Below are 104455 nucleotides of genomic sequence, written 5' to 3' on the forward strand. Positions count from 1 at the left end.
CCTGACTAGCAAAGACGAAATAATTAACATTATGACCGTACTGGTGCCATCCTTACGTTTCAGAGTGAACGCTGCATTGGGGTGAAGGGAGCGGTGCTCCCGGAGCTGCCTGGGCAGACTGGCAGCAGAACCAAGCAGACAGCGTGAAGCTGGTTTGCGGGTGTATGGCTGCTACTTCACCCTTCTGGGGCTGGGTTGCTGCTGGTGTCACCTTCTGAGCAGCTCCACAGATGGTTTAAGCCCTCTGCACCCCCAGGTGCTGCGTGAGCCCCCAGAACGCTGCAGAGGCCTGGCACGACTGCTGCAGTGAGCTGCAGGGGCCTCAGCTGAAGCCCCGTGGAGGAAGGTGATGGGAGGTATCCTCCCGGGACAACCTGCCCGGGGGCACGAGGTCTTTTATTTGGGGCTGGTGGCGCAGGGGGAGAATGGAAGGTTAAAACCAGAGGAACCAAAGAGCTGCTGCTACAAAACCGAAAAGAAAGCAGTCACAAATGTGAGCAATCAGTGGCTGGTAGCCAAACAACAATTACCGAGCGAGCCTTCCTCTGAGGCTGGGAGAGAGATGCTCTGCTTCCCACTCCGGCTGGAGAGAGCCATTTCCAAACGCACACGGCCGCCGCGTCCCTGAGGATGCTGAACGCTGTGGCCCTTCTCCAGCGCTGAGGTGGTTGCGTGCTGGGATCGATGCCGAGTGCTCGGGTTGTCTGGTCAGGGCTGCTCATTCAAATGATGTCGGGCACCTGCATCCCCCTGGGCTGCGCTCGCACAGAGTTTGGAGACTGGGGTGGTGGCAGGAGTGCTCGGAGCTTCTCGGTGATGCACAGGGGGCGGGTGCAGCCTGGCCCTGTGGGAGGTGGGTCTGGGGACAGGTGGGCACGCGGTGGGCAGATGGTCCAAAGCTGGCTGAAGATGCCCCTGCGGTGTCCCTGGGCAGCAGGACAAGGTCCCTTCTCCAACACGGACAAAGCCTCTTCCCATTGCTGGTCCGTGTCACAGCAGAAATGTACAACCTGTTTCTTGCTGACTCCTGTGCACAAATTAATCAGGAGGCACAAACCTGTTGGTCAGGGACCTGTGGCTGATCCCCAGGGATCAGCAGCACCCCCAGGATGGCTTCACGCTGCTGATTTAGGAGTCTGGATTTTTTCTCCATTTGCTTCTAAAACCCTGAAACCTAGCAGGGACTAGTACTTTCCCTGCAAATCCCAGCACAGCACCATGGAGGTATGGGGGCGGCGCATCCCAGCAGCTCTGCACCCCGCAGCCCTTCCCGTTGCAGCTCTGATGGGGATCCTGATGGCGCTTTGGAACATCTGGGCAGACAAGCAAATGGCACAGGGGGTGTGAAGGGGGAGCAGAGAGCCCAAGGCTGGGAAGCTGAAGGACAACGCTGCCTCTGGAGCACAACCAGTGACCAAGACACGTGTGTGGTGGGTGAGACGTCGGCCAGGTGAGATCCTTCCCCCTGGGCGCCGTGGGGGTCTGAGTGGAGGTGGGCAGATGGGCCAGGGTTGTGCCAGGGGGTGCAGCCCCTTGCCCGCCCCCCAGCTCTTCCTCCAGCTGTTCCGTGGGGCTGGGGCTGTGCACGGGGCTGCTGGGCATGGCCACGGGCACCCCCACTTCTGATGGGCTCCCGAGACCTACAGGGTCAGGGCAGGTGGAGGGATGGAGATGGGAGAGGCCAGGCCTCTGGGGAGGCTAAAACCCTCTTAGGGGGGGCGATGCCAGGCATGGAGGAGCAACAGCTCCCGGCTGAGCAGAAACGCGGTGGGGAGCAGGAAGGAGGGTTCACTTCTGCTGTCCCCACGAGGAACTGGAACCTTTTGCGAACAGAGAGCAGGGAAGGGATCCAAATGTCACCTCCCCACGACCGCCACCAGCGGCAGGATGCTCCCCACGTCTCCGCAGAGTTGCTCACCCCAGGTGGAGCCGTCGCTAGCACTGCTGCTTGCTGGGAGCTGCCTGTGATCTCCCGAGCACGGCTGCTCCTCGCAGCAAGGCTTGGATTCGGGCGTGCTTGGCACGAGTCCCCTCCTGGCCGGCGTTCCTTGGCTCACGGCCCCTCTAGGTACAAACCCAGCACGAGCCAAGCAGGAGGAGGACGACAGGGATGGGGAAGGGGTCTGGCACATTCTTACACCCCCTGCTTTCCTTTCCCAAATAGCTCCCCACCCCCCAACTCCCTGAGCATTTTTGACGCTTTCTTTATTTTTGAAGCAAAGAACAGAAGGGGAGGGAAGGCAGGTGGAGCAGGGAGGGGGCACGCAGCAGGGCCTGCAGGCCAGGACGTGGCAGGGAGGGAAAACGGGCAGAAAGCCCCAGTCTGGGGGGGGTCTGTGACAGCATTGCTGGCCTCGGGGCTGGGATCAGCTGGCGGGTTCACTTAAAGGAATTTTAATCAGCCGAAGATGGTGCTGTCAATAAAAACAAGTGAGAGGCTCCATGGTGCCATGCAGCGTGATGAGCACGTTATTTTTAATCTCGGGAAGTAGGCTGGGAGCAGTGTGCGGCCGGCAGCGGCTCCTGGGGTGCTGGCCGAGGGGCTCCCCCTGTCCCCTGAGCCCAGAACCTGCTGGGGCCCCGTTGCAGCGGGAAGGGGGGGGGGTGCTGCAGGGCAAAGGGGCCGCAAAGGCAGCGAGGGGCTGAGGGACCAGCCTGGGGCAAAGCCCAGGAGAGGGGCGCGTGTGCTGAGCCTCCTGGCTGTGAGCAGATAAATGGGGCTGAGCCCTGGGGGCTGCCCAGCGAGTCCCCGGGGGCCCAGCTCCTCTGGCATGGCCCTGCCTCGAGCACAGGGGCTGAGCTTGGCCGCGGCACCCGGCTGCCCCGTCCCCACGCATCCCCCTCCCTGCTGTGACGCTTCAGTCTAGTGGGGTTAGTGCTGAGGTTTTGGCAGGGAGGGCTAAGGATGGTGGGGTTGATTAAGTCCAGTTCCCGCTCATTTAATGTGATGAAATTTAATAAATAAATCAAGCCTGGAATTGCTTTTCTTTACGGCAAGCAACGGAGCTTGCAGCCCATTTTTGGCCAGACCACGCGAGCCTTGCATGGGTTTATTTTACCCCTCTGGCTATTCAGAGCCAATGTCCTTAATCATCACTGGGGGAAAGCTCTAAGAGCCCCACCTTGTTTTTTCCTGCTCTGGGCAGTGCAAGGGGGGAACTTTCCACTACAAAGCCCTGTTTATCACCCACCTTAAATCCTCCCACTGTGAGCTGGGGATGGCATTTCTGCCCCTTCTCTGGTTCCGAGTGAAAGCAAAGGTTTAAAACGCCTTCCTCTAGGCCCTGGGAATGCTGGCTGTTTCTCCGTGCCAGGGACAACAGCAAATGTACAAATGCAGTTCCCCCTGAAAGAGCAACTCTACAGCCAGCAGCTGCACTGGATGAGCATCCTCAGTGCTGTTGGGTGTGGGCTCATCCTACTGCTCTGTGCTTTGGGAGCCTTTTGTTTAGGAGGTAGAGCTAATTGGGGTTAGCAGGGTGCTTGTGATGCATGCAGGGGTGTTGCAGGCTGCAGTGGCTTTGGAGGCAAAGGGCAGCATCTGGGGCATGGCTGGGGATGTTGGGAAACCTGGATTCACTCCCAGCTTTCAGCCACGTTTCTGTGGTGCTGAGCAAGCAGGCTCATGCCTCAGTTTCCTCATCTGGGTGTTGCTTCCCAGGGAATGGTGTGCGGCTGGGAGAAAGCCTTTAAAAAAGAGAGGTGTTTGTGTATTCTGCAAAAAGATGTTCTCGGAGTCAGCTGAGGACAGCCTCGACTAACTGCAGAGAGGAGAGCACGATCTTGTTTGCCTATTACGGTCCCAGTAACGCTGGGCTGACGTGCAGCTCGGGTGCAGTGAGGGTACTGGCAACGTCCACAGCCCCAGTGTCCCCAGCCCCAGGGTTTCTGTTTGCTGGACCCCAACATCTTTTTTGCAATGTGATGATGTGAGTGAGAAGGGAAAGCACTGTGCCAGGCTGCCGCTCACCAAGGTCGCCCCCTCCCCAGCCCACGCCGAAGCCCCTTGCTGGGGACAGGTGGCTGCATGCCCCAGCCCAATTTGTGCTACGTGTTGAGCCTGGCATGTCAATTAGTGCATTGCACTCCCAGCTGGCTTGGGACCGAGGGCAACCTTGTTTTCTTGCCTTTACCCCTGGAAAGGGGCATTTTGGAGAGGTGAAACAAACCCCCACAGAGCCATGTGGTGCAGAGCCTCCCATCTCCTGTCGATCCTTCTGTTCCATCCCTCGAGCAGGGACATGCGTCCCATGCTGCAGCAAGGGTTGGGACCCCTCCACCACCTCCCCCATCTCCCTTTTTTTAGCTGATTCATGAAATTTCCATGCTGGCAGTGCCGTGTTGCTTTAAGCTGTTTACGCGAGCTCAGGAGGCGACAGTGCGCGGGGTATTTTTAGCTCGCCGGGTAGCAGAGTGGGATTAAAATGCAGTCAGTGTTACAGACGCTGGGGCTGAATCAGTATTCCTGCACAAGCCTCTCTGTGCCAGCATCTTCCATTGAGTGTCTGAAAAACCCGAGTTTCCATGGAGACCCGGCTCCAGGGCAACCCGTTTCCTTGTAAAGCAGCAGCAGGTAGGGAGCGGGCGCAAGGCTCGGCCAAGCTCCGGCTCCAGAAGGCGAATGGTGGCTGTAAATCCCGATCCCTTCTCATCTGGGATGCAGAGAGGAGGGCATTAGGCTGCAAAATGATATTAAAAGGTGGATGGGTGCAAGCCAGGCGTTTCATCCTGTCCCATCCCCCTGCTATGTGTTTTTCTGGGGTTGGATGTGCTTGTTGGGAGGATTTGCAAAGTTGGTGGTGGCTGGCAGAGGCTCTTGGTGTGGGGAGAGGGAGCAACGTGGTGCCCGGGGGAAGATGGGTCTGGGTTTGCCCTGCTGGAACGGTGGAAATTTGCCCCCCACCTCCAGCAGTTTGTGTTAAATGAGTTAAATTAGCAAATTCTCTTCCTATGTAGAATGAGCAGAAACCCAACAAAGCTGCTTGGGACCACGGGTAGCTGCCCCAACAGAAGCTGAAACCATGCAGTAAAAGCGTGGTGATAACAACACAAAACAAAGCCCGGGTCTTGGGGTGGCCAAGCCCACCCCCAGCTCCTTGCACGGGGCTGCTGGGTCCGCAGGGGCAGAGCAGCGGCCGTGTGGCCACGGGCACCTCATGGGCAGGGCTCCCCGCGGGTTCCCGGATCCGGCGCTCGCGGTCAGGTCCTCGGTGCCGGTGGGCGTCGTGGAGGGGGAGCAGAGAGCTCGCAGCAAGGCCTCAGGCGGACCCAAGGCAGCAGCCCCCTAAGCCACCACGGCCTCCGTGACACCGTTTGGTGTTTTGGGTTTTAAACCAGTGGAGAATAGCCATGCAGGAACAAAGTCGCTCAGTTTTCAAAGCAGAGTTTGTGCTTTCCCATCTTTCACCTAGGAAAAAAATGAAATCCTGTCTGCAGAAAAACGTATTCAGTTTTTCAACGCCTTTTTCGATAAAAGACAAATAGATGTTTAAAACCTCATGTCCTTGAAATAAAATCCAAGTTGAGAACTTGTATTAAAAAAAATGCTTTTTACAGCAGCATTTTTCAGCCTGATTTATTAACATTTTTGCCCAAACAGAACACTTTCTGTGGATAGGTTTCTTTTGATCTAGAAACTGTTGTCATAGGCTTTTTTTTTTTTTTTTTAATTGAAAACCACTTCCATTTTCATTAATAGCTGTTCTGCCATCCCTAGGCTGCACTCAGCATGCCTGAAACAACTCCTATCCAATGGGTTATTCTCCAGCACTGGAAGCAGCAGACACGACGGGCTCTTATCTATGCTCATGGCATACTTAGACAGACTTGCTACTGTGCGGGCTCTGTTCAGAAAATGGTGTGTTTTCCTTTTTCTGGGTAGTAAAATGGAACAAGTCATATTTCAACCCAGCTCCTTGAGTTTGTGTGGTCCTGGAGATTTTCTGTGCCCGTGGAGTCAAGGGGATGCTACTAGAGGTACTCTAGCATCTGAGGATCTTGCTTCAGCTCTTGTCACTTTTTTTTTTTTTTTCCTTTTTTTTCCCACTGCTTGCCATTGGTTGGTATAGGACCCCCATGATGTTGTTGGGGTTGGGGTTCAGCTGGGCAGAAAGGTGAGACCCTGCTGGGTGCTGGGGTAGTGTCACAAGGAGTCCTCTGTGTCCCTGGGGTCGGGGATTGTGTGATGGGGCTGTACTCTTCCCCCTGCCAGATGCTCACGGTGACAACAGCCTTTTCTGAACGCACACCTCGAGGATGCTGCAGGAACACATGCAAGTGAATTGCCTCTTATCACCGCCGCCTGACCGGGCCCCCTCCGTCATTAGTCTTTTGTTTCTTCCTGGGGTGAGCTATTCTTCATCTTCGCTTTCTGCTCACAGAAAATGATATTTGCTCAACAGCTGGCAGGGAAATAATAATAATTAAAAAAAAAAAAAGCAGCACTCCAGATATCTATCGACACTAATATTTCTGTAACATGCGTAAATTCTCCAACCTGCAGAGGATTTTGGGGAAGAGGGGGACTTTGCTGTTCCACCCGCAACGCCGCAGCGATGGGAGGCAGGGATGGTTGGGCAGGGCATGGCGTGGGGTATGTCAGAGAGCTGCGGGCCTGAAGCCCTGTGGGAAATGCTGCTCTGCTTGCAGCACGGCGTCCTGCTCTCCCTTGTGCAGTGGGACCACGGGAGGCTTGGCCAGGGGAAGAAGGGAGAACCCCAAGAGCACCTTGCCATAAGGATGCTGTGGTTACTTCCAGGTGGGTAAATACCGTCTCCCTCTCTCCGGTTTGCAAGCAAAGGGGAAGTCAACCATGTCCGAGCAGCTTTGGAAGGCTGCAGCAGTGTCCCCTTTAAATGCTGCAAATTGTCTCGCTGAGCCCCTTCTCAGTGCAGACCTCCTGTTCCCTCTCCGTGGGACCCCAACGCTCCAGCCTCTGCTTTGCATTTATAGCTGCCGGTCGCAGCTCTTTGTTATTTTCTGATGTTAATTTAAAAAAAGCAGCTGACACCATCTCACTGTTCACGGAAGGAAACTATTTAGGGACACAACCAGTGGGTTTTGGAAAACTTACCATAATGGGAGAGCTGCAGTTCCTTCCAGCCTCACATCTGCCCTGCTTCGCCTGCCAGCTCACCCGGGGCCCTGCTGAACGGGGCGATGCTAATTGGACGTTAACGGCTCTGAAAATATCTCTGCCAATTTCTGAGCAGAGTAACTGGGAGTCAGCTGGAGCCAGGGGCTCGTCGTGCTCCCCGAGCCTTTGTCCCTCTCAGAGAAGGACGTCACATTCCCGTAACCAGTTTAAACGTGTCCTCAGTGCTGACTGGTGAGCCAAAAGCCAGCGTGCGCTGATGGGCTTGGCAGGGCTGGGTTTGGGGGAATAAATGGGCTTTAAGAGTCTGGGCTGAACTGGAGAAACCCCTGCAGAGCAGATGTGGGAAGCAATTAGGGAGAGGCTGGGGGAGATGGGCAAGTCCTCTCTGGTCTTAGTGGTGGCTTTGATGGGAAAACCTGCTGGTCCTGTGCAGCAGAGTGAGGGTTCCTGCACTGCAGAAAACGTTGGGTATAAATGGAGGATGGACAGTGAGGGCCCCCCTTGGTGTCCCCCATCCTCTGCTAAAGCCCTGGTCGTGGGGCTGCTGCTTGGCTTGCAGGCCGTGTCCACTGTCCCCTAATTGCAGTTCATAATTTGGGGCTTCTAAGTTTGTCTCTTTTTGGGTGGGAGGAGTACAGAGGAAGGTGTATGGTGGGGAAGGAGGACAGGGAGAGTTTCTCTCTCTGGCTCCATTGTCTGATCTAAGCGAGCCTGACAAAGTGAGGCTTCCTGTCCCTCCGGGGTTGCCCAGGTGTTACTGCAGTCAATGAGCCTCTTTGGGGTAAAACAGCTCGGTTTGGTCCTAAAGACGCTTTTCTCTCTCTCCGTATAGGAGAACAGTTTTGTGTTGCAGCAAAAAGCCACGCCAGCAGGAGGGAAGTGACGAGCATGTGAGGGCTCAGCTCTCAAAGCTGCACAGTGTATATGGGGCAGGACCCACTTCCGTACCCTCTGGCGGAGCAGCACGAGGTCGGGACGCTGCAGAAGGACCAGCTGGTGGCTGGGGGGGCAGAGGGTGGGCAGCAGCCAGGAGGGAGCCACTGCCCACAGGGCTGGGGGAGCTCTGGCCACTCGCGGAGGGGCCCGTGCCAAGGATGCTGCTCTCGGCAAATCGATGCAAATCCCGTCGTGTCTGCTGCGGAGCTGGCAGTGCCCGGGCAGGCGCAGGGCGATGGGCTGGGCGGGATCGCGGCAGGCCAGCAGGGGTGAGCTGACGCGCGGGTGATGAGCTGGCTCACGTGTCCCTGAGGCGCCTGGGTCCCTCCTTGCTGCCGTGCTCCCTCCTTGCCAGCTCAGAAAGGCAATCCTAAAGAGGTGCATCCCCGACTTCCACAGCGAGCAGCTGAGCCATGGAGGGAAACTCTTCTGCCTCTTGTGGCCATGGCCCCTGACCAAAACCTCACAAGGAGAAAGGAGAAAGAGAAGCTTCCTGATGAGCCCCATCACCTTTGCTCCTGGCTCCGCTCCCCACACTTCCTTGCTGCTTTTGTGCTCCAGGTGTCCAGACAGCAGAACAAAACTCTCCGTGACTCCCCTACCTCCCCAGCAGGTACCTTCCAGTCCACCCTACCCCACGTTCCACCTCCATGCCCCAGTGCTAATTGCATCCCAGTAGCTTCCCAAGGACTGTTTTCTGTTTTCTTGCCCGTGGAGGATGCAGGTGGATGGGTTTCTCCTGGCCTGATTGAAGTTCGGATCAGCGGCAGTGAGGCAGCCTTGCTGGCTATCAGCCCTGCTCATCACCGCCCGCAGCCACCGTTCAAAGCAGCTGCTCTGCACAGCTCCGACACCGAGCCGCTTCCCCAGACCCCCGCAGCCCTGACTGAGTGACCCGCCAGGGCTGGGGGGGGGCTAATTAGGGTAATGGTGGAGAAAATCGCTGGAGGGAGATGGGAATAATTCAGCCACGTTTGGCACAAGCCCATTGCGCCCAAGGCAGGCTCATGGGCACAGGTGGGAGGGCAGCAAGGGGCTGCAAACCTCCAGCCCTGGCTTCTGCCATCGATGCACTTTTTAGCCGAGGGCACCTCATTTAACTCCCAGACTCAGCTTTTAAATCCCAAATCAAGGCTGCCAGCCCTTCAGACCATGCTCTGCCACCTCCAGAAGGCTCCATTGACTTTTTCCTGGGATTATTATTATTTTTGTGGCTAGAAGAGCCCATTGTGTTCAGCCACTTTGACTTCCTGCCTTAGACAGGCCATGAAATGCTGCGTGGTGCTAAGCTTTATTATTAGCGTTTATTACTGTGGAGGGAACGAGCACAGAAAGCACAACTCCATGGGTGGGTAGCTTTTTAAAGCAATCACCTACGGCCATGCAACCTGTTATGAAAACTCTCTGCATAACCGAGATGGATTTGTTATGTGCATAGGGGATGTGGGTAATTATAGGAAAATCTCCGTCTCTTGACAGATAAGATCCTGCCGTGTTTGTTCTGGAAATTACGGAGGTTGGTGCAATTGTTGTGGGTGTTTTCCCCCTCTCAGGGTTGCAGGAGGGGATGGCGGTGGTCGACGATGCTGGCCTGGAACAGGGCTGGCTGCCTGGCTCTCCTGGTGAGCGAAGGGAGCCGTGCTGGGTTAATACCCGGGAAGGAAACGGCAGTGCTGAACACCAAATGCTTGATGATAGCTTTGCTGATTATCCTCCGTGTTCACCAGTGGGCCCTGGCGATGGTTTCGGCTCAGCTCTGCCTCCCCACCCCAGCTGGCCCTTGCGGCCGAGCGGGGCTGGGGTGTTTCAGCCCTGGAAGCTCCAGCCTAGGCAGGACCTCGCCGTGCGAGGGGCTCAGTGGGCACAAGATGGGACCTGCGTGGCTGAAGCTTGAGCAGGCTTTGGTTGGGGGTGGAAGACTCTGAGATGGGGAAGAGCTGGGAACACGTGAAGGAAGGGATTTAGCCTGGTGCAGCACAGGGGCTGCAGTCCCTTTGGTCTCTGTCCGTCCCTTCTTCCTCTCAACAGCCTCCCCACCACCGCTGCTTCACCCTTAAATCTGCCTACTTGGTCTCTCTATCCCCACTGCTGCAGGACAGTTTCTGTCCCTACAATCCTTGGGGAACAAGCTCTGGGTGGCCGTGCTACCACCTCTAACCACCCTCATACCTGCTGCCAGCCAAACCAACCCCTCCAGGTGAAGATCCCCAGGGTCTCTGTATTCCAAACCGAGCTGCAAAAGGGCTTGGGGGATGTTGACTTTTGCTGCACCTGGATTTTTTTTTCTTCCGCACAGTGAAGCTCGGGGAGGATGACAGGACCCAAGGAGCCTTTGGGGCTGGATCCTGGCACTGGGCACCTTACCTGCTGCTGAAAAAAGGTTGCACGGGGAGGGGGAGGGAAGGGAGAACAGCCTGAACTCATCAAGGCATTCACAGCCTGGCTTCCCTCCTCTCTGATTTTGTTTAAATTAAGCCATCTGCCCACATTAAATGGTAAATTATCTCAGCTGCTGCCTGTCTCCCTGTGGGGAAAGCGGCCGGAGGAGGAGGGGAGAAAAGGGGGGTAAAGGCTGCAGAGCTGCCCCCCAGCTGGGACCTGGGGTGTGCGATGCTCTCGTGGAGGTTTGTGCCACCTCCCCTTCCACGTGCCGGAGGTCAGCCCCCGGCAACCTGGAGCCGGTCACCTTGGTGTGGTCACAGCCCTGCTCCGCTGTCCTTGGCAGAGAGGTGGGAATTGGTCCTTAATCCAGCTGATGGAGGAGAGCGAGTTGCAGCGCGACCGCCCTCAGCTCACGTCCTTGGGAGTCCTTCTCTGGGTGGCAGCACAGCGCCTGCCTGAGCGGCGAGCTGAGAGCCCTCGCCGTGAATCTTCGGCTCAGAGCGGTGGAGGCAGCCGGTGTACCGGGACGGAGGCAGCAGGGCTGCCAAGGGGAATGACCAAGACAGGACCTGGTTTTGGTCAGCTTGTATGCTCGGTGTTTTGCAAGCGGCGCTCGCAAAGGGATGGCTTTTCACCGTGTTGTTGAGCTGGGCAAGACCCTTCTGGTGCTCTGGGGGTGTCTGCAGAGATGAAGCCCCCCTGGGTGCTGAGGTGCTGGGTGGGCTCCACCTCCCCTTGGGCAGCTTGGAGCTAGTCTCACACCCTGCAGTGGGGTCGCAGTGATGGATATGGCTTTAAACCAGTCCCCTCTGCTCCTGCCCGTGCTGGGTGGTGGCAGTGTCACCTCCCAGCAACGTGCACATCTGCCGCCTCCCCACAATGCGGTGCACGGTGCTGCGTCAGCACCCCAAAAGGAGCCATCCTCTCCATGCAGCTGGTTCGGTGCAGAAAAGACGTAGGTTTTCATGCCAGCTCCTCGCTGAGCCCCAGCTCTCGTCGTCGCTGTACTGTGGTGTGCAGTCTGTCTCTGAGCAGGTCCCCATGGTGGTGCTGGGGACACGTGGGTGGCCGGGCACAGCTCGCCACGAGCCACCCTCTGCCCCCAGCACCCTGCAGGGGCCCTTTGCAGGAGGAGGGGAGCATTTGAAGAGGAGGGCTGGGTGTGGGAGACCACCAGTGCTGGGGAAAGGATTGGGGTGACAGAAGTGGGCAAGAAGGAAAATAATGTGAGGTAGAGGGGACACTGAGGGCTCTGAACTGCCCTGTTTTACAGCCTACATATTTGGGTTTCCCTCAGGAGCCAGAGAAGGGATGCAGTGGGGTGCTGCTACTTCAGGGAAAGACCTCCCTGCTCTGCAGTGCCCCAGCTGAGGCTGCGTCTCCAGCACTGCTCTATGGGTTGTTCCTGCAGAGTTTCTGTGTCCTGCAGAGCTTCTCCATCCCGCCATGCCCCAAATGCTGCTGTTAGGCAGCAGCAACCTCTGGTTCCTCTGAAGTGTAAAGGGTGACAGCGTCATGCACAATGTTCTGCTGTCCCTCACTTAAAACTGAGTGAGCAGTGAAGGAGACCATTTTCTCCCTCTGTCATTCCATCACTCGGCCTCCTGCAGCAACGCTGTTGAAGTGCAGCCGGAGCCAGGACGAGGCAGCGCAGGTCTGCTCTGTGCTGCGTGCCCAGGTCTGCCTTGCAGAAGCTCGGGGTGTCCTGGACCTGCACCAAGAGCATCCGCAAGCAATTCTGTCACAGAAGCTCTTGGCAGGCGGCTGCAGCCGTCCTGGCTGCTCCGTGGGCATGGCCCGGGGATGTCCCAGCCCCAGCAGCAGCACTGGGGCTGCCTGGCTCTCAGCAGTGGGGAGGCAGAGCAGTTAGGTCTGGCATGCAGGTCGCGGCACAAGACTTTTCTCACTTGGTGTAATGAGTGGTGAAGCCGTAGGGTCTCCTCTCCTCATCTCAGTGGTCTCCTGGGGTCAGGCTCCCCCTCCAAGAGGCGTTTCAGGGCATCTCAGCCCATTCGTACTCGTTCTCACCAGGCGTGCTGGGTTGTGTGTAGTATGTGGGTGCTGCTGAGCTCCTAAGAGAGAAGGATCCTGGATCTGTCCTGTGCTGAAATGTGGATGCAACAGTTTGTGAAGCATCTCCAAGGCTGAAGGCACAAGAGGGCTTTCAAAGGACCTGTGGTAAGAAGTGAGCTGTGCAGTTTCCCCTGTTCACAGCTCCTATGTCCCACCTCCCGGCCATTATTTTTGATTTTTTTATTTTTTTCAGCAAGCAGACAAATATTTGCAGCAGCTCAAGTCTGCCTTTGACTGAGGTGTGAGAAACAACTGCAGTGCCAAACTCCTGAATGTGTAGCAGGCACCCAGGGAGGAACAGCGTGCACCAACTCACGCAGTGTAGCTTGCCATGAATGCACCGAGAGTGTCGGCAGCGGTTATTGCGTCTCGGCAGAGTGACGGTAACCTGATTACTGGCAGCCTCTACCCTGGGGTCACTAAACACCGGGGAAAAGCAACTAGAGTCTCATAAAGCTTTCTGGAGAGATTTGGATCAAAACCTAAGCTCTGAGTGTCCTTGGGCTGCGAGGTGTCTGTTCCCATGTCCATGCTCCTCCACCTGCCTTGTGGGATGGTTTGGAGGAGTCTGCGTGGGAAGTCCAGGCTGAACCCTGATGGTTAAATCTCACTGGTGAAATGCGGGCTTCAGAATGGGGCTGCTCACCCAGGATGGTGCAGATGTGGGTTAAATCCTGCTTCAGGCTCCGGGAATTTGATTCCATCCCTGCTTTGCTACCCGCTCTTGTCTGCATTTCCCATAGGGAGCCTGGGCAGCCTGCGCCTTGCAGACTGGAGGCACCTGGAAGTGCCTGAGCAGCGGGGGAGCTGCTGGAAGGAGGCAAATGGCAGGCTCCGTGTGAGGAAATCTGGGAGGGAAGACAGCAATGGAGAGCCACTGAGAGAGAACGGAGGAGGAACATTTCTCCCTTTTCTGCTGGAAGCCACCAGGCAATCCCGCTGCTTCCACTAAACCCACCCAAAGGAGTCAGGCAAAAATCTGAGAAATGCACAAACTGAAACAGCCGGGGTGAGGGGAGGGAGGGGTAGAGCTCAGTGCTGGAGTTAATGGCCTGTGAACAGGACTGATGGCATGGGCCATGGGCAGAGCCTGAAGGGCAAATCACACCTGCAGGGAAGACGAACGAGCGTTTGCCCGCGGCGAACAAGGGCAGCTTCTCAAGGGCACCAGCAGGAGGATGGGGCAGGGGACTGCCACGGGGCTGAAAGGGTTAAACAAATAGTTTCTTGGCTTTTTCACTCATTTGTATGCCTCTCCTGGCAGCGTTTAGGTGTAATAAATCCACATGTGTGTGCGTGCACACCCAGTGCCCTTCCCCTGAGGGCCGCCTCAGAAAATAACCTCTTCCAGCTGCGGGGCCGGGTGATTACCCGCAGGTGTCCGGCGGGGAACTGAGAGCGGAGCAGAGGCACGGCTCGGGCCGGGTGGGAAGAGCCCGCGGTGGGGCTGGGGCAGGGCCGGGGGGGGTTTGCTTTCGGGCACGGGCTGAAGGCTGGCCCCAGCCCCAGGGCTGCCAGCAGGTCTCGCGCTGAGCGGTTGGGTTTCCTCTCCCCCGAGATCAGAGAGGGGCCGAAAGCCCCGTGCGTGCCTGGGCAGGGCTGCAGAGGGGTTTTTCGCCCTGGTTGCTCTGGGCTGGACCAGACCCGGGTGCTGTTCTCCCTCAGCTCTTTTTCGGGCTGGCTTTTGTCTGCGCTCTGCCAGGCTCCTCGTCGCCCAGACAGGAGAGATGAAAATGAGCTCTCATCCTCTGCGGAGGAGAAGATCAGGGAGAGAGACGGAGGAAAAGTGAGGGAAATTAAGCAGAAATAGCTTCAGGGGTCATTTAAAAATATCCCCACGACTCCCTTAAATATATATTTAGCAAGAATTCATAGTCCATGGCTGAGGGAGCTCCAGGCACCAAATGTACAGAACGGTTTTTGATGAAGACCCATGGGATCCAGTGAGGGTTGGAGGGACGGGGGCTGCTGGGGTGGAGGAGGGGGAGACGCGGGGCAGGGGCGGCGAGGTGGCTCCCAGCCAGCTCCCCGTGCCCGTCAACTGCCTCGATGCAGCACGCAGCCGCGTGCTGGTCCTCTGGGGCTTCCGAAACAAGGTCACCTTCCTTCAAGGTCCGTCAGCAGGTCAAATCCGGGGCACCTGCTGTGCAACCACCCAGTCCATCGCGGTTTTCCTCCCCCAGGAGTAGCTCTGTCTGGGTGAGAGCTGCCCGTCTTCGCTCCTGGGGCCACAGCGGCTGGGAACGGCCACAGAGGCACAGGGCTGAGCCCGGCCCTTCTGGAAGGGAACCGCTGGAGCTGCTGGTGGACCAGGAGGGGTGGACATGCACGGGATTGAAATGGTCCTGAAATGCCTTCGAGGAGAGAGACAAGTGCTCAGCATGGTTCGCCCAGGAGGACGGTATGAAGCCGCTGCAGGGCTGATGCGTGGCGGGTGAGGCGCTGGGACAGCCGGGAGCAGCACAAGGTGCTTGGCTTCAGCTCGCCCGCTGGCTCTGAGATCCCAAAGTGTTTGTCAGCCCCCAGTGCTTCAGGAGTAGGAAGGCCCCCTTGTTCCTAGGAGCATCTTGGGCTGAAGGAAGGTTAAAATCCCAGGGCTGCGTGATCTGCCAGAGCCCATGAATTATTCACTGCTCCTCCAAGTTGCAGAGGATCCCGTTACGCTGTGCAAAAGGGTCTCCTTGAGCAGCAAAGCCTTGCCCACAGCTGCCAGCTTGGAAACCCAAGGGCTGGAGGGAACTCAGCTCACACCTTCCTTCCCCAGGGCCAGCACTGCTCCAATAGCACAGTCAGGCAGGCTTTTGACTTCGGGGCTCTGCCTGAAGGTTGGTGGGTGTCTCCTTACAGCCCTGCTTTATGGATTGTCTCCTGCCTGAGTTCCCACCCTATTCAGATTGTAACTGCTCCGTGATGACAAATGGGGCTGCCAGCCTCTGATTTATTTTAATTGCCATCTTCCCTTCCCGCTAGCAGTGTAGAGGCACAACAAACCTGTGCTGGAGTGCCTGAACTGGGAGGTGCTGGAGGCATTTTGGTGATTTTGGGGGAACTATCTCGGTTGGAGAATCCTCTTTCCCCACCTGTCTAGCACAGGAAAAGCCCTCTCTGAAAACCCACAGCATGGGAAAACTGAGGCACAGGAGGTGCTTAGGAGGAGGTGGGAACCAGTGCCTGGGTGACAGCGAAGAGAAACCAGCGTCAGGCTGCCCATGCGTAGCAAGGGCTGGGGAAGGAGGATAAATGGGAACAAAGTCTGCGTTTTGTGGTCAGCACGTGTCCTCAGACTGGAGGGCTCCCTGGCACCTTCTGGCCTCCTTGCCTGCCGAAGGGGTGATGCCTTTCAGCACAACCCCATTTTTGCTTGGGAAGGCGTCAGAGGGAGGAACATTTTGTGAAGATTTGGTGTTTTCAGCTGTAGGCCTGCAGGCAGAGGTGCCCTGACAGGACAGGCTGTGCTAGAGGAGAGGACCTGCTGCTCGGCACGCTGCTCTCCGCTCCCACCCGTGGAGCATGACGCGGGGAAGATATGACACAGGGCACCCCGGAGGCTGTAGAGATGGGTGACTTTTCCATGTGTGTGGCAGTGTTTGGCACCATGGAGAATGAGGTAAGGATGCTTACAAGGGTGGAGGAGAGGCGCGAGGTGCCTGGGTGCAGGCTGGCTCACGGGGCCATCTCCACGGTCCCCCCCTGCAGGTGCTGGGCTCTGCAAGCTGCTGCTCAGCTCATCCCTTCCCAGCTGCTTGTGCAGAGGGTTGAGAACTACCTTCTGCCACAGGCTGTGTCCGTGCTTTCCACCCCACTGGGACAGCAGGGAAAGGCCACGGGTCCCAGCAGCTTGGAGCAGGGCTGGCTTTCCACAGCATCCCTTCGCACCGCTTCTCCTTCCACAGCAAGCCACTCATCCTGCAAGCACGTCGCACTTGGCGGTGACATTACAGCTCGCAGCAGGGGCGGGGGCCTCCCCCGTATGTCCCCTGTCCAAGAGGAGCCCTCCCCTGCCCAAATTCCCCGAAGGCGCCTAACAGCCCTGGCTGAGACCAAGCCAGATCTCTGGTGTTCGGGGCGTTTTGGGGCCCCGTGGTGATGTGAAGTCCTCCTCGTCTGGAGCTGCCCCCTGTTTGCTGTCTGCCCAGCAGAGCACAGCTCGTGCAAGGCTGCTGCGGTGCTGGCTCCTTGTGTCACGGTGTGGCAGCGTGTCACCCTGCAGTGACACGGCAATGGCTGGAGCGCAGGATCCAGTGCTTAAAGATGCCAGGAGAGGGGTGAGTCCCGTCTCTTGGTGTGAGCGCAGGTGCATCGAGTTCTTCTGGGACGGGTACCCGACATCTGGTGCCCATCCCATATGGGCATCGCTGTCCGGAGGGGGGGTTGTCTGCAACGTGTCCCTGAGGAGGGCAGCTGGGGACAGGGAAGGGCAGGAGGCCAAGAGCGCAGAGGAGCCCCGGCTGCTCGAGACTTTGTAATGCTGAACGCCTGGGACAGGCGTCCTCTGGGCACTGGGCTTCAGCGCGGGATGCGGCCCTGGCTCCCCGATGCCGCCTGAATCCTCTCTCTACTTTGGGGTTTATTCTTCCCTTTCCATTAATCTCCGATTATTAGGCGGAAAGCGAACAATTACTGTGCTAATGGCTCCATAAATTCCTTCATTACTTATTAAACCCGTGCATTTCCCCGCGCAGCGGAGGAAAAGCAATGAAACGGGGTGGGGAAGGGACGGGGAAGGGATGCGGCCGATTCCTGGGCTGCCGCCGCCCTCTGCCGGCCGCGGGGCTGGGCTGGGGGGCAGCGGGGTGCCCGGGGATGCTCGAAGATGCTGCCAGGTCTGGGGCACGGAGGGGGCACCTTGCCTGGGGAGCTGCTGCAAAAGCCGTCCTCAGAGGCCGCGAGGTGGTGCCGAGCGGGGCTGAAGCACGGGGCAGAGAGTTCGGCTTTAGCTGGGCGGTTATCGAGTGCTCCTGGTTGATTTTGGAGCAGAGCTGCAGAGGGAGGAAAATCAGGCAATGCGGGACCAGTCCCCACCGAGCACACCAGCACAAACCAGGAGCAAAGCCCAGGCCAATTCCTCAGGGCCGAGATGTTCCCAGGGACTGTCACGGCTCGGCGCAACAGGAGAAGCGAGCCAAGAGCTGGGGCAGGTTGAGGAGTCCTGAACTCACCCCCATCTTCACGCTGGCTCCTCAGGAGGCTGCAGGCAAACCCCAGGCACCTCCTTTTCAGCTGCAGGAAGGAGCCCGCTCCCTCCTGGCTTTCCTCGAGGTGCTGGGAGCTGCCTCGCAGTTTGCTGCCAAACCTCGCTACGATCCTGCAGGGTGGACGTTCTCCAGCTTTTTTTCTGCTGGCGGAGGCAGAGATCATGGCGAGAACTGCAGTGACTGTGCGGGGGAAGCTTTTGCCTCCCTTTTGTGGTGCTGAGGGTCAGGGTGCAACCCATCTCGCTCCTGCGCTGGCAGCCTGGCTCCTGGGAGGGCTCTTGTAGCCTCACCTAAGTGAAGCTAATGTATTTTGACATCTCTAATGGCCAGCTGGGATGCAAGTGCATCTCTAGGAAGAAAGGCAGCTTGTCTGAATGCAAAACTGCCAACAAGCCGTCACCTCCCCAGCTGAGATGCTCGCAAGTCTTCAGCCCCCGTCAATCAGGCTGTGGGGCTCAGCGTCCTGACGGGAGCCCTCTTTGCCTCTCCTCCATCAGGCTCGCTGGCTCCTCTGCCATCTCCATCCAGGCTTTAGGAAGAAGCCACACGCTTAAACTGTAGAGAAAGGTTTCTGCAGAAAACAGCAAGTTTCTCTGGTTCTGCAACACGCAAGTATCCTCCAGGATGAGCCCAGCTCGACAGAGGGACCTCGATGCCCAGCTCCCACTGACACCAAATGTAATTAGATGTCTCTATCTAGGCCAGGGGCTCAAGGGCCATCTGGCTCCTTAATTATTCATACACATAAATAAACACAGACAGAGTGCTTGTTATCTAGCCCGGGCCTGGGGAGCGATTCCTGCTTACGCAGGACCATTTCTTGGGTCTGACAAAGCGTGCTTTTCTCCAGAGCTCATTTTGGGTGCTGCGTTGCCTTTCCCCGCTGCCAAAACCCTCTCCCAAATGCACCAGTGCTGCCAAACTGCACGTTAGACAGATCTGCATCTGCTGCCGGCTGATGCAGAGGTGGAGAAACTCTGGAGGAGATGTCTCTGCTTGGAAGGAGCAGGTTTGGAGGACAGAAATCAGATGAAATGCCTGTCAGGAGAGCCTGTCCCTTCAGCGATGTGGCCCAGTGCTCCTCCAAGGTGTCTCTCAAACTGTGACTCATCAGCTGCGGAATTTTAATTTGGGTTTTGCTTGCAACCTGAGGCACCACAAGGAAACAGTTAGAACCTCGGCAGATAGAAGTCTCTATTGCTAGTTGTTTAAAGTGATGCATTTCCTCTCAAGCCTGTGGAGCTGTGCCAGGTTTTACCAGATGTAGCCTCAAAGGTGCAGCGGAAATATGGCAATATAAGATTTTCCCCATATTTTTTATCGTGACTGGCCGAGGAGTGCTTCCTCTGCTCTGACAGACGCCATGGGATGCGCGGGAGAGGTACTGGCAGGGAGGGTACCTGCGTGGAACATGGCTGTGTCTGTTCCAAAACAAGGTGATGCTCCTTTCTCTTTCAAACTGGGATATTCTGTTCCCCAAAGCATGCTGTGCCAGGCAAGGTCTCTTTCCTGAGGCAATCCCACCCCAGGCTCCAGAATCCTTTCCAGCAACACTGGCCTTGGAAGCGAGGCATTTCTGTAAAATGGTAACACCCCGACAGAACAGTGATTTTCCTATTGGAAAAAGCGGCCGTGTTTTATCCTCCTCATGTGTCTCCCCAGGAAAGCAGCACGGATCAGACAAGAGCAGCGGTTGCGATAAGCCTGTCTGCCAGGCTCCTGCACCCTTCTCTGCGTCTCACTCTCCCATTGCTCTTCTGTGCCCGTGGTGCTGCCCCTCCCTCACGTACCTCTGTACCATTTCATCTGGCTGACCCACACCCACATAATTGTGTCTGTCTCCCATACACGCTACAATAATTATATCCACGCCAGCGATCTCCTGTATCGCTGCGGGTCTGTCTCCAATCCGCCTGTTAGGTTAACTCAGTGTTGTTACATAGGAGGAACTTGTTTTCTAAAGCTCAACATATATCTCAAACACAATTTCTATCGCTCCTAGGTCTATATTTAGATACCAGCTATTTACCCACCATTCAAAACCCACCCACGGTTTCGGGAGCCTCTGTGCACCATCTCTGTCAGGAGGAGACGAGCTGACAGGGAGACATGCAGCCTAATGGACTGCTATTAAAAAATCTGATTCAATTCTCCCTCTGTTAGGCTAAGACGTTCCCGGGGAGAGATCTTATTTCCACGGGTGGCACAGGGCTGCAGGGACGTTTCAGTCAGCGGCAGAGCGAGGGAACGCTGCGCTTTCCGCTCCCCTCATTTCGAACCGCTTACGGCGACTACGAAACGCGGCTCGGGGGGGCCGCAGCCTCGCGGGGTTAAAGGCCTTCTTCCCACGGCAGCGTGCGCGGGGCCTTTCCCTCGGACAGGCCCGCGGTTCGACGCGAGGCTCTGAGGGCAGCTGAAGGAAGGGGCAATTCCCCAGCACGGCGCGAGGAGGGGGCGCGGGGGCGGCTCGGGGGGACTCAGGCGGCGTTTCCGCGGCAGGCAGCAGGGCCCCTCCGCCGCAGCGTCCTCCCCCCGGGGGCCTTTCTCCCTTCCGCCCCGCTCTCAGCGTGGGGCTGGCACAGGGGGGCCCGCCCGCCCCGGCTGCCTCTGCTCCGGGGGGCTGCGTCCCCCCGGCCCGGGCTCCCAGCGGCCCCGAGCCCCGGAGGCGGGCCGGAGCCGGAGCCCCCCTCCTGCCCTCGGCTGCGAGCGGGAGCAGGGCGCGGCCTGGGGGAACGGCCCGCGGCGCGCTCCGCCGGGCCTCGGGCGGGCAGCGCGGCACAGGGCCCGCGGGGGAGGGGGCGAGGCAGGGACCGACCGCCCGCCGGCCCTGCCCGAGGCCCCAGCGCCCCGTGCCCGTCCCGGCCGCCCGCAGCCGTGCGCCGGGGCTGTCCGAGCCGCCCCGCACGACGCCTGCCGAGCCCTCCTGCCGGGAACCCGCCCTCCTCCACGCAAAGACCAATCGGCGTCAGAAAGCGCGTGACTGAGCACCGCGGTAGCCTATCGGCACGCTATCTGACTGCGCCCAATCGGATGCCGGAGGAGGTTTTTCTCGCCCAATGGTAAACGAAGGGCGGGGCGTGAGCAGCGGCCCGCGCTTCCTCAGGAGCGGCACAGCGTTCGGCCAATCAGAGCAGCGGAGGCCAATGGGGAAAAGGGGCGGGTAACGCGCTGCTCGCGAGAGCTTGAGAGGGACGATGGGAACCCGCGTCTGGGCGAGCGGACCAATGGGGAGCGGCGGGGCGGGGCCGCAGCGGGACCGCTCCAACTGGCAGGTAAGAAAGCCAATCAGAAGGAAGAGATCCGTTCGCCCAACGGCCGGCGAGCGGAGGCGGTCCCCTCACCGCCCGGCAGCCGCTACTGACAGGTCCAGGCGCCCAATCAGAAGGCCGCGCCCTTTCTAACCGTCCAGTGAGCGGGCGGGGCGGGGCGGGGGGTGTGGGCCCGGCTCCTCCCGCCCCCTCCTCGCGGGCGCGGGAGGCCGGCCGGCGGACGGACGGCTCCCCGAGCCAATCGCGGGGAGGAGGGCGCGGGGCCGGGCGGGCCTTCCGCCCGGCGGGGCCGAGGCGGCCAACGAGGGCGGCGGGCCGGCGCCGGGCGGCCAATGGGCGCCGAGGGGGCGGGGCCGGCGGCCGCCGCGGCTTCCAAGATGGCGGCGGGTGCGTGAGCGCGGCGGGCGGGCAGTCGGGGAGGCCGCCGGGGCGCGGGGGGGGCCCGGCCGCCGCCCGCCGCCATGAAGGGCAAGGAGCGCTCCCCCGCCAAGGCCAAGCGCTCGCGGGGCGGCGGCGAGGACTCGGCCTCCTCCTCCTCCTCCTCGGCGGCGGCGGCGCGCGGCGAGCGGAGCGGCAAGAAGCCGGGCGGCTCCGGCGGCTCCAATGGCGGCGGCGGGAAGGCGGCGGCGGCCTCGGCGGACGGCGGCGGCGGACGGCGGGGCCCGCACCCGGACAAGGCCGCCCGCGCCGGCAGCCGCGAGTATGAGGCCGGGGCGGCGGCGGCGGCGGGCGGCGGGGGCGGGCGGCACGGCTACGGCGGTGGCAAAGCCGCGGAGCCGTCGCGGAGCGGCAGCAGCCGGGGCGGCGGCGGGGGCGAGTCCCGGGCCCCGGCGGCGGCCGCCCCGTCCTCCGAGGCGGGCGGCGGCGGCGAGTACAAGACGCTGAAGATCAGCGAGCTGGGCTCGGCGCTGAGCGACGAGGCGGTGGAGGACGGGCTCTTCCACGAGTTCAAGCGCTTCGGCGACGTGAGCGTCAAAATCAGCCGCCTCCCGCCCGGCACCGGCGCCGCCGACGAGCGCGTGGCCTTCGTCAACTTCCGCAGGCCCGAGGACGCCCGCGCCGCCAAGCACGCCCGCGGCCGCCTCGTGCTCTACGACCGCCCGCTGAAGATCGAGGCCGTCTACGTGGGGAGCGGCGGAGGGAGTGGCCGGCGGCGCGGCAGCCGCTCCCCGGCGCTGCTGGACAAGGAGTCGCCCTACGGCGCGGCGGCCGTGGGGGTCGCGGCGGCGGCGGCAGCGGCTGTGCGGCACCCCCCGGCCGGGGCGACGCAGCGGGCCTTGTCCCCCGCCGGCAGCGGCGGGGCCCTGGGCTATCGAGACTACCGGCTGCAGCAGCTCGCCCTCGGCCGCCTGCCGCCTCCACCCCCTCTGCCCAGGGAGCTGGAGAGGGAGAGGGACTACGGGGGCTTCTACGAAGCACGAGTGCGGCCGGCCTATGGGCTGGAGCGGGTGGCCGGTGTGGCGGCTGCCGGGGGCTTCCGCGGAGGAGGCGGGGGCGCCGGAGCTGCCAGCGAGGAGGAGATCAGCCCGGAGGACGACCAGAGAGCCAACCGCACGCTGTTCCTGGGCAACCTGGACATCACCGTGAGCGAGACAGATTTACGCCGAGCCTTCGACCGTTTCGGGGTCATCACTGAGGTGGACATCAAAAGGCCGGGTCGGGGGCAAACCAGCACGTACGGTTTTCTTAAATTTGAAAATCTGGACATGGCGCACCGGGCCAAGCTGGCCATGTCAGGAAAGGTGCTTCTGCGCAACCCCATCAAGATCGGCTATGGTAAAGCCACGCCGACCACCAGGCTTTGGGTGGGTGGCCTGGGGCCCTGGGTGCCCCTTGCTGCCCTGGCCAGGGAGTTTGATCGTTTTGGCACCATTCGCACTATTGATTACCGCAAAGGTGACTCGTGGGCCTACATCCAGTACGAGAGCTTGGACGCGGCGCAGGCGGCCTGTGCCCACATGCGTGGCTTTCCCTTGGGCGGGCCGGATCGCCGGCTCCGCGTAGACTTTGCGGATACTGAGCATCGGTACCAGCAGCCCTACCTGCAGCCTCTGCCCCTGCCGCCCCCTGCTCATTACGAGCTAGTGGCAGAGGCAGCTGCTTTTGGGGCTCACCGGGGGGCCCCGCCTGATCCGCTCCGGGGGGCCCGGGACAGGACGCCACCGTTACTCTATAGAGACCGTGACAGAGACCTTTATCCCGAGACGGAGTGGGTGCCACCCCCGCCCCCTGTACGGGATAGGAGTAACCGGGCAGCTGCCTACGACCCCCTGGAAAGCCTAGAACGGCGTCGGGATGGTTGGTCCTTGGAGCGGGACCGAGGGGAGCGGGAGTTGGGCAGCAGTAGTAGGGAGCAGCCAAGAAAGCGGAGGCTGGCAGAGGATGGAGGCCGGCACTTGGACCGCTCGCCAGACAGCGAGCGCTCGTCTTCCTCCCGAAAGCGTCACTGCTTGGCCACCACCTCTCCCCCAGACCGCAGCCCAGAGCTCCTCGGAGGGAGGGAGCGTTACAGCAGCGACCCGGAGCGCTCGTCCTCCCGCCTGCTCCTGTTGGAGCGGCCCTCACCCATTCGGGAGTCGCGCAGGGGCAGCCTGGAGCAGGGCCAAAACGAAAAGCGCGACCGCAAGAATTCCGCTGAAAGGGAGCGGAAGCATCGCGCTTCTGCGGCAGCCGCCGCGCAGGAGTGCAAAAGTCCAGCCAAAAAGGATGAACGCGCTACGGAAGGAGGTGGCGGAGGCTCCCGGCTCAAACCTCCGCCTCAGAAGCAGCAGCAGGATGGAGCGCCGCAGGCCGGGGGAGCCTCCAAGCTGTGCTTGGCTTGGCAGGGGATGCTTCTGCTGAAGAACAGCAATTTCCCGTCCAATATGCATCTGCTTCAGGGGGACCTCGGAGTTGCCAGCAGCCTCCTGGTGGAAGGAGCGACCGGCGGGAAGGTGGCGCAGCTCAAGATCACCCAGCGTCTGCGTCTGGACCAGCCCAAGCTGGACGAGGTGAACCGCCGCATCAAAGTGGCGGGCCCCAACGGCTATGCCATCCTTTTGGCTGTGCCGGGCACATCAGACAACCGCTCCGCAGCCGGAGCTAGCGAGGCCGCTACGACCTCCACCCAGAGGCCGCTCAGGAATCTGGTGTCCTACCTAAAGCAAAAGCAGGCTGCTGGGGTGATCAGCCTCCCTGTGGGGGGCAACAAAGACAAGGAGAACAGCGGGGTCCTGCACGCCTTTCCGCCCTGCGACTTCTCCCAGCAGTTCCTGGACTCCACGGCCAAGGCGCTGGCCAAATCAGAGGACGACTATCTGGTCATGATCATTGTCCGGGGGGCGTCCTAAGGCCCTCGTGTTCTCTGTACCCAACCCTGCCTACTCCTCCACGCAGCCCCTCCAGCGTGTGCCAGGTGCTATGGGATACAGCCTTAGCCAGCCCTGTCATTATTTTTAATTAGATCTTTGTTTGTAGGTGACTTTCCCTGCCCGTTTTTCTGTTACTACATTTTTCTATAAAGTTAGAAGCCAGAAAGGTTGGTTAGCCATTAGTGTGAATAGGATGTTTTGAGAATCCCTTATCCATGGGGATAGCTGGGAGGCTAGGCCTGCTTTGATTTACAAAAAAAAAAAAAAAAAAGAAAAAAAAGAAAAAAAAAAACTGGGGGAGGGGGTGGAAGAACAAACTCCCGTCTTCGTAATTTTGATTCGTGTCCTTTTTTCATTTCATGTATTTTAAAGCAAGTTCGATAGCTCATTCTCTAGAGTTACAAACCTAAAAGACCAGATTTAAAGCACTCAGTATTTTAAATGGAAAACCACATCCCTGCTAGCGGACTGGTGTCAGCTCATTTTTGAGTCACTGAAATTCTGTGACGGCCTCAGGCCAGCGGCCCTTTGGCGCGCACGATCCCTTTCCTCAGGAGCCTGAATGGTTTCCCTTTGAGTTGCATGGCTCGAGGTTGATTTCTTTCAGGTGACCAGCACCTGCTCTTGGGTACACTGCAGAACATGAGTTCCTTTATCGGGTGTTTGATAAGTTCATCCGGCCCCACGAAATGCATGCACTGAAGGTATGCTTTTTTAACAGGTGTATTTCTCCTATTTCTCCGAGTTCTGTTGTATCCCATATATGCACTTTGGGTTTGTAGCAGCGACAATGTTTGGTAAATAGCTGAGGACTTTGTTACAAACCATGAATGTCTTGTGCTTACTCTGGTATGCAAGCAACAAGGAGGTGCTTTAAGAATAACCTTAGTTATGTTGTGGTTTTTTGTTTTTACTGCCTTTTTCAAAGAGTTGCAGGTACAGTGGGGTCTGGTTCCACAGTGCAAACTCTGAGCAAGTGTGCTTCTCTCCAGAGATGGTTTTAATTCTGTAATAATTTAATTACATAAAAGTTCTCATTATCATTTTACCTCTTTGTTAATAGCAAGGAACTGCTGTCTGCTAGAGACTTTTCAGGTACAGTACAGTGGGCATTACATGAGGTTTATAATTCTGTGATAACCTGGAGCAAGGTGTTTTCAGCATCTTGGAGAAGTTTAAAAGTAATTCGGGGTGCTGAGGTGAGAGTTCTTCTTCATGTTATCCTGGGAAAAAGGCAAACTGCCTCCTCCTAAGGAACTTTGTTCATTTTCTCGCGTGCGTTTCTCCCCTCGCTGGGCGCTCTGCTCCAGCGGTTTTGGGCGCCTCGCTAATACAGGCAGCTCTGAGGGAGGAAGGGATCCGGGTCCCTCGTTCTGTTTAACAACCGCAGGGGTGTTGCAGCTAGCTTCTCAACTGAGGTGTAAATCTGACTGTATCTCTATAAAGGCCCTAAAATGTAACCTTGCACTTAAAGCCAGAATGTAATCTTGCACTTAGCCACATTTTAAGAGGCGGGCAGTGTACACGCGATGCTGCCTCACTCAGTTGGTGCTCCGATGCGTCCCCTGGGTGACTGCTGCGGGGCAAGCTGGTGTCTGTTTCAACTTAGATGACACAAAAATCAAATTCAGATGTGGGATGGGTTGCCAGTAGTACCTGAAGGAGGAGAGGCACCGAATGTGTTCTGTGGCCACAGAAGTTGTCGAGTTTGGCAGTGCTTGCTCGAGGTTCGCTGCCGCAGAGAGGTGAATTTCTGTAACGCCACTTTACGGAGCCACTCTTCGGAGAGTGCTCTCGTTTCTGTGAGGTGTGATTTCCTTTTTCTGAGCAGGAGGAGGAGATGTTGTGTCCCAGGCATCGCGGTGAACTGAGAACTCGAATGTGGCAGCGTATCTTGAAAACAGATTTTGGTTTTAGAGCTACTTTTCTTTTGAAGTGGAAACGTACAAGCCTCATTTAATGCTCTTAAGTGTTTCAGGGTGAAATCCAGGATTTCTGGATTGTTGTCCTTCAACGTGAATGTAGTAGATTTAGATGGCAGAACTCAGCTGTTCATCTTACTATTAACAATGAGAATTTCTTGAAATGACACCAATAATGCAAATAACTGTGTTTGAGAAGATACAGCGTATTTACCACTTACCGCAACGAATGTCTGTTTTAACTCGTGCAGGTGTCTGTTGTGTGCTTGCGTGTGCAACACTGCTGCGAACTTGCTCGAAGTGCTTCGTGCATTCGGAGTGAGTTCTCTAGCGGCATCTGACGTGAGTCACTTGCAAGCGCAGAGTTTTAAAGGAAAGAAACTTTAACTGCTGGGAATTCAAACGTGCCCAACACCAGAACAGAAGCACTAACATCGTTTGTGTCCAACACTTCAAGTTGCGAAGCACAGTGTTCGTTATGCTGGCACGCAGCAGACGCCTGTTTTTAAAGCCCATAAAACTTGGGGTCAACACAGCTCGTCAAAGCAAACTCTTGACAGCTAGCTGGGGCGGTGTGGGATCCCTTTCCGGAGGAGCATCTTGGGTGCCCTTCCTTTTTTCCTCGTAAAATAGCAGTGGTTGTACCTGCCACTGGCGTTTGTAAGTCAAAGTTGTGCTGCACTGGAGGGCAATAAGGAACGGGCAAGGCTGTGTTCGACTCCAGGTTTTCGGGTTTCTTACTGAACGGAGTACCTGCTTCTTTAAATCTGGTTTGTTTGTGGTTGCTGCTCTTGTTTTGTAAGCAAGGATTTTAACACCCTTTGAGGGTAATTAATGTCAAAACATAGCTGACTGGCAATATTTTTTTGCCGGCACTTGGCCACACGCTGCCACCATGTCTGGTACAGCTTTGGCGGCTGTGCTGTTCTCTTGGCTCCCAGGTGTGCACCATTGGAGCAGCTGTCCACTAAAAGTCATCTTGGCCGGGGCTGAGCGCGAGTAGAAGTCCGTCTGTAATATCACTTCTGTATAGAGCAAAACAGATGTAGCAGAATTCAGCTCTCTTGTCGTATTTGGCATTATGTTGCTCTAGCTGGAGCTCAGTATTTCTTCGAACTTTATGTGCAGCTGACGTTCCTATATTTCACGAGTTAGTTTGTTGAATTAGTGTGGAAAAAGGATGTCCTTTTCCTGAATCATTTGGTAGCTGTGCTTTATGCTTTGGGGAAAGAACCTCAAACGACTCATACTTTTGTTTAAGATTTTATTTAATTATTATTTTTTTTTAAATTGGAAACTTTACGCAACTTCCTTGGGTGCTTGCCAGTGGCTTTGTTTGCTCCGGTCTAGTGCGTGGTCTGCTGCGGACTGGGAGCGCAGCACGAGCACCGAGGTTACCATCAGCTCTGGAGGTTTCAGGCTCCTGGCTTATGACTCCTGGTGCATCCTTTTAAGCGTTGCAGAGGGAGGAGCGATTTATGTGCCAGGCAAATCTTAACCCTATTTTTTATACGGCTGTCAAAAGACTGAAATACTTTGGAGACAACTTGCTCAACCTCCTGTGGAGGGTGGAGAAGAGAGTTTAGGCTTCCCGCGTTGGCAGTGGAACGATCTAGTTGATGGTAACTGAGGTGAAAGGCCTTAAGTATTAATGGGAAGGAGGAATCGATGAAAATTGTGAAGACAGGTTCAAAAACTCTGAGGACTCAGGGAAAATGGCTTGGAAAATCGTAGTTCCTGGCTTTTAAGACAAACAGTGCTGAGGGCAGTACTCGTGGGAAGTCTGCTGCACGCCTGTTGAACAGAAACAAGAGTGGAGGAAATCGTTGCCATGCTACAATTACAGAGTTTTTGGGGTTCTTTCCCCCTTGTCTCCCCTTTTTCTAACGACTTTCTGCAGATAGCACCGAAGGACAGGTATTCCAATGAGTTATAAAAGGAATGATGAGATGATTTTTATATCAGGCTTAAAGCAGACCGTATTGTTCAGAGAATGGTTAATTGAATATACAACTTCCTGTAGTTTTAATGGTGTGAAAATGATGGATGAGAAATATTACTTGAATAGTAACAGTTTTGAATGATATTAGGTGTGTCTTTGATTTGCCCTCTTTAATATTGGAATTGCCTGCTGTTGGAATTACGCAGCAAAATAATAACAAAAGAGAAACTTGTAAACACTACATTTCACATTTTTGTCGATAAGTTGCCTTCAGGAAATGTTCTTTGAGGAAAGTCAACTGAATTGTCAAAGATTCCGTTGGTTTTTCTCATGGTTAATTATTTTGACGTGTCCCGTTAACTGTTGCTGAAAGTTGAATAACCATCAATACTGTAAGCCTAGTTTAACCTCGGTCCAAAACCAAGCCCTGCACTACTTGTTATGCATCTATACATGGAAGGTGACTTCATTGCAAGGTTTCGTGCCCGTGGGTGGTATGACATTGGGAGGCGAAATTCTGTCGTATACCTTTGTATTGAAATAACATTTTCTTTCCTCCTGCAAGCAAAGCTGGTGGACTGCAGAAGACAACCGCATGGGATACCAAGCTCTAATGGACCTTTGGGAAGAGAAGCTGTGGCTTGTGTGGAATTTACATGGGCCCCTTGATGGAAGAAAGCTTATCTGTTTAGTATTTGTGCATTTTACTAAAATGGCAGCTTTAAAAAAAAAAAAGTTGTGTATCTGCTATTGTGATGCCAATGCCCGTGTTTTAAGTGGAAAAAAAATGAACCTCTTTGCTTTGTGCTGTGTACACAAGATTGCTGGAAAAGTAAAGGAATACCCTTTTTATGGCTCACACAGCTTAAAAGTAGCTGTCACTCAAACATGCGCTCACAGTTGAGCTGATTTTGTTTCATTCTAAATAAATTGTTTCTTTTGAGGAAAATGGTTTTTCTGCCTGGAAGTGAATTGACGACAAACGTTTGACCCCTTTGTTTGCAGCAGAGGGGTACTTGCTGCTGCTGCTGCTGCTGCTGCTCAATGATAGTTGCGGGTCTTGAGCAAGAAGCAGGGAGACTGGCACTTTGGCGTTGACCAGCGTGTTTTACCAAATCTGAAGAATCTAGTTGATTGTCTGGCTGTGGCACCCCCTTGGTTTGCGGTGAAGGGGGTCACTTGCTGCTTTACTCCTCAACCTTACGAGGAAGCGGTGCTGATGCTGTCATGCAAGAAGCAGGGAAGCACCCCCCTGCGTCTCAGAACGGTGTCCAAGTCTGGGGCTTCGACGAGCTGGAGTTCCTGAATTTTATGTTTCTGATTTGTTTTGTTCACCCAACTTGTTTGGCTTTAGTTCTGATTTTTTTTTTAAGTTTGAAGAAAAAGTTTGAAATTGCGTTGAATCTTGCACGTAAACCTTTGCACCAAATTGCCAAAAGAAAAAGCGAAATGAGTCCTTAAGAGTGTTTAAATGCTGTTAATAAAGCCTTTCCTGACATACGCGAGGCGCTCCTCCATCTCCAGGGGCTTTTCAGCAGTTACGCGGTGCTGGGTGTAGTTCTGAATGGATGAAGAGTTCCTGAGAGCTAGAGTTGGTAATTTAAAACCTTTGCGTTGGTGTCAGTGCCTTATTTTGACCGGTTTTGAAGCAAATGTTCCACACGCCTCGGATGTGCATGCACCCTGATCGCGTCCCAGGTACGGCTGCATGTTTGCTTGCAGTCACCACAATGTGTAGTACAGATGGTGAGAGGAAAACACGGAGGCGTCCTGACCTTGTTGTGTGCCGTAGCCCTGCCTTCTCCTCTGTGGGGGCTCCTGAGCTGTGGAAGGCTGTTCCAGTGCAGGAGCACAACTCCGTGTTCGCTGCAGGAGACTTCGGGGCACATTTGACGACCGCTGAGCCGAAGAGGAAGCTAACACCGCGGCATCGTTGGCTTCAGACACCTCTCGTGTTATGCTTGCCGGTCTGTTAGAGTTAATGTGACATGCAGATGAAGACACCTTGAAATGCAAGCTTGCCCTGGTTGCCTTGACATACTTTAACCTCCTGTGGATAACGAACCTAGTGCTGTCCTGCAGCTGTGCAGGATCACTGCTAGGCTGCAGGCGCCTTCCAGCAAAAGGATGCCGTGGTTGTGCTCCGCGAGGTGTCTCTGTTCCCGGGGCAAAGAGCTGTGTAAATCCCTCAAACAGGTAAGGGGGTTTAAAAGGTTGAACTGAATTGTAATGTAAACGGAGATGGTTTTGTTGTTCACCTTTTTTTGCTTCTCCAGCCTTGAGTGCCTACTAACTTTTACTAATGTGCGTTTGCTTCGGTCAGCGTGCCGCTCCCATCCGTGCTGGGGGTGGTAGCGACGGATCAACCTCTTCGCTGTAGCCTCTGTGTTTGCTTTGGGGTTCCTCTTGGTGATCGCAAGGTTTCTTCACCCACGGGGCAAGGTGCCTTGGGAGTGAAGCTGCAGGACTTCGGTGTGGAGAACTAGAGCTGCGATTTTAACTTCATGAACTGCTTGAATTAACGCTGACTTATAACCAGGCACTACCTGTAATTTGTGTATGTCGATGTGGAAAGCCAAGCGATGTCTTAGGCAAAGCCATGTATGTGTTTATGGGATGCTGGTATAAGCTTTTAAATGAAGCTGTTTATGGCAAATGAGCGCGTTTTTAGATACTGCTGGTAATGAGGGGAGGGAAACAGAGAGGGGAGGCTTCTGAGATGGGATTTTCTTCCAGCAGCTGGTGTTTGTAGCTGAAGTTGGTATTTTTGCAACGTAGTTCATGTTCTGTTGAAATGTCACCTCCAAATCTGTGCTAACTCGAAGCACTGTGCGGAAGGCCCGGGGCCCGCAGCAGGAACAGGAGGCGTGCTCGAGCCTCTCCGGCTTCAGCTTGGCCGGTGGTTGGTGCCCCCAGGAGACGAGCGGTCTGGGAGCATAACCCAAGTAAAGGAGATGCTTCTCAGAAGCCGGCCGTCTGCTCGGGCAGCCAGGCGCGTGTTTCGGGGTTGGGCGTGCTCCCACCTCTTGGATGTGCTTTGGCTCGCGGTACGGCAAGCGGGGCCGGCGGTGGCTGCTCCAGGGGGGTGCTGTGGCTCTGACTCAGGCTCCTCCGTTACCGAACTGAGGGCTCGTTGCAGTCTCTTCACGTTATGTGTTTATTCTGGAGGCTTGGAGGTACTGTGGGATGTGGGGTAGGGTGATTCTCCTGTGGCTGTTGTGTAACAGCAGGTTGGTTTTTGTGTGCTGGGTCTGCCTGCTGAATTGGTCAGAGGGATGCTTCGGCTCCAGGAAAACCTGTGCTTTTGTTAAAGCTGGGCCCTCTGAAGGGTTAAGTGCTCTGTATGCATCATATTAATTTGGCTAATGAGACTTCAGGCAAGCAATCTGGGGAAAGTGGATTCGTAAAGAGAACCATTTAATTAACTGCACTGCAGTAGAAAGTGATGCACGTGGCTTAGATGGGGAACCGGTACTTTGAATTCACACATTTTTTCAGAATTGTGCTTTTACCAGCCGCAGCTGAATTAATAAGTAAGTTTTAGACATCAGATGGCCCAGATTCTGCTCTTAGCTAATAACAAGCTTATGTTCGCCTCATGCTGCTGGTTTGCTGTAAAACAGCAAACGCTCCTTGAGGATCGGCTCCCGCCACGTGTCCCACCTTGTGCGAGCTGACCGGGCGAGTCGCCCGCAGAAAGGCGAGGGAAAGGAGTGGAAAGCACCTTGGGCAGATGGCTTTGTGATTCCTGTTGTATCTCCTCCTGTTATTGTCTGTTAGCTGCGGGCCTGTGTTTAATTATAGCCGGCTTGAGAACTGGGTGAGGTAAACTGTTAAGGCAGGGTAAGCTGCTGGAGGGCTCTCGGCGTCGCCCTGTGCGCAGGTTGCGGGGTCTGCCCCGCGGGGCTGCGCTGCTGGTGCCTGCAGGAGGAGCACAGACCGAGGACGGGGCGGCACTGACGTTTATGACAATGTCTTTTGACAGTCCTTTGTATCTTCCTCCAGTGATGGATGCGTTAATTAAACAGTGCGGCGACACGGCGGTGGTGCTGCGGCTGCCTCTCTGCTGAGCTCCCGGCCGTGCCCGTGCTGGCGTGGGGCTGGCGCGTGTTGTCCCGGGTCGGGACGGCGTGCGAGGGACCGTGCGCGGCTGCCGTGGCTCTGCCAATGAGCCGCAGGTTAATTGTGGGGGCCGGGTGTTTCAGCTGCTTTCTTCCCTGCCTTGACCTTCACACCTAGTTCTGCAGTCGGATTGGAAGGTCAGTCTGTAGATTTTGAGCCACCTCCGGCGTTTCCCGTCCCCAGATGCAGCAATAGGGCAGGCTGACTCTCGGCAGTGCGTACTGCTTCAGGCAGAGCCCTGGGTGCTGCCCTGAGCTGGCAGCTTTCCCCGTAACGCCTGCAGTTCGTAACGAGCGAGCATCGGGGTACTTCAGTCTGCGTCTTCGTTCCTATGAAAGCACCGTGTTCCAGGCCTGCAAAATCCCAAACCGCAGCGTGCCTCGGGGCCACCCGCGGGTGCAGGAGGCTTGCCGCTTAGGGAGCCTGCGTTTCCCTTGGCCGAGCTTCCCAAGGGCTGTTGGGGAGCTCTGGGGGCTGGTGGAGCAGCAGTGCCCCGGCGGTGCTCGTGGCGGAGCGGCGCCGCCTGGGAGCTGCTCGTGGTGCTCACCTCTGGCAGCGCAGGTGCGGGGTGAGCTCCGGAACTGCCTGGGCATGGCGAGGAAGGGGACGGCGCTGTCCCTTGGGGGGGTGAACGAGAGGCCTCGCTGCTGGTGTCTGCCAGCCCGGCTCCCTTTCTCTTGCACTAAGGCATGATTCAAACCGAATTGGCGTGACGTGTTCCTGTCAGAGAGCTGATAACAAATGCCTTTTCTCTTCCTCCTTGACTTTGTTTCCTCCTCCGTAGTTCCCTTCCCTTGCTTGGCTAAAGGCTTGAGGACACAGGGATGGAGCTGTTGGAGTGATGGGGTCACTGGAAGGTTGTGCGGACACCTCCCTGGCCCTATCTTGCCCATGCGAGATATATCTATAGGGGAAGGTGCTCAAAAGCTCAGAGGTGACTTAGGAGGCAAAGTCTGCATTGCTTTGGAAATAGGGACTTTGACCTATGAATTGCTTCTGAAATTGCCCATGGGCTTGAACGTGAGTTCCTCATCGTCTGTGGTTGCTGCAGCCTTGAAAGCATTTCAGTGAGGATCAGGCTTTGTAAACTTATTTTTAGCTTTAGATAAGACTTCTGTATTTTCAAACATCTTATCTTTTTTTCCATTAGGGTAGCTGATAAATTCCCATCAGCTTCAGTGAAAGTAGCTGTGCTACCTTTAAAGATGTTTTTTAAACCAAAAAACAAAGCAGCTCACCTCCCAGGGTGGCTTTCATGTGGCTGGAAGTAAAATTTCCAAGCTCAGGCTGTGCTGAATTTCCACGCAGTGGCAGCCTGCAGCACCAGAGCAGTGCTGGAGGGGCTGGGGCGTGCTGCGGGCAGGAGGGAAGCGAGCACTGAAGGAGCCCAGCGTGCCTGGTATCAGCGTGCGTAAGGGCGAGTAAACAGCAGAAACCACACGCGGCATCTGCCAAACAAGCGGGTGAAGGAAGAACAGCCTTGTTTCCTGTTGCTGGAAGGCCGTGTTGTCATATCCTTTCCGAGCTATTTTAGATTGCTCTCCGCGTTGTCCCTGTGGCTTAAGGGAAAAGCGGAGACCTCAGCAGCGCTGTGAGCACACCTGGCTGCGGATGTGCTGGGTATCGCCTTCCAAAACGGCTCACGGAGCAACGAGCGAGCATTCTTGTTCTTTAAGCTGTCCCTGAATTAAGTAGGCCTTATTTTCCTCAGAGTTAATGAGCGTCCCGCAAAGGCAGTGCTCCTCACGGTCCTGCTGCAGGCATAGCCGCCGTGTGGCTCTGCGCGCAGGGCAGCCGGCTGCAGGCGGTGGGGCTGACCCCAGGCGTCCTGCCCTGGTCGCGCCTCCCGGAGCCTTGCAGCTTCTTGGCCGGGGCTCGAAGTTCACCTTGTGCACACGAGGGAAGGGATGGAAATGATCGAGCCCAGCCTGTGGAGCGGATTTTGTTCCGAGATAAAGATTGTTGCTTATTACGCAATAAAGATCGGGATCAGCTTTCCCTGCATTCAGTGCCTGGGTTTATCAGTTGGCAGCACCTGAGGGCAGCAGGGGGGAAGTCCCCGGCTTGGTTATCGCCGATCTTTTTTGTTGAGACAGGCTGAGCGTGTTGAGGGCAAGACGGGAGAGGCTCGCTTGTGTAGCGAGGAATGGCTAAAGCCGAGTTTTTAAATCTTTGCCCTGCCTTTTGATGAGGCAGAAGAGGCCTCCACCAACTCGCAACCAGCAAGAGGAGGCTGCAGCCGATAGCCAGGGCCCTAGAAAGCATACGCTGTGAGGGTGCTTTTGTATAAAAAATTCCAATATGAGTTAAGGGCTTGCGCAGTATGCTTTTTGATACGATCTCCAATTGCAGCGTCTTCCTTAGCTTTTAGAGAGAGAGCTGATAAATCCCATCTAAATCGGTGTTTTATCTTGGCTTCTGCAAAGCCCGTTGGTGTGGGATTCAGGTCCGCCGGGTGCTGCCTTCTCCCTCCTGCGGGGCGCCCGGCCCAGCTCCTGCTGCTCCTCGCTCCCTTGTGGCCAGGGCTGCTGCTGCGCGGGGTTATACGTGGGAGGAAATCGCGGAATGTGAGTAACGATGGAAAAGCGTTTTTCGCCCCTCTAGCTCCCCGGAAGGATTGCAGCCTCACAGCCAAGCTCTTTGGGCCTCGGTTGTGCGTTTCTCAACATCCCAGCAGGAACTGATGCGTAGTGACAGCAGCAGGTGCTGCGATTTCCCACTGGAGAAGCTGAGCCTGTTTGATCCCCCCCGCCTTTCTTCAATTTTGTGGTGCTAAAATTAATCAGGAATCAGGCTAACAGTTCCCTGTCTGCCATTACTTAGAAGGCTTTTTATCTAAATAAAGTAGATTTTTTTTTTCAAAGGCGCCCGGGGATGTTGCACCAGGTTTCTGTTGGGATATGGTGAGAACTGGAGGCTGTTTCATTAGGCTTTGTGTAAAAGCTTTCGTTACTCTTCTGCATCGGTAACAAGCTGTGCTCTATCTTTTGCAAGATCTCTAACATCTGGTTTCTCTGCGCTGTTCTCCTGGTGTGAATTTTAGGGAGGTTTTCAAACCAAGGGCTCTTTGCTGAAGTGCTTCCAAACCTGGTTTGTCATCCAGGTGGGAGCGGGGCACAGCCCACCGTGGCGAGTGACCCACGGGCACCACGTGTGCGGAAGATGAGCTTGGGACAGGAGGGTGCTGTACCCGCTGGCTACAAGCGCTGGGTTTCTCCAGGATGTTTTATTTGTTTTACAAGTTAAATTACTTCATGAGAAAGATCTCTATTGGCTTGGTAGCAGTGAGCGTTACAGAGCAAGGGCAGAGGTGACGCTCGAGAGGCACCGTGAAGCGTGTGGGACTTGGGACTGGGCAGAACCGGGAGGGCACCGCGTGCTGAGCAAAGCCCTGTCTGTGCTGACGATCATGTTAAGCCAACGCTGCTTGTTTTCTCCACCCTATATTCTGCAGTTGACTAAGGGAGCAGGAATGAGGGGGATTTGTTATCAGCCTAAGAGATTACAGCTAGATTTCTTTTGAACTTGTTTGTGTCCCAGCAAACCCTACTTCAGCATTTATCCGATCAGTGTGTGATGCTGTTTACTATGCAAAACTGTCTTTATGAAGTTATTTGCAAGATGACTTCAATGGGATGGAAAATCTTCCTCCGGGCAGAAGTTCCCATTGTCGTTGCTGTTTGTTTCTCTAACTTATGTGTTGTGCATACTTTGCGAGTAAATAAATGGCTTTGGTTTTCAGTGTTGCGAGGAAAACTAAAACATCTGTTTTGTGTTTGCCTCCTCAGCAAAAGGTACAAGAGGAGAGGAGTGGATGTGACCAGCAGAGGTTATCCTGAGCCTGCTGAGCTGCAAAGGCAGCAGCTTGAAGACTTCTCCTACCACCCCGGCTGATGGTAGGACTGCGCAGGGCAGCTGGGAGCAGCTTCTCGCAGCAGGAATTCCTTTTCCTCAACCTTTTTGGACAGATAAGAGGGGGTGATTAGGGCTTGAGAAAGGTACCTTGTCTATGCAAAGTTATTTCTGAGGCACATAAAGGCTGGTGGTGCCTGTGTGTGCGGTAGGATGCTGTGGGAAATGGGAACTCCTGAGCTGTCTGCAGAAGGAGATGGGGGTACAAGGATGTTGGAGACCCTAAATTTTCTTATAAAAGGGTAAGGAAGTGGTGGCCTGTGCTACTCTGATGGAGAGCACAAGCAAGGGGGACAGGGAGGGCTCTCCTCAAAATCCTGGAGGCTGGGGAGGTAGGTTGGAGCAGATGGGATGAGGTGTGCCCACCGCATCCTGCAGGTTGGTTCTTGGTAGCAAAAGAGCTGAAAACAGCAGTGCTTGTGTGGAAATGAGAGCGGTGTTCAGCAGAGTGGGTTTATCTAGGGAAAGGGGAGAAGAGCTTAGAGCGTGAGGACAGGTACTATAAATCAGGCAGGGTGGGATCAGTGCAGCAGGGTGAGGATGTGGTGTGTCAGCTCTACTTCGTCTGCACATTGCCTTGGTCTCTGGATCTTGCACTGTTGGATAGCAAAAAGCACTAGTGAGCTTAAATGTGCATTAGAGATGCAGAAGGAGAGGGATTTTTGAAGCTCTTGAGTTTGGAAACCTGAAGCCAAGCATAAGCCAGTAAAGCCTGAATAGTTTCTATTACAGCAACAGAACCAGTAGTCTTTAATTTGTTCAGTAGGAGCATAAATATTTCAAGAGGTGAAAACTTAAATTTGCAAATGAAAGCTTCGTCCCTGCTGAAGGTCTTAGCCCAATGTGCAGTGAAGGACTGGCTTGAGACAAATTACATGGGATCCGCTTGCCCCTCTTCAAGCCCCAGTGCCTTAAACACCTCAAATAGTCTTTTTTTATCCTTAAACCCTGGTTGCTCAGCAAATGATGTGCGAGATCCTCTCATGGATCTAAGCATAAGCTGGTACAGGTGGATCCCATGCTGTGTTTGATGCTGCGGTTTGGATGTGAAAGGACAATTTTTGAAGCATTTGCTGCCTGTGGATTTCTGCAGGAATTGGAGGAAGCTGTGAACAGGCAGATCTATGAAAAACCAGGCATTTTATACCACTGATATTCCCCACTGAGTGCAAATTCAGGGCTAAAATATTTCCCTTATTTCAGTATGCGTGGTTTCTTTGCCTTTGTTTGGTTGTGTAACTGCTGAATATGGCCCATCACCTGCCAGTGAGCTGTCCTGCCTGCAGCGATGTCTGAGCTGCTTAATACAGCTGTGAAGTTGTGCAGCTTTTTATTAAACATAGGCCACTTAATTTTGTGCTTGAAATAACCCATCGGGCAGTTTAAAGGAATGTTTCTGTAGGGGAATAACTCTTGATGCTGTAAAAGAAAAGGGGGCGAGTGGGGAAGGATTGTGCTAGTGGCTGAGTTGGTGGCCGTGTAAAACCCCTGTGATATCCCAGCTCTGCGTAATAATTTTAAAGGCGATAACACAGAAAATTGCAGCCTCAATAGTGGCCAGAAAGGCAGGACAGCTGCACCCTGCCCCTCCAAAGGAAAGCTGCAGGGTGCTGGCAGAGCACGGGCTTGCTAAGCCCCCCTGCGAGGCTCCGGGTGCTGTGCTGGGAAGCGGGGGCGAGGGCCTGACGAGCGGCTGTGGGGCTGGAAGCTTGCCCTGTCGTGGGTTTTGGTTCCAAGCCCTCTGCCGTGACAACCAATGCCATACTAGAGTTTCTTTAGGCTACGGCCTTTGAGCGTTTCCAAACTCTCCAAACAAATTCCTTTCACAAGGCCTAATAAAATAGGGCTAACAGGGCTACGAAGATGGTGAAGGGCCTGGAGGGGGAGACGTACGAGGAGAGGCTGAGGGCACTGGGCCTGTTCAGCCTGGGAAAGAGGAGGCTGAGGGGAGACCTCATCGCGGCCTACAGCTTCCTCGCGAGGGGGAGTGGAGGGGCAGGCGCCGATCTATTCTCTCTGGTGACCAGTGGTAGGACCCGCAGGAATGGTGTCAAGCTGAGGCAGGGGAAGTTTAGGCTGGACATGAGGAAGAGGTTCTTCACTGAGAGGGTGGTCGCCCACTGGAACAGGCTCCCCAGGGACGCAGTCATGGCGCTGAGCCTGTCGGAGTTTAAGAAGCGTTTGGACTGTGCACTTAGTCACAGGGTCAGAATTTTTGGGTAGACCTCTGCGGTGCCAGGAGTTGGACTCGATGATCCTTATGGGTCCCTTCCAACTCAGGATATTCTATGCCCAGCTGATTTTCTCATCCTGTTGGAAGTTAAAACCTTATCTCTTGTACCAATCTGTGTCCCTGCATCCCTCCCCATTGCTAATTAGTCATGTCTGAGTAAATAAGCTGAAACCTCCCCCCGCGCTTTGGCACTCAGGAGCTCCTGGCCGCCGTGTCCTGGAGGCGAGGCAGCTTCGTGCTGGGCAGAGGCTGGGGGGGCCGGGGGCTGCCGGGCCCCTTGTCCCCAGCTGGGAGCTGGCAGAGCCCCCGCGTCCCCCCGGCCGCCAGCTGTGCTCCTTCCTGTCAAACAGTGCGTTACCCTACGTGGTTCTCAGGTGGCTTTAATCACATGTGGACCAGAAACATCTAGAAATGCTAACGGTGAGTCTGACATCTGAAAATCCCTGGTTTGATTTCGCTGCCGTTGGTAGCTTTGGGTGCAGAAGGTCTGTGCTGGTTGCCGCGTCCGGTTGCGGGTGCAATGAGGCTGGTTCTTCAAAGCTTCTGCTGCCTTAAAGCTTCAGCCCAGCGTGGGGACGTTGCTCGGGTTGGCTTCCTTTAGCTTCCACTTCTGGGCCAGCGGCTCAAAGAAGAAGGACATGGGCGAGATGAGAGCACAGGCTCCAGCAAAGAGGAAAGAGCAGGCATAGGTCTGCGTGTAGTCATACAGCCACCCTGCGGGAGGAAAGATCGTTAGTAAAGCTGTTGGATTTTCTCACCAAAAGCCTTTTGGGAGGTGGGCGGGAAGTGAAGGATGTGTGTTCTCCTTTCAGAATGCCTCCGATATTTTCTTTAGGTTACCTTAACCGTGGCTGTGCAGCACGGACAGCTGGTGCCTGGTCAGGTAGGACGGTTGTGATAGGTGTAACTGGCAAACGTGTCGGATGTTCTTCCTGGGGCTGATGTTGCCAGATCCTTGTAGTGGAAGTGGATTTTAATCTGATGGAATTTAATCCCCAACTCTTTTTTTCCTGTTTCAGTAGGTGGGCAAGAAGTAGCTGCTGCAGCAGATGTTAGGTCCCATTGGTAACGAGTTGACTCCTTTGCAACATCGGCACTGCAATCTCTGGATTCTCCAGACCTGCTGCCTTGTGAGCAGGCCCAATTTAACACAACCTGTCTCATATGAAAGATCCCAGACCAAGAGCAGGGGGTGAACTTGCTTAAAGGTAGCTTTGCCAGCACTTAAAAGGAAAACCTACATTCAGTAGAGACTCAGGTATCTGCAAGGGGGCAGAGCGCCTTTTAAAAATGACCTTTAAGTGTTTTGTTTGGTTACATCGTATCATCTAGTATCTGGACATTTCAGTTTAAATGTGCATAATTCCTCTGTTAGAATCTAAAATATACAAAGCAATAGGAGTTGCTACTGCGTGTAATAAATTCTATAACATACTCCCAAATCTGGCATGTGGATGCACAAGGTGGGTTAGCAGCAGAGTGACCAGCTGAGCTAGATCTGCTACTGGTGTACACCAGAATTCCTCCCTGACATCCACGGATTTACACAATTTACACCGGTGTTAGCTCTGGCCTGAGTCTGGGATTCTTAAAACTGGAAAGGAGTGGAAACAGCAACCTTGTCCCAAGAGATCCCGGCTTTGCACTGAAGCACTGTTCCCACTGTACCTGTGAGCGCCCCAGCTCTCAGTGGGAAAGGGAGTGGTGCTGCTCGGGACGTGGCTGTGTGACTGGCAAGAGGTGCTAACGTTTCCTTCCTGTAGATTTGTACGGCCATGGAGGTCTGTAGAACGGGGAAAAGGCTCATGCTGCTTTGCTCTATTGCTGCTTCCCTGTGGGCTTGCCAGTGGTATTTGGTTTCTGTTATCCCATGCCTATGCTGTGAGGTTTCAGCTCTGTTTTTTCCTCAGGGATATTGTTTGAGCCCTGCATGTGCCTTGGCCAGAGGGCAGAGCCGAGAACCCATCGTGGTTGGACTAGATGATCTTCAGAGGTCCCTTCCAACCTCGGCCATTCTGTGACGGTGCTGTCTGTCGGAAGGGGACCCTGTGGTGTAGGACATGGTGATGCGGGTCCCGCTCCTGGGCCCTGTATGTTGTGCCGGGTTGTTTATTCTGAGAGGTGGGATCAGTTTTTCCTGTCTGAAAGTCTGTGAGATGTGGACAAGGGATGCTAATGTAGTCATTTGTAAGATGTAGGTGTCCAGGACAGAGTGCTCTAGTTGTGGAGCTCTGAGTATTTCTATTATTTTTAAAAATTGCCTTCTGGATATTTATAAATGTGGGATTTTTCTGTTTTTTCCATAAGCTCAAGCTAGTGCTGAAGCACCAGCATAGCCTCCTGGCTGGCAGAGCAGCGATGGTGATGCCTTCACCACCAGACGTCCCAGCCTTCAAAGCCTGCATTCCTGCTCCCTGAGCAAAAAATAAAAGTAAATTCCTGCTGCAGAGAGCAGAATTAGAAGCCAATGGTCTGCAAAGTGCAACAGAGCAGCAGTTTTGCAAGCAATGCTGGTAACTCCCTGGCATGTAAAGTGGTACAATGCAAACAAGCACTGTACATGCTTACGCTGTGGGCTGTGGTTGGGTTGTTGAAATTGCACCACTGCTCTGTGATCAGCAGAGGGATCTGGCACCTCTGGGTTTTGTTTATTACCGATGTCCTAGCAGCAATATCTAGCGTGAAGAGACAGGCAGAATTTAGGTGAGAGCATCTAAATGTATGTGCCAATGCAGCTTTCAAATGATTCCTTCCTCTCCCACTTCACCGCACGTTTGTTGGGGCTGGAGTTTTTGTGTGCTGGCTGCTGGAATCTATTCCGTAATCTCGGATTACGTAGTTTGTTTGGTTTTTTCCTTTTGCAGTGTGAGTTACTGATTTGTCCTGTTTATGGAAATAAAATATCCTCTCCCTCCTTAGCTTGCTTGCGGCTTGCCAAAATAATGTTTGTTTTGTCTTGTTCCACTTTGGTTTTGTTTTTCAGAAGGGCAGGAGCGTCCAACAGCGCTGGCAGGCAAACAGCTGTGAGCAAGCCGTCAGGCTTCTCGCCCCAGGCTTTCAGTCGGGCTGGCTGCCTCCAGACTCAAGGGCTTTAAGTTAAACAGATTTGCAGGTAAGTCACCTTTTCGTTGCATTGTGATTAGGCTTTGCTCTAGTGTGTAAAATAAGCGTTTTTTAATATGCGTGTTAATATTATGTCTTGGGGTTCACTATAAAAATTTGTCTTCATAAAATTCTAAAAATCGTACTTCTGAAGTCGAACTCTTAGGAAAGTCAGCAGCAGTCAAAGGCACTAAACCCCAAGATATTACGTAGCATTTAAATCCCATTCCATATTCTGCAAGGAGCAGCTGCTTTTGGAAACTTAATCAGTAGTTTCTAGTCCCATTCAGTATTCATGCTTAATACAGCTGTGTTGGAGGAGGAAAATTGCAGAAGAAAGAAAAAGAATTGGAAGAGAAAATTGCAGAAAACTGAAAATTATCTTGTATCACAAACCTAGATCCTGATCTCTGAATCATTTCCCTCTTGCTCTGCTTACATTGAGACGGATCAGTGAGAGTTTTGCTTCTTGGCTTTGTTTGGCCTTTATTTATCCCATCTGTATTAAGAAGACTGATTTCTGTGCAAGGCCTTTTGCAAGAAACCTGCTTGCTTTACAAAATCCAGACATGTTCTCGCAGTGAGTGGTTAGCATCTTCAGAATGCAGAAGGCTTCCAATTAGCAAAAATATATTGGAAGCAGATGAAAATGTAGCTGCTGTGTTAGCATGTATGATGCATGGATAAAGGATTGCCAACTTATTTCTTTTTGTACTGTCAGAGAATTTACTCAGATGGTTTTACAGGTATTGCTTTGTGGTGGACATACATCTTGTATCAGCAGAAGAGATCTTCCCCGGAATAGGCTATGCATCACTGTGACAGTGTAAAGCACACTGTCAATGGAAGTACTTAAGTTGCTTGAAATTGCATCCATATACAGAGTTTGGCCAACCTAGAGATATTGATTAGGGAAATCAATCTTTCTCATGCCCGCAGTACAGCAGGCTTGCTAAAACTTTGCAGCACGGAGGTGGTATTGCAGAATACTTGGCAGCTTGGAGCCAAGTGTGCCTGCAGGCGCGGGGCAGCTGCCAGCGCGGGGCAGGAAACAGCAGATGAAGAACAGCTTGCCAGGTTTTAGGCTGAGTTCAGGGCACATCTGCTAGGTGGGTGATGGGGCATCGTTCACACCAGTGTTTGACCTTGCAGCTTTTTCTGTTCACTTTCGTTGTAGGAACAGCTAAGATCCTTGTTCCAGATATGAGGTGTGGCTAAGGGTCAGGAAAAGGATGAGCTTTGTCCTGCCCTGGATGTATGGAGGAGAATGAGCCCCTCTCTTGTGAACAGAAGCTCATTTCTGAGTGCTTGAAATCTGCCAGATGCTCAAAACTGTCTTGGTTTCCTGGCAGAGGGAGAAGAGGAAAGGCTTTTCATCCTCCTTATCTTTGGGCCCAGGAGCTCTCATGGCTAAGTAGCGTAATCTTCTTCAAAACAGGAGATTACTGGGACTTCGCTGTACATTTCAGTGCCTCTGCTCGGTGGGGCTGCTGCTGAGCCTGTTCAAGCCTTGCCTTTATCAAGCTGTCTTCCCTCCTGTCTCTCTATTTCTAGCTCAGTATTAATGATGCATTCTTAGTGGTAAAATCTGTGGTAGTGTGGTCACCATTGATCTGCTGTGGTCAGGCTTATAAAGGGGGGGAGGCGGGGGTTGGAGGCCAGCATCCTTTTTCCCATGCCGCTGTTAGACTGCTGGTTGGGCTTTGCAAATTCGTGAGCAAAAACATTGCCTGTGCGTAAAGATAATGTTCTTAAATATGCTTTTTTCTACTTGGACAGAAAGACCATCTGTGGATGCTTACGGGTAGGAGAGTGAACCAGAAGTACATTTAATCAGTGGATGTCTGTGGTGGGTATGTGTGGTATGTAATGTATGAATTACCTGCTAGAGGAGGTCCACCGACGGCTGCTATCCCAGCAAAGAAGGAAGCAAATCCCAAGTAGCTGTGGAGTTTTGGCACACCAACTAGATCTACCTGATTGTAAAACCAAATCAATAATTATTGGTAGGGTTCATGTGAATGAGCAAGGCACAAAGCACCTTTTCTGGGGAGTTTCCTTTTCAGCTGCTGTAATATTTTGGGAGGACTTTGCACATGCAGGTCTGGTTTAGCCTTGAATCCGCTCGCCTCCTTAAGGTCGGCGCTGAAATTACAGGGGTGCAAGGTGCATTGCTCTCATCCCGCTGTTTGGGCATCTCCTGAAACTGGTAAAGCTGCTGAGGCTTTGAGGAGGCTGGTGTAAAATCTGACTGCATTCCTTCCCGGGAGGAAATCCCAAACTGTAATGTTGTTTCCCTGTCCAGATCCTGCTGTAACTGGTCTGTGTGTTACAGATAATCCAGGGGTTGGGACCAGATATTCACAGCTCTCTGGTTTTGCCTGAGCGCTTGTAAATGAACGGATTCATTCTGGTTCCCAGGAGCTGGAACCATCTCCTTTAGAAAGGAGGATGTGGGAAGCAATTCGCTGAGTCAAATCACTGACAATCTGCAGCAGACTCTGGGTGCTTTTGTTGCACCTGGGCTGTGCGTGCCAGTCAGCAGGCTGGGGGGAGACTGGGGCTCTCGAGGGGCTCAGGCTGGGGGGTCTGGAGGGGGAGACCCCTCTGATGCAAGTCTGCACCAGCCCAGGGCACTTCAGCTTTAGGAAAAGGTTGTTGGGTATTTTGTGGAATATTGCTGGAAACACTGTGTATTATTATTTTTTTGTTATTATTTAAAGAAATATCCTCACCAGCACAGGGAGCACCAGAGCCAGGAATCCACCGCAGAAAATGGCGAAGGCCACAGCGTAGGTCATGAGCAGCGGGAAGGTGGTGGCCAGAGGGCAGAGCAGGTTGGTGATGCCGCAGAGCACCAGGTAAGCCGCGTGGTAGTGGTACTTCTTGGTCCAGTTCTGGTCGGCGATCCACCCCGAGAGAAGTTGGCTGACTGTCTCTGTGATGCCTGGGGAAAGAGGAGGTCATCGAGCCTCAGAGAAGATATTTTTTTTTTACATTTTTTCCCTATTTTGTGAGGAGTTGTGAAATGCGTTCTGCCTGCCGCTTGCTTTAAGGATATGGCCACAAAGGGCTGCAATGCCAAGAAGCTGCAGGAAGGCATTTTTAGGCTGTTGTAAAATTCATGCTTTTTTCTTTACCTTGGTGCCTTCTTTGCCTGCGGGTGCACAGAAGTGGTCTGTAGAAATTCAATTAAGGGCTGTGCACTCAACAGAAAATTCTGAAGTGCCCTTCAGTAAAAATAGGAAAGAAAGGTTTGTCACTTGATCTTTTTCAAGAGGAAGAAAAAGCAGACTACTGAGAAGTGTTCATTTGTGTGTGTGTTTTTTTTAAGAAGCAAAAAAGGACAAAAGCCCAGCATTTTTTTTTTGAAGGATCAGCAAACCTTTGATACTTGATTTAACGTTTCCGGATGTGTTTTTATAAACTAAAGGTGAAAGGACTGATAACTGTCAGCTCTATCTTGCTGACCCTCCTACTCTTAATTCAAAATGTCAGATTAATTGCTGTGATCTCTTTCTAGTCTCTTCCACAGCATGCATAATTTCTAAATGTTATACAGCACTGTAGAAGACAAATTTATTTTCGTATAATAAAATATTTTATCATGACTGAGAATGGAGCCACTTTTTTAACCTGATGTGACTTCAGTGTAATGCCTTCTTTATGTCATTATTTTTTGGGGGCGGGTGGTATTTTTTTCCCCCCTTTCAGGTGAACGTGCCAAATCCAAATGGCTAGATCCGATTTATTAGTGTGTTTTTGTTGTTTTTTTCTCTCCTAACACCGTATTTCTCTCTGCATACATTCCTGGGTCAGACTAGAGGTCCTGGATTTCTGAGTGACTCTGGATTTCTGTGGCTTTTGTGGGTTTAAGCAAAGCAGGGAGATTTGTGGGAAGGCTTGGGAGGACTGGTAGCACCAATGCAATTTGAAACTTGTGTTTGTTCATTGCAGAAGGGAAGGGTGATCATCTGGCTTAGGTTGAGAGAACCACCCACCATGTGAGAGCAACTTTGTACTTGTACAGAAGGCGACACTATATATACAGAATGGGGGGTAAGGGCTGTGAGCTCAAGCTCTTCCATGAAGATTTATTCTAGAACACATTTGGGACTATTTCTTGGCAAGATTTGTGTTGTATTTCTTTCCTATTTTGGCATCATTGTAATTATAAATGTGTTTAAAAGATTCTTTTGCCTACCAGCCACTGAAATGAGGTAAGAAGCATCCATGCTGCTTATGCCCAGCGTCCTGGCTCTTGCTACCAGGTGGAAGATGGGCACGAAGTAGGCCAAGTGGCTGAACAAAAAAGACCATGTAAAAATGCAGAAGAGGGGATCCTTCAAAGGGGAAAAGTCGAGGAGAGGCTGTGGATTTTCTTCTTTGGTCGCTGGGAGGGGTTTACAGCTACTCATGGCCTCGCTGGCTGTTTCTGGTGAGCTGTGGTCTGCAGGGGCTTTCTCCAGCCCTTCCGACACTTCCGCAGTTGCCGGCCCAGAGATGTCTCCACTGCAGTGTGCCACGGGTTGCTCTGTGATGGGCAGGTCCTGTGTGTGGCCAAGCTGCACTCCCCTGTCAGGGTCTTCATCCAGGTGTCTAGTAAGGATTTCTGAATCTTTTTTTGGCACTGAAGACTCACTGTCATGATTTTTAGCAGAGGAGCGTTGAGGCAGCTGGGTGCTGATGGGACGCAGCAGCATGCTGGAAGGCACGAGGTTTAGCATGATGCCTCCAAAAATCAGGAGAGTACCTAAACAAAGACAAAAGGTGCCTTTTTTTTTTTTTCCTTTTAGATCTTTTTTAGACAGGATGTAATCCATGTTGGACATGGAGAAAGATCAGCAAAGAGGTAAAGGTGCCTTGCCAGAGCCATTTTCTGGCTTTTGGGCTGGAAGTCCCTTTCTTCCTGATGCATGCAAGAAGAAAACAGAATCTGGGGCGGGTTGTTTTATTTTCACTCATCAAAAGTGATGGACTGTCCTGAAACAGCGTAGTAAAAGCAGATATCCCCAAACTAACCTAGAAAGAGGCCAAGTTGTTCCTTGGTGCATCCAATTTTAGTTTTTAAAAAGAGCCTCAGGTGCCTTCTTCACACTGAGGGATGTGGAAAGCGGGAGATGCGCTCACCTTGCCAGCCGTAGGAATCGATGAGGAGCTGTGTGAAGGGCGCTATCAGGAACGTCAGTCCCATTCCCGAGCGGGCGATGGCGTTGGAGAAAGCCAGCCGCGTCCTGCAGCGCTTGGCCGTCATCACCGCTGCTGCCTGGTAAAGGCAGCAGAAGCCCATGCCTGCGACACGGGTGGAAGTGGGATGTTAGTGCCAAGAAGCGGCTGCTTCGTATCGGGAGGGCTGGGGATTCAGCGGCATGCTGTCCTAAGCTTATTCTCCCTGCAGTGGAGGTGAAAATGAAAGCGGGGGCTGACTGCTGTTGCTATCAGTGGAGAACAGGATTTCAGGCATGTTGTTTAGCGTCCAGGGTTTTTGAGGCTGTGCACTTTTACGAAGGGATTAAAAGGCCAGGATTTGTGGCATATGTTGGGTCCAGGGGAAAACAAAACAAAGTTAGTGTGGTCTAGCTTGTTGAAATTGGTATCTTATGTTCCTGAGCACGAAGCTTTGGGGTTTCATGCGACATCTCATGGCAGGGGGCTGGTGGCAGTAAAGGGGCCGGTGACGGTGGGGGCACAGCCTGGTTTAACCAAGCTGCTTCTGCTCGTTGTGTGCAGCGAGGTCCCCACGCGCCCGTGCGCCGCAGGCAGCTCACCCAGGAGGAGTCCCATGGAGATGCAGAGGAAGGGGACGCTGGTGGCCTGCGTGCTGAGCAGGCAGCCGCCGCTGACCAAGCCGGCCCCGATGATGGAGGTCGGCCGCTCGCCCAGCCTCCTGCAGACCACGGCCACCAGCGGGGCTGCAAGGGAAAAGAGGCAGAGCTCTTGTGCCCCAAAATGACAGCTGATGCTCCGCAGGGCCTGGAAACTTGGACCCTGGAAATCTGGGGGAAGAGGAAGGAATTGAAGCCCAAACTTCCAGATTTCCTTAACCTGCTTCTTGCTGCACGGCACAGCTCTGGTGAATTATTCAGCTGCTGGTTTGGTTGGAGACATTAGTAATGCTGCTAGGGCTGAGGCTTTGCTCGTGTCCTGTATAACCAAGCAGCTACAGCAAGGTGCCGTGACCCCGCGGCTGGGGACGGAGGTGCCACCCCCAGAGCACCCCAGTGCCCCGTCCATCAGAGCAACCCGAGGCTGCAGCACTGCCCCAGCCCCCGTGGTGCCTGCTCACCTCCCAGGAAGCGCAGCGAGGACATGATGGAGCCGATCCAGCTGACTTGCTCCGAGGAGCCCCCCACCTCCTCTTGAAAAGCCACGAAGAAAATGCCAAAGGTCTTGAGCATTCCCATCACGAGCACGTTAACCTGAGTTCAGATCAGAAGCAGGTCAGGTGCTGCAGGGGACAGGTGCTGCTTTCCTGCTGCTTTGTGCGCTCCCGCGTTCAGGATAATTTGTTGTGTTCTGGGAGAAAGAAACTGCGAGCAGGGATGCAGCGGGCGTTGGGGGAATGTCGTTAGGGGGGACTCGTGGTGGCCACGTTGTGCTGTAAGCTCACCCGAATCCTGTACAAAACTGGCTTTTTCAAAGAAAAAGAGCAAAACAACACCAGAGCTTAACTCTGCTAGTGTGTTTTGCTTTGCAAATTGTGGTTTTAATATTAAAAAATAACAATGAACAGGTCTCAATGCTGTGAAACGTTGCCAGCAGAGGATGGGAGACGAGCGGAGCAGGCGCGGGTGTTTGCCAGCCCCGTTTCCTTGGCTGGCCCTGCCACGGGGCAAAGGACAGGTGGTGCCCTCGGTGTCCTGCCTCCCTCCTCCTGGAGCTGGGGTTAACGATTGGCGGCTGTGCGCGCTGCCAGGTGCACTCCGCTGGGGTGGCAGGGGGGAAGGTTTCCTGCGCGTCCCGGCCTTCCTAGCTGCGTGCTGGGGTTTTCTTTGTCACCGATGGGGGGGATCGCCTGGGCTCGGGTGTTGGTATTGAAGCGCGTGGCATGGGGGCGTGCAGGACCCCTGCTTTCCAGGTGGGATTTCCTGGCTCCTGCGTAGTTACAAAACCAGCGTGGGGACAGAGGCGGCTCGGGGGAGGTGAGGATGGTCGCATCCTTGCGAGCGGGGCCTGTGGCGACGGAGCTCTTCGCTCAGCCAGCAGCGAAGCAGGGACCGCTGTCTGCCTGTCCGCGGTGTGGCAAAGCACTTTGTCTCTTAGTGATTGCCTATCTTATTTTGCCATCAGCTGGACAGGGTTAGCCTGTCCTGCATGCGCCAGACTTGAGACTTTCCACAGACCCCAGCTTCCGAAGGTTTTAGATGAGTTTGTTCTCTGCTTACCAGGAAGAAGTGGAGCACCGCTGCCCATGCCCACGCTCCACCTGTGCCTTGGCTTGCGTCTCCCGTCACTGCTGGTGGCTCTGACTCCGGCTTTTCCTCTTTCCTTTCCCCTGGAAATGAGAATTTTGGGGTGCAGTAGCTCCTTGCTTCCTTGCTGTTGCAGTTAACCTGTGAAGCTGCTTCCCTGAGAGCATCACCTGCCCTTGAACCCCTTTGGTCCTTTCCCATTAAAGAGGAAGCAGCATTTTGTGTTCGACTTGAGAAAGCTTTTGAGGATGGGTGAAGCTTTTACCAAGCCCTTTTCCAATGGATATTAGGTTGCACGTGATCACTGGCTGCAAACAGCTTAGACTCCGTTCTCCTTCCCACCGAATTGCTAGAGCTACTTAATATTCAGTGATTTCATGTGACAACCACCTCCCCGCTGCTTTAGAGCACAGGTTTGCCCAAGGCGGGGGTTCACTGCCTGTTACCTGTCTCTGAGCTCTCGGGGAAGCTGTCCATTTCCCTTCCTCCGCTCCCCTCCTTCCCATCGCCTCGCCTGTGCTGCACCTCCCGTGGCGGGGTTGATGAACCTGAAACTGTTCCTTACCGTCCTGCTGCTGCATGCTGGAAAACCTTCCCTGAAACAGCAGATTGCAAAGAGGAATCTTCTCTTCATTTGCTCCAGAAACGAGATCCCCCCGTTGGGACCTGCTGCCCCCAAGTCTGGTCCCTCATCCGTCTCCGGGGAGGACAGCCAAGGCAGGACGTCGGCGCTGGGGCTTTGTGGACGGAGCCTTCCTCCTCCGCACTGCCTCCAGGCCAGGAGTCCCTCCCCTTCCCTGGCCGGGGCTTTCGCCGAGCAGAAATCCTGCCTGGAGGAAATGGAGCCTCTGGAGGAAAAGCCTGCAAGGATCCAGCTCCAGGCAAGGCTCCGGGTCCTGCTAGACGTGGAGTGGAGCGGTAGGTGGCAATGGTGGCCTGAAGCCAAGCCCTGGGCGGGCGGCCACCCAGCCCTTGGCCCCAGAAATAGGAGAGAGCCTGGGAAGCTTCGTGTTTTACAGCCAAGGTGCTCCGCAGCGGGATCAGGGCAGGAGCTGGTAGCCGAGTGCATTGAGTTCGCTCCGTGCCTCCGCTGTAAATAAGCACAAACTCCAGGGCAAGCACAGCCGCTATGCTTCGTGCCCCCATTTCGGCTGACCTGTCACCCCGATTGATGTTCCTAAAGTCAGACGGAACTGTAGGATCCTGACGGTGAGCTGTCCCCTCCCTGCCTTGGCAGAGCAGGCAGCACTCCAGCTCGCTGCAGGATCCTAGGACAGAAAGACAGGGTTGGACGGACCGGGCTAAATCAGAGGCTAGGGAGAAGCTTTCGCTATAGCAGGGCTGGTAATGCGTGCGTTGAGCTTTCACTGAAGTGGGATGGGTTTTGCAGCTGCTGTGCCCTTCTGTGCTCACTGGAGTGCTGAAAACCAGCCACGTGCCCCGTCCCCTTGCCTTTTTGCTCTTCAAGGGACAACAGCTTCTGCTGGCTTTTGGCTATTTAAAATGTAATATTACTCTCTTCTGAGCAGATAAGCTTGGAACTTAAGTATCAAACAACAAAGAAAAGGGGGGAGGGAATGATTTAATAGCGCAGAGCTTTGCGTGCTGTGCCTTGATGGTGCTGGAAACACAAGGCATGGATGGGAAATGAAATTGCTCAAAATTTGGGGATGTTCTTGGCACCCAAAAGGGAGGTTTGAGGAGCTGAGCACAGACTGGGGCGCCCGAGGTTGGTGTATTCATTACTCCACAGCTCAGGCAGGATCCCCGTGGTGATTTAGCCACATGGCAGCTTTTCATTTTTGGGGCAGGTGTCCGTACGTGGCTGCGGGACACGGGCAGGGGCTGGCCACGGCTGGAGGAGGAGAGTCAGGAAAGCCACTTCTCAGAAGGATTCTCGAGTTTGCAGGCAGCAGACATCCCTCCTCCACGCCTGCAGGCTGGGTGCCTAAAACACGGCTGTTCATCCCACAGCATCTTCCCGAGCAGCGTGCAGGTTACTTTGGGGATGGCCACCTGGCAGCGGTGGCAGTGCTCTGCTTCCGGAGCAGCCAGCCAGGCGGGGGGCAGCGCAGATCCCCCTCCGCTCCTGCTTAGAGGCCGCGTTGTTAATTGAACTTAACAGGGGGGTGTAGCCCGGCTGGGCAGGGTGGGCTTGTCCCTCGTGCCTGTTTCACTCAAAACAGTGACTATGAGATTGGGAGTGTCACTGATGCGTGCAGTGGTAAAGTCAAAGCAGCGTGAATGCAGATTTTCTCTCTGACCCAGCCCTGTTAGCCTGTGCTCCGCTGTGAAGCTGCCTTTCTGCATTATGCATAAGGACAGCTGCAGGCCAGCTCCTTTTCCCTGTATGGAGGAAGCATCTGAGTGTAGCAGTTTTTTGAGGGAAAAGCCTTTCTGCAGGATTGTTTCCCTGTACCATTTCATATATAAAGTGAAGAAAGGCCTGGATTTGTAAGGATGTTGTCAACATCCATTTGCAGTTCATGCAGCCACGGCAGGCAGCACAGGCAGGGCCAACAAGTTTAGGTTTGAACTTCAGTCCAAGACCTAATAAGCAACTCATTCTCACATGGACAATTTAACTACAGGAGGCTAAACATTTCCTAGGAGAAATTCCTAGGGAAGTGTTTGTACCTTTTCCCCCCGGAGGACCCGCCATTAATTCAAGTCTTTGTGCATTACTCCTTTTCTCTGTAGAAATGCTAACGAAGAACAGACTGGCAGATGGTACCTCGCTTGGCTTTTGGGAAAGCAATGGGCAACAGTTTTCAAAGTAGGATCAAAGAGAAGCAAAGGCATGTTTTTGCAGGTCATTTATTGATTTCTCCAACAAATAAGGCCACACACATACACACACACGCTTTGCAGTATCTATCATTACACAAACTCAGTGAGTGACCCACATTTCATCCTCAGCAGCACACGTGCTAAAATGCAAATTGGAAACCCTGATAGCTGCACAGGAGCTGTTAAATAGAGAGGGAGAGCCTTCAGCCCAGATTTGGTACTAGAAGCATGTTTTGCACTGGAGCACAGAGAGGAGAGTCGTTGTCCAGTGAGGACCTGGTCTGGAGTGGAGCATCAGGATGTCAGGGTCAGGATGCCAGCTTGTGCACTGCTACAGTGATGCTGTCATGCTTCTGGATCATGATATTCCTAGAACAAGGGAAGTGAGGCAGTTGAGAAGCCAGCTATGAGAGCAGAAGCTGACTTGGGTGGAAAACCAGATGGGCAGCTCTGTGCTAGACCTCTCAGTTGCTGCATCTCTTCCCGTCCCTCCCAGGAAGAGTGCTGGAAAAGTCTTCACTAACAAAACTGGCAAAAAAATGACACTACGTCATGGGCTAAATTATCCATGGGGATCCCAACAGCGGAACAAGTATCATGCTGGAGTAGCCACCAGCCCCTGAAAGGTTTTCTTCTGCTTTTACAGTTCCTGTTATTTGAGGTCCCATTAGTCTAATATTTCCCGTGCCTATTTGTGACTGCCCTCTCCATGTAGCTTTGGAGATGGAGCTTCCTCCAAGTCTGCCAGTTTACTAAAAGAGAGAGAGCACTGCTCTAGAGATTTGACCCCCCCTAGGAGATCCCAAAAGATGGGGGGAAAGGTGAACGCAGAGAAAAGCAGCACCCCCGGGCTGGATGCTCACCCGCTGTCTGACTCCAGGCATACCACAGGTATATCGGTCGGGTCGGAGGTGAGCTTGGCTGCCTGCTGGGCGAGGACAGAGATGACGCCGGCGTGCTCATCTGAGAGTGTTCCTCGGCCTGCGAGGCAAGGGAGATGCTGACTAAAACCATGCGTGCACAGGAAGCAGCCCCCGCACAGAGCCAGGTGGGGCTGCTCCTGCCAGTCCCGCTGCCCCTCTGTGGGCTGACACAGCATCTCCCCAAACTGTGGCCCCTCTAAAATAAATTGATTTTAAGTGTCAGGAACAGGTTGAGGTTTAGAATTACAGAATACCCCAAGCTGGAAGGGACCCGCACAGATCATCAAGTCCAACTCCTGGCCCCGCACACAATCACCCCAAAATCAAACCCTATGTCCCAGAGCGTCGTGCAAACGCTTCTTGGACTCCGGCAGGCCCGGTGCCGTGACCCTGGGGAGCCTGTCCCGGCGCGCGACCCGAATCACGGCGCAGACCCCCTCCCCAACGCCCAGCCTGACCCTGCCCGGCCGCGGCTCCATCCCTCGGGCCCTGGCGCCGTCCCCAGGGCGCAGAGCTCAGCGCCTGCCCCGCTCCCCGCGGGGGGGCTGCAGGCCGCCAGGAGGCCTCCCCTCGGCCTGCTGCGGGCTGAGCCAACCCAGGGCCCTCCGCCGCCCCTCGCGCGCCTTCCCCTCAGGCCCTTCGCCGGGGGGCCCCGGCCCCGGCCCCGTTACTCACAGCCCAGGTTGAGGCCCTGCGAGTCGGTGCACAGGACGCCCACCACGGCCGGGCTCTTCATGCTGCGGGCAGAGGGCGGCGGTGAGCGCCGGGGCGGCCCCGGGCCCCCGCGGCCCCGCTCCCCCCCCGCCCCCCAGCTCCCCCCGCGGCCCCGCTCCCCCCGCCCCCCCCCCCGGCCCCGCTCCCCCAGCTCCCCCCGCCCCCCCGTCCCCCCCCGCACGTGTCCTCCAGGTGCTGCTCCAGGCTCCCCTCCATGCCGCCGGCCCCGCGCCCTCGCTTCCGCCCTGCTCCGGCGGCTCCTGGCAGCGGCGCCAGTCACGTGACGCGCGCGGACGGTGGCGCCGCGGGACCAAAAGGCCTCAGTGCGCGAAGGGCTCCCGGGAAGGGGCCCCACGCGTGACCCGATCCCCGCGCCCCCCACGTCCGGGAGCCTCCGAGCCCGAGCCCTCGGGGGCTGGCTGCAAAGGCGGGGCGCGCAGCTCCTCGCCCCCCCCCCCCCCCAAGCCGGGCCCAGCGGCGCGTGAGCCCCACGCGTGACCGCGGAGCGGCACCGGGGGGGGGCCGGTGGCGGGGCCCTGTCCTGTCCTTGTGCCAAGGAGCTTCACCGCACCCTGGGCTTGCGTGGCCCCGGCCGGTGGGAATGAGCTCGGTCACGACCAAATCCAGGCGGGACCACGGGAGCCCAGGGCCGTGCGATGCTCACGGGTGGGTGTTTGAACGGACTAACGCAGTTTTCTGAAAGCTGATGTTATTTCTTGTTGCGGGACTGCGATGGGGGCTCGTGTCACAGAGCTCTGTGGGGCATGGCGGTGAGCGACGAAGGGCCCCACCTCTGCCGGGACGTCGCCTTGTGGAGGCCGCGGGGATTTGGCTCCTCTCTCACCTGACAGATGCAGTCCTGGGTGCACGTTGGTGTTTTTGGGGGAGGGCCCCAGCGTGAGCGTGTCGGGGTTTTGCTGATGCACACATGTAAAAAAGCAAATTTTGCAGATGTGGAAGATGTCACTGTGGGAGCTGGCACAGCCTGTTTAATGATGCCAGCATCTGCAAACTGCTCTGTCCCTTGCACCCTCCCGGGATGTATAAACAAAACCAGAAGGCGATAATTCCACCCGTTTCTGCCTTTTTAGCCACTTTAGCAATCCCTAGTCATGTTTCCACGTGCTCTCAAGAGATATTCCAAATACAGGTATGGGGGACATACTTCAAACCGTAAATCAAGATATTTATACATTCTGTTCATTTACAAACATGCTTTCATTACTGAAAAATATATTATTCACTCCCTGCCTCATTTTATTCTCACAAATAAATGCAGCTGAGTCTTATCTTTCTACAGGGTACTTATCACAGACCCACATTATTAAACATTATACTCTTACCATCATGGATGTACCGGACTAACTTTTTTCTTTTATTTTCTTTTAGCTCAATAATCACAAATTCTTAATTCAATTCTTACGTACACCTGTCAGGGATAAATATGTATGTACTTGGAAAATCCAGCTGTGTTGGCTTAGCTGAAAAATAATCCTGGGAAATAGATGAGGGTGGATGACTGCTTGGTGTTGGTTTTTTTCCCCCACCCTACGTGGGGAAAATATTTCTTCTATGACGTTAGAGATTCAGGTCTCATCTGCTTATTCTGAGATCGTCAGGAGGAAAAAAAAAAAAAACATTGGAGGAGAGGGCAGGGGGTATATAGGGTGCAGGACTGCGGTCGGCGCGGGCAGACGGCACCATGCGACGGCTCCTGCAGACCCTCTGCTTGCTCCTGCTGCTGCCCTTGCTCCGTGGCGCTGTCATCACGGGGGTAAGTGCAGCTTCACTGCTCCCGTGCCCAGCTTGGGATGGCTTTTGGGCTTTGGGGTTGTTTTGCTTTTTTTTTTTTTTCTTTTATTTTTTTTTAAATAGGGCAGAAATTGTGCTTGCCACCCTAGGGGTTGCGGTTATAACACTGTAATTAGATCTTCTCACTCTCCAGAGCTCATTGCACAGGTTTGGTGTTTAATCTTTTTCAATTACCAGTTTATCTTGCTTTATCTGTGTGGAGCGTAGCGCAGGGAGCAGCAGCTGAATTTGCTACCCTGAGTTCAAGTTGCTTTGAACTTGCCCTGCCGTCCCCCACCCGTGTGGCGCAAAGTCAAATTGGATGTAAAACCAACTTCCTTCCCTGCCTCTCTCCCCACCCCATTATTTGCACTGAGAAAATGATCAGGAGAGGCGCTGGAATGCCAGCGGTGCCTTTCACTGTTTGCTTTAGGTATTTTTTAGTTTATTACTTGCTTTTTCAGTGCGTCAGTGCTGTTCCCTATCAATCCTCGCTTTTCTGATTGCGCTGCTCCTTGCACACGAGTGTAAAGTCACCCCAGAGCGCAGCTTTTTCCCTCCGTTTCTCCTCTAAGCACTGCATTGGATCCAGCACACATGAAAATGGGGATGTTTAGGAAGCTTTCCAAATGGGGAAAAACATACCTTGATGGGGACTGTGTTCCAAGCAAGGGCTTGGAGCATCTTGGATTGTCCTTCACCCTCCCAAATTGAGACAAGTTTTTAAGAGGAGGGAGATGTCTGATTGAATAGAAGGAGGCCGGGTGCTCTCTCTGCTGTGTTCGGGTGCTGGTGGGGCTCAGCTGAGCGTGCAGCCCTGGTGGTTGGAGGAAAGGGGCTGCATCGAGAGCCAAGCAGTGGTCCATCACTACTGGGACCTGATTTTTAACATTATTTGGGTGCTAAGAAGTGCTTTGGGTGTTCGGCGAGATTCAGGTTCCCTTAGGGGTTTGAGCTGGGAAGCTGCAAACTTCTCCCCCAGGGATGGCTCCCTCCCTGCACACGGGGGTTTTCCTGGTTTTACAGCCTGCATCCAGACCGTGCCCTGCCCCAAAACCCTGCAGCCGAATGGGAGAGCTGCGAGCATCCCTCACCTCTCCCTTAAATCCCCATGCAGGATTTGCACCCAGTCGCCAGGAGCAGATTTCTTGGCTGCTCCCCAAGGATTTGGGGGCAGACGCTGACCTCCCGCCCCCCCACCATTGCCTTTGTGTCTCTCCCAGGCCTGCGAGCGGGACCTGCAGTGCGGCAGCGGGACGTGCTGTGCTGTCAGCCTCTGGCTCCGGGGTCTGCGGATGTGCACCCCCCTGGGGCAGCAGGGGGACGAGTGCCACCCCTTCAGCCACAAGGTACCGGGGGGGGGTCCATGGGTGGGGGAAACGGGGCAGTTCAGGGACCCTGGGCCAAGCACCAGCTTGGCTCTTGCGGGGCACTGAGCTCCATGCGTGGGAGGAAAACTCAGTTAATGCCCTGGGGGCTGGGGTGGATTTGGGAGGAGGCTGGGGGCAGCCTTGCGGGGGTTCCCAGGCTGGCGTGATGCAGCTGCTTTCATCCTCTGAAGTGTTTTCTGCTCCCGCGGTCTGTCCCCGCCACCCTAAACCCTGCTGCCGTGCGCCAGCAGTGCCTGGGGAGCTGGGGCTGAGTCGCCCAGCACATCCGTTTAAAGGAAAGTGCTCCAAATTGACTTGTAAATGCTCTGCCGAGCAAGGAGAAGCCAAGTTAATACCGCAGAGCCACCGAGCACTGCAATCTTTGTTGGCTAAGACGCCCCGAAGCATTTGGATTATCCCGAGCTGCCATTCCTCTTCCGCGCGCATTCAGTGCCAGACACCCGGCCTCGGGGGGCTCTGCCTCCGGGCTCGCATATCGATTTTGCATGGTGGTAGTGATTTAGCGATGCCGTGCCTTCTTTTCCTGCTCAGATGAGGAGTGAGCAAAGGCAGAAGGATCAGAAATTCATTTCAGGCATACCCATTAAACTCCTGAGAAGCAGCAGAGAGAAATTCCCAGGGCTTTTGTTACATTTGATAGTTTTTCTTACCTGCTTGCATCCCAAGGGCTGACACAGGGGTGACGCGGGGGGGTTTCCCCATCCTCTCTCCCATTTCTCTCTGTAGGTCCCATTCTTGGGGAAGCGCCAGCACCACACCTGCCCCTGTTTGCCCAACTTCATCTGCTCCAGGTTCCTCGATGGCCGCTACCGCTGCTCGCTTGACTTCAAGAACATTGACTTTTAGGTGATGGAGCTGTGAGTTTCATCCTGGCTGCCAGCCCTCAGTGCCCATTTTTTTGCTCCCTCCTGTGGCTTTATGCACTGTCCCACCAGGCAACCTTAAAAATGCTTTTTCAAGGTAGAAAACATTGTTATAAGCTATGTATCTGGAGAAACTGAGGCACAGTTGGGCCAAGCTGCTCTGGCACATTGGTTAGCAAAGCTCTGCCCCAGAGCAGAGCCCTGTTCTGCAGAGGAGCAGACAGAGGACAGGACACATCTCTGGCCTCAGAAAAACATTTCACAGGATATTGTCTGGCTGTAATGGATGCTGTCCGCTACATTTCACCTCCACCCTTTATTTTATCAAAATAAAGGGTGATGAAATTTGGGAAGAGTGAGAACACAGAACTCCCACCTCTGCAGCCAAGTGCTTCCTCCCATGCGGTTTGCCCCAGTGCACAATAAAATTTGGGAGGTGAAGCTGATCGGCACCATTTCACCTGCCAAAGTGTCTGCAAGAGCGAGGCCAGCAGGAGGAGGTGGCAGTGGCAACCTGAGCTCCTCTCTGGGAGGCTGAGGAGTGTTGGCTGCAGAGCTCAAGGCACCTTCCTCTGCACAGCCCCTTCCTGTTGCCTCCAAAATGAACAGTGATCTTTGGCTGCTTTCACTAGAAATTCGTTTCAGGGAAGGGGAGATTTTTGGCAGTGCCAAGCCATCCCATTTTCACATTTTTCAGGCAAAAGAGGGGAATGGAAAGCTTATTTCTGCACGTTTCAAACGTGCAGGAAAAGACAAAAGGAAAAAACAAAAGGAAAGTCAGAGGAACAGAAACTTCCCTTTGTGAGAATTTGAGCTTTTTGACTGACAACCAAACTTCAGCTTCTTCCCAAGCCAACACAAACCCAATGCCTCTGCAGTGCCCCTGTAGCCTCCCAGCTGCGCTGGCTCCCGTGCAGTTCCTCCTGCACAAATCTGCTTTGTGACCGATGCACGACAACTCCTGTTGTGATTGTGTCTTATCCACATATTTCCTCCTGGAAGCAGCCCTGAAAGCTGGTGCTGAATGAGCTAATGCCTGCAATTAAAAGTCCATTAATTGTCTTGTGTAATTAAGGGTTGGGTTTTCCCCAGCATTCAAGCTTTGGTGCAAAGCATTTTGCAATGCAACTTCTTTAGCAGGGGGTGAAGCAGAGCTGGCTGGAGCTGCCTGAGGCGGGCCTTTGGGACATGAGGAGAAGTTTTCCAGGCTCAGCAGCTGCCTGAGGTTCAGGCACTATGCTGGCCTCTTTTTATGCTGGTCAAATTTGGGAGGAAAATGGGACATTAAATTTAATTAAATGTTTTTTGTTAACTTAGGTCCTAAAGGTTATCTCAGACACATGCTTTCAGTTCCCCTCCTAAAAAACACATTGTGGGAAAAGCCTGCCTCGTTTGACCATCCCTTTGACTTCCCAAAGTAACCTCCAGCAGCTTGAGGAGAAATTAAAAAAAAAGAATAATCAGCATTAAGAGAAAAAAAAATTGTTTCCTTTAAAGAAGTGGCAACACTTAAGTGAGAAGCTTGTTTTAGGGTGTGAAAGCGCTTGCATGCAGAGCTGCTGCCTGGGCAGCTGCAGGGGTTCACCTTTGGGAGCAGCGCCTTGGGGCGTGGGAGGGAGCTGAGCTGCAAACCCCTCCTGTGGCCTAGGCACCCCTTTTTGCTGGATTCTGATGGGTTTTGGTGCTATTGTAGCAACCATTTCTATTTCTAAGGACACCAATTGTTTTTCTGTGGCAGACGCTGTGTTAATGGAGAATGTAAAATAACTGAGATTGGGTGAAAGCTTCCCCACACTTGTGTCTCCCTCAAAAAAATATTGTAAATTGGATGAAAATAAAACACTGCAATGACTGGGTTGGTTTTATTGTTTTTTTTGTTTGTTTCGTTTTTTATGTGAAGAAAGACTTACCTCAATAGGCAGCTTGGTTAAAACAACAAACAAATACATTTTATTGATTTCGAGGGCATTTGCCCCATCGCTTGGCATAGGACACAATGGCAGAAGGGCTCTGGAGCTGTCCTGGACAGACCCTTTCCCCATATGGAAGGGGTCCCACAGCAACAGGGGGATGGGTGTGGTGGGAATCAAAAAAAACTACAAAACAACAACAACAAAAAAAAAACCCACAACACTATTACTATTTTGTAACAGTGTAAAAAATACATAGCTTCATATTTGAGGTTTCTTTTGTTATGTTGCATTGCTTTACTTGCTTCTTCTGGTTTTCCTACAGATTGGCATTGCCAGTCTCCCGGTGGCTTTAAACTGCGGGAGATCACAATTTAATGGGAAATCACTCGGTGACGGCAGCAAGTCTCCCCCCTGCACTTTTTCATCCTAAGAGCTGCCATGCAAGAAAACCTCTGTGCACGCTCCCAGAGGGGATAAAACATATGTAGCGAAGCAAACGCTCATGTCCTCCCCTGGGACGTGGGGAAAAGCCGACACAGCCCTTAACCTGGAGCACCAGTGGCTGTTTGCCTCTCACATGCTCGTTTCCCACCGCAGCGTGGTGCCGAGCACCCCCTTGCCTGCTGGGACGTCCTCCCTGCAACGTCCTGGCTTCAAGGTGAACCGCGCCCAGCAGCAAGCGGCTTCTGGCGGCACCGCAGTGCCGGCGCCGTGCCCAGGGGATGCTCGCTCCCAGGGCTGGATGTTCAACACCCGACGTAGCCGCAATGTGGTTACTAAAGAGCATCGTGCAATTTCCCCCTAAAATCTACATCAAATTCACCCTGCTTTTACAGCAAGAATAAATCAAGCCTCCTGCTACTTGAATTTCTCTTTCAAGTCTGGGAATGCAGCATTGCTCCCACCACAAAGCTCTCACATCATCACAAAGCTCTCGCTTCAGCAACTCGTGGTGCCCTGGAGCAATTTGCTGCTCCTGGCAGTTGGATGGGGCCTCTGCAAGACAAAACCGTGGTGCTCCCTGGGGCTTCAGATCAGATGCCCTTTGTGGACTGCAGTTTGGGTCTTGCAACCCCTTCTTTGAACGGCACTGGGACAGCCCTAACTCCAACAGCAGCCCTCGAGAAGCCAGTTTGGTATAGGCAGGGTTGAGCGTGGATTTTGAGGGCTTCAGTTGAAGAGAGGTTTTGTTTCCCAGGGTGGTTTCTGGGATGTGCAATGTTGGGTCTGACCAGATGGGAAGGGGCTTTCCTTGTGTGAGACTGGACGCATCCCTGGAGCAGGCAGGGGCTGTTTTTCCATCCAGTGCAGCCCAGCCCCTTCCCAATTCTGTACTAATCAACAGGACAATTTCAGCTGGTTCCCATAATGCTGCCGAAGAAATCACTATTAATTCTTGCTTTACTCTATTACAAAAGCAGGGCCCCATTGCAGAAAGCTGCCTTACCCTGCAGCGGTGGGAGGGGACCTTCCCAGCAGTTCAGGGGCGCTCAGCATCACTTCTAACCCAGGCAGTGAAAAGTCTGAGAGGGGATTCCAATGACAAACATAAAAGGAACATGACGGCTTTTCCATACTGCCATCAGAGAAACCCTACACCCTGCTGCGATGCTGGTGGCTGCCTCTAGATTTTGGGGCCTGGAGGTACTCAAACAGAAGCCGCCAGCACCGAGCTGATAGGAAGCTCCTTATCCCGCGGGGTACAGCATCGCCCTGCATCCTCCGTCCTCCAGCCAAGCTCTCTTGTGCTCCCCTCTTGGCCAACTGCAAAAGGTGAGCCAACGCCTTTAGTGATTGTTGGTGTCGCTGATAGCAGGGTGCTCATTAGGCCTTTAATCTTGGTTTAATGGTCCCTGTATCGCTGGGCACACAGCACATGGAGAGGGGTCAGCATGCTGCGGGGTCACCTTTCCCGTAGCCTGTTTGCATATGCCTTAACTAATCAGTTCTGCAGATAACAGCGGGTGGCGGAGGGCCAAAACGTGCGCACAGCCCAGACGCCCACGTCCCCACACTGTACGCACATGGTGGCACCCAGTGGGACCCCCTTCTCTGTTCCTACCAGGGACAGATCCCCCCTAAAGTGGGGGCAGGGAAGCATGAAGCTGGGGACCCACTATTGCTTGCGTTTTGGACGCCCAGGTGTAAAGCGATGGCTAATTTTGATGCCCACAATGTGCAGATCCTTGTCAGGATGAAGGATTTGGGGTGCTAAAAGGATGAGGGGGTCAGGGAGGGGGAGCACAGGGGTTGTGGAAGGAATTTGGCACAGAGCACCTGGCCGTCACCCCCCCGCTGGGTGACGTAATGACATTGGGTGTTGTTTGCCATGGGCTCCAGTCCCTGGGTGTCACCGGGGGGGCCTTGGCTGGGTGCCCGCCAGGGAAGGGATGGTTCTGTGGCAGTCCCAGCCGCCCTTGGCACCAAAGCCGGAGAGCGCTGGGACTATATAAGCCACAGGACATTTGCCCCCTCAGCCCCGGCACGATGCAATCCCTGGTCCTTCTGTGCGTGGTCCTTGCCCTCTCTGAGGGCTTCACCAAGTAAGTCCCCACAGCATCATGATGGGCTTCAGCACCAACGGTGACGCTGTCAAATGCTGCTTGCAGGAGCTGCAGGCAGTGAGCTCCTGGTTAACTCTGTTTTTCTTGTTTCTTGTGCCAGGCTGCCCTTGGAAAGGGGGAAGAAACCGAGAGAGATCCTCCGGGAGAAGGGGTTGCTGCGCCACTTCTTCCAGCGCCACCGCTATGACATCGGCATGAAATTTCCGCACGCTTTTCCCAATCTGATTGACGTGGCTGCCGAGCCCCTGCTGAACACCCTGGATGTGAGTGCTGGCTTTGACCCACAGTAGTGCAGCCCTGGGGTGGTTTGTGGGATGCCCATCCCTGTGTCTGTGCCACGTGCGGGCCAAACCTGATATTTTTTTCCCCCAAAGCCTTCAGCTCACTTCCTTTGCCCCTGCCCACCCATACTGTTGGCCCTGGACAGAGCCTGGACTCTGAAATACCTCCTCAGCAGCTCTGAGTCCCATGAGTCCCATGCATGTGCAGAAGGGGACCACAAAAGCTACAAGTGGGTCTGGGGCAGTTCCAGGCCTGGGTTCATGCCCTGAAAGCATCCTTTTGTCCTGCTGCCATGCAGATGGAGTACTACGGGACCATCTCCATTGGCACCCCACCGCAGGACTTCACAGTGGTCTTCGACACCGGCTCCTCCAACCTCTGGGTTCCCTCCATCTCCTGTGCCAGCCCAGCTTGCCGTAAGTATCATCAGACAGGGCTCCCCATTTTGCCAGAGTTGGGATCCAACAGCACACCGTGGGCTTATCTCTGCAGAATCAAGCCCAGATTTTGTGGTGACACTGCAGGGAGACCAGGGGCCCCCTAGCCAGTACAATGAGCAGACCCCATGGTGCTGGGTCCCGTCAACTCTGCGGAATGTGCTGGGATGAGTATTGGGGATGTAACACCTACTCAGTGCTGTACTCCACAGGGTGATACTCCTAGTGCTCGGTGCCTCAGTTTCCCCATCTGTCCCAAAGGGGAGATGGAATATCCTGCAGATCCCTGGCATTAGGATGCTGGAGAAGCAGCTGTAACGTATGGCAAATGTTTACAGCTAAATTGTTCCTGCAGCACAAGTAATAAATGGCAGGTCTAAATAGCAATTCAGCAGGGTTCTTACTCCCACGCTTTCTTGATGGCTCAGCCTTCCTGAAAATCTTCATTTTTGGTTTCCCACTTACCTTCTAGAGAGCCATCAGATGTTTAACCCATCGCAGTCCTCCACCTACAAAAGCACAGGGCAGAACCTCTCCATTCACTATGGCACTGGTGACATGGAGGGCATCGTGGGCTGCGACACTGTCACTGTGAGTGTCACAATGGCATCTCAGGGGGTTCCTCTGTGCCTTCTCCACCAAATTCACACCCATATTGCAATGCCTGATCCAGCTAACTGTCGTCCCCATCCCTAGGTTGCATCACTGATGGACACCAACCAGCTCTTTGGCTTGAGCACCACAGAGCCCGGCCAATTCTTTGTCCATGTTACATTTGATGGGATCCTGGGACTGGGCTACCCAAGTCTGGCTGCTGATGGGATCACTCCAGTCTTTGATAACTTGGTGAATGAGAGCTTGCTGGAGCAGAACCTCTTTTCGGTTTATCTATCCCGGTAAGATGCATCAGCTGTGACAGCTGGGGGAGGTAGCAGATGTGTCTGGTTCAGATCGTTGCATTTGCTGGTCACTGCAGCTCCCCCACAGTCACTGCTGCTATCCAGCTGTTGTCTGTGTGCCGTGATGCCTAAGGGCAGGGGAGCACGCTGCTGTATTCCCGGCAGTGAGGTGGGGAGTGGATGTGACTGCGGCGTCACGGGCAGCACCTTCCCCCACGGGGCTCACGGTCCCCTTGTTCTAAGGTAACTGCACTGAAGAGACATGGCAAACCCTCTGGTGTTTTCCTTTTATGCATCACCCAGCGAGACGATGGGGAGCGTGGTCATCTTCGGGGGAATCGATGACGCTTATTTCACTGGCTCCATCAACTGGATTCCCGTCTCTTACCAGGGTTACTGGCAGATCTCCATGGACAGGTAAGGAAGTGACTCTGCTGATTTATGTTCATTTCTAGCCATCGCTTCTGAAGAGAACTGAGACCCATGAACATCGTGGGCTTTCCACTGGCATTTAACACATTGTGGTGCAGAAAGCCAAGGAGCCAAAACCCACAGAACTTTGGCAATTTCTATCTGAATTGGGGATGCTTTGTGCTGGGACACAGCCTAGTTCCTCTGTTGCACAAAGCCTATTTCTCTTGGGGATGTGTCTGGTGATGAGCAGAGCAACTTACTTTGCTGGGCTTGGTTGGGTCCCAGATTTTGGCCGTTTGGTGCCTCCGTCTGCATTTATGCAATGGGGCTGTGATACCAGCCGTCATTGCAAACCCCAAGAAGCAGAGGGCTCAAGGAGAGGAAAGTTGTCCTAGCTCTAACTCTTATAGAACAAGTCTGAAAGTGTCATGAAGATTCAGCAGGCCTAGCAGCCCCTCCCTTGTCTGTTCTTCCCTCCCTGCTGCCAGCATCATCGTGAACAGGCAGGAGATTGCGTGCAGTGGTGGCTGCCAAGCCATCGTTGACACGGGCACGTCCCTTGTGGCTGGGCCACCCTCTGACATAAGTGACATCCAGAGCGCAGTCGGGGCCAGGCAGAACACGTACGGAGAGGTAAGAGCATCTGTGTCTTGCTCTGCTGGCCCTGGAGACAGCCTGGCACAAGCCTGGATCCCAGGCTGCTTCCACACACAGGCAAACAGCATCACTGCTCGTGGCAAAGCAGCCCTGCTGCAGTGGTATCTCCAACAGAGAGCTCCATGAGACTCTACCAGAAAAATCAAAAACCTTCCCTCCTCACCACCTGAATGTGTCGCTTCTTACCTAAGAGCCTCTTTCCTCTGCTCCCTGCAGTACAACGTGAATTGCAGCTACATCTCTGCCATGCCTGATGTTGTCTTTGTCATCAATGGGGTTCAGTATCCTGTATCCGCCTCAGCTTACACTGAGCAGGTAAGGAGTGAGTACCCGGCTTCCAAGAGCCCGTCTCCATGTTCTTTTATTTTCTCCAATGGCTCTCATCACTTTGGCCTCTCCCATTCCTGTGGGGGACAGCAGATGGATGGCCATGGGCCTCCAGAGCAACCTGACAAAAGGTACTCACCCACATTTTTCCCATTTGCCTTCTCTTGCTCAAATGCAGAACAATGAAGAAGCATGTATCAGTGGCTTCCAGAACACCTCTGCGGACCTCTGGATCTTGGGAGATGTCTTCATCAGAGTGTACTACAGCATCTTTGACCGGGCCAACAACCGTGTTGGACTGGCCAAGGCTGTTTAAAACCTCTGTGATGCCAGCAGTGCTGTGGTCTGATCACTCAACCAGACCACGACCATATTTTTTGGAGCAGCAAGAGATCTTCTCTCATAAGGAATCCCTTGCTCACACACTAATAAAGTGTTGATGATATAGAAATGGTGGCTGCACATTTATTTGTGATAAAAAGGCAGGAATTACGAAGGAGGTGTCATACAATTACTGCTTCATGGTGGCTTCGGAGCATTCAGTCAGCTCCACAAGACTGGGGCCTTTGGGAGCTGTGGTTGTGGCCGGGACGGGCTGACGACGAGGTCAAGTCAAGGCTGGCTCTTGTACGGGGGCTGCATCAAATGAGCGGTTCTGAAAAACCCAAATTTCCTACCAGGGAGGATAAACTCTCCATCCCAAACACAGCCCACCTCAGAGCAGATCCCTGCAAACCCACACCCAAGGAGACAGCTTGGAGACAGTTCTTGCCCATTGTGAAACTTTTACAGAAGTGCATCCACAGCTGCTTGTGTGTAGCAGTGATGTCTCATTTCAGTTTCCATGGTTTAGAGCAATCCATTTACACTTAGTTGTTTCCCCCCAGAAGAATCTCAATTTAAGGTCCCTTTCCAAATAACAAACCAGTCTGTGCTCTCAGACGGGTACTAAGAGACTGGAAACACCAACTAATCCTCAGTTATAGTCCTTAATACTGTTGGGAAGAAAAAAACCGAACAACTAATATTTTTATTTTATTTTTTTTTTTCCGCGCAATGGTCAGGATGATTCCTTCTCTAATTTTCCTTCATTCTTCTCAAAGAGCAGTTCTCTTTTTTGAAAAGGAAATTACCGCCATCCATATAAAACCTAGTTAAAACTGGAGGTTGTCTCTCTCCTCCCTAGCAGCTGTAGTGAAAGTGCTCAGCAGGAGGCTGGAAGAGAGCTCCAGGCATGACCACTGCTTCTGCCTTCCTGCTGGGCTGGGGATTAGGGGCTGGTTGCATTACTTATTGATAGACAAGGCTCCATCGCTGATGGCGCCAGGAGGCTGTTTACCCAATGGGACCAGCTCTGGATGATGTGGAGGGACAAGTCCGGGTGATCAGAAAGGAATTTCTCTTCCCTCACTGTTAAAACCTGGTCTGGTGGGAGGCGTCCCGGCCCACGGCGGGGGGTTTGGAACCAGATGATCTTTAAGGTCCCATACAGTCTAACCCAGACCATTCTGTGATTCTAGGATTCTATTATTCTGAATCTATGATTCTATGATATAACATATAATATATAATGAGAATATAATGAGTATATAATGTGGGATGGTGGAAATGTGATTTATGCCCAGGCTCCCTGGGCTCACATAGCCCCGGGTCACTTAACGCCAGGGGGTTGGAAAGTGCATGAGAGGTGGGGCCCAAGGCTGGACTTTTGGGCAGATGGGGCTTTATCTTGGCTCCATCTTTGTTATAAGCAACATGAAATGGGCCCAATGCAGCTGGAACCACGGCTCCAGCAGGAGCACCTGGGGCTGTACCCATGCTCATGACGAACAAGAAGGGAAAGGGAAGCTGTGCCCTTGGCCTGGGCAGAGCTAATATCCCAAATGCTCTGCCAAGTGGCATATTCCTCATAGCCAGATCCTCTGGGCATGGCTGTTCTGCACTGATGCCAGAAGACTTTGGCAAACAGCCCTTTAAGGGGCTTTCTCCATGTGAGCATCCCCCATGGCCAGGGGAGCCCTTCCCACATCTGCATTCACTCAGGCAATAAAGAAAGAAATCAGCTAAAAGCTTCCAAGCAAAAATTAAAAGGGGGAACAAACACATTGGGACTGCTGTAGTAGTTTCCTACTGTGTCCTGGGAAATGTCTATCCTGGAGTGCCATCTCGTGGCTGTGGTGCCAAAACTGTACCGTGCACAGGGGATGCACAGAAATACCTGTGTGGTGGCAAAAGGATGTTCCAGGGTTTGCTTGGAAATTATGGCTTGAAGGAGGAGAAAAATGCTTCTAGTGGACAAATATGTCCAAGGTTCAGGCTTGCTCCATGGAAAGAAAAGTAGCCAGGACACCTTTCCGATACAGCAAAGAGGTTTCATGCCATCTTCAGATTTTTATTTTATTTTATTTTTTCCTGGCGAATTCTTCCCTGTGTCCCAGATGACATGACAGATTGCCTCATTAGGGCTTGACTCATGAAATGTACAGTTAATAAGAGCCTTTTATGGATTTCTTTGAGCTTTGAGCTTTGGAGCTGTATTTGGGAAAATGCTAAGCTGCAAATTGTTTGGGAAAATGCTTTTTTTTTTTTTTTAATCAGACACTAGATGGGTGTTTGTAGGACATTCATAATCTGTTTTTTTTCTACTGTTCCCTTTATGATAAATCAGAAATCAGCTGCTGTATCTGGACAAGTTTAATGTCTCTGACCCCATCCTCACAGCATAATCTAGGGATCTCCCTTGCATCTGCCCCCCCACCCCGTGACAGCTGGCATAAGCTGAACTGCGGGGGAAACTGCTGCAGAGTTTGTCCTCATCCGGCAGGTCTTGTGCCTTCAGGTCTGTAATGTCCCATGCCTCATCCTGCACACATGATTCCCAGGCAGGGACCAGCTCCTGCTGTTTGTGAAATTGCAAAATCACAAGAACAGAACATTGGATCCAAATAACCAGTATTTTCTGTATGCTCTACTTTGAAGCATGTACTCTTTTATTTGAGAATAAAATTTACAGGTTAATAAGAATCAAGTTGTTCATCCTGCTACCTATCTCTCCGCGCATCCATCCATCCACCTGTCAATCCATCCATCCCAGCATCCCTCCATTTCAATCCCTCCCTGATTGCTAAGGGAGCAAGAGCAGTGAGGATGTGCTCAGAGCTTTTCCATAGGAAGCAGGCTGAATATTTCCCAACCCAAACCTTTTCACCAGAGTTTCTCATGATCACTTCCCAAGGAATAAACACCAAAAGTGCTTCAGCTTTGATATAATGGGAGTGAGGTTTGGGAAGGAGAGCTCAAAAAAATAAAAGAATTTTAAAAGTTTCATTCTTTCTGCTATGAAATAAAAATAGAGAAGTGGCAGAACAGCTGGAGAGAAATGAGGAGTGACTGGAGAGGAGCCGGGGATGTCTCAGAATGCTGCTCACCAGCTGTGCCCAGCTGTGCCTCCTCCAGCTGTGCCCAGCTGTTCTTCTTCCAGCCATCCTCGCAGATAATGAGGTATTTCCCCCTTGAGCACAGAGGGAAGGAGCGTAAACAGCTCTCACTGCTCCTCCTCTGTCTGTGATGATGCTCTGAGGGTGGCAAGGGATGGGGTGAGGAACAGGGTCATGGAGGGATGGGAGAAAATTAGGATAAAAGGGAGATTTGTCCCTGAAGGACACCTGTCCTGATCATGTTCCAGATCCACCTGCCTGGGGTGCAGGTGGACCAAAGGTGTTGTTGCAGAAAGCCCACAAAAAAAACCCCACAAACCAGAATAAGAACCCCCCAGACCCCGAGCTCCGCAGCAGAGCAGGTTGGTGCAGGACTTCTGCCTGAGGGAAAATCCCAGCACACCCTCTCTCACATTGTCAATCAGAACAGGTATAAAAATAAATAAACATTCTTTCATCACTCCTTTCTGAATGAAATTGCAAACCAAAGATGTTGGCACATTGTGCAATGATCATGCTGAACCTTGAGGAGATGAGACATCATATATAACAGATGTGGGATATAAAAGCGGATGTGTAGACACTGTATGAGAAACTGTGATTTTAATGTAGGCAGAAACATCAAAAAAGCCAGCTGAAACAGTGAAGTTGGAACAAAATGTTTTTGTCAGAAGAAAACCTGCTGGCATTAGAGAGAACAGCAAAATGATTTGTTTCTGTTTCTCCCATTAAAAATGCCTATGGAAATTTGCATGTTTTCAAAACCAGAAGTGATTTTTACAACGCAAAGCCAAACTGTCAGGAAACGTCAGCCCTCATTACTCCGTGCCCCATTTGCAGCAACATAAGTGACAATAAAATCTACAAGGTCACAGAGGCTCATCCCCAAAGGCATTTGTGCACCAGATAACCCACGCATCAAGCATTTGTGGCAGGAAAAATCCTCCCTGTCCTTCTCAGAGATCAGCTTGTCCACCAGGAACGCCCGTGGGCACTGAGCCACCACGCCCCAGGCCTTTCTTGGTGGCTGTGCGACTGGAGCTGGTCCCCATCCCTCTTGTCTTAATCCCTACACCCAGTGGCTCAGTCCCACCCATCGCTGCCCACCCTACTGTGTCACTCAAATTATTTAGGCAGACACACCAGGGAACTCATCCAGCTAAAAATATAACTTATTTTTCAGCCAGAAAAATAAATGAATAAATAAAAGCTTATTTTTCCATCCAGACCACTCCCAGATCTGGGCATTGCTCAGATACCCACATTCTGAGTAGTGGAGGAAATATTTAAAATGGATTAAGAAAAGCAGGGAGATGGCAACCAGCTCCACCCCTGGACAGCTGGGTGCCACCAGGCAAAGCACTTCATGTCATTTTGCCTTTTTTCCCCTTCTGGTATATGGGGAAAATCTCTGCGTATGGGGAATGGCACTCTGATATCATGGACAAAAAAGCTAAACGTCAAGCAGATGAGCATCAAATAATAAAAAAATAGACTGATGGGCAGGGAAGAGAGATAAGAAAGATGGTATTTATTTGAACAGCCACAGGAAATCAGAGATTGAAAAATGTCTAGAAAAAAAATAGCAGCAGCACATTCAGTTTAAAAAAAAATCACAGCGTGCAGATGCTTTATACCTTATGCAGACAATCCCACCTGAGAGTGCTCAGTCCCATCACAGCAATGTCATTTTTTGGCCTTGTCTCGAGGGTAACCCCCATTGGTCTTATTGAGCGACTCCATGCTGCCGTTTCCCGTCACCACACTGGCGAGCATTCTCTCCACCTCCCCAGGCAGAATTTGCTTCTCTTCATTTTCTGTCTCCCTGTGGTAGAAATAGTTGAAGTTTGAGACTATGACGGGGACGGGCAGTGCAATGGTCAATACTCCTGCAATCGCACACAGAGTCCCCACAATCTTCCCACCCAGGGTGGTGGGACACATGTCACCATAGCCGACGGTTGTCATCGTGACCACGGCCCACCAGAAGCCATCGGGGATGCTGGAGAAATGGGACTGTGGCTCGTCCACTTCTGCAAAGTAGACAGCGCTGGAGAAGAGGATGACGCCGATGAAGAGGAAGAAGATGAGCAAGCCCAGCTCCCTCATGCTGGCCTTGAGGGTCTGCCCCAGGATCTGCAGCCCCTTGGAGTGCCGGGAGAGCTTGAAGATGCGGAAGACTCTGACCAGACGGATGATCCGTAGGATGGCCAAGGACATGTTCTGCTGCCCATTGAGTTCGCTCTGCTGGATCAGCTCGGTAGTGAGAGTTACAAAGTAGGGGATAATGGACACAATATCAATAATATTCATGATGTTTCTGAAGAAGTCAGTCTTGCTGGGGCACACAATGAACCGGACAAACAGCTCGAAGGAGAACCAGATGATGCAGGCAGTCTCTATGACGAAGAAAGGGTCTGTGAAGGTGCTGTGGGCCAGCAAGGTGTCTGTCAGATTCTTAGAAAGCTCCTGGGTGGACTTAAATTCCCTTTCCTCCCTGAACTCTGGCAAGGTCTCCATGCAGAAGATGATGATGGAGATGACAATGACCAGGACAGAGACCAAAGCTACACCTCTGGCTGCACTGGAGCTTTCGGGGTACTCAAAGAGCAGCCAGAATTGCCTATGAAAGTCATTGGTTGGTAAGAGGGTCTCAGGGTCCTTGATAAACCCTTCATCCTCCCTGAACTGGTCCATGGCTTCATCACCCAGCTCATAGAAGGTGATTTCATCAGCAAAGACATCAATGGGTACATTGGCTGGACGCCGGATTTTCCCACCAGACTGGTAATAGTACAAGATCCCATCAAAACTGGGCCTGTTCCTGTCAAAGAAATATTCATTCCTCATGGAGTCGAAGTAACGCATCCTCTTTTCCGGGTCCCCAAGCAAGGTCTCCGGGAACTGGTTGAGGGTCTTGAGCCGCGTCTCAAACCTCAGCCCAGCAATATTGATGATGACTCGTTGGTCCCCCTCCTCCATGCCCACCCGTTCCCCCACCAGGTGCTCACTGAACTCAGCAGAGAACCTGGAGAAAATGGTCTCATTGTTGGCGTTTTCGCTGTTGATGAGGATTCTCCAGTTGGAGAGGAGGTTGGCGCAGCTGGGATGGCCTTTCCGCGACTGCCCAGCGGGACTGAGGTCATTTGAATAACAGGGATCCTCCACGATCTGATCAGCGTTGTCAAAACTGACTAGTGCCACCTCCATCTCCTTCCAACTGGACACGTCCATCATACACTAATCAGATTAGCAGCATAAATCCCCAGGTCGAATACCAGCAGCTTGCGTCTTTCCCACGCTATGAGGATCTGCAAGCAAATGGACAGGGAGAGAGAGATGAACTGTGCATGTGGATCGCTTTGCTTGACTGGAAAGAATGAAACAAACCCAAGGTCAGAAAAACCTGTTTGTTTTAATGCAAACATTAATTTCATGGGCATTATACTTCCAGTATATCTTTCAGCTCCAGATCCTGCAGGCCCTTTTTGGGATGGCTTCACTATCACCACTAAACCTCCCAATACTGCTTACAGCATCCAAGGATAAAAAGTCAGGCAGTAGCAGAAGACGGGAGAATTCAGGTATCCCATGCAGACTTTCCTCACCAGTCCCAGCCCTGAGAGCAAGAGGGGCTATTTCAGACATTTCCAAGTGTGCACTAACCCACAGGCTGCAGGTCCAGTGTTTGGAGCAGGATTCGAAGGTATTTATCTCTTTAGCTTGGAGGAGACTGAGGGGTGACCTCATTAATGTTTATAAATATGGAAAGGGTGAGTGTCAGGAGGACGGAGCCAGGCTCTTCTCAGTGACATCTAATGACAGGACAAGGGGCAGTGGGTGCAAGCTGGAACACAGGAGGTTCCGCTTAAATTTGAGACAAAACTTTTTCACAGTGAAGGTGACGGAACACCAGAACAGGCTGTCCAGGGGGGTTGTGGGGTCTCCTTCTCTGCAGACATTCAAAACCCACCTGGACACGTTCCTGTGTGACCTGATCTAGGTGTTCCTGCTTTGGAAGGGGGATTGGACTAGATGATCTTTCAAGGTCCCTTCCAATCCCCAACATTCTGTGATTCTCTGTGATTCTGTGATTCTGTGTGTTAAACACAGGTGTCCTGGTTAGCCACAGCCCCTGATCCAGCTGGGAGAGTCACTGGTGGAACCCCAGGAGTTGGGTCACCTGGCACTTAGAAAGCAGTTCCCAAATGAGGGCCAGGATGGGACTTGAGAAAGGCAGGTCAGGAGGAGAAGGACGTGTCCACCAGCCCTGGAGAACCCCTCCACTCTGCGTCAAGAGGCACATGAATGGGGACCCCTTGTCTTGATCTGAAATTTGGGGTAGGCAGAGGACAACATCCTCTCTAGCTCTCCTAGGCCTTCCTTGTGGTAGAAATGATATTCCCAGCCATAGGAAGAAGATGAGGTTTAAACACTCAGGTTACTCAGAGAGACTGGAGCATTTTTCAGGCCATGGGGCGGATCTTTTCCCAAGTCTGGGCTGGCAGGTGCTGTTGGCACTGTGTCCCCAAAACACTCCTGGGCCTCATATCCCCAGCAGGCCACCACTGTAGTGCTGAGCTCAATGGCAAAATCAAAGAGGAGCTCAGGGACCAGGCCAAGTTATAGAACTGGGAAAGGACCTGTCCCGCCTCAGGGAGAACCACAAAGGGAAATTAGAAGTTAACAGAGAACAGTTCTGAGGAGATTTACCCCCAAAATGCACTTTTCTAGTCATGTTCCCCACCCCACCCCCGTTTATTTCCCCTCCTTTGCCCTCCAGCTCTTTCTCCCCCAGATGTATTTTCCGAACATAAGAAACCACACAAGGACACACAGGGTGGCTCTGATTTCTGCGTGCCCACTGATCACCAAGGGCCCGCTGCCTTTCTTACCCAGTGAAGTTCAGCAGAAGGCAGTGAAAAACACAAATGCCCTCAATTGCCAAGAATAGCAGTGCAATTTGGGCCACGTCTGCATGGAGCAGCAGCAGCACGGGGACCGGTCCCGTGCTGGGGCCACAGGGACACAGCTCGGGACACAGCCGGTGCCCAAACCTCCTTATAGAGCTGGAGCCATCGGGGTTCTGAAATTGTTCCTCTGTCTTTGCAGAGGACTCCAACTGTGCTGAAGTACTGCTGTCCAAATTGGGTACACACCAGCTAGAAACCCAGATCTGCAGCAGAAGATGTTAGCATCCTGGCTCTTCTGCTGTCAGCATTATAAGCCCAAAAGAAAAACTTTGTGCAGGAGCCAGAGTCCTTATCCAAGATAAGGTGCCGAGCTCAAGGGCTCAAAGCTGCTGTGGACAGGGTGAGGTGTAGCATCGGGGCAATGCGGGGTGCAGACAGTGCAGTGCAACGGAGAGCTGCAGACAGCCCGCACCTCAGTGACCCCGCAGCATCAGCAGCCAGGCTGGGAGAAGGGATGCTGAGATAAACCCGGACCGAACAAAGCTCGTTTAGAGGGAAAAACAAGTGTTAAAGAAAAAAAGGAAAAGCAACACAGCTTTCTGTTTTGTGCTTTCTTATTTTTCCTTAATACTAAACCCCAAAGTTGATTTTTAAGTCAGGGAGAAAAAAAGAAAATCAGTTTGAATGAGGAGAGCAGGACTGTTCAGCCAGAGCAGGGAGCTGACCCCACGCTCACCGCTCCTCGGTCCTGCTGGGAGCCCAGAAGTTAGCCTGTGCACAGGAGCTCTCTCAACACCAGAGCAACTTTAGAGCAGCTTAAGCTGACTGTGAAATTGCATCCAAAGTCAGCACCGTGAGATGATCTTAGCCTTAAAAAGCATTAAGGGTGCTTAACTCCTAACACTGCATGCTGGCACTCTGTGCAAGGTAATTCCCAAGCCCTTGCTTGGTAGGGGTGGTTCAGCCTGAGAATTTCCACCACGGAGGCAGTTGTGGTGTGTTGAATCATGGTATATTGAATTGCAATATCTAGAAATCTGGCTTAGCTCTAAAGCCTGCATGCACATCGAACTGAGCCCACCCAGCATCATCCCCCATGGGACAATGGAGGCTTGAGAGCTGTGAAGGGACAATTTGCATGTCATGGTCACTGCTGGGAGGGGAAAGTTGTGCTCGTCCTTGCCAGCAGGGCATGGAAAGGAACATTTTAGCTCAGTTTCAAGGTTTTAAGCTCTTTTCCAAGTTTTTTTAGCCCCATTTTGAGCCATCGGGGAGCTGCCCAGAGGGTTCAGGGCTGTGACTTTCTTTTCATTGCATTCAGAGCCACAAAGTATGCTGACATCTGCCTGTCCCCATCACCAGAGATAAGTATCCCACCTGTCCCCAGACTCCAGACCACCCTTTATGTCTCACTTCAGATTTAGGCTAAAATTACCAGCACTTCCCAAATGCACAAAGCAATCTCTCAAAGCAAGAACAGAGCCACATGGTTTGCAATGCGCACTGTAGGCTCTAGCAGAGGCTCGAACTAGAAAGTCTCATTTTTTCCTCCTAAATCACCTAACATCTGCTTCTCAGAATCTGATTAACTAATACGCTTCATCCAAAATCCCTGGCTGGGAGGAAAAAAAAATGCAAGGGAGAGAGACTGAAAAAAGAAAGGTCATCTGAGAGAGAGTTTGTGTTTTTCTCCTCACATCCCTCTAGCAAATCAGTAAATTGGGTCTGTGGTTTCCACCAGCCCCTCTGCATCCGTGCAGTCAAAACCTCCGCATGTACAACTTCCTCCTGCTTCCCACCAGCTCTGCTTCCCTCCCCAGCAAAACCTCACACGCCTGGGCAAATGACAGAATTCTCCAAGGTCCTCCCAGAAAATCAGAGGTGCTGCACTGCTCCCCCCGTGCCCTCCCCATCACCCCTGTGCTCGATGAGAAAAGAAACAATTTGTTCCATAGCCCCCCCATGTCACCACCTATGGGGACTTACCCACGCAGGGCATGGAAGTGCCAATGCTCTCTGCATCTGGGAAGAGAGTTGTTAAACACACATAGGGATGTGTAGGGGAAGTAGAAAAAAAAAAAAAAAGTCCAGCCATACCCTTGAGAGGTCCCGTTGGGATAAAGCAGGCAATGTCATTTAGAACGCTCTCCTCTATTTGGTTCACTGTATAATTGGCAGCCCAGCACACCGGGGATGGGCTTTGGCAGGATCCGATGTGGTTTGGAGCCTTGGCCCCGACGTTGCCCTGGGAAAAAGCACCCTTTCTGCCCTGAAAAGAGCCAGGGGTCCATCAGGAAGGGGGGCTGGAGGGGCCCCTGGCCCCCCACCTTCTTCCCCCACCCACTCATTGTGGAGCGGGCTGGGGTGGGATGTGCCCTTCTGGCGGATGCCACCTTTAATCCCCAATAATGCTCCGGCTGGTCCAGCGGGGACAAGTCTTGTCTGTGACGTGGTGAGGTCTGAGCCGGTCCCCAGAAGGGAGGTGGAGAGGGGGCCGGGGACCCGAGCACTGCTGGCACGAGGAGACAGATTTACAGCAGGGAATAAGGCTTTTTTTGTTGTTGTTTTTGTTATTAATATATAATAACAGCATTAAAATGAGGAGGGAGGGGAGAGCCCAAGGGTTGGAGCATCCCCAGATGCCCACCTACCTCTTGCCTGTGGTTGCAGGTACAGTGGGATCCCTTCCAGGAGGGGATGGTCACAGTGCCACAACCACGTGGGACATCCCCGTCCCCCCTGAAGGGTCCAGGAGCTGTGGCAGCAGCAGGCAGAGCCAGCACGGTCCTGAGAGGGCATCGGCAGGGACGGTGAGAGCGGGGACAAGCCCCTTCCGCACACCTGGCTGGGGCACCAGCACCACCGGGCTTAGAGCAGCAAGTAGTAACTAAATAAACGGCCCCAAGGAATGTCACCGGGCACGACGGCGTGAGTCACTGAAGTAACTGAGATTTTTTTTCTTTCCCCACTTTTTCTTTCTTTCTTTCTTTCTTTCTTTCTTTCTTTCCTTCCTTCCTTCCTTCCTTCCTTCCTTCCTTCCTTCCTTCCTTCCTTCCTTCCTTCCTTCCTTCCTTCCTTCCTTCCTTCCTTCCTTCCTTCCTTCCTTCCTTCCTTCCTTCCTTCCTTCCTTCCTTCCTTCCTTCCTTCCTTCCTTCCTTCCTTCCTTCCTTCCTTCCTTCCTTCCTTCCTTCCTTCCTTCCTTCCTTCCTTCCTTCCTTCCTTCCTTCCTTCCTTCCTTCCTAGAGCTGGTTGCACTCATAACCTCACTGCGTCCTTGCCATAAAGACCCTGGGGAGGTTTCAGCCCTGTTGGGTGGACTCGCGCAAGGATGGATACCGTCTACACCCCCACCCAGGTGACCCCACACCTTCCTTCTCCCTCCCCCCGCCTTAGCGCTGTGTTTTGGTACATTTCTACCCATGTGCCACAGCCTGAATTACTCCACAGTGACGCTCCTTTGCTCCTGAGGGACCCGGTCACCTCGATTTCCCTCCCTCCAGCTCCCTCCACTGTCCTCAGAGATATTTTCCACCCATGATGTTAATGAGCACATTAAAGTGCCCTGTCCTGGAGGAGAGCCTGGGACCCGCAGGCTTGGGGCATCTTATACTCAGGTCCAACCCTCTGCAGCTGCAGTGATGGAAGTGGGACACGACATCATGCAGATTTTTTTTTTTTTGGCTCTTCAGGGCTGGTTCATCATTTTGCACATCCCCTTCTGCACCCCTACAGACTGTGGTGCTTATATGTACCCACCTGCTGGGAATCTACCAGCAGAAGGGAGCTAAAGCAATATTTCCAGCACCTAAATTCAGCCCCAGCCAGTGCCTGTCTGCCCTCCAAACCCATCCTTTGGGAGGACTTCAAACACAGGGTGATGGTGTTATAGGATGAAAAACGACTTCCTTTTTGTTTTATTTATTTATTTATTCTCTCAAATCTCCCTGGTGCTAATGAGGGTCACATCCTACACCCAGGCAAAGAGCATCTGTGGCTGAGGGAAGCCTGAAGCATGCAAACCACCCACAAGACGCCAATAGTTTGGATCGTGCTTGGGCTGAGAAATCAGCTCTGGCAGGAAAAGCTGCTGTGACCAGCAACATCCCTGAGGTCAATGCAGGCTGATGCGTGCAGCATCACACAACGCACCCGCCACATCCCCATGGGAAAGTTCTGCTTCACATTCAGTTGAGGAGATTTTACACACGCAAGGGTTTCCACACCCACAGCCGGGCGCCCTGTCCTCCTCCTGCACTTCCGTCCCACTAATCCCCCGGCAGCAGCTCCTGGCATCCGCTGGGATTTGTCCCAGGGGAACTTTGCCCCCGGGGGGCAGGCAGACATCCAGCAAGCGCTGCTGAGGAAGTGCTGCCCAGCAGCTCCGCACGCACAGTGCTGCTGTGGATGGGGAGGACAAACCTGCAGAGAGGGATTGCCGGCTGAGGGTTTTTTTGCAGCAGGTCCACCAGTTTTATTTTGCATGGGGAGCTTATAACATGCGCAGGGGGCAGCAAAGGACAAACCAGCTCGTCACACCAGTTTCTCCTGTGGTATGCATGGGGCAAACTGGAGGCGGGTGGGAGCAGGGGGGAAGCCAGGAGGGGTCCGGCAGACCCCATCACCACTCCATGCAATGAAGTGAGGGCACCCAACTTGATTTTTCCTTAATTCTAGGGCAAAATGATGCTCACAGACTCTTCTGTAAACAGCCATGCCTGTTGTGCTCTGCTCTGCACCAGCCAGACCTGAGCTTCAGCCCACAGATCAATTTAGTGCAGTAATGAGCCCCTGCTAATTTTTCTCTTTCTTAGCAGAACTAATTAGCTGGGGATGCAGCACTCATTTCAGCTACGTTGCTCCTGGATGGGGCTGGACTGACTCCATGACACCTCTGTGGATCTTTGAGACGTTGGGGTGACTTTTTCTTATTTCTCAGCGCTGCATAAAGTATCTCTAAATCACGGAAACCCCCAGCACCAGGGAATGCTGGATTTTGGGGACAGAGGAACACACGAGGGCTGCAAGGTGGAATGAGCACGACCCAAACTCCAACCCCTCAATGTATGGCTGGGTCAATGGACTGGCTCCGGCCTGATGGACTGCTCTGGCACTGAGGATAATAAAATGGGGAACTGGCGATAATTAAAGGAGCTACAGATCCCTGGCTCAGTCACAGAGGACCCTCAGAGGCTTGGGGAGCAGCACAGGAGTCATCCCTCCAGGAAAACTGAGGTCAGGCAGCACCAGTGAGCTGCTTGTGACTTTGTTTCCAGGAAAGACCCTGCCAAAGTTTGTGGGGCATCCCCCTCCTCAGGAGAGATCTTTTCAAATCAAGTTCCTTAAATTCAAGGCAAATATTCACAGCTGAAGGGGACTAAGCAGGGCTGGGGCAAGAAGAGAGTCACTGTTTTTTTGTGGATGATAAAAAATAGGAAATACTAATTCAAACTTTTGATAGCGGTCTGGCAAAAGCTCCCTCCACTTTCAAGTGTGGGAGCAGCAGAGGAATGGAAAAGGGGCTGAGAGATGGTGAAATAACAGCATGTCAGCATGGGGTACAGAGAGGCATGATTTCTGCTGTCCCACAACACCAGCGGGCCCCAAAGTCCAGTCTGTGACATCTCCATGGGTAGAGAGGCCTTCACTTTAAAAAGGAGAGGCTAGGATGAGCCCCAACATTTAAACCTTTTAATCCCACCACCAAAGAAATGCCTGGCCTAAACCGGCAGCCACTAACTGCTATGGGCTGCAACCTTTTCCATGCCTCAGTTTCCCCTGCCCTCACGATGTGCTGCACAGCCAGGCCAGACCCCCATGGAAAATGATGCATAGGAGGAAATTCCCAAGCCGGATTCCCAGTCCAGGACAGAGACGTCCTTCGCTGCCTCAACCCAACACATCAGGCAGGGTGGCACGCCTGGCCCAGCCTTCCTGCACGCATCTTCCCATTTGTTTTTTCCCCCATATATATATATAAAAACCAGATTAACAGAGAACCTGGTACATAGAGTACACACCATGAGACAGATGAAACCTTTCTGATACCCAGCCATACAGCCCAAATTAATCAGCTATGGATTAACCAGGTCAGGATGTAATTTAATAACGAGCTAGGTCGAGAGCAGCCATCCCTGCTTGGAGGAAGCTGCAGTGCTCCCAATCTCAGGTGCCTGTACAAAGCTGCCGCAAACCCATTTGGGCAGTAGGAAAAGACAGATGGGCTGAAATGAGTTCTGCGGCGAGGCTGGCTGCAATCGCCTGGGCCTGATCCAAGCTCTGCTAAAACGGAGCCCTCCCCACCTTCCCCATGCCCAGAGTCAGTGTTTTAGCTTGATTCAGAAAAAGGTTTAAGTGGGTATTTAACACAAAACCTGCCTCGGCGCCTTTTGGTGCTGCTGAATGGGCTTTTGGAGGTAACGCGATAAAGACACGTCGATGCCAAATCAATGGGAAACTTTTCTGGTCTGCCCAAAAGTGCTGTGAGGTTGTGTGCGCGGGCAGAGCCCGGCCCCATGGGGATCTGAGTACTGAGCCCAGTGCTGTGACCTCCTCCTGCTCCTGGGGACAAGCAAACGACCTCACCCCAACAAAACCAGCTGCCTCTGCACCGGCAGCCTCTAGGTACAAACCGTCCCCGGAGGCTGCGGCCACAGCCAAAAGTGGATGGGTGGTATAAATGGAAAACAATAGGAAGCTGCTAATCAGGTCATGCTGATACGTGTATCGATCCTGATTTTTGCATCAACGGCAAAAAAGGAGGCAGTGACAGGGGCTGGAGACCTGGGGTCGCTTGAGACTGGCAGCACCGTGCACTGAGCTGGAGCCTCAGCAGAGACTGGTGCGGTTCTCACAGGACGGTCACCATGACCCTGCGGTCCCAGGGGAGGACATTATAATTTGGGCACAGCAGGGACATAATTAAGATTTAAAGGGACTGGGATAATGTCAATGGGACCCTCCAGCTCCTGGCAACCCCAGGGTTGCTTGCTACAATCACCCAGCATTCAGGAGCAACCCTCTGACTCCAAGGTTTTTCCTCCAAGGACCACCCTCCCCCCCCCCCGCCCCGCAATAAATAAATAAAAAACCACCACCACCAAAAAGGAGTGCAGAACACAATTGCCCCCCAAGGCCACCTGCCAACCCCTCCTCTCTTCCACCCCCATCTTTTAACCTGATGCAAAAAGAAAGGAAGAGAGCAACAAACCCAGCTTCTGTGTCATTCTCATCCTCATCCTGCTCCGGCTTCGGGGTACCCGGTCCCACTGCCTCCAGCTGCCTCCTCCAGCCCCCACACCTCTCCCAGTGTGTGGCTGTGGCGGTGCGGGACGTTTGTACCCCTCCTGCACCGGGCGGAAAGGCGATGCCAGTGCCCACGTGAGCCCGGTGGGACTCCTTGCCCTCATTCTCCTTGTGCCTGAAATGGGATTTTGCTCCATCACTGGGTTCTGCTTGCAAGTTGCAGCAGTGTTCAAGCTCCCAGCCTGCCACCCTCTTGGCTGCAGATGTGTGCATGGCCTTTGCTTTCCAAGTGAGAGTGAAAAAGGAACAGCATCAAATGAAGGAAGATGGGGTGATACAACCCCCCCCCCCATCCCCCCCCCCCGTTCCCCCCTTTGCAGAGCTGCTTGCAGGGTTGATTGGCAGCCAGGACGGTGCCAGTTTCACACGGGCTGCATTAATTTGCCCCTGCTCAGCCCCTCTGGTGCTCCCACCCCCAGCATGTCTCCGTTCCAGGTGGAGGGGTTTGGGGCTCCTCCGGCCATGGGTCCTGTTGACCAGGCATTCCCTCAGCTGCTGCTGCAGAGGGCTGGGCCTGACTCTGCCCCGGTGCATGGGAAAATACATTTCCTGGAACCCGTGATTGCTGTTGGCTCCCAAACCGCTGAAGTTTCTGGAGCCTAAGTTGCATCCTTGCGTGCTTTTTGCATCCAGTTTGCATCTTGCCTTGTCCAGGGGTGTCCATTCCTCTGTGCACCCCTGTGGATCATGCATTGGCGTTACCTGCCCACATAGCACAGGGTCCTGGCCATACCTGGACACAACCAAAAAGCAGCCCCAGCCAGGTGCAGATCAGAGGCTGCTGGATGCAGGCATAGCCACTGGGTCTGTCCAAAGGGCTGTTAGGGCTGCGAGCATCATCTACTGCCTTCAATGAAGGCTTCCAAGCTGCTGTTTCAAGCCCCTGCCTGCTTATCCTGCAGGATTTGAAAAAACTGCAGATACTTCCCTTTCTGTTTCTTTCTCCAGCCCATGCAGGCAGCATCGCCTTCCATGCCACAAAACTTGCCAAGCAAAGGCAGCACTGGGGCATTGCCCTAGACGGGGACCCAGCACACAGGAGTGGGGCAAGCATCAGCCAGGGCATTTCCCATCCACCCCAGCATCTCAAACCCTCCTGCCAGTGGCTTGAGATGCTGAGCCTTTCCCCCGAGCTTCCTTCCAGCTGGTGCAACCAGGACAGGCTTCCACACTCTGCTGGTGAATCTGTGCTGAGCCCTTTCAGCAGCACCCTGGCAGTCAAGCACACAAAGTCAGGGTCTCCCAGAGGTGCTGCTCAGGAAAAAAAAAAAAAAAAGAAAAAAAAAAGTAAAGGACACAACTACCTTTTTAGGTGCTGGATAAACCAGCCCTGGAAAATCTCCCCCCAAATGTAGGGAAAAGGATCTCAATGCACAGAGTTAGACGTGGCCCCTCGGGGCTATTTCTCCCAAGCAGCCCCGGGCTACTTGTGCCATGTTGGAGCTGATTTCTGTTTTGGTGTGATTTCCCGACCTCCTTCCCATGGCCTTGGGAAATGGATATGTCTGAGCCTAGCAGCAGCCAAGCCCAGTGGTGAGTCCACTCACCGCAGCAGTGGCCAGGACAGACCCACAGCTTTCCAAGCTGTGCTGTGGGCTGAGCATCTTCTCCCATGTGTGAGGGGAAATTATTCACCAGGGCACAAGTTCATAGTCCAGGCTGGATGCAGAAGTTGCTGTTTCAAGCAAGTGTTTTGATTTTTGGAAATCTGAAGTGAGAAGCAGCTCGAGTTTTTGGAACTTTTTTAGTGGGCAATTTGAGAAGAACAATAGAAACAAAACACTGGTAGGGAAACCCATCTTCATCCATTTGATATACGTCAGATGCCAAAAGGAGATACTTTCCTGGCAGTTGGCATGGTGAGACATCCCGTTTGCCTGTAGTGGGTTTACGTGGCAAGGTTTTGGTAGCGGGGTCCATAGGGGTGGCTTCTGTGAGAAGAATCCAGAAGCTGCCCCATGTTAGATAAGGGCCCCGCCGCTGGCCAAAGCTGGGCCAATAAGCGATGTTGTTTCTGCTTCTGTGAGAGTGTATTTAAGGAAGAAAAGATGCTGCCACACAGCAGCTGACAGAGGGGAGAGTGAGAAGCAGGCCCGCAGCCCCCAGGCCAGTGCAGCAGGAGGCAGGAGGTGCTCTAGGCTCACAGCAGCAGTTCCCCTGCGGCCTGGGGAGAGGCCCCTGGTGGAGCAGGCTGTCCCCCTGCAGCCCACGGGTCCCACACGGAGCAGATCTCCACGCTGCAGCCCGTGGAGGAGCCCCCGCTGGAGCAGGTGGATGTGGCCTGGAGGAGGCTGCGGCCCATGGAGAGCCCCCGCAGGGGGGGGGAGCATCTCTTCTTATTGCAGTCTGAAGCTAATGTAACCTGCTCTTGAATCTCACCCACTCTGCATTTAATTCATCCCAATCGAATGGATGCTCCTTCCCCTTTTTTGGGTTTTAAGTGACCACTTGGCAGCAATGGATTTCAGCCTGTCAGAAATATCTATGAATTATTTGTCCTTACGGTTTAATTTGAGTGGACTGGATGCAACTAATATTTCCTCTTGTGTCTTCAGTGTTTCTTGCATACGCTCCAATAAAGCAGATTGCAATGGCTGATCATTTCCAATGGAAGATTTGCAAAACATTCAAACCCATTAAAAAAAGATCACAGCCAAGAGTAACTACTTTATTTAAGTCTTGGGAAAGAAATAAAGGCTGTAAATGCTGAAAGCACAGAGCGTATCTGCCTGGGATCAGGCACAAACTCAAGAGCATCCAAAAATCCTGTATCAGCACAAGCTGTGGTATACAGCCTCAAGCCAAGCACCATTTTATCTGGAGATAAATGGGAACCTTGTCAACCAGGTGATTCTTCTGCATCCTATGGGTGATGAACTAAAATAAAAGGAGTGGCTTAATGTAGGTAGGAGCTTTGCACAGGTGTCAGCTCCGTTACATTTCCATGATATTATTAATGCCATACAGACCTTTATAAGCAAAATAAAACTAAAAGCAGTCACTCACCTGCAGCCAAGTTCAGGCAGCCTAAATTACAGTTCTTCCTCCAGCAATAGAAGATCCTATGGGTGATTACGGATGTGGTCGGTGTCTGTGCGGCTCTGACATGCAGGTAAGGATTAGAAAGAGTTTGTCTCAGGAAAGACTCAGATTCAGAAACCCTATACCCTCGTGAAACCCTATCTTGCCTTGCTGTCCTTGGCTTTAAAGGAAACCCGGGGAAGAAACATGGCACTGCAAGCAGGGCTGTGCTGACAGCCCTGGCACATCTTCACAGGTAATGATTGCCGCAAATGAAGCAAAACACCTCTGCAACTGACCCCAAGAGGGGTGTACCCCCGAGAGCTCAGCCCCCGTGCTGGTCACCCAGCCGATTGCTTCAGTACTTTGAAGTAGTTGCTCCACGGATATCACATGCACAGGGAGAGGGATTCCCCTTGCCACTAAGAACTTCATACTTGGGGATCTAGAAGCAATGCTTGTTTCAAGAAGCAACATTCACATTTTAAGACTAAAGGACTCTAAAGAGTTTTACCTGCCCAGGTGTGGTCTGTAGCTCAGTCCTACCAAGGCATGTCGCCACCTTGACGGGAGCTGTGTGGCTCCAGGCTTGGGTGCTGGCCTCACTGCTGCTGTCCTGTGCAATGCCCACGGGATACCAGGTGCATACTTGGGGGACCAGTTGAACTGTGGCACTTCCATGGCCCAGGGAGCCTTTCAAGGGGGTTCCCAGGTGGCACCAAACATCCCTCACTACAAGAAAATGCAAAAAAAAGCAGCCATGCACTCAGCTCTGAGCAGCAGCATTAGGCAACGTCAGGGAAGACGTGATGTGTCCCAGATCACAGAAGTGTCTTCCCATTAGTACAGACCCACCTTATTCCCTGAACCATGAAGAAACAGGCAGAGGAGGCCTTGGCTGCTCTAATGGGTCCTTCCAAGCCTACTGTATGGTGTCCTGGTCACCACCCTGTAAATGTGTCTCTAAGTGCATTTTCTCCCAAGAATACATGGGAAGGGTTAAACCCACCTCTTGTCCATCTTCAAGCTTGGCAAGGAGGATGGGAGGAAGGCACACACTGGAGGCTGTACTCACTCAGCTCAGCAGGCTAGCTGTGAGTTTGCTGACCAAGATGGATGGGTCTTCTCCTCGCTACATTCAGCTGACCTGCATCTTGGTATCAAGTATCACAACCAGTCCTGCAGTAATCATGGACAGCAAAAGGTGGAAGGGAAGGTCCATTGCTCGACCAGGCCATCAGCTTGGCCATTCTGCTTTAACACAGCTCACAAGGAGGGCCCAAAGACCTCCCTCAATCTTTGGACACTACCTAAAGCAATACATGCGCAGTGTCCCTAGGAGATATTCCCACCTCACAGGTATTTCCTGGAGGTTACAGTTACGGTGCAGCAATGGGGAATCACATTAATTACTTGTTCAGCTGAATGGTAGTAACGAAGGTGCAGTGCCGGGTGAGGGACATATCAAGAATCATGTTAGCATGGCAAGTGGCATAGGAACGCCCAGAAAGGGTGATGCTCTGCAGAAAGGCCTGAAGTTGTTACAAGGACGTCGAGAGACTTGATACAAAAGGCCAGCTTATTAATAGCTAATAGGTAAATAAATTATGTACCCACTTGGGTGGATTGTGTTTCTTCCTCCTTGCTGCACCCTGCTGTCTCCATCACCACCTTTCTCCCTGGTTTCTGTCCTGCTTGGTTCTTTCTTCTCCTTTATTTTCGTGCTTTGCAGGACTTGCATGTGTTTGCTTTGAAAACTTCAAAGCTGTAGCAGCGAACCCGGCCTCTCTCCTGCATCTCGCCTGTCCATATCTATCCAGACCAGGACACGACACCACCGGCCCTGCTGAGGCTCCCTGAAGAGGGCCAGACACCCCCATCACCCCAGGGCTGCTCCTGCTTGCAAGGCCCCGTTGATGCCCTGGAAACACCAAGGCTGAAAGAAGAGCTCCGGCAGCAAAACAAAAGCTTCTGGCAGAGGCTTTCTCTGTGTCCCTTTGTGGGATATGGCCCAGCCTGTCTGCCATCTGCCCAGCCCCGGCAGGAGCAGTCCAAGCTCTGCCGTGCCTCCAGCCAAGCACCAGCAGCTCTGCACCCTACAGGCTCCAGCAGGTCCCTGGCAGGCAGAGGGGAGAGCACAAGGCTGGGCAGCGCTGCAGGGGGAGAGAAGAGGCACGCACTGTACCCACCTGGAGGGGGCTGCATGCACGTGGGAGTTACAGACCCCAGCACCCCAAAAACCCCAAGCAGGAGGCTGGAACGTTGAGTCCAACGTAGTACATAAAAGCAGGTTTGGGTTCTGTGTTGCCTGCATGACTCCACCACAGTTTCCTTCTGGTTGAGGGCGGGAAGCTGATACCTGCCAACACCTCAACTACCATCCTTCCGCCATGCCCAGACTGCAAACACCGCTCACAAGCCCACATGCAGCAGTTCTGGGGGAGCTCACAGCCTGCTGGAGCCTGCGTGCCAGCACGGTGTGCTCAGCCTGCCGCAGGCCCGTGTGGGGTACAGCAGCGCGTCTTCTGGAGCACCTTGGAGCCTGCCGCGCAGACCCTGAGCTTTGGGGCTGGCTCCCACCTGGAGGAGCATAGGAAAGAAGGGGTGTTCATACAGGTAAACCCTTCAGAAGCAAGCTCCCACCCACGCATCACTGGGCATTGCAGCATTTCTGGTGGTGATACAAAGCCATGTTCTCAGGTGAGCTGGGGATCTCGGCCATGTCCATGGTAAATTCCCATCCCCAGCACACAGCAGATGTGAGGAGCATTCAAAGAAAAGCCCAGAGGAGAATGCCAGGCCCCGTGCTCTCTCTTCACCCCCAGGAACAGCCCCAGTGCCTAAGCCCCCATTTCCCAGATGCTGCCCCTTTACTACTCTTTCGTGATCACTTTCTCTGCTTGCTCTGTTCTCAGACGCTGTGCTATGCTATCCCTCTGCCTGGGCAGCATTTAGCAATCCGATCACCATCTCCTCCTCCAGGAGGGCTATGAGCGCTGTCACGAATTGCTCCAGACCCCACTCTGACCCCGATGATGTTCCACCCCGTGGGTCTGCATTGCCCAATTCGACACTGCCCCGTTAACAGGCAGGCTCCTGTTCCCTGCCTATTACCTTCTCGTTGGGTTTGCATAACCCTAACTCACGTCATGGCAGCTCCTGACCACCGAAATCAGGCTATTCTGTATCAGTAACAGGAAACTCTCTGCACCACCCCTGACCTGAGCACACATCTGCTCTCACTGCCGCTTCCTCCCTGGGGAGAGCGAAGTCTCACCCTGACACCCATGAAGGAGGACACTGAAGCAACCATCTCCAACCCTTATTTAATTCCCACAATTGCCTTCTCCATGAAGGGGCCATTGCTTACCCATTTTGTATCATGTAAAGGCTGAGGAATCAGCAGCAAAGGGAGGAGGAGCTGTGCTCACTCACCTTGTCTCTGCCGCCGGACCTGTGCAAGGGTGTGGACATGGCTGTCTCGTGTTTAGTACATTTTGGGACCTCTGGCAGGCAAAGGAGAGGGAGATTTTTTTAAATTTTTTTTCAGAAAATCAGGGACAAAAGGAGATGGATGGCAAACAAAAATCTGTAATGGAGAAGAGAGGGTAGTAATTCAGTTGGTGCCCCTGCAAACTAGGGAAGGAGAGATAGAGGAGCAAAGGGGAAAGTCTGAAACAGGGACCTTTGCTAGAGCCTTTCTTCTCCTTGTACATGGTCAAGACAGCAAGGAAGAAGGTGAGGAGATGGCTCTGATGCCCTGGCTGTAACTGACCTCACTGGAGCCGTGGTGGAGAGAAGGCTCCCTCCCGCAACAAGGTGCAGGACACAAGCATAAGGCAACATCCACCTGAGGTGATGTTCCTGCCATACAGAGAGTTGTTAGGCCAAGCATGACATTATTGCGTTGTCTCAAAACTTGGCCCAAGGCAAGGTCATGAACAGGGAAACTGAGGCACGGAGCATGCAAGGAAGCTGAGCTGCAAAATCAGCCCTCCGGCGCTTTGCAGGGAGCAAGGGAGGTGCAGGTGTGCTGCCTTCAACCCTCTTCCAACACAGGCAGCAAACTGGGGGAGCAGCTCTGCCCACTGCGGCCACTGCTCTGCCAGCACTATCAGGCAGCTCCCGGCAAGCTGAGACGTGGCAGCAAAGACTTCCTGAAAACTCCCAATGCTGGAGAAGCAACAAAAAGCTCCATCTGGCCAGGGGAATAACAAGATGACTGGCTGCAGCAAAGAAGCAGCAAAATCTGCCCTCAGGCTCCAGACCCCAGTGCAAGCACTGGGTCAGACACCAATGGGTCGCTTCACGGGAGATCTGTGCCTCCCAGGCTTGCCCTTTCCAGATCAGTTTGGATGGTTTTAGGCTTTGTTATTTTTCAGAGAAGGATTCATGCAGTGCTGACTGCTTCTGGTATTTTGCATGGCTCTATCCCTCCTTCACTAACTTTTTGAAGGCAACCTCTCCACAAAAAGCTCTCTCCACCCACCCAAAAGCTTCATTCATGGCTTTTAGGCACCAAACCTGGGGTATCTTGATATGCTGCTTCTCACTCATCTTTTCCTGGTTTTAATTGCTGCTTCCAAATAAAGTTTCTGCAGCAGCTGAAGCCCGTAACGTCAAAGTGCTTGCTGGTGTCTCCAAAGCAGCAATTTTTGTTTGCTCTGTGGTTACTGGGTCTTGCTGGCTAAGGACAGCTCTGAAAAGCGACCAAGGAAATTAAAGTTACTGTCAGTAAGCTTAAATTTAACTCACAGGCGAATTCGCACTCCTCCTGGAGGAACTTTAAAGGGCCCTAAAACGAGAAAGATCAAAATCCCTTGCACCCAGAACGAAATCCAACAGCGCCCCTGTCTGGGGGATGGAAATACAGCAGCTTCGTCCCAGTCGTTTCATTTCCACGGTTCTGCCTCCTCACGGTTAAAACCACCCATTTCAATGCACACAGCAGGTGTGACATGGGGCTGAGGATATTCTCAGCCATGAAAACCCATCCCACTTCCAGCAGGGTGCATGGATGAGCCCCTCAGCTCTAACAGACTTGGGCTGCTGGGGGTGAGCAGGGTTGCACTACGAGGCAGCTGTTCCATATTCTGGAACTCAAGTCTTTACATAGTCCCCTAAAGACTGCTCACCCTCATGATGAAAAGCCAGGTTATCGCATAAGCAGTGTTTTGCCACCTATGAAATGGTGACAAGCTGCCAAGGTCTGCATTGGCCTGAATGCTGCAGGCACCGGAAGGATCCCATCTCCCCTCTCTTGGCCCCCTCCACTTGCTCACCTGCTCCAAAACCACTCACTGGTCTGCCAGTTCACAGATCACACAGGCTCAGCAGAGGGCTCTCACACTCTAAAACCTGGTTTCAGCGAAGCTCCCCGCCATGGCAGATCAGCAGTGCCCTGTCACATCCCCCTCCACAAGCCCCCTCCACCACTTTGTGCAACCACGCAGCAGTGACGGGAGAAGAGCTGACAGCAAAGCGACAGCACCTTTGCTCATATTCATCCATCCTCTCCTTTTTCTCCTCCAGACTGAGTTTAGAAAGCTGCCATGGATCATCCATAGGTGCAAACTTACCTCAATTCAGCTCCTGGAAATTAAGGCACAAATGCCCTCTGCGGAAAGGAAAGGACTCAGCACCATGACACACGCCCTGGGCAGGACATTACACTATGGGAACACTTGGATGCTGATACGCTCATCAGCCCAACGGCCTTTACACCACACAGCCTTCCACAGGTGAAATGTCAGAAACGGACATTTGATGGATCCTTGGGGGCTGCTTTCTCATTGCTGCCCCAAAGGGTCCTCCCCAGCCCCCTCCAGCCCTCCTCCGACATCCACCGGCTCTCGCTGGCACCCTGTCACTCTGACAACGTATGCCCTGAAACGAGTCTGTGAAATGGGATGGCGTAAAGCAGAACAGGCTGGCGTAAAGCAGAACAGAGCAGAGAACCCCACCTCCCACCCCACCCCTGCCATTTACCCAGCCTCTGCCCCCTCCCTGGATGCTGCAGGGGAGGACGACACAGACAAAGCTGCCAGAATCCTGTCACAACATCCCCAGCATTGCTGTCTGGGAAACACAGCTCCGCACCCTTAAACATTCACTCTAGGCTTTGTTGCTGTCTGATGCAGCCTCAGCTCCCGTCTAAGCTCTTCCTAGCCCTGCTCACCTGCTTTAACCCCAGAGCAGGCCTGGCCATGCCCCACGGGGACCAGTAGTCCCAGGGGCGCCCCCAGGCTGGTTTCTCTCTGGCCAAGGCCCTTTTCTAACCTCAGGCAGGTGGAGCTGCTCACCAGATTATTGGCCTCACTCCTCTGGTGCCCAAACAGCCCACAGCTTTGGAAGGCTGCATCTCCTTTTGTGATGCTAATTTGCAGGTTTTCCTGTTGATTGGGAGCAGATGTACTAGCTGGGCTGAAAATCTGGGTGAAAATCTAGAAACTGAGCAGGGAATAGGAAGGAAAAGGCCATTGATGGTGAGGAACACCCGTGACAGTGGGCACCCCATTAGAACCAAGCTCCACCACTGGCTGCATCCTCCTCCTTCCCTATGCCCCTACTAAGAGGGTGAAAAGGAGTAGTGAAGATACCAGACCATCACTGGAAGGTGATGGACTGTAATCTGAGGGTTACTACATCTTTCCAGGCTCACAGATCTCATGCAGGGTCAAATTCATGCTGAGCCAGCCAGGGCTCTGCAGTTCAGCAGTGCCAGCAGTGCACGTCCCTGGAGCTGTGACGTGGGAAGGGTCTGCAGGCACTGTCCCCATTCCCACGTTCTTCTGTGGGCAGTCCGTGTTGGTCACTTCTGACAATAGGATCCTGGGAGAGATGAGCCTCTCTCTGCGCCCATAAAACTGCATATGTGCTACAACCTGCCGAACAAATCCCAGCTGGCTGCAGGTCCCAGCTCCCAGCAGGACACAGCTCTGCTGCTGTGCACTGGGAGCCTGAGGAGGGGCTGAAACTGGAGTAGCCAGAGCATGGATTTTGGAGGTTTCATTGGGGGAACCCCTTGAAATCCCACATCAAGATGGGGTGCCTCCAGTTTGGACATGTAGAGATGGCCATGGACATCAACAGATGGACATGGAGGGATGGCCCTCGGTCCTTGCTGCAAGGAGAAGGGCAAAATCAGAAATACCCTCTGGTGGCCAGCAATGACCTTGCTCTGAAAGCAAGGAAATTATTATGGGTCTTTCCCAAGGAAGGGATGGCCCTTAAATACAAGGCTGGGCAAACCCTCAGTGTAGCCTGAATTTCTCCCCTGCTCAGAGAAGCTCCTTGCACCTCATTTCCCCACCCGTTAAATAGGAACGATCTGTCTCTCAACCCACAGGAATGATCCTGCCCTCACTGGGATATCTCCATGGGATTAATTAAGCAAAATCATTTTAGTGCTCTTTTGATTATGGCTGAATAACAACTTAGGGAAGCCCTGGTGCTGGTACATAGACACTCATCCACCAATGGTGAAATGCATACTTTCCCACCTGCAAAACCCTGAGGTTTTGTCTGTTTGCAGACTGATAGCACTGAGCCTCTGGCTGGGCATGCAATGCTGCTGCTCCATCAGAGCACCTGGGCTTCAGGGCATCCAAGAGTCCCCTTTAACTTTGCCCTGGAGGGGAACACAAGGAAATACCCCCACCCCCCACCCCCAGGAAAGGCTGAAAGCTCTTGTGTTCCGTAAGTTGCAAAGCTAAAGCTTTGCATGGTGGCTCTGGCAGGCATGGGGAAACTGAGGAACAGAGGGATTGCTGCCAGCACAGATATTCAGTGGGGCCATGGGATCTGAGCCTGGTGCCAAAAGGGTGCAAAACACATCAGGGAGTAGGAACACCCCCAACGGCAGCTACCTCTGCCAGAGCCAGGGGGACTAATTCTCAGTTGGGGTTGCACAGCATCTTCACTGAGCTGGGCTGGCCCCCGTGCCTGGGATGGCTTAGGAGGGAATTTTTGAGGATGAATAATGGGAAAACGCCTTTTAGAGAAAAAGTCTCTGGGGGGTTCTCTCACACCCTGGCAGCCTGACTGGGGCTGAATCGGCACTGAATCGCCTTAGCTGCACACTCCCCTCATGCTGCTCCACCAAGGACCTGCAGCTTCCACAGGGAGGCAGAAGCTGTAAAACCCGATTTAAATTTTGCTCTCACTGGGGATGGAGAAGGCAACAGAGCTGCAAATCAAATGGTCCCATGGAGGCGGCTGGGAAGCACTCAGTGCCTCCCACTATAGACAGATAAAACGCAACAACCTGGAAAGCCAGAGAGGGCCAGATCCTCCCACAATGTAATTCAGTGTAGCCAAGGGCCACGGATGTCATGCCCACTGCAAACTGCTGTGGCCGGCGTGGCTCAGCTGCCAGGCATGTTCCTGCCTTGCTCACCCACCCCATGGGACAGGTATCAGTTTTGCAAAATACAATATTTTGCAAATACAGCTCCTTTCAGAGCAGGCAAGGGAAATAGGCATCAGCTTGCCTGCCCCCATCTGCAGCCCTATATGGGCTATTGCCTTTTGGGAGACAACCAGGTCAAGTAGCTCTGGGTATCGCAGGCAAGCAGAAAGCAATCCTGGCAGGGACAAACTGCCAGGGACAGACAGGCCAAAGGGGGTTTTCCATCCCACGTTTGCACTTGTGGTTTTGAACACTTATTTTTGCCTCAAGGGGACGATTGAAGTAATCCTCATAGTCCCCAGTAGAAGTGTCTTGTAGAGGGCTGAGTTATGTTTTCTGTGAGCATCACTGGGGCCCCACCACACTGATAAGTTACTTGGTGTGAACAAGAATATGGAGGGATTTGCAATATGTTTCACATTTGTTGGAAACTGCTCCTATGTGGGAAATCACTGCCTTTCAAGCCATGCAGGCTGTGCTACAGTTACCTGGTGCTAGGGATGCCCAAAGAAGTAGCAGCTCAGGGGGATGCAGAGCCTTATGAAATTGCCACCTTGCCCCACAAATAGGTCTGGGGACAGGCCTGGAGCCGTGACTTGTACCCATACGTGGGGTCGTGCAGGTGACACAGCATCCCGTGCTCTGACGTGCTCACGGGAGCACCCAAGCCTGGAGGCTTTCCCTGCTGCTGGTGCTGACTGGAGCTTCTGTGGCACCAGGCACATCCACAGGGTACCAGAGCATTGTGCTGATGCGCCAGGGCTATGCCACTCAGAAGGACGTCCAAGGAGGAGAAAAAAAAAACACTTGTATTGGTGCCAGGTCCCTCTCACCATGCCACATGCATGGACGCTGCCCCAGTAAGCCTGAGACCCTCCTCTCCCTCCCTGCTTTCTTCAGCACTTTGCTCAGCACATCCCCCACCAGAGGAATCCTCCATGCAAAATACAAATGCGTGGCCAAGATAAAAGCGAATCTGTGAATAATTCATGTTTCAATCTTTTTTACCACCGTCTGCTGTAAATATTTAAATAGCACCAAGATGTCTAGAGCTGAACTTCAGGAGGGTGAACCCAAGCCTGCAGCCTGCTGCCCTCAGGGCGTCCACATGGTTTGCTGCTGGGAGGAGGCAAAGGGACCTGGTGGGGACAGGATGGGCCATTTCCTTGGTGGTGTGTGCACTAGGGCAGGGACAAGGGAGCCCCAGGGAAAAAACGGATGTATATCTTGGGAAGAAGCAAATATCCAAGCCTTTCTGCCCACCCACAAAAGGGCAGCTCAGAAAGGGTGATATTTCCACCCTAGGAAAGAGGTGCACATTTTGTTGGAAAGAGCAGCAAAATGACATGGTTCAGCTTTCAGTGCTCTCTTCTGCCTTCCCCTGGCTCAAAACCTTGGAATTTCACACAAAATTGTAATCACCACAAAACTGACCAGCAAATTTCCTCTGCTCTGGTGTGCAGCTCCCTGCATTCTACTCTTCATCTGGAAAACAAGAAAACAATGTCTGGCATTAAAATAACTCACAGCCATCTCCCAGCTCTTGGTGCAGCATCCGGCCTGGACATGAGGGATAGCTATTTTGGGACATTTATGGTGTGGGCCAATATGTCCGATTGGGAGCACTGCAGGAATCAGGGATGCGGTTTGGGTACAAACCCCGTACTGATACCAGGTTTACTTTATTTTCACTCACAGCGTGCTGAACAGTGAGTCCTTGGGAAGCCGCTGCATGCCCAAGTGTCTCCTCCTGCTTCAGTATTTTGCAGTCCTTCTGTACGTGATGGCTCACAGCAATTATTGCCATGGTGTCTGTGGAGCTGTAGTGCTCCTGGGTCCTCAGCTGTCATGTCCCTTGCAGGCCATCACATCCCCCAAAGGCTTGGCTTCAGGTCTCCTTCGGGGATGCACTCAGCTGCTTGTGCCAAAGTGGAAATTCTGGGCATTTTCTTCCTGGAGATTTAAGTCATTTTCACCAGCACTGGGAGTATTGCAACTTTGCAAGTGTGGTTTTAAATGCACAAAGTGCCCTTTGTTATTGCACCTCTCCCTCCCTACACCAGCCTGCGTGTACGAGGATGGACACATGGTGCTGTTGGTGCTCCTCCTGGCGAGAAGCAGATCTGGTCACAAATCCCTATTATCTTTCTTTTAAGACAATTTCTGGGCTGGAAACAGCTTTTCTACCTCTGGATGCTCTTTGGGTGTTGGTTGTATTTCCTCCCTAAAATTGGAGTTTGAGACAACAAAAATTTTACAGTTTGAAAATTTAAACAAGTGTCACTCCTAAGCCAAGTGCTTCTCTTCATTCTAGCCTTTTTCAAGCCTTTTCCCAACCAATTTAATATCTAAAACCAAGGAGAGTTTTCTTTTTTTTTTTCTAGAAAAAGTGACATTTCATTTTGCAAATTCCCAATACGATGCTTTGAAAACTTCAAATCTTTTTCATCATCTACATTCTCAAGCCAAGATATTAATCAAAACAATATGTTTCCCACAACAGCAACAGAAAAAAGGCATTCAGTAAATGAGTCATCATGTTTCAGTGAAAAAAGCCATTTCCCCAGGCTCCCTGCTCAGGAATGGCTCTAATATCTGCACCAGCCCCTGCGGCCAAAGCACTTGTGGTGGGTCCTTGCCAGATGGTGGGGTTTTATGGGTGTACGTTGAGGTTATCTGGGCAGTGTTTCCTTCTTTCTCTGAGCTTGCCATCCAAACCTGCAAGATTCTTGGCATTGCAGACTTTGTCTCTTTGGTTTATTCCATCTGTACCCACCAATTTTGGAGCCTGCAAGGGGCAAGAAAAGTATGCAGATGAACAGAGCACCAACCTTCAGGTCAGCTGAAGATGGGTGCCCAGCTCTCAGTTGCTTTCCCCACCTCTGGAAATGAAGTGGAAAGGTCCCCAGACCCTGCTGTCCGTAGTTTCCTGACCCCAGGGCTGAAGGGGCACTCTGCTGGGTATGGAACATCGGTCGCTGCACTAGAGGTGGAGCAGGATGGGGTGCATTGGGTGCTGGGTGCTGTCACTGGAGGTAGTCCCAAGTGGTTTCAGAAAAAGAGAGAAAGGGGGCAAAAAAAGAGACAGCAAGATTCAGTCCCCGCCTGATCAATTTGCTGCAGAAGGCCGCTGGTAGGCTGGCAGGTTCGCTCTGTACTGAGTGGTTTATAGATTTCCTCTAAATAGGAGGCTGCAGCTGCTGGTGCGCCACATCAAGGAGGGCATAAATGTGGTATGGGGGGACAGGGGACAGAGGCAGGGGCTGCTGCCAGCTTGGCCCTTTTCCCACTTTTTCATGCAGCGAGCGTATTTAGCAGCAGGTGAGGGGTTAATGGGGGGTGTGAGGGGAAACCCCTGTTAACACCCCTTCCCACCCACCATAAAATCGGACTGTGCATAACCACGAAGAAGTGAACTGTTGCAGTGGGACAGGGCTTTTGAAGTACCCACAGGACGCAAAGACCCTTTTTAGAAGGGTTTGTGCCAAAGGAACCTGTCCACGGCCCTGCAGGGAAGAGAAGAGGCAGAGTATCCCCTTGCTGTGATGCACTGGGCCAGCCTAGTTCACGGGCATGATTCTGCTTTAATTAGCCCCCTTTGGACAAGTCCCGGCAGTGAGGACCCTGGTGGTGGGTCATCTATCCCAGGGGTCTGCATATGCCATGGATAAGCAGGGGAAAAAGCCAGCCTTATGTCCAAACCAGGTGGGAAAAAAAGGTGAAGAGGAGATTTTCCTGATGCTTAAACACTCCTGCTTCGTCCCATGGGGAACTGCACACTGGTACTATCTAGAAGACTTAGGGGAAGTTTCCATTTAAGCCAACAAATGGTCAGGGGTGAGAGGCCTGGAGTCGGAGGGAAGTGACTAATCAATCCACTCATCACTTATTTATGAATACAGCAGTTGTGAGCATGAGCTGAAATGCTGAAGACAGCAGCCAGATACAGTCAAGGCAGGAAGATTTTGGAGGAAAAATGGACAGTCAAGGCAATAGCTTTCAGGAGAAGGTCTTTTTTGGAGGGTCCGATCAATAGGAACAAGGACCATGTGAGACTTCTTGTCTCTCCTGAGGCCACTGAAGATCTCCGCATCCTTCCCAATGCTTTTATAAAATAAGCTGGAAGTCACTAAAAAGGAGTGGCTTTGCTCCAGGGTGGAAACATCACCAGGACATGCTGAGAAGGATGTTTCTCACTCCAAGACACTTGGCTTTAGCCTGATCTGCCTGTGGATGCCTCATCAGCCCCCTGGCAGTGCCTTTTATTCCTCTGTTGAGCATGGAAATCCTTTTGTAGACAGAACTGGTGGAGAAGACACACCAGCTTGGTCTGGGAGTGTGTAGCCATGAGGTCATGCCCATGGAAACAGCTTTCACCCAATTATTAAGACAGCAAGCAATACAGGATATCATTAGAAATAACATCTCATAGCATGAGGAGTCTGCATGGAAACACATGCAAAGCGTTCCCCTCCAGGCACTGTCTGAGCTCTCCCCTGGGACCCAAAGGAATGAGTCTCCAGCTCCTATGGGACTTGAGCACCTGCACCCTCACCATTACCCCCCACAGCAAAATTTCACCCTCAGTGAAGCCAGAAAAGGAGGACCAGGATGAGAGCCAGGATCTCTAGGCATTTTAAGGTCCATTAACTGGCAACGTAAGGCTTGAGCCTCATAAGGCATAAAATTGGAGGAAGTCCAGGGCCATGTGCAGGGTCAGGGCACTGGAGCAGTGGCAGAGGGGTGCCAGGGCTCTGGCAGTGCCGTGAGCCAGAGGCAGGCTGAGCTGCACAGCTGGGGCTGAATCAGCTCGGCAGCAAAGAAACAGGGTGCTGAGCTGCCATGAAGCCTTGTCGGCCCTCGCATGGCCATGGGACCTTGGTACAGCTCTGGCCTCCTCTCACATTGCCAGAAACCACTGCAACGAGCGGAGAGGATGGCTCATATTTGGTGTGGGGAGAGATGGCACCTACAGGAACCTTCAGCCCTGTCAGCTAATCTCCTGTGGGGATTTGTCTCATGCATGTGGAGGTATCTCCAGGGGTCTTCATGGGGTCTTGTTGCCAACAGCACTGTCATGATCAGTGGAGAACCTCCTCCTTGTCATTCATCCAGCTTAATTTAGGCATCTGCCTGCAGGTCAGAAGAGGAATGTCTTAAAAAACCCATTTCTCTGCATTTGCGTTGAAAGTAGTCAGAGAAACAAGTTCAGATAGATGTAGATGGTGTGCATGATACCACTGAGCAGAGCCACATGAGAACCCTGCAGTCCTCTGCTGCCCCCCAAACCACTGTCCCTATGGCCACCACGGCGTCATGCAGCCATGCAAGCCATCTTGCCTTGCAAAGAGCTTTGGGGAACATCTGATCAAGGTGCAGGTGGGCATCATGCCACAGCAGCAGATGGTGGGGCACAAACAGCCAGGAAGGCACAACACGGTCATGGTGTACACCCAAGGCGTGCAGCCCAGATGAGAACATCCAGAGGGGTCTCCTCTTTGCAGGCATGAAAGGCACCAGCTGATGGAGTAGCGCTATGCCCTTATGGCTTCATTGCAAAACTAGAGGTCCAGGCCTGGAGCCAGTGATGGGGAGCAGTTGTAGTTGTACTGACCCCACATCTCAGCACTGCCATGGTGCCTAGGCATGTATCAAAGCCATTCCATCCCGTGCAGCTCCTCGCAGACAGGTTTTACTGAGGGGCTTTCAGTCATTGGTGCCTTGTAAATCAGAGTGGCATCTCTTACACCATGAGCAGGCATCTCCATCCATCTGAGTTTGTTTCCCCGACTCCTTTCACCACGAATGCAGAAAAATGGGTTCTTTTAAGGCATGCCTCTTCTGGCCCCGAGGCACATGGCTAAATTAAGCTGGATGAATCATGCGGAGGAGTTTCTTTTTTTCTCCACTATCTGTAATGGGGCTCCTGACACTGAGACCAAATTGAGATGTCCTCCTGGGGGTCCCTCCATAAGCATGAGACAACTGCCCAGGAGACCAGCCCAGTGGGTCAGGGGCTGTGGCTGGGGCTCCTGGCTCCTGAGTCCCAGCACAGTGACAAATCCCTGGCTCTTGGTCACAGGATCAGGGCCTCAGGTGGTTGCAGAGTGACAGGGTCATCTGTGCTTGAGGAAGCTGGGGAGCAGGACGAGGATGGGGATCGATAGTGCGGTCATGTTCCTGTACATCAGCAGCCGCTTGGAATACATTTAATACGCTAAAACACATTCCCCCAATTTTCTATTTATGGCAAATGAATGCCTAATCCTTGAGCTGCGATGCTTCAGCTTTCTGCTGAGCTGGCAGTTCTGCTGATGCCGGTGGGGAGGAGAGGACAAGCCAGCAGGAGCTGCACCCATGCGGCAGAGCTGGAGCAAGCGCCCCGCAGCCCCCACAGAAACTTGGGGAGGAGCTGGGGAGCAAACCCTCTTCCTCCAGCAGAGCATTCCCACGCCATCCTGTTCATCCCGCACAGCACCAGAGCAGTGCATGCGCTATTTTCAAACATGCCTTTGCTTCTCCTCCTGGAGCTGTTAGGAGCTGTTTTCTACCTGTGACAGCTCTCACCTGCCACCATGGCCAACGTGGCACAGTCCTGCCTGGGACCAACTGGAGGGATGTCCCCAAACTCTTGGGACGTTTTCTACTGCAGCATCGTCACTGAGGCTGAACTAGGGCATGGAGGGGATGGGATCTGAAATCAGCGCTCCCTGGGACTTAATGGATGTATTTGCATGTGTTTGCACACGGGAGCGCATCCATGTGCATGTCCCACGATGGCGGAGCAGAGGCTGAAGGTTTACACCTGCCAACGAACACAGACATTTTCCAATGCTAAAAGAGCCAAACAGCAAGGCAGCCCCAAAATCCCTACGCCCCCCAAGCTGTGGGAAGCCCCAGCCAAGGCCGAGCACCCCACACAGCCTGTGCAGCCAGCTGTGCCAGTGCTTTGCTCAACATCAATGCCGCGCTCCTCTTGGGTGCTGAACGCCTGTGGCACCCGGCACCGTTCATGAGGGCCCTGAGCACGCCCAGAAGGCCGCGAAAACAAGGCTCAGGCACCAGCTGCCTTTGGACTGGGATTCTTGTTCTTGCCAAAGCAGCTTACCTTATCATTTTCAGGGGCATTTGTACCACAGAGCTGTGCCAGGCAGCTCTGGCAGCGCCCTTTCTCTCTGTCCCTGTACGGGGTGTGCAGAGCAAACACCTCCAGGGCAGGAGACCGAAGCCAAGGGGGTGCATTTCCTTTGGGGTACCATGGCAAAGCTGGTGCTCAAGTAGATGTGCAAGTGGGTAAAAACACTTGGGTTTCACATCAGTCTGTCCCATTTATTGCAGGTGGAACTGGACTGTTGGGGAGCTCACCAGGGCCATTATTTATCAAAGAGTGTGTCCTCCCCAGCTCCACCCAGGTCTGTCAGGAGCCACCCCCCCCAAGGGCTGTGCCACACAGAGACGTTTCCAGAAGCTGAATAATAACTAAAATGCCATTAGGGTGGCTGGGAGCTGAGCAGAGGAGGCCCCTGCCCTGCAACCAGTAAAACTGCAGTAAGAGCTTCTGGATGAGCCCTGCGCCTGTGTTCCTCTGCTGAAATAGCTGCAGACATTCAAGACATCTGAATCTCTTCTTTCGTAAAGCACTTTAGAGCTACTAATGAAAAGCACTCTGTAAGAGCCACGTAATGTCATCATCAGAATAAGAATAGTTGCTATCAATACTTGCCTCTTGCCAGTCTTATTGGATGCCACGACCAGTATATTTTTTTTTTGTCTTCACAAAGTTATGCACTGCTATACCAAATGCTCAACTGTGGTTTGGTTTTTTTTTGTTGTTTTTTTTTTTTTTTCATATGTACGGTTTTCAGTGCATTTTAGTAACTGAACACATTTAAAAACATCTTTGAATTAAGTGCTTTGGGCTGCCTGGCTAGGGATGTTACAAATGTCCAGAGCATTCTCCTTGTTTAATCGAGGTGCTTCGGGGTTAAATTCTCATTCTGCCCTTAAAAGAGTGGAAACAACCAGCATGTGAATGCTTAAGAGTATGGACTGGACAAATCTAGAAGTGGAAGGAGCTGCAGCCATCTGGACCCCCTGTGCAGTTGCTGGAGGGAGACCAGCAGCCAGAGGGAGGCTTGTCCCTCCACCCCTCGGAGGTGCCAGGCAGACAGAACCATGCGAACATCTCCCTGGGGGTGAGAGGACTTGCACCTAGAAACACCTGCCCAGAGACCAGCAAACATCCTTGGCTGCTCCCCTGGGGCTCACCCAAGCCATTCCCCACAGCAGCCGTGCAGAACCAGGAGGCTGGGAGGAGCTCACCATGACCGTGTCACCTCCAAGGTCCTGCCCAGGGATAACTGGGGAATTTGGTCTGCCCATTTGACTGATCCTTTTGTAAATTCAACCCGTATGGGGCTGGATCTGCTGTTGCCTCCTTCTAAACCTCAGAAGTTTATTATCCCTGGAGCCAAAGCTGGTGAGCTGTGAGATAAAAATGCTATTTCTGCCTGGGATTTCTGCAGCTGCCTCAGAGCATTCACAGCCACTTTCTAGTTATTAACGCTTAAATGTGAAGAAGTGTGTTCCTTCTGCAGAGATTTGCCTTTAATTAGCCAAGGATAAAAGGACAGTGGAAGACAACCCTGTGCCTAGACAGGAAAGGCTATGCTTTCAAACAATGTGCTGTTGGCAGGTGTGGTGGTTTTTTTGTTTGGTTGGTTTTTTATTTTTTTATTTTTTTTTTTGCAAGGCAGGGAGCAGGTGCCTGGCAGAAGGTGCTTGTTCTGCTTCCCTTGCCTGCCCCCAACTCCATCTCTTGCTGCATAAAACATGTCCTTAGGGCCTGATCCTGGCTGGTGCCAGTGCACCAGGAAGGTAAAGGGGGCCGGTGCAGGAGGATGATGGCTGCAGATGCAGGGGTCGTGGTGGATCTCCATGTGGATGCAGGGAGCTGGGTGACCTTGTCTCTCTGGCTCCCCAAGTCAGTCCTGCGCTTTCCGGGAGCTGATTTTGGCTGCATTGAAGGAGTAGCAAAGCAAACTCAATGAGTTCCCGCCAGCCCTGGGGTCTAGCTGCAAACCCTGACACTGCACTGCCCAGTCACCTGGGGTCCCTGGGAGCTCAGCAAATCACCCATCAGACCAAGGATATCCCAAAGACTCATCTGTGGAGTATCACGCAATTTTGAGATTAATCCCCTTCTCTCATGCCCATTGGGGATGGTGAGCTAGGGGGCAAACCTTCTGCTGAGCCTTTGCTAAATCTCCCAGGTGCCTTGGATACAGTTTCTCCCACCCTGGGTTTTAAGATTAAAAGCTCAGACACTTTCCCTGTGTCTCTATTTCTTCATCTCCCCAGCTCAGAGGGGCACAGGGCAATGCGGCAGCCAAGCAGGATCTCAGCAAGTTGGGCTGAGAAAGGCAACTGGGTGCCTGCCTTCCCCATGAAATCAGGGTAGCCTCAGAGCAAAGGACAAATGTTTGGGTATCTCTAAATAATATTTAGGTATCTCTGGCTTTAATCCTGTTGCTCCTTGCATCACTCCTCATTACCCTGTCTGCACTAATGCTTTGAAGATCCAGGGCCTCACCAGTATCAGTTCTAAATCTGTAAAAGGGGGGGACGTGTGTTTCTTCCTTTAATACACCCTGATATAGTTCTCATGTAAAAAGCAGCCAGTAGCCATTACCTAAACTCCCCTTCTCCTGCCCTGTACCTCGTGCCGGGGGGTGGATGAGCACGGCTCCCAGGAATAGGCTTTTCAACACCCAGCACAAATGCAAAGGAGGGAGAAGAAGGAACAAGAGAAAGTGGGAAGGAGAAAGAGGGACCTGGCCTGATTTCCAGAGCTGCAGGATAAGTGTGCGTCTCAGCGAGAGCTGTGCGAGTGCCGAACCTTTGCCTGGAGGTTACCTAAAGATAGGCTGCGGGGGCCCCTCTTCGCACACCCACACTTGCAAATTTTGCACCCAGCTGCTCAGTGAAGGCCACCCTGAATCTGAGGCATTGCAGCAGTGATGGTGCAATCCTACACCAGCTCATGCTCGAGTCCTGCCACACTGACATACACCCAGTGCTTTGTGACGGGCATCACTGGGAGGGCAGCAGTGTCTCGGCTGCAGGGCCATTTTCCCTTCTCCTCTTTCCATCCTTTCCCCGTCCACCCTCACTCTGTCAGCATTGTACTGATGGCCTTTCTGCAGCCCTGGTCCAGAAGCTGCTTTCAGGATCCAAGCACCCTCTTTGCCAAATGGAAACGGATTTGGTAATAGACAGCCAGGGCAGCTAAAAATCCCCGCTCACCCCTGGGGCATGTGTGATGGGCTGTAATGGGGTTTTAGCAACCTGCGTTTCCCAAGCAGCAGTGGAAGAGTTTTCTTGGCACTTGGCTCATTTCCTTCCTCGATGTAACCAGGCAGGATTTTGAGGGCTTGAGCACCCGCAGACCCCAATGAGCAGAATGCCTTTTGCAAAGGTGCGCAGTGTAGTCCTCCCCAAGACAAAGAGCATCCCTGTGCCACTGCCTTTAAAGCCTCTTTAATTTATGAGCTGGAGCAGATAAACAAGGGTTTCATGGGCTCTTGCCTGGCAGAGAAGCAACACACAGTGAAGAAAGTGCAGAAAAGTAGGTCAGGCAGCACTGGCAGGGTCAGCTGCACACCCAGGATTGCCAGCTCTGGGAGGTCTCTGTGTTGGATGTGTAGGTCTTCCTCCCCATCCTTGTCTCTGAAATGGTGCAAAAGACCAAACAGAAGGATGCTCACCCCTGACATTATCTCCTGCATCCTCCACACATGGCCAGGATGGTGCAGCATGCTGACAGACTGGCAGTTTAAAATAATTACTGCATCCGCCTCGCCGCCTCCTCCTGACATCCCCTCAGAGAGCCTGCAAAGCAGACTTCTGCAAACCCCTCGCACCAAGCAGTGTTTAGATATTGATGAGCCCAGAATGCTGCCAGCCAGAGATAAGAGCAAGGGTTTGGTGCCTGCTGAAGCTGACCAGAGCCTCTCCTGGGCTTGGAAATGGGGCTGAGGAGCACCAAGTGGCTCAGACCGGGCACAGCTTCCACCCAGCATTACAGCAAACACTGCGACAAGGGTGCTGCCGATTTAGCTCAGGATGCACTGCTCATAAATAGTCGTATTACCTTGCATGGGTTCAAATGCTTTCTGTATTTAAATGTTCAGAGTTAAATACTTCCTTTCCTGCTAAATTACCCATCCATGGGCTCCTCTACCCATTTACGTGTTTTCTCTGCCCCAGTATTGAGCTCAGCTTTGCAATTTGCTGGCTCCTGGGGCACAGCATAGCAAGCTGTGTTACAGGCGTGGAAACTGAGGCACAGAGTGAGATGTGATGTTCCCTGGGTCATACAGCAGCTTGCTGGCAGGACAGGCACCCCAACCCAAGGACCTCAACGTCAAGCCCGGGGCCTCCACCACCGAAGCCAGGGGGGTTGAGGATGCTGAGGTGCTCAGTCCCTGTGCAGAGCCTTGGAGCTTGAGAGAGCTGCCCCAGGAAGATGGAAATCAGCGGTTGCCTAGAGAACAGACTTCTGCAAGGACCAGGAGGCTTGAAAACAGCACCAATGCCACTGGTACATGTGTCCGGCCAGTTCAGACAAAATTTAAGCACTGCTCTTCGCGTTGTCCTTGGGTTATTACTCTTCTGTGTATACATCCAAGAGTGATGGGGCTTCCTGGAGGTGGGGAGGCAGCTTGGGAAACCTGAAGTTGAGAGCTCCAACTTGTTGCAGGAGGCTTGCAGCAAGGGGCTGGCTCAGTGGGGTTTGCTGCTGAATCCTTCCAAGGTCTCCGGCAAGTGATGCCACATCCCGCAGCCAAACGGCACCAATCTACAACACAGGCTTTAGTCATGTCACTGACAAGAGTCTCATCTTGGGGGAGAGAGGTTTGAACTTTTTTTATCTAAAAACAAGCCATGCCTAGGATAGGATATTTTTTAGAGTCTGGGTTGTCACCATGGCAAGAAAAAAACTTTTCCCCAATATGCAGAAGTGAAAAATAACAAATCTCTGCCTGCAGTTCCCACAGTGTCCCTAGTGCAGCTAAGAGCGTCCCAGTGAGATGCAAGAGGATGAAAAATGCCGACCCAGAACTGGGTTGGTTTGGTTCTGTGCGGGTAAAACTGAGTCCTACCTGGGGACACACCTACAGCCCAGCTGTCCCTGAGCATTCATCTCAGACCCTTCAGGGAGAGGAGAACCTGCGCCGGGCAGATTTTGGATAAAATATTTGCATTTCAGTCCCCATTGCTCTCTCTCTTTTGCGGAAGTTTGCCAAAAGCCTGAAGCACAAGTACCAACTTCCAGCTCCTTCCCTCCCCTTTGCTCCCCCAAAACACGTGTAGGAGAGGTGAGGACAAAGCAGCAGAGAAAGCAGGGCTGAGTTTGCTTCCTGGGGATTTAGCAAAGCAACCATCCCTCTGTGAGAGGA

General features: G+C 53.1%; 6 protein-coding genes and 4 long non-coding RNA genes across 20 annotated transcripts; 6 read left to right on the plus strand and 4 right to left on the minus strand.

The window, feature by feature from the left end:
- The first annotated feature begins 10541 nt into the window (after nucleotides 1–10541).
- On the plus strand, nucleotides 10542–14054 carry LOC308183367. Of its 2 annotated transcripts, XR_013942415.1 has the most exons (4): nucleotides 10544–10761; nucleotides 12446–12592; nucleotides 12681–12870; nucleotides 13231–14054. It is a non-coding gene; the product is annotated as an uncharacterized lncRNA (long non-coding RNA). The 2 variants fall into 2 exon arrangements; XR_013942414.1 differs by having other exon boundaries at nucleotides 10542–10761; nucleotides 12681–14054.
- Nucleotides 14055–21299: 7245 nt separating this feature from the next.
- Nucleotides 21300–29114, plus strand: RBM15 (RNA binding motif protein 15). The gene has a single exon (XM_080569308.1). It carries the CDS (start codon nucleotides 21413–21415, stop codon nucleotides 24278–24280), a length of 2868 nt encoding a protein of 955 aa, XP_080425434.1. The 5' UTR covers nucleotides 21300–21412; the 3' UTR covers nucleotides 24281–29114.
- A 9682-nt stretch (nucleotides 29115–38796) lies between these two features.
- SLC16A4 (solute carrier family 16 member 4) lies at nucleotides 38797–51603 on the minus strand. 2 transcript variants are annotated; one of them, XM_080569312.1, is made up of 9 exons: nucleotides 49512–51603; nucleotides 48920–49029; nucleotides 47821–47953; nucleotides 47303–47446; nucleotides 46665–46826; nucleotides 45739–46287; nucleotides 44270–44481; nucleotides 43417–43510; nucleotides 38797–39146 (listed from the first exon to the last, which is right to left on the minus strand). In XM_080569312.1, the coding sequence occupies exons 1-9, from the start codon at nucleotides 49525–49527 to the stop codon at nucleotides 38992–38994; spliced, it is 1575 nt and encodes a 524-aa protein (XP_080425438.1). In that variant the 5' UTR covers nucleotides 49528–51603; the 3' UTR covers nucleotides 38797–38991. The 2 variants fall into 2 exon arrangements, with proteins under 2 accessions (XP_080425438.1, XP_080425439.1); XM_080569313.1 differs by lacking the exon at nucleotides 47303–47446 and having other exon boundaries at nucleotides 49512–49843.
- On the plus strand, nucleotides 40808–44394 carry LOC308183368. Its single transcript, XR_013942416.1, has 3 exons — nucleotides 40808–40945; nucleotides 41416–43387; nucleotides 44258–44394. It is a non-coding gene; the product is annotated as an uncharacterized lncRNA (long non-coding RNA).
- On the plus strand, nucleotides 49754–52106 carry LOC308183369. Its single transcript, XR_013942417.1, has 2 exons — nucleotides 49754–49864; nucleotides 51647–52106. It is a non-coding gene; the product is annotated as an uncharacterized lncRNA (long non-coding RNA).
- On the minus strand, nucleotides 51748–53703 carry LAMTOR5 (late endosomal/lysosomal adaptor, MAPK and MTOR activator 5). Its single transcript, XM_080569315.1, has 4 exons — nucleotides 53555–53703; nucleotides 53335–53396; nucleotides 52600–52717; nucleotides 51748–52105 (listed from the first exon to the last, which is right to left on the minus strand). The coding sequence occupies exons 1-4, from the start codon at nucleotides 53587–53589 to the stop codon at nucleotides 52045–52047; spliced, it is 276 nt and encodes a 91-aa protein (XP_080425441.1). The 5' UTR covers nucleotides 53590–53703; the 3' UTR covers nucleotides 51748–52044.
- A 212-nt stretch (nucleotides 53704–53915) lies between these two features.
- PROK1 (prokineticin 1) lies at nucleotides 53916–59271 on the plus strand. The gene is made up of 3 exons (XM_080569314.1): nucleotides 53916–55147; nucleotides 56388–56513; nucleotides 57282–59271. Exons 1-3 carry the CDS (start codon nucleotides 55076–55078, stop codon nucleotides 57399–57401), a joined length of 318 nt encoding a protein of 105 aa, XP_080425440.1. The 5' UTR covers nucleotides 53916–55075; the 3' UTR covers nucleotides 57402–59271.
- A 1932-nt stretch (nucleotides 59272–61203) lies between these two features.
- Nucleotides 61204–65227, plus strand: LOC308183131 (embryonic pepsinogen; the record flags this gene model as incomplete). Its single annotated transcript, XM_080568755.1, has 9 exons — nucleotides 61204–61874; nucleotides 61996–62158; nucleotides 62476–62593; nucleotides 63087–63205; nucleotides 63311–63510; nucleotides 63817–63930; nucleotides 64416–64560; nucleotides 64801–64899; nucleotides 65090–65227. Exons 1-9 carry the CDS (start codon nucleotides 61639–61641, stop codon nucleotides 65225–65227), a joined length of 1332 nt encoding a protein of 443 aa, XP_080424881.1. The 5' UTR covers nucleotides 61204–61638.
- A 4590-nt stretch (nucleotides 65228–69817) lies between these two features.
- KCNA10 (potassium voltage-gated channel subfamily A member 10) lies at nucleotides 69818–72419 on the minus strand. Its single transcript, XM_080569547.1, has one exon. The coding sequence runs from the start codon at nucleotides 71583–71585 to the stop codon at nucleotides 70035–70037; it is 1551 nt and encodes a 516-aa protein (XP_080425673.1). The 5' UTR covers nucleotides 71586–72419; the 3' UTR covers nucleotides 69818–70034.
- A 9065-nt stretch (nucleotides 72420–81484) lies between these two features.
- Nucleotides 81485–89917, minus strand: LOC308183255. 9 transcript variants are annotated; one of them, XR_013942370.1, is made up of 10 exons: nucleotides 89763–89915; nucleotides 89076–89201; nucleotides 88109–88283; nucleotides 87020–87173; nucleotides 85202–86164; nucleotides 84660–84763; nucleotides 84440–84533; nucleotides 84099–84316; nucleotides 83570–83664; nucleotides 83211–83440 (listed from the first exon to the last, which is right to left on the minus strand). It is a non-coding gene; the product is annotated as an uncharacterized lncRNA (long non-coding RNA). The 9 variants fall into 9 exon arrangements; XR_013942368.1 differs by adding an exon at nucleotides 87270–87448 and having other exon boundaries at nucleotides 84440–86164; nucleotides 89763–89917; XR_013942371.1 differs by having other exon boundaries at nucleotides 84440–84763.
- Nucleotides 89918–104455: the final 14538 nt, after the last annotated feature.

Source organism: Anser brachyrhynchus (assembly GCF_964034855.1).
Source record: "Anser brachyrhynchus genome assembly, chromosome: 27".
NCBI lineage: Eukaryota > Metazoa > Chordata > Aves > Anseriformes > Anatidae > Anser > Anser brachyrhynchus.

Coding starts and splice junctions, on each gene's coding strand:
- PROK1 (XM_080569314.1), top strand. CDS start 55,076: ATGCGACGGCTCCTGCAGACCCTCTGCTTGCTCCTGCTGCTGCCCTTG. Junction 55,148..56,387: donor GTGGCGCTGTCATCACGGGG/GTAAGTGCAGCT, acceptor TGTCTCTCCCAG/GCCTGCGAGCGGGACCTGCA. Junction 56,514..57,281: donor GCCACCCCTTCAGCCACAAG/GTACCGGGGGGG, acceptor TTCTCTCTGTAG/GTCCCATTCTTGGGGAAGCG.
- RBM15 (XM_080569308.1), top strand. CDS start 21,413: ATGAAGGGCAAGGAGCGCTCCCCCGCCAAGGCCAAGCGCTCGCGGGGC.
- LAMTOR5 (XM_080569315.1), bottom strand. CDS start 53,589: ATGGAGGGGAGCCTGGAGCAGCACCTGGAGGACAC. Junction 53,397..53,554: donor GAGCAGCACCTGGAGGACAC/GTGCGGGGGGGG, acceptor CTCTGCCCGCAG/CATGAAGAGCCCGGCCGTGG. Junction 52,106..52,599: donor TGCCTGGAGTCAGACAGCGG/GTGAGCATCCAG, acceptor CCCTTGTTCTAG/GAATATCATGATCCAGAAGC.
- KCNA10 (XM_080569547.1), bottom strand. CDS start 71,585: ATGATGGACGTGTCCAGTTGGAAGGAGATGGAGGTGGCACTAGTCAGT.
- SLC16A4 (XM_080569312.1), bottom strand. Junction 44,482..45,738: donor TTACCTCATTTCAGTGGCTG/GTAGGCAAAAGA, acceptor CTCTTTCCCCAG/GCATCACAGAGACAGTCAGC. Junction 43,511..44,269: donor CTCTGGTGCTCCCTGTGCTG/GTGAGGATATTT, acceptor TTTTACAATCAG/GTAGATCTAGTTGGTGTGCC.